This window comes from Ammospiza caudacuta, chromosome 1 (genome assembly GCF_027887145.1).
Source record: "Ammospiza caudacuta isolate bAmmCau1 chromosome 1, bAmmCau1.pri, whole genome shotgun sequence".
Lineage (NCBI taxonomy): Eukaryota > Metazoa > Chordata > Aves > Passeriformes > Passerellidae > Ammospiza > Ammospiza caudacuta.
The window spans coordinates 98,224,441-98,368,619 of record NC_080593.1 but is presented as its reverse complement, the minus strand read 5'-3'; positions in this window follow the sequence as shown (position 1 = coordinate 98,368,619).

Sequence of the window (144,179 nt, the reverse complement as noted above, 5' to 3'; positions counted from 1 at the left end):
TGTTTTACTTCATTTAAATTTTAGAATAATTAAACATTATGTCTAACAGAATTGATCATTAAATATTGTTAGACAGCACATGAAAGCACTTAAAAAGCAGACTTGCTCAATATAAAAGGCTGAATTCCACCATTTCTCACTGATATTCAGGCTTCTCTGCTGAACTTAGTTGCTTTTGATTAGAATAGATTTACATATTGAAAGGAGAAGGTACATGCTTAAAGCTGAAATATCATTCAGGCAGTCCAAAATCACAACCATTTAGCAAGAATCTCTGTTTTTTTTACTCTGATAAAGTGAAGATGTCAAAAGCAAGATAATTCTATTAATTAGCGGAAATGAAAATGAAATTACAGCACTTAAGTTTCTATTGCTACAGTGTATGTCATGTTATGGTTTGGAAGGGTGTATACGACCTACCATTTCATTTTTTCTCTCCACTAAAAGACCTGTGGTTGTGTGTGGTGGCTTTGGTGGCCACCAGAGTATCTGTGTTCCCTGACACGTCCAATTTTTGCATACGTGATGGTTTCGTAGACTTCCCACAGAGAATTAGGGGCATATATGGTAAAAACTTTTCATTTCAGTGTCCTGTGAAGTCTCATATCTGACATATGGTAAATCTCAAAAGAGCAGTCAAATGTCAGCAAGGGTGTACTCTGTAGTCTCATTATAGTCTCAAAGTTCTGAGTTTCTTACCTCATTCCATCCCCTTCTATACTTACTATAAGAAAACTATTTTCAACATTGCCAAAGTAGTGGGCAGAGTTGAAATGGTGTATATAAGAGGTTCCAGACTAGTGTAGAAGAGACTGAATTTGCAAATGCCATGTTTCTGGTTCTGTGTTTAGGATTCTGAACAGCTCCTGCTTCTTTCCTCTTTGCTGACATCTCCTCCAGGAATGAAATCTTCAAATGTTGTCAGCTTCACTATGGTGTGGCACACCCAAACATTTCCTGACAATTTGGAGTTGAGAAAATGCCAACCTTTTCTACTAACATCTATTTCTGGGTTAAGATGGATTGGCAACCTTATTTAATGCTATTGTAATTTTTAAAATATCTTTTAAAGATGTTTTTCTTTCCCTTTTTACTAGTAGTAGATCAAAATCTACCAGCCCTAAAGTAGTCAAGGAGTCATTTCAGAGCATGTATAACCACTGTGAAAATGGGGGCAGATGTGACTAAAGAGTTAACGAAGGAATGACATGGAGAGGAGGACTTTGTCTCGCAACTTTTAACACATCTGTCTCATCTGTTGGTTGATTAATACTGTGCAATCTACCTTTAAGACACTAAAACATTGGCTATATCTTATATTTCTTCCACTTTGGGCAGCACAAGGCAGACTCAGTTTGTTCAGCATTCACTCCCCTTTTATTCTCCCAGAACTCCCAATCATTTTATTAGGAATGTTAGCTGCTGCATCCCTAACCTCTCTTAGTTTAGTCTGGTGTTGTGGTCCATGAATCAGTCTATCTCTTTTTTGTGTGTGTGATGATATAATTTCCTTACCATGTCTTCCTCTCTTTCAAAAGTTTAATAGTGCTCATTTGGTGAAGAAGTATTTTATTAGTCTTGAGTAACTTTACTACTAGTGTTTCAACAAGCACTTCTGACCTTTCTAATGACAGATTTTGTGAGTAACAGTTTTATGTTCAGATCTTCTATTGCATTCATGATTCCTTAAGACCTCTTTAGCCCCCTACTGAAGACTCACAGACTTCCACATCTCTTCTCATAAGGCAGCTCTCTGGCCCATTGACTGTCTAGCTGCCCTTCTCTGTACCTTCTCTACCTCCATCTCCTTCCTCAGCTACAAAAACCAGAACTAGGTATAACAGTCTCAATCTGGACATGGCCAAAATTTCTTAAAATAACAGTGATTTCCTGCTCTGAACACCTTTCTGTTGATGCCCAATATTTTATTGGCTTTTTTAGATTATTGCTGCATAATGATTTTAGAGAACTGCAAGCTATGAATAAAACCCTCCTAAATTACAACTGAGTTTTTATGAATGTAGCATGGTGTATGCAAGATTTAGAGTAGTTTTTCCTTATTTCACCTTTTTGTGGTCACTCATCTGCCACCTTTTTACCCACTGAGAAAGTAAAGAATTTTTGGCATTCTGGGCCAGTGACTTGGCTTTGGGCCACCTCAAAGAGTGGAAGTGGCTTCAGACTTGGAGGATTCACAGTACAGTGGTTCCTTCAGCTCATTGATAAAGAAGCTGAATGAAGCTGTAACCAGCATAATTCCCTGGGGAACTTGACAGCTGACTCCTCTTGATCCTGAAAAGTGTTCATTAAGCCTTGTCTTTTGATTCATATTAAGCTGTAAAATATTTTTCCCCTCCAGTTCTGTGGCAACTGTTTTATTTAATAATAGAAGTATTTTTAAAAATCCCTTAGAAGAAGATTTCTTGATTTCTTTCCTCCATGTGTCTACTTAATACACTCAGAGAATTCCAAAGGCCAAGAAGCCAGTGTTTCCCTGCAGTGAGTCCATGCTGGCCGCACTGTTCCATTTGGAGCACTGACTGGCTCCATTGCAGTGATTTCACCTTGTGTGGGTGCCAGGTGCCCTCTAAGCTGCCCTATCACTCCCCTTCCCAGTGGGACAGGGGAGAAAATATGATCAAAAACAATCAGAGCATTGAGATAAGGCAATTTATTTAAGTGAAAGAAAGAAACAAGCAAAAGTTTGTGCATGCATAAGCGAAGGGGAAAGTTAATCTCTACTTCCCAAAGGCAAGTGACATTTGGACACTTCCTGGGAAGCTGGGCCTCAGCATGTGTAGTGGTTGTTCTGGAAGGCAAACATTGAAAAATAACAAATGCACCCCCGTTCTTCCTCCCTCCCTTAGCTGTTATATCTGATCTGACATCACATGGGATGTCCCTCTGGTGAATTTCCAGCTAGCCCCTTCCTGGACTGTGCCAAGAGTGGCTGTCCCTTGCCTGGATTGGCCTAGGGGCGGTACAGCAGGGCTGCTACAAAGCTGCAGCAGTGAGGCTGCTCCCAAAGCACTAGCTGTACCTGCGCCGAGCATCGGCATGAACAACACAGAGGGGTCTTCCCTACTGTTTCTCAAGAAGGTTTATTTCCAGGAGAAGGGTCAGGAACGATAAAAGGGAACAAAATCTGTGCACCAACTTAAATATGGGGGAGGCAACAAGGAAACAGACTTTGTCCAATTGCAAGAAACCTGGTGAGGAACATAAGGCAGGGAATACAAAGTTCAAACCAATAGGAATAACGGGAGGAGAACACTTTGAATGAACCAATTGGGTCTCAGGGGGTACAAGATTGACATGGAGGGTTCTGGAAGTAAAGGCAGGGTTACAGGGACAGAAAGGGGAGGAGGGCAGGGTTACAGTGGTGGGCATGGAAGGGCCTGGAATAAAGGGCAGGTCTGTGGGGAGATGGACAAGGGAGATGGGAGGATGCAACTCAGGGGCAAACCATTTGCATAAGGGTAATGGAACCAACTATTATAAACTTATACAAGAAAACACACCACCACAGTTAATTTGGTTCAGCTGACCTGGCTGTGTGCCCTCCCAGGATCTTGCCCACTTCCAGTCCTTCGATGGGACAATGGAATGTTAGGGGAGCAGTGCTGCTCAGCAGTAGCCAAAGCAATGGGGTGTTATTAATACTCTGCCAAGCTACCAATGCAAAGCACAGCACTGGGAGGGCTGCTAAGGGAAAAAATTAACTCTACCTCAGTCAGACTCAATACACCTCTGTTCTTTTCTCGCAGTTTTATTTTGTTTGGGATGGGTGCACTGACGTGTTGAACTCACATTGGTCTTCAGTGTCTCTGATGACCTACCCATTGACACGCCTCAGCTAGCTTGATATGTTTATCCTAATGTTTCCACCCTTTGCTGTTTTCAATTGTTTTATTCATTCCCACACAGTTTTCTGGTTGCCATTCAGGAATAGTCATAGATATGGTCTGTAGGCCACTTTCTCCCTTCATCCCACTCTAATGTTACCTGCATAGCTCTGGCTTCTGCAAAGTGGCTGGCCGCTTCTCTTCCACTCAGTGTGGCTATGCAGTGACTGAGGGGCCTCTCCAATGTTGCTTTCCACAGCCTCTGTCCCCTTTGGAGTCTGCAGGAACTGTCAGTGCAGTGAGTGCACTTTTGGTTATTTTGTGAATCTGTCATGGGATGGTGTTCTGGTGGCTGTGTTTTGTCTGGGGATTTGTTTCATAGTTTGTCTTTCTCTAGACAACGGCTAGTTTATTCTACTTTTATTCTAAAAGTGTACTTTTCGTTCCAGAAGAATTCACTGGGCCACCAGTTCAGTGCAGTTGCTCTGTGTAGGTGTGGTGGTGCAATGACTGCTTTCACTCTTCCCTGGATACCTGGAGTGGTATTGGCATCAGGGAGCCAACACAACCATTTGAAATGTCCCTGGTATTTCAGGTGCTGCCTGAACTCCTCTCTAGGTAGTAAGTATCAATTTCTCTTGGAAAATGGGATCAGATGTGCTGGGGCAGTGCACCCAAACTGTGTGATCAATAAGGGAATTACTGTCCCAGAGGGACAGAGAAATCCCAATTTCCCACTGCTAGTTTACTGTTTACCAGCTTGAGAAATTATGTCCTAGTCTTCTCTTACTATAGCTGTAATAGTCCATGGAGTACTCCCTTATTATCTTCCAAAAGATGAAAGAGAAATATCAATTTGTTCAGGAATAGGAACCCCTTGACAGTGTGACTTTGACAGGTGCTGCTAGAGAAGAGTGGGCCAAGTTGGGAAAAGCAGCACATGAAAACACTTAGACAGAAGGGCATCCCAAAATATGTCAATTATCATTCTTGATTACTTTTGATTGACAGTGAGAAAAAGAAGCTCATAGCTCTGAGCAAGAAAACACTAGAGTGATGTCTGCCATATTTCAGATGGCAGGCTATTGTAATTTTCTGAGGTGTGGGAGGAGGAAATCCAAATGTTGTTGCTTTCTGTATCTAACAGCAATTTCTCTTTTGAATTGAAATTACCTACAAGATTCTAAATTTTGTCTAGCTATGTAGAAGTATCTGATACTTAGGCAAAAAAAAAAAAAAGAATTTAAAAAGCTATAAAACAGAGCAGAAGAGAGAAAATGCAAGCCTAAAGTTAAAATATTAAAACAAACAAACAAACAAACAAACAAACAAACAATTACTACAAAGAAGGAAGTTGTTTCTGGATTCCTTTTCCAAAACACCTGAAATCAGGAAAATGAAAATTGCTGCAAATTTATCTAGTGTTTGACTCTTTGCCATAGCCAGGTGACATCTAGACTTCTCAGCTGATCATTCTCAGGCAACTGTGAAAAAGGAAACGAGATCTGCATTACTTCCCATCACAGCTACCTTCATTTTCCCACACTGTACTGCTCAGCTGGACTACTTCATGCACTGCTCTGTAAAGAATAATTGTGGACATCCTAGAACAGAACTGGATTTTTAATTAGGATTTCATTTCAATGCGACTATGGAGAGCTACTGTCACCAGATTGTCATGTGTGAAAACACATCTCTCCATCTGGCTGTCAATCAGGAAATAAAGTAAAACAAACACTGGTTTAGATTAATTTGCTTTGAACTGGATTTAAAATTGCTTTATCTTGATGAAAAAACCCTTGTGTTTATTTAATGCAAAATATTCCATGCTAATCTAAGAATTCTATTGTGCTTTTTTCATGTCTGAGGAATTGACTTCAGCATGATCTCAGATATGATGCAGAGAGGTAAAAATACAGAACATTAAAACCCTTGCTTACATGGTTGGCAAATGGCAGAGAAGGTTTTAAAGCTTCTCTCTGAAAAAAGCTCCAAAGAAGCACTAATATCTCTCCTTTTCTCTTATTTTACTTACATATTCTTGTCCTTGGAAGTTCTCAAATTAATTCCAAAATGTTTGCTATATTAGCCCATCAAATTTGTTTGCTTTCTAAGTTATTAGAAATTATGCCAGTCCTACATTAAGACTAATAGGTTTCCCTTTTATTGCAACTGAAACTGGTGGCTTTCTAAAAATATCTGATTTTAAGCCAGCTCTAGGTCTATACATTGATGTCAAACGTGTTAATATATTTCTTCACCAGTTCTCAATTAAGGAAATCTTTCTCCTAACAAAGAAATGCTAGTATAATGCAGTCAATTTAATGTCTTCTAATTAAGTGGACCTCTCAAGGGTCTAATTTCCTGCAAAATTAAAAACCACATTTGTGTGAATACAGTGGAAGAAGGTGAACAGCAGGAACAGAAAACATTTTATTTCAGAGTACTTCATAATATGGACATTTCTGCATTTCCCTGGAATGTAGTTTAAGACTCTCTAGTGAACATGAGATTCAGCTGGGCTTCCCTTGTGTAGGGAATGATTAAGTGCTGCATCTTTCAGCCAGAAGATTGTTTCTTCCAGCCTTAAATGAAACCCTCAACGATGCCTCAAATTAAACTATTTTTTTAATTTCCAAATGACTCTAAAATAACCACAGCTTCATTTTCCAACAAGTGTTGTTTCTTCCCTTGAACCCAATTAAAACACATGTTGAAGTCCTGGCTTCAGGCATGAAGAACTTTTGAAAAACCCCTCATTTGGGTGATGCCAGCACAAACTTGTTCTCTGTACCAGGATTATTTGCCTTGCTCCAGAGATACCATATTAGTTGCACTTACTCATGAAAACTGTAGGACTTGCAACTTATAGATGCAACTCACTCCAGTGAGTTCTAGACTCAACAATCTCATCTTTTCCTGTAATATAAAGTAGTATCACAAGGAAGCCTGGGGTCATGGTCAGTGGAGGCTGTGGAGGAGCCATATGGTTCCCTGATATTGCACGGGAACCATCAGGCACTTTTATTCTACGCAAATGCTCGGTTTGTTTAAGTTCTCAAGTCAAACTTTCATAAAACTTTCCAAACTTGTTCTTATCATAAAGTAAAAAGGCAATCAAGAGTGATGTTTGTAGCAGTATTTAATCAGAAGAGTGCTACTGGTGATGTGATGGAGAGAGGCATGTACAAAGTGTCTTTTAGCAAGTGATGATTGTGGTTTGTTAAAATTCTTGTCGAATTTTAAAATAATGCCATTACTGCAGGCAAATTCAAATTAAGAACTGTACTTGGAAATACAGGAAATGGAGCTGTAAACCGATGCGTTTTAGTTCTGTCATGAAAGTGCTCCAACCTCAAATTTTGAATTTAAATCAATATAACCTTAACCTGCAGAAAGAGAAAACTGTAAGGAACAAGCACTGTGCTAACTTTGAAAGTAGGACAGGAACTAAATGTAGAATTCAGCATGATATGATGCTTCTTAAAGGTAAAATTGTGGTCATGCTGAGATGTATGATTGACAGTGGAAAATATCTTTCGACTACTCAAAGATCAATTTTAATTGGAATTTAGGTCAGATGTAGGAAAGTAACTTTTAGTAACCAAAAATTTATGCCTGAAACTAACTCAAAATAATGATCAAAATCACAGGATTCTAAGGCCTAAGGTGACCCTAAAAAGTCTTACAATCCATTTTACTACTCTTAGGCAGGATTAACTATAGCTAACCTACTTTTGATATGTCTAACCTGTTCTTGGACCTTCTGTGTCAGGAAACTAAGTTTGCCATCACTAACTACTTTCCAGACATTATTATTCTTAACTTTTGAAAGCTATGACATTCTTTTCTTCCCTTACTTGAAATTGGAATGTACTTGTTCTGTCCTTTCCAGATAGAGAGAATAATTCTTCCTATTTCTTTGCAGTTACGTTATTAAGAATTCAAGAACCAGCTTGCTTCTCTTTCCTTCAACAAATCTGAACAATTTCAATATATTATCTTTGTTTTCTTATAAGAAATGCTTTCCAGGCCATGCTGTTGGACTTTTTATAGCAGTATCATACTGTAAACTGAAACCAATACCTCAGGAGATTTGTTGATTTATGAATAAACCAGAAACTTCACTACCTGTGTATTATATATTTAGATAGATAGATAGATAGATAGATAGATAGATAGATAGATAGATAGATTTGGTTTTGTTGTTTTGGCTAAGAGATTGGTATTGGCTATATTTAGATATAATGCTTGAGAAAATCACCCATTTTTCTGTGTTCTTGTTTTCCTAGGCATGGCCTCTGCTGTACCTTGCTACAGCTCCCATCTGGTTTGTGCTACATTTGAGCCAGGCAACCTACAGCAACTGGGAATGCTGAGAGAGTCTATCAGCTGAAGTGAAACAGGTTTTGTGCCTAATTCCGTGTTCTTACAGGACTCTCAACCAGGGTTTTCAGACAAGCCCACTGTCCACAGCCCCTTGTCTTTCATGAGCACTCTGAAAATCAAGACACAGAGTGAGTGAAACATGAATTGTTAGACACAGGTCCCTTGAATGGTCTATCAGAAGCTGCAGAGTTGCTGAGCAAAATTTCCACGGAAAAGTCCTCCAAAACCTCAAACCTATGACTACCAGTCATTGTTAGAGCAAAACTAAGGAGAGCTGCTTTTATTTTTCTCTTTTCCAGTTAGTGACAATATCTTCCTTATGAAACGGAGGTATTCAGGGGTGACTTCATAACTTATAAATGGATAAGCTGTATCAAAGATTCTGAATTTCTGATCAACCCATCTATTGCTTACCTGCTCTCCTCCCAGCTGAGTCCTGGCTTTAGACCAGCTGGTCTAAAGGGGAGGAGGGCCCTTTTGTACTAGTGTGGGCAAATGTGCATTGAAACAAGAAAGATATATCAAAGAGGTAAATTTTGGACAATAGAGAGAATTTAAGAGGCTCCAAGTATACCCTTAGGAAAAGAATTTGGTTTCTAGAATAAGGACTACATCATTATTGGTCTTCCTCTTTTTATTCTTATATTCTTCAAAGAATTCTGGAGTCCTTTAAAGAATAACCTTATTGTAATTCCTGTGAGAGGGGCACTCTATAAATCTGTGCAAAGCAGCAAAACACTGTCCTTGCTCAAATCTCTTGCAACAACTTAAGGATGTATTGATGACTAAAGAAAAATGCCAGCAGTTCAAACTCCTATCTGCTGTGATTTGTGCCTGTCGTGTTGGCCAAGTCTGTCTCACTGTTGTTCCCTAACCTGTACATATTGACCTGCTGTGTCGTATATGTAGATGTTAGTCTCTGTGGGACAGAAATTAAGTTTTTATATCCTGTTTTTGCTTAGGATGTCCAGTGAAGAAGATTACTAGGTACTACAGTAATATGAATTATAGAAATCCTATTGCCATTTTCTGTAGTTCTGCTATGTACCCAATATCCTGACAAATTGATCCCATCAGAAATGCTTTCAGGATAAGAGATTCATTCATTTGTATTGCATCTGATCTTCCACAGGTATCTTCTCTGCATCTACTGTAATTTGTTTCAATTAAACAAGGCAGTTTATTACCAAGGTCCTGAGCAGCTCAGTTTAATGCTGAGTTTAGGCCTGTTTCAGCTGAAGGAGGGACCAGGAAACCTCAAGAGGACCTTTCCACTCCAAATTATTTAATGTTCTACATTTTTCTTTTTTCTTTTAAAATAAATTTTTGGTTTTTTTCCAATAAGCTTTAGTTAGTGAGTTGCTTTATTTCCATTTTCTGGGCAAAGATGCTGGGCTGGTGGTTGGATGGGTTGCTTCACTATTTTGTTTCTTTTCTACTCAAGGGAGTGTCACAGTGGTTTAATCTTCTGGTTTCAAGGATATAACTCTCCCTAGTGCCAGATCCTCAGATTCTTTCATGGCTGATTCAGATGTTCTCTCTTTTTAGAAAAATAAACCGCAGTTTCTGTGTGTGAATTTTTCAGCTGCCACATTAAAATGCCATTGCCTTAGCTGTTGAGACAGTACACCCTTTTTTCACTCCATCCTGCTGCATGGCTTTTTGTATACAGAAACTTAAGTCATACATAAGTCTTAGCACTAGTACAGCAATATAAGTGTCTCAAAACATGTAGGGAAAAAACCTCCTCTCTTGAAAGAATAAATTTGGCAGTGTCTTTCAGTAAGTGGGATAAGAAAAAAGCTAGCATATTATTGGAAGCTTTAGAAGAAAGGTAAGAAGCAACACTGACTGACCTTAAAAAAATCAATTTTTTAACAATCATTTATCAGATAAAATGTCAGAAAAGATTAAAATAAAGAACTTTGATTCTTCTGCATAGGATTTTTAGACTCTAAAAGTCCAAGCTTATTCTGCCTGTCAGGAGTACAACTAATGAAGGGCTTTCTGAGGACTTTTGCTGTGATCCTTTGGTTTATAAAAGAAGAGTGAAAAAGGAATATCTGCTTGCTCCAATAGCGATCTTCAGCTATTCCTACAATGCCTTGGCTCAAGCTGCTTTGCAGCTGCTGCTCAAATTTGACTTGGCATGACTATTAATGATTTGACCTTCATCCCAAGTTTACTTTGTGCTTGCAAGAGCAGTGGGTAGTGATGAGGAATATGATTTTGTTCCTAGTGGCAATTAGGTTGCTTGGTAGCCGTAGTGCTACTTACAAGGGGGAAGTCTTGTCTAACCATCAGTAAACTTTGCTCAGAACGTTTACAACATTTATGGACTGTCATTCTTGTTCCCTCTGTGATCCTCCTTTTGCTCTCAGCAAGAGGTTTAAGTGCTCCAAACTACCACTGGATCAAAAAATGTCCATAATTTGTACTGGTAAATAGCAAATCTAACATGCTCCTTGTGAAAATTAGGGAGAGTTTTTGCAGGTAAAAAAGTCTATCTATACTGCAGGATGTAGAATAGTGGCATAGTCACCTCATGGAAGCATAATTATCCTTTAAAAGGATGTGTGTATTCTGATTCCCTTAGGACTAGCTGCTGAGAAAGAAGAAATGAAAAATAAAGCAAAACAGAATAAACAGACTGGTGTTTTAGAATTGCTTGGCAATTTCTAATTCTTAAAACAGTAAAAAGATCTCTCAAAGTGAGAAAATGTCACCCTGTGTTTCTGCACACCAGAAGGAAAGACACAGGAAGAGGCAGAGCATCTCAGCTGAGTTACTACAAAGATTCTATGGCTGACATTTTGATTGCTTTGTATAATATAATGTAAAAGAAAATATTCCTAGTGCCTGTTACTTACAGATGATCAGCTTTCCCTGGTAGCAGCTGGACAAATGCAATCAGTTACTGTGGGGAACATTTATGTCTATTGAGCTTCAGTCCAGCTGGACACTCTCTTTTAACCTGTGTCTCATCAATGTGTGGCATTCCTGCATGAAGAAGTTTTGAGGTTTCAGTTCCTTCAAGGTGCAGAATTTAGTGGTTAACTATTTAATTCTTCTCTTTGCTTTAAAATATGTGTATGCACACACACTTATTTTCTATATTTATAGCCATATCTGTATTGATATAACTACACCAGCATCTGTATATATATGTATGTGTGTGTGTGTATATATATATATATATATATATATATATATGTATGTATATATATAAAATTTGTGTATGTATGTGTGTATGTAGGTACATAAGTATATTTGTGTGTATTTGTACACTTATCATGCAGACACGTGTGTGTACAGATAAAGGCTTTAGAAGTTAATATTCTTTGGCCATTTTTTATGCTATTGTAGAGATCTAACTTGTTTTGAAAATTCTTCCGTAGTATTGTTCTGCTTTGAAAATAACAGTATGTGATCACATTTCAGAGCTTAAGGAAAATAGACTCTGAAATACAAAGTCAGGAGAGGTGGATGGAATTTTGATCTGTTCTGTGAGAACATACGGATGTTTCAGTTGAGAAAAATAATTTGGTTTTCCTGTGCTGATGCCTGTCTTTCAAACAAGAGGGTTTTAATGATTCCTTTTTGATTTATGTAAGCCTGATCCATGGTTAAAATTTACAGTTCCTCTGCTGTATCCAATATATATCTCAGTCCTTCGCTGGATTTGGAGCACTGTGTGAAAGTACTCAGGATAACTTTCATTGACCTCTAATATTCTGCCCTAGAGTTTCTTACTCATCCTTTCTAGAAGCTGTTTTGAAATCACTTCCTTATTTTGAAGGTGTCTGTGATTGTTCTTTAATTTTGAATATCTCTCTCCTGTGTTCAAATTAAACCCTTTAATTTGATCTCCCTTTTATAGAGATTTACTGTTTACATTTCCATGTTGTCTGAGTGGCACAGTGGAAAAGGCACGACTACAACAGTTTATATAACTGAAAATAATATCCTGTGGGCACTGGGGAACATCTAATGCAGATAGTGCAGTATATAACTGCAGATGAACTAGTGTAACTTTTTTTTTAGTGTAGAAGGAAAGGCTTAGTTCAGATGAATTTCATTTCCTTAACTTAGATTTTTCAAGGAGAGGTCACAAATCTGAGAACAAATGTGATACATGAGGGAGAATGTCTGTTTCTCATCTTAACATCTTTGGAATTATCTAACTTGGAATTATCTAACTTTGCAATTATCTAACTTTACATCTACTGTATGAGACACGAGGCACGTGTGTTGTGATGACTTCCAGTAGGTCCCTGTCAGGCAGTGGGGGAGTTAATTCCCAGTGCAGTCCTGTCCTGACTGGGGCCTCCAAGGAGCACCCTGCAGCTGATGCTGCAGCTCTGGGATTGCAGTGCAAGAAACTGGGCTGCCATCTCCTTAGAAAGGGATTCTTGGATCGTGCCTGTTTCCTTTCCTGCTTACATGCCCCCCCACAGTACTCTGTGGAGGCCTTTGCCTCTCCTGAGCCTGGCTCCCAGCTCCTGGCCCCTGAGCCTGGCTCCCAGAGCCATGCCCTGCTGGTGGTACTGCTCCTCCATGGAGGGGCTCCTCTGCCAGCAGCTCCTCCTGAGCCACAGAAGCTGCCATCAGGCTTGAGGTTTTGCAGAGAACGTTTTATTTAATGTCCCAATGGAAGTGCATGGTGAGAGAGAAAGTAGGGAAATGCTCTGAGGAATGAGGTGCAGATGCGCAGACAAGGAAAGATGTGGTGGAGGCCACACTGGTGCAGGAACTTGAAATGTGCCAGATATTCTTGGCAGTACCATCTTAGAAGATTTTTCATCTGAACAAAAAATTATCTGCATTATTGAGAAATGATTTCTAATAATCTGTTTGCCAGTTTGTATGTTTGAGAGAGAATGTGGGCCCCTCCTCACACCAAAAAAAACCCTTGTCCTGAAACCAAAACATGCCCCCCTCTTCCCTCTCTCCAAATAAAAAAGCCTACAGATTTGAGCAACATATATGCAAAGAGGAAAAGGAGAACACCCCACCTTCTGTGGCGTACTTTTGTGACAAGTACATTTTTTGGTGTTTGCTGTTTCCAAAACTTTTCCTGATATTTTATTGTGTATTTGAATTACAATGCCAAATGAAATGTAGGAGGAGTCATCTCAGAAGACTTTGTAGACCAACTCTATCCTTAAATAGGAATGTATGTACCACACATCATGGTTGAGATCCAAAGCGAGATATTCTAGACCTGGAAAGGTGTCCCTCTCCACCTCTGGTGAGTACCAAAATTCCTTCAATTTTCCTTTAACATTTGCACCTTTACCTGCTTGTCAACAGTTTTCAGGCGTGTTTTCTGCTGAAAGACTGCAAAAGGGTTGTGAGAAAAAAAAATCCAAAGTAACAGCTGATATCTATCATAAATATAGCTACAATGTCATATCTGTATATCAAGTATTGCTGCATGCAGAGAATACATCTGCCTCAACACACTGAAAACTGATTCTGAGAGCATGGTAGCCAAAGTTGTGACTTATGTGCCTATCCTTAGTAATTGAACATATTTAAAATGCTCATTTCAAATACAGAACATTAGCAAGAGATTGGTCATGAATGTTTCTCATACAAAGATACAACAGTAAAATAATTTAAACTGTGAAAACAAAGAAAAAAATGCAACGTTTAAAGCCAATCTACTAAAAAGTTTCATAAGATGAAAAAAAAAAAAATTGTTCAATTTTTTTCCTTTTCACTGCTAAACAAATGATAGTCATATCTGGTTTTTTTCCTGGTGAAAAGGAAGTTTGTGTTTTTAAACAAGTTAGGCGTCATAGCAACTTGATCTGAACTTGTTGTTGCTTGTTAATGATTTGGTGAATTCCAGTATATGAGCTCTGTAGAGTTGTTCTAATGAATATCTATTTTTCTATGGAATGTCAGAGAATTTACTTAAATTAATTGGGCAATTTTTGCTTGCTGCTACTAAATAAAATTTACTTTAATGAATTGAGATGTAGTTGTCTGCAGTGAGTAAACAATGTCTTTCTGTATTACAAAATGTTTTCCCCTCTTAAAAAGAATAAAATTTTGAAAATAGAAAATACCAAGAAAATAGGACTCTTTTTTCCTCATAAACACAAACTTCTAGGTCTTTTAGGATGTAATTAGACTATACAGATCACTTGACCCCTGATATTTTTCAGTGACAGTTTTTCTTGGGATCAGAATGTGAAAGATCTAATTTTAATGAGTTTGTATTTGTAGAAGTCTGCACACACACAAAAAATCTCCAACTGTCACAACAGCCAGTAATTGGCAGAGAAATGCTTTGATAAAAATGGGAAGACATCCCTGCTGGTTCAAGACAGGTGGACATCAACTTGAATCCAATTTACATCTTAAAATATGCAATAGAAAGGATTTGCATTACATTGCCTAGATGAAAGGGAACACTCAGTCTGAGAGCCTCATTTGCTTTCCCCTCTTCCTTTTCTTTTCTTGCCCAAACACTCAAACTCTCTGTAGAGAAGTTTTAATGAAGATAGCTTGTTCAGCTCCTGTTTGAGGCAGCTATTTACTCGACTAAGGCTCAAATCTGAACTCATGCTGGGCTAAAAAAGAAAGCCCAAACTGATAATTGGGCAAACCTGAAATTGGATAACCTGCTTTAACCTCTGCTTGAATCAAATGAGCCCATCTTCTATATCAAGTTATTTTTATTTGGTTGCCTGGTCAAGGTCCTTGCAGCACTTAACTGGGATCTAGCAAGAGACCTGCAGTGGAATGTGCCTGCTCTGAAAGGTACAAGAAATGGCTCCTGATGGACAGCTTTGGACTATCTGAGTGATCCTAGCTGCATGTTTAGGTGTATGATCCACATTTAAATAGTTACTTCAGAGAAAAACTTTTACTCCGTCCTAAAGCTTTTGGAGTAAGAGTCCAACACTGTATCAAGTGAGGGAAAAGTAGGTTTTTTCTTTTCCAAAATGGATGCTGAAGAAAGGCAGATAGGAAGTAGGTAGGTAGCCTGAATTTTTGTTCCCATGCAGTTCTTCTCTATTTGTTTGTGTCAGGACTGATGGAAAATAAAAGCTTGATTACAGAAGCTTGTAATATTCTATGTGTATATGTTCAGGTACAAATTCCATTCTTGCAATCAGCAGTGTGAAGTCTGTAAAGACTACTCCAAATTTATATGTGCACCTCATGCTGACATTACACTATTTGTTAAATATTTGATCCTGAGTTGGCACTTCTTTTTTAAAAATAACCTTTCCATTACAGATAAGACTCTCTGTCTCCTTGAAAAGACAGAGCAATAGGTCACCAATGTAAATATGGTCCAGTGTTTTAAAATGCAACTCTTCTTCTTCCATGAGGCATGCAATTTTCTATTTTATGCAGTTCCTTACAAGTGTGTCTAATAATCTGTATTACTGCATGTTTTATTTGTTTCTAATTTTGGGTGACTTTTATCTAACTTGCATGTCAAATGGAGAATTGAAATGAATGGAGCTACTGCGTACTTTGGGGTGAAATACTCAGCCACTGAGGTATCTGAGTGGCATTGGCTCTGTTGGACAAGGGGGAAGAGTCTGGTGATTCTCACAGGAGACACCTCTCTCATATCTCCTCCGAAACCAAAATTTTGCCATGCAAACCCAATGCACTGACCTTGTCCTTGAGCTCAGTCGCACTTCCCATAACTTCTTTCACTGTGTTTGCATAATTATTTGAGTAAACACAAGGGGGGAAACATTAAAGACTAAGAAAAGCAAAATCACATTGTCTTATTAATGCTTTATATTTGTTAAGTCCTTAAAATTTACCTGTGAGTGTTAGACTAACAGGCTGTGCCTTTCTGTATTGGCTAGAAATGTAGACCACTAAGAAAAGAAACAAACTGAAATAATCTTCTGGTGCCTTTGTTGTGCCTCTGCATGGTAATATGTCTATGTCTGCAGGACTCCCTGGTCTGGGATATAATCTCTGGTTTCTCTTGGAGTCTGAACTGAAAAAGGGAGGGAAAGAAAAGGCTTACTGCTGTCATTTCTGATGTTATAAGGTTACAGGCTACAACCTTGGGAGATTTTGCACTAAATTTGATTTTTATTGTTTCGCAAAATGGGACCTGTTTTCTGACAATCAATAAAACTGCAGGTGATACTGCTCTTATAATAGATGTGAATGGACTATTACTGTTTGCTATAGCAGTTTAACTGCAGGGCAATCTTATAAAGTTTTTTTTTTTAGAAAAAACACACCATCTTTTTTTAGCCACAGGACTATTTCTTTACTTTCATCAAGTTTTCTGGTAATATTGGTGTATACCCACCTGAGCACATCTGAAATAAGCAGAAAGTTCTCTGCCTCTGCAGTTCAAAAGAAACTGAAAATTGAAAATCAGTATTGGTGGGCTAAAATGAAAGTGGTTTTAACACACTATATAAATAGGTAATCTCAAGATTTAAAATCATTTATCAAGGCAATTTTTTTGTGTGTATTATACAGTAGTGGCAATGTAGAAATCAACTTCATCTCTTGGTGCTTTCTTTAAGTCATATTTTCTAGTTCCAGAAACCTGAAATACTGGTATGTGGTGTTTATACTTTGAATCACAGCACCACTGTGGCTGGAAGGGAGTTTAGGGCATGGTCTAGCCAAATGTTACTGCTAAAACCAGGATATCCTAGAGCTAATTGCTAAGGGCTGTGTCTGGTTGTATTTTGAATATCTCCAAGCAAAGAGACTCCACAGCCTCTCTGACCAACCTGTATTCCAAAACAGTCATGGCAAAAAAGATTTCTCTTACGTTTAGATGGAATTTCCCGTCTGAATTGGTGTCCATTGGTATTTTTTCTGTCACTGAGCATCAGCAAGAAGAGTTCAACTTCCTCTTCTTCTTCCCTTCCATAATGAATATATATCTATCTATATCTATATCTATATCTATATCTATATCTATATCTATATCTAATCATCTATATCATCTATATCATCTATATCTATATCTATATCTATATCTATATCTATATCTATATATCTATCTATATATCTATCTATATATATATACATATACACACACACACATGTAGATAAGACTGATGGAGGCTTCTCTTACTCATTGCTGAGCTCTCTCCAGTATTTCCATGCCTCTTCTGTACTGAGGAACTCAATATTTGATCCAATGTTCCCAATGTGGGCTCATCAGTGCCTTCCCTGATCTGTGGGAAAGGCTTTTCCTAACAGACCCAATGTCATTTCCAGGCTCCTTTGCTGAGAGGATGCGTTCTTCACTCATAGTCAGCCTGTGGTCAGGAAGGACGCAGTAATGTTTCTCTGCGAAGCTTCTTTGCATTTGATCAGTTCCCTACTATCCTGTGCATGAGACTATTCCTACCCAAGTGCAGGATTTGGTGTTTGTTGAACGTCATGAGTTTCCTGTCATCCCATTTTGCCACCTTGCTGAGGTCCCTCTGAATGGCATGATGACTCTGGTGTATCAGCTGCTCCTCTTGCTTTAGTATCATCTGTATTGTTCCATCATTCAAGGCATCAATGAAGCAGGATTGGCCCAGCAGCAATCCTCCAAGCATGCAATTAGTAAGTGGCCCCCAGCTGGATTCTGTGTTTGTGATCCCAACCCATAGAACTCAAAATCTCAGACAGTTTCCAGTCTCTCTTTGTGCCCACCATCTAATCTCTACCCCCTGTCAGACTTACTAGTTAGTCCTCATGCAGTTCTTTATGGTTGTTACTGAGGCTACACTCTGCCCCATTGTTTAGGTCATTAATTGAACAGGATTGGAGCTAGCACTGACCCCTGGGAGACACTGGTAGTTATTGCCCTCCAACTAGAGTTTGTGTCACAGGGCACCAGCCACCCCATCTCTCTGTCGCAGTCTGTCTGTCCAGTGAATATCTCATGGGTTTCTCTCTGAGAATCTTACAGGTGACAGTGCCAAAAGCCTTTCTGAAGTCAAAATACTCCCTGTCCTCTGCTCTCTCCTCATTTGCTAAGCCAGTCATTTCACTGCAGAAGGGGATTAGCAGATTGGCCAAGCAACATTTTCCAATGATGATTCCATAAAAACTACTCTTGATGAGCTTCTTGTTCATGTGGCTTACAGAATGACTTGCTTCATCAGGTTCCAAGGCTCAGGGTTCTGTGGATCTCTTTTCTCTTTTACTGCCCTTCTTGAAAACGGGAGTGTAATTTTCTTTCTTTCTGTCCTCAGACACCTTTCTCAGTCTCAATGATTGTTCAAAGATCACCAAGTAGTCTTGCAATGACAACGTTTCCACATCCTTTGTCCGGATTCTTGATCTGCCAGCAATATAAAACCAAAGTCTATCCTCTGAAGTCTTGGAAAAATTTCTGGTACATGATTCTATAGAACAGTGTGAGTTTTATGCATTAGTATACCCATAACAAAATAATCCACTCCACTCTTTTAGATAAGAGAGTTAAAGTATAGATGTACTTAATTGCCAGCATATTTATGATGTTCTGTATCAACACAAATGATTTGCCTGGTTTAAGAATAGGCAGAAGAGTAAAGCAACTAGCTATTAATATTTACTTACTGCTCTTGATATTCAAAGTATTTTTGTAATTTTAATTAATGCCTTCCTATATCTAGTTACATTTTTTGTAAAGTTCTGATCATTAATATTTGCCCTGTAGATGTCTCCTTTTTATATATTGATCTAGTATTGATCTATAATTATTTTTGAAATGCAAGTTTATAAAATGGAATATTTACTGGTAAGATGGGAATCATTAGAGAGGAGAAATGAAGAAAAAATAAGAAAAGATTAAAGGCATGAAGTGTGTGAAAGAATCAGATTTTGGAGTTTGAGATCAGAAAGCTCAGTAAAGCATGTAAATACCAGTAAATGTCAGCTGGCATTGACTTATATTTGTGAATCTCAAATGATGAGCTCATCATCACAAAAGTTTAACACCTCTCTGGTGGCTTGGTCTTCACCTGCAGCTTTCTGAAGTTTTACCTCTTTTATCCTTCCTTTCTTTTTTCTTTTTTTTTTTTTGTAGACTTTTTGTTCACCATATTGGGATATTATGATACCTTAACTCTGGATCTGAAACTGCAACTACAGCACTGCTTTGCCTGCAGGCTGCCCTGGTTTGTATCCCCCTGTAGCACATTTTGCCCTCTCTGATAATTATAGAGGAAAGGCAGTAGTCCCCTCACCCTTGATGTCTCATTTCTTTATCAAACTCAGTAACTTCTTGTGGTGTTGATCTGGCAGTCACCTCTTGAAAATTCTCTTTATTCTTTTTGTGCTGCTATGTATTTGCTGTGTTTTAATAGAACAGACCCTCTGGCTGGGGAAAAGTTGCCAGTTACACTTGTGAGACAGATCCACTGTTTTATCATTATTTCTTTCAGAAGATTTTCAGTTTCTTTGATGTTACCCATGCATTTGCATTAAAAGCTGTGAGAGGTTTATTTTAATAAAATCCAATTATCCCCTTTAGTTCCTAGTGAAAAATTAAAGGTTATTTCCAGTTTAATTGTGAATATTATTACATGGAAGGAAACACACCAGTTACTAATGAAAATATGGCATTAATAGTTCCAGCTGCAGCAATGAGGGTTAATGACTGAATAATGCTGAGCAGACTTAATCTCAGTAACTCGTGCAGAACTATTTGGGTCCAAGGAGGAAAACCTTGAGTTGCTTTCAAGGAGCTATGTTAGGATCATGCTAGAATATCATATTTCTCACAGAGTTCAGTATCCCCTCATGGTTCTTGAGCTCTGTGCGCATGTGAAAATAAATGGCTTTTCCAAGAGGTAGCTTCTGCTGCTTTCTAGGGTGATTTTTTTGAGCCTGATCTCTTACAACTTTGGTCTTTTTGTAGGTTCACAAGGAAAAAAAAAAAGGCAGCTTCAGTCTCCTGAACAGTTAAATTATCATGGTCTCAGCTGCGTATTTTCAAAGCAAGCTTCCTCTCTTGCAGCAAATCCTTGATTTTCTTACACTTCCAACAGCAGGAGGCTATGCTTCCACAAATATCAGCTTTTCTTTATCTGAAATATAGGACTGGGTTCTTGGTACTGCTGAAGTTTTCCTATTGGTACAAAGCGAAAGGAAGGGGCGAGTATCTCTGGTATCTTAAATATGGCCTGGTGCGGACTTGAATTACATAAGATTAATTACACCAACCAATTGCACATCCAGGTTGGTTGTGTCAGCTAGGAATTATAACAAACTAGTTGGCTTTTTTGCCAAAAATAACCTGGTTATAAGCAGGGGGATGTGACACCAGTTTTGTTTGGGACACTGAGGCTGAGATAATTTAGTCATTGTCACACACTGCACCTCAGACCCATCTGAGTTCCCATTTGAGCACAGCAGCCGTAAGCTGAGAAGCCCATCAGGCCTGAAGTACCAATATATGTGTAACATCAATCTGTTGTCTCAGTGGTATAGATGACAATCCTGCCCTCCCTTCACACCCCTGCTGCTTAGTTTTTGTGAAAAAATCTTGCTGTGAGCCTCAGCATTTTTCCACTATCTCCTTTCTCCTGACACCAACACAAGACCTGTCAACTAATTTGTGCAGTAGGTCCCTATTCTTATTTCAAGCTATCAATAAAGCCCTGAAATTAAAAAAGATACTTATTATTATCACCACTCAGGAAGTATACTAATGATGGGCTCAGGAATGGTATTCAGCATCACAGGAAATAAAAAATCTAAGGAAAGACACTTTAATTAAACATTTGCGGTGAATCTTACCCACAAGACCTATTTCAACAATTTTGATTGACTGATTTCTAATCTGTTAAAATGATCAATTATAAAAGCAAAAGTCCCAAATATAATGCAGTAGAAAGCATCAAACCCCAGAAAATATTTCATATCATATCACTTTCATTTCATATCTGAGTAAGATGATACACTTCTTCTTTATCAGATTCATAATGGGATTGGTCCATGTTGTTGTTGGTCCATCATATTATTGTGTATATAATCATAGCATGGTTAGGTTGGAAGGGATCTTTAAAGGTCATCTAGTCCAACCCCCCTGTGCAATAAGCAGGGACATCTTCAGCTAGATCAGGATGATTCCAGCTCTGTCCAACCTGACCTTGAACCTGACCTCGAACCTGACCTCATCTGTCCCATTGCCTAATTAAAAGCTGAGGCTACTGTTCAACATCTCCCCTCTATTGCTTCAGCTAAATTAGCTTTTCTATCTTACCAGTTTCTCTCTTAATCATACTATTGGTACTTCCATTATACATAAAGTTCTTATTATCTCTACATAAACATGTCTACAGGAAGTTTTTAAGTGTTAAATATAGACGGTGATATGAAAAATGTTATTTAAATTTCCTCCTTTCTTCCATCCAAATTACAAAAACTTTTTACAGAGCTGACCCAAAATGGATAAAACTTAATATCAGTTTAGTGAAAGGATCCTATAGAAAAGATTCCTTGAAATATTAAAAAATTCATTAAGGCTTTATTGAACAGCCTTTATTGAACAATGTCAAGAAATTAATCAGTAATTTGACTGGTGATACTTGAAAATCCTGCTTTTGTATGTGGTGAAAATAATTCAGTGTGTGTCTTTACAGTCAGCTTTACTGTAATCTGTATTAATCTTCCCCAATAATAGGCCTTTCCAGGCTCAGCAAGATTTCAAAATGGCATGAAATGTCAGTGAGGAAATACTGACAGAAAATGAATTTTTGAAATTCTTGATAGATTTCTTGGTCTTTTTCTTCTTCCTTACTTAACTTTTTTTGCAACTGTTATTGCAAAATAGAATGCTTGCAAATCTTGCAGTCATGTTCTCTTAACAACAACACAGAAAATCTGCAGAAATGCTGTAGGGGAGCAACTGAGTTTTGGATGCTGCTGTGAGCCTTGACATTCACACCAGTGTTCCCACAGTCTGCTTGGGAATGAATGCTCTGTACCCAGGGGGATTTCCAACTTTTGCAGCCTTGGCTGAAGTGGAATATGGCAGAAGACGTTTAAAACTACCTGTTCTTAGAAAATAAAACAGTTACTTATTGGTAGGTGGTCTTAAGCAGAACTTTTCACTATATGTATAAGTTTATGGTATAGTTCTAAAGACTGGCTATGATCCAGCTTTATATTTGCTGTGCTAAAGTATTTATCATTTATATTGAGGCTTATGGCAGTGATTGTTTTGAACGTACAGAACCCAAATGTATTTTGGAAATATTTAGGAAAAACTCTCTTAACTTCTATGTATAAGAGTAATTTAAACTGAAAAACTAAAGAACAGGAGTTTGGACATAAGCATAAGCATATAATAATGAAAATAAACTAAAACACAAGCTATTTTCAAACCACCACACTTATATGAGGGAAAACATTCATATTAATGAGAGCAATAAAATTACAATGCAATGATATATTAAAGTTATGTTCTTGAAAAGTAGACAGTCGGTATCCTTGTAATGTGTTTTAAACTGTATTTTCTGGTACCTACAAAATCAGTATTTTACAGCATATCACCTGTGATACAGAATTATGAATGATGTAATCCCAATGAAATATCAGTATCTCATGAAAAGTATCTAACCAGTGCACGTATTTTCAAACCTGGGGATAAAAAAAAAAAGATTTCTTAAATGAGAATCTGTACATCTTAGAAGTGAACTTAGGTGTAACTTAGCCCATTTACTACTGCTCAGATTGTGGTGAGCATTTCAGTTGCTCCAGCTATCTTGTAACATTTCTTTAACTTTAGGAATACATACCTTTTATGATGTCAAAATACAGTATTTCTTGTAAAAAAATGAGACAGTAATATGAATGTTAAATTAATTGAATTATTTATGGCTAAGAAGTTAAAGAACAGACAGAGAAGAGTAGTTAACATATTCTAGTGCCAGATCAATTAGATTAAAGGAGACACTTTAATTGAACAAAATAGAGGTAAATATGCATTCTGCAGGAAAAGAGATTATATAGGTCTCAGAAATCAGACATATAACAATTTCAGTAGTTTAGAAAAGGCATTGCTAACTTTGTTGAATAGATTTCTCAAAAAATGTTAGTCATTACATGTAAAAGTTCTTAGTGGAAAAATCCTTGCTAATTTGATTGTTAAATGTAAGAGTTTGTTGATGCAGAAATTTAATATATTCTTCAGTTTGCTCCTATTCTGGGCTTCAAAGAGTTGAATTTTGCCTGTATTAATGCATGAGACGGAAGCCAGGTTGAAGTTGGCATTTGTGCTTCAATATTTTTCTTGTTAGGAACAGGCACTCAGTTAATGGAATCTGAAAATGAACCAAACATATTCAAAATTGTTTGGAAAGAGTTACTTGTTTTAAGAAGGAAAAAAAAATTATAAAAGATTGAGAAATACCTATTTTCCCTCCACCTGAATATAATAGAAATATTGTTTTTCCTTTATTGAAGATACCACTTTGTGATAAAAGCACTGTGCACTTTGGAGTTATGCCTTAGTAGTGCCTAATAGTGGTGCCAGCCTCAGACCACCTGTAAGCTGGATCAGGTGGAAGTGATAAGCAATGTTCCTTTATCTGTTCTGCAGGACAGACAGTGTGTTTCTGGGATTCAGGTGTACTGCCATTCTTTATGGTGTCACCTCTTTTTGTAGAACAGGGGGCTGAGCTCTTAGAAAAATTTTTTTGCATTGCAGGTCCTTTATACTATGCAGTCAAGGTGACCTATTTTCCAGCACTTTAAACTGCATTTTCTTCTCTCACTTCATTGTGAATGCTTCTCACTGTACACCAATAATGATTTCAGTCGTCTGTGAGAAGTTTAAAACTTCAGAGTCAGTGCTAAGTGTGAGTATTTTTATTTGTCTCATCACAGTTTTTCCTCACAAAGGCAAGTTGCTACAATGTCTGAGAAGACAAGGAATCCATAAAAAGTATCTGGTATTTGTTCAGTGAAGTAAAAAAAAACACAATATAAAATGAATGATCAAAATTAGGAAATGGGTGAATGGAGAAAACTTGTAATTAAAAAAATTAATGAATTAACATTTGGAAGAATTAGATTATTCATATGAATGCTGTTTCATATCTTGAAGCCAAATAAGCACCAAGTACCACAGTAAATATTTGTCTTAAATACATCATCAGTCTGTTGAAAAAAACAATTACGCACCAGAATTAGTAGAATAAGGAGTCTTGAAGGAAAGGTAAGAAATAACTTGTGGGATTATGCTCAATGAACACTAAAACTTGCTTCCTATTATGAGCTGGGTGAAATTTGCTCAGCTGGGGGTGCCGTAGTCATTGCTTTGATTGCAGATGAAGAGCTGACATTTGGCTTTAGTGGTTAAAGTACAGTCAGTACAGCAGCACTGCGCTCTGGAGTTTCAGATGAAACATATTATGGCAAATGCCATTAACTGTAGTGCTTAAAATGACTTTAAGCACCATTTCCTATGTGCTATTATGTGCTGCTATGAGTGTGACAGGCAGTGATCCACCTTTGCACGCATCTGTGATTGATTTCTTTGTAACCCTGTTCTGTGCAACTGCGCTCGCTTGTGATTTTCTACTTCCTGAAGGATGTTCAGATGGATGTCTGAATCACCAGTGTGAATGTTCGAATCAGCAGCAAATGAGATGTAATTTAAATAGCAGTGGTGGTAGGGAACACTACGCATCGAAAGAAGTCACAGTCGTAAGCAACTTGAGCATCACACCTAAAATACCTAGGCAAGCTGTGAAGGAAAAAGAGTGTTATATTATTTTCTCACCAGGTTGCTTCTGAAGATGCTGAAAGGAGCTGCTCTTCTAACAGGAAGGAAGAATATTTATTTTCTGGAAAAAGTGTACATAGTGAAAGCATTTAATCATTGCGTTGACTTGAAATTGATTTGAAGACAAAATGACATTTGAATCAAACTACTACCTGAACCAACATCTAAACCAAGATGCTTCCCTTAAATGAAGTGCTGAAAGAATTTTTCACCCATTATCATGAGAAAAGACTTATCAAAACAGTTGTCAGAACTAAGATGTCTGTCTTATGAATGTGTACTCAGGCTGTGATCTGGTAGAGAAATGTGCTGCAATGTTCTGAAAGTACGAGGACTTTACTATCAGGAATAGCATTTCTGCAACTCCTGGTTGACACATCATTAAAATATAAAAGCAAATACTCCTGTAAATTAGGTAGAAACAATTTTGTGTCAAATGATTCAGTTATTACTTTTTTTTTTGTTTTGTTTTCCCTTACACATTTTTAGTAATTTCTAAGAATATAATATAGCACCCATCTGGATCTCCTATTTTGAAACATGCTGAGCTAAACTATACATATGAGGACCTTGGAAGTCATGTTGAGTTCAGAATTTGTACAACAGTGTTCCAGGAAAATGTAATTTTCACAGCTGTGGAAGAAGGAAGCAGAAAGCAAATGGCACTATTTGCTGTATTTCTGTTTGGAAAGTCACAGATGATCTCTGGGAATTTATCCAGTGCATCTATACTGACAACAAGTACTGACTGTAATAGGCTAGAAATAAAACTCTTTTACACAATTAGCCTGGTAAGAAACAGTAGGAAAAAGTGCATTTTAAAAGAAAATAACTACCTGCCTTGAGATGAGTGATTTTGAATCGACCATAATGACTTTTTCTCTCATACCATAATTCTCTGTAATCTGTTGTCATTTTATTTTCCTAGGAGACAAACAATCCCTTTGAACAGAGCTCTCTGAAGTGTCACTCCAGGTATGAAGGAATGGAGAAGAAAACTTTGCGCTTTGACTGCGTGGTAACAGATCCACCAAAATCCATGCAGGAGTGAAATCCTGCTGGGGTCATCACTGGAATTCAGGTATAGCTAACAAGGCATAACCTGCTATGTTTATTTTGCATGATCTCTTCTGTTTGCATATGCTGAAGATTTCTAAAGACACTGTACTCTTGACACACCCATGACAAAGTGATAACAGATTTGGATTATTGATGGGAAGCCTCCCAAGCCTGAAGATGTACCATCTGTCCCTTCCCCCCTCCACACACTGTGCATTCTCAGCCTACATTTGTTTTGTTACTTTTAAACTCTTTTCATTTTAGACAATTCATCATTTTGGCTGGATTTCTGTTAGGTTTTGGGAGCAATGAGAAAGAACAGAAGTGGCAGATGATGCATTTTACTTCAGACTTCTTATTGTAATGGCAGAGGGTTCTGTGAAAATCTGACTGCTCCAACCATGCTCTGTGATCAACAGTATTAAACCAATAATTTTCTCTCATCTCTAGGGTATCCTGGGCCATTCTATTCATGTTTCTGTTTTTTGAGGGTCTTTATTTTACTAAGGCCAGAAACTTTTGGTTTTGCTAACAATCTAACACAGAGCATAAAATTGTATACCTCAGCCCACAGAAATGACACATTAACAACATATTTATTGTACAGACTTGCAATAAACAGATGTGAAAAAAACCCACCAACAAAGCTCTCCATTTTTATGTATCATAAGTCTTTTATGTGATGGGTGAAATATGGCCTATGTCCTTGAAAGGACAGTATTTAGAAAAAGAACAGGATTCCACCTCGTGCACTAGACCTCTGGAAATGCACTGTGTGCCTGTCCTACTGTGATGATAACAAATATAATCAGATATAGTCAGATCTGATGATAATTTCTCTTCAAGTATGCTGAATTATTTGGATTTTCCACCTCCCTTGAAATATTGTTGGGTTATTACACTCTTCATCCAGATGACTTTTCAGATCTGAAGTTGTTTTTGTTCAGATGTGAGAGCTAGCTGTGAAAAGCAGCCCATTCTGCAGGATTTAAGCCAGTAGAGGGAATAAAAATTATTTAGTCAGAGCAAGATTTTAAAGCACATATTATATTGCAAATAAATGCACTTGAAGATTTATAACAAAGCATGAAACCATCCTGATTTTTTGTTTACTTTTGTCCCCAAAAAGTAACTGCCTGTCAGATTCTGAACCTGTTTGGCATAAGATTGGAAAAAAATCCAAAGTGTTCTTTGAATCTGTTTTGCTGTAATATAAAGCAGAAATAAAAAGAATTATCTTATTACTGTGATAAGTTTACATACAAATTGGGCCTAATCCAGAGCATACATGAACTCATTTGGTTTCATGGACATGCAACACAGGATGTGAGTTTTCATTGGGGAGTGAAGGCAAGAAGCAGGGACTGCAACTCCATAAAGTTTCTTATCAAGAATATTTTGAGATCTTCCTGTCTCAGAGCTCAGTCACTTACACATATTTTCAGTAAGAAAGTTGCAATTAAAATTAATATCTTATTTTCTGTCAGTGATAGTGATTCTGTCAGTGATATCTTATTTTCTAGCAGTGAGAAGTAGATTAAAATATCCTTCTGTAGTGGTCTCTTTTTTTTGGTTAGAGAATCTATAACTATTGTGAATACCAGTTTTGAAAAAGTGAATGAAAAGAAAGGTTGTTTTGGTTTTTTTTTAATGTGCTATGAACGTATATGTAGAATATGCATTGTACAGACAGTATTTCTAGTGATTAGAGGAATTAGAGATGCTTTGTTAGTTTTTCCAGCTCTCAACCAGTTTCTAGTGGCCTATGGGTTTTGTATCCAACTCCTTGATGACTTCCTGGACTGCTTTCAATTTCTCTTTGCGAATACTCAGTACTTGAGCAAACCAACATCCATAGTTAGGCAGTCTGTGTAGCTGATGAAGTCTGTCTGGAAAGATAAACCAGTACTTTCTATTTCCTCTGACATTTTCAAGACTTTAAAAGGCAAGTGGACATTCATGCCTCATTACCAGCTGTGGCAATCAATGCTGATGCTTATAAACTAAGACTTTATAATTTTAGTTATAAGCTAAATAGCCTAAGAGATTGGTGTCTTTGTCATGCTGTGTTATATTTAACATTTTTTTTTTTTGGTTATTTGGTGAGTAAACTTACCATACACAGCTGCAGAGGTCTCCAGAGAAAACTGCAACAGGAATGCCCTCTTCAAGCAACTTCCTAGAGAAAGCAGTAGTATAAGGGAAAATCACACAATAATGATTACAAATACTTCCTCATAATAAATTTAACAGGACTGGGCTTGTATTTGCACTCAGCTTAATTATGGCCATTTTTTAAAGATGCAAGGAGATGTATAAATGAGCAAGAATGGAACAGCATGTACCAAAATGATAAGACACAGTTAGAGAGCTAGACTTCTCATTTCTGCATTTAAATAAACCTAAAAATATGTTCTGAGAAGTGAAGCATAAAAAGTAATTTCATGTTGCTTCTTCAGTTTTGGGACTTATGATATACTGGCCTTCACAAGTTTGTTAATTCATATAATGTATTACTTTTACCTTTAAAAATATGTCATATTAAAAAGAAACCCCAAAGGGTTGTAAAGTATTTGTAAAATCGGATATTTATATGATAAAAAGATAAAGACTGTTTGGAAGCTTTTTCTCTTACAGTTTGGCAGTTATAACTGGGATATTTCCTCTTTGTCCTGTAACAGCAGAGTAAATACCAAGTTTTGTAAACTTGTCCTTATTTTAAGCCTTCAGCTATACTACTGCTCTAAATTATTCAAAAACTGATATAACATGACATTGTGTAAAATTTGTAGGTTTTTGAGGATACTGCACTGGTTAATATGTATAATAAATGTTACAACAAAGTGAGGAATGATGGAGAAATTTTTTTTTTCAAACAGGCATTTTATCTGTTCTGTAAGACTTTAGTATTGAAAACAGCTAGGAATTGTGTCTGATTTTGGTGCTGCTGGTAGGAAGATTGCATGATGCTCTGCATGGAGCAGCAGTCTTCAGATCAATGCAGTTCTGGTCATCAGTGTAGCAATGGACAAATCTCACAAGGTTCTCCTGACTTACCTGCAGAAACTGCTTGTTTTAATGGAAAGGAGCCTGATGGGGGTACCTGAATTCTGCTGGCACTGGGGGGTTTCACCATTGCTGCAAGGTGGCAAATTCTTTCTGTGATAAGTGAAAGCAGGACCACGCAGAACTGGGATGTCCTATACAGCACATATAGCTCTCTTTCTTTTTTCTGTACTCCTTTGTGCTAGTAAGGTCAAAGTGTGCATAGAAAAAGTAGAGATAGAAGGGGAAACAGAGAGTGTGGACCAGTAAGCATCTGCTCAGCTGTTTGCTTTTTTTTTTTGGTGTTTGTTTGTTTGGTATTTCTCTTTAAAATCCTGTGCAGCCAATGAAGGGTGAATTAAGGTGGTATTCTTTGTATGTTTGCTTGTTTGTTTCTTTTGGCAGAGACATCTGACTCCCTTTGAAAACCTGAGAATATTTTGCATTTGTTTGCTGTTTTGCTCATGTCTGCATCAAGGCAGACAGGCAGTGTGGTTATTGGCCCTGGACCCCTTTGGAGCTCATCATCGATGCCACTGAACAAGTTAGATCTAAATACAGCTGGAGCAGAAATAAACTGCCCTCACCAGAGTGAAAGGAAGAGGATGGGTAGAGTGAGAATACTGAAAACTGGAGTGGTCTTGTAATTTTTGCTTGATGTTGTTTAAAGGAGTCCCTAACCGAGGCTGATTTCAAGAGGTGCCAGCACAGAGGAGGATGTGATGTGTCCTGAGTACACCCTCTCCTTCCTTGCCAGTGGGTCTGCAGGTGCCCTGTAAGTAGAGTCTTACCAGAATTTGATTTAAATGGATATATTAGCTCGAAATAAACTTCTCTCTTGTGAATTTGTGCATTTTTAAGTTGCGGAAGTATCTCATTAATTCATTTAATTATGCAGAGGTGTGACTGAATCTGCTTTCTCTGTTGCACAGCAAATTAAGGCCGAAAAAGGGCCTCTGAGGAGCCACATAACCCAAGCAATTCCCTGAGAAGCTGCAGCCTCCAGACAATTTGCCCTTGCCTTGCCCATGCCTCCCTGAAAGCATCTTGCCCTGCTGATGTAGACCAGAGCATGAAGCTTTTTCTGGTAACTTTCCCCTATAATAGCATGTCCCATGTATTATTTCTTTGTAAAAATCCTTCTCTTGTCATAGGAAACAAGAGCCCTGAAAATGTTTCTGTCATCTACTGTGGCTGTTAACCAGATTTACCAAGAAGAATAATTAGTAGGATATAACAAAGAAATATCTCGGCAGGGTCTGGACAACCTGCCAGTTTCTGTTTTGTACAAATATACCATCAAAAACCCCCCAATTAGTTTTAATGGCTTTGGCGCTTTATCCTTGTATTAATGCCTCCTCAAGCCTGGGAAAAACAGAGTTTTGAAAATTGCCGACTCTCGTGGATCACCGCTGTCAGCATCATTTCCCCTGCAGTTCCCGGGGTTGGCCACAGGAGGGCGCTGCGCGCTGCCGGCAGCTCCGGCCCGCCGCGCTCCCGAGGCGCCGGGGGCGCGCACTCGCTCGGGAGCGATCCCAAAGGATTTCAGGCCGGGCACTGTTGGCTCTGTCTGCGTTACACATGGCAAGATATATTGGATTCGAGTAGGAGAAAGAGCGAAAAAGCCCATCCACAGAGTAATAAGGAAAATACATTCTATTCAGCAGCCACAGATATTGACAAAATTAAAAACTATTAAGCAGCGTGCTCAATTGCAAATATGTCTTAAGGGCATGCCGTTTTTATTCATAAGATAGTCTAATACACACAATACATAATGAACTTGCAGCTGATGAGAATCTAAAAGCTGTGATTTTCTGCTTGCATGTTCCACTGCTTTCTCCAATCCCCCCAAAATCCAAACTTCCTGATTGGTTTTAAAAATCAAATCTCTTGGAAGTTCCTGTGGACCTGCTAAAGTGCTTTCTAGTCTTACCTGGTAGAGGTGGGAATATGTTATTTTTTACTCACACAAATTTTCTTGCCTGTTGCCAAGAAAAATGCGAGTTCAGAGGGCTCAGCAGCAGAGAGATTGCCTAGGGAGTGTGAAAGCTCCACTTGTGCTAGGAGAGATTCACAGACAGCACAGATCAGGAATGAAATATTACCGGGTAAACTAATTCACAATTTATCAACTTTAGCCCAGGGGACATCCTCTGAAACCCTCCTTACATGTTTTGTAGAATAAGTCCTCCAAATGTGTACTGAGGAGGGAGAGATGCAGTTCAATGTAACTGGAGTGTGTGTCCAGTGTCATCTTGCAGCGGCAAGCTTTCACTTAGGCAGGTTGCCTTTCTGGGGACTTATACAGCTTCAAATTAAGTAAATCATTTAAAATAAATGCTTTATCTCACTGGTCATTGCAGTTCTTGAAATGTAGCACTTCACAGGTATGGTTAATAAAGGGATATGGATAAATAAAAGATGTATCCTCCATCATTAGTAGGATGATATAATAATGAATTGACATCCTGGTAGTTAAACAAAACAAAGCAAAAAAAGAAATCTTCCAGATGCATGAAATTTTAAATGCAGAACATTTCTAGAAGCAAAAACACAGAGCAGTAGGCAATCTTCATATATTTATTCTTTAGTAAGTACGACTTTATTTTGCCCTTGAAAGCCATAAAGTGGCATTCCTAATATCCTCAGATGCCTATTTAGTACTAATTGCCAGAAAAAAAAGAAATCCTGAATGGTGAAAAATGCTTTTAAACTATTTGTAAATTTTATTATTTTAATTTATGGAGTTACTGTTCGTCTTCATATGGCATTTTTCCACTGTGACTCAAAATCCAGTTAATGTTTTCCTCCATTATTAATTTCCTTCTTGTGTTTCTCCTCATGCATACAATTGAGGATATTTGGGTCTATAGGTAAAGGTTCTATAAGAGAGCCTGGGTTTGTTGTGCTGGTTTGGATGCCTTATGAAACACAGTCCATCTTAACATATTTCACAGAAACGCAGAATTTCAAAAGTGTATAAGGTGGGAAGAGTGTTCTGCTCCAACCCCCCTGCTCAAGCTATATTTCCTAGAGCTGTGTGCAAGACTGTGTCCAGAGGCTTTTGGATATCTCCAGGGTGGAAATCTCCAGTGCCCCTCTGGGCAATGTGCATCACTTCTCTGTCACCCTCACAGTGAAAAAAGATTCTCAAAGGGGCCTCGAGTGTTTCAGTCCTGCCCCTGGGCACCACTGAGAGGAGCTTGTCTCCATCCCCTCTGTTCCCTCCTTTCAGGTATTTGTGCACATTGATCAGATGCTCCTGAGCCTTCTCTTCATCATTCTGAACAGCCCCAGCTCTTTCAGCATTTCATCATAGCAGAGGTGATTTAGTGCAGGTGCTTCCAGGAATGCTGCTCTGCCAATGTCTCTGCAGTTACTGCTTCTTGATCCAGGGGATTGTGGCAAAAATCTAGAAAAAGCACTTTAAAAAAATAAGTCAAATCAGTATTTAAAAATAAAATCTTGGTTAAAAATATGAGCCTCGTTCTGTAGAGTCTGGCTGAACAGGAAGAAAATCCATTCATTATTTTATTCTTGGTCCCCTGCTAGGCCAAGGTAAATGTCATACAAGGTATTGACATTTCAATTTATATTACACTATGAACTAGTTCAGAGAAAAGGTAGGAAAAACCCCACACTGAACTGTGTCAGAATACAAGGTGCAATTGAATCCTTTGTATATATATTTTACAAATATCTGCCAAGCTGTTAATTTTTAGTGTACAGTCAGTGCAGTGCAAAACAACAGCTCATGTGCGACAATAAACTAAGGACTTCTACTGACTACTTTTGAGACTTGACATGCAGAGCAGTCATGAGAATGAGAGTTGTATCTGCCAACACATTAAATCTGTCACAGATAAATCAGCAAATAGTAACACATTGCCATGGGTGAAGAGGGAGCTTCAGAGAAAGTTTAGAGAAGCCCTTCCAGAGTCACGAGGTGCAGGAAGGATCTCCATGCTCTTTAAATGTCTTCTCAGAGAGGAGTCTGGCTGCAGCTGGACTTAAACCTAGACCCAGCCTTTTTCAGTGCCTTAAATGTAAGGAATTATGGAGGTGTGGTTGAACCTTTGTTCAACTTTGTCCTGTAGGACTAAGGATGGCAAACCAGATATATTTATATAAAAATTAATTCTTTACTATGATAAATGACTAGGCAAAAAGATCATTATCAGAATTATTTACTACACAGTACAGAAGCTAAAACTACTATTATAGCATGGTACAGTCTAGTGTACTATATTAAAGCAGCTATATTAAATCTAGCAAAGAAGAAGCAGTTATTAAGTAGAAATTGATGTTGCTCACCCATACCAATGACACAGGGCAAATCTCTTTTGCTCAACCTTGAGGGGATCTCACCCAAGGGAGGAATCTCTGCACACAGTCCAGGAGGAACCTGCTGTTTGAAAGTGGGACTGGACTTTCAGAGTTTAAAATGACTGATTGTCAGTCGTATGTCTCAGGCCAGCTGTACCAGCTCAGCATTTTTGATAAGGATAATTTACCATGTCTGCCACATTTTACCTTGATGTCAGGGTGTTTAACTTTGGGATTGATGAGTCAGACTGGTTTTAACATAATTCAACACCAAAAGCAAAATGACACCCGTTCTCAGTTCACCACTTTGCAGACAAGGCACTGTTTGAGATTTTTGCCAAAATTCAGGCAGAGCATCCTGCTGCACACACCACTGCATGAAAACTGGAATTACCAACATAATTGTAATTGTACGGTATGCTGCTGCATTATTGTATCTATGTAGATATGTAATGTCTAATGTAATTTAAAGCTAATGCACTATTTTTGAGCTTCATTGTTATATTGCTGGGATTGCATTATCCAGACATACCTTTCTGCAGGACATAAAAGCCAAGTGTGGGAGGACTGTGCAAAAACATACAAACTGAATTGCTTTTCAGGGTTGTCAGTGATACTGACTTTGTACTGCTTCTAATAGTTTTGTTTTCCAGAGAAGAGTTTATATATATTTATTTATATATACATATATTTATATATATATATATATGCTCTAGACTTCATGTTCTGTGCTACTTTTGAGAAACTTGCACATATTTACTCTTGTTACTCATTGCTCTGAGTAATATCAAGGATAAGACTAATGAACAGCAAAACAACAATAATAAAAATTAAAATATAAAATTATTTTCTAATTAAAACCTGATAAAAATATGGTTAGTGGATAGAGAGGCACAAATTTCATGGGGCATTGAAATGCATGTCCATTATTGCTACTGATTTTGGTGTATTTTTACAGGTTTAAGTGAATAGGCATTCACTTAACACATTAATAAGCCAGGACCTTTGTGAGGAAGCTTTTATTTTTTTCCTCTACAGACAGGGGCTCTAGAGACTTTTTTTCACAATATGTGAGTGCAGGTGCAGTCCACATCAACACCTCAGCTCATTTGGTCTGTGCAGTTGGCTGGTGCAGTTGTTCCTTTCTCCTTGGGGATATATAACTATAAAGCACAATGTCAGCTTTTGTTTTAAACAAGAACCTCTAATCCTTTTCTTTGTGAGTAATAATCTTTAACCAGTGTAATGTTGAAAGCCTGTTACTGAGGTTGAGCCTCTTGCTCTAATATGTCATTCTCTAAAGTCCAAGGCTTCCATGTGCTCCCTGAGAGTATTCTGAGCCCTTTAGGGGACACTGTCAAACTTCCACAGCATCTATTCATGTTGGGAAGGAACATCAATTAATTTCACAGTTAAAGGGAGTTTGCACATCTGGCAATAAACCCACAGAAATCTTTTTGTTTACTGTCAGATTAAATTTTGTTTGATTTTAAGCTTTACTGCAATCTATTCACGACTTCATATCCTCTCTATATCTTGTACTAGCAATTTTTATGTCTTCATTTCTCCCACTGCAAACTGAGTGTAAAATTCCATCTTGTATCCTGGACAGGATGCTGAACAATCACTGTCACAGTAGCTCAAGTGAATAATTTTATTTATTATTTATTTTTATTAGTAATTTTATTTTGTGGCTGGAACAGGCTAAGAAATCATGAGCCATACATTTGGCTTTGATTTACTGACCTTCAAAATATATAAAAAATTATTTCCGGTTCTGTGGACAAAGTAGATACAACTATTTGAGATTCATTGCAGGAAATTAGACATTACAGTGTCTCAGATCAAGGAAAATTCCTGACTTGATCACATTCCTGTGTCTGATGAAAGATGAGGGACATTTAAAGAAAACATACTGACACTTATTCCAGAAGGGGGACACAGCCCTATGAATAGTCTTGAACAGTTGTATAGACAAAGATGATGAAAGTGAAAAATTTCAGGGAGGTCAGAGAGTATGTGACAAGTGTGATCTGTTTGTTATGAAACAGGAAAGCCAGATTAACACAAATGCTGAGAGCTTTACTGCCAGGTCCTTACTTGAAATGACAAACTCGATGTAATATAACAGAATTGGTAAAAATACTTTGGAGCAAAATTTTGCTGTGGTGTAATGGCTATGTGCACCCACAAAATTAGTGTCTGTGTTTCCAGACACACCCCCGAAAGTCATGCAATTGATATAACAGACATCCCTTACATTGTTAGTTTATGAGTCATCATACTCATACATGCATTGAGTCTTTTCTTTTACACAGCTATTGTTCTACTTATTTCCTTTTTCCCTTTCTGTCCTTCCAATATCACCTTCTCTTGAAATGCTTTATTGTTTTCATTGGCCCCCTTGCTTTCCTTCCCTATTTTTGCTGTATTTTTAGGCTCTTTTAATGCTTTCTTTTCAAAATATATCACACAGTGCTTTTAATTTAGCACAGGGAACTACTCAGAAGCCTGATGAAATGCTTGCTGATGCTTAGGATATGGCACACAAATACTACCAAAGTCCATTTAGTTCTGCAAGACTGTACTTAACAAATTCCCTTTTGTGAATTCTTTTTGAGACATTGAAATGTGTGAAGGTACAGCGGTCATTAAGGACAAGGGTCAGGCTAAGGTGACACAGAATAACATCATTCATATTTTTTGACAAATCAAAAAGAAATTGGTTAGCTCTGACTGTCCTTCATTCTCTTCTGTTTCTCTCCTTCAAGAGTGAAATGGAAATTTGAAGCTGGGAAATGGCATCTGGTATTTGGTTAACCACACAGTGTTACCAGAAAATCATCCTTTCTTAAAGCAAACAAAGCTAAGTTACAGAAACCTGTTTTGTAATGAATAAATAGCAAACATAAAAGGGCATTGCAGATAATGTGGAGCTTGATTGTTTATCCTTACTAGTCGATCTTAGATAGATGTAGCAATGCTAGATAGGTTTTAATGGCATCTAAATTGCCCTGCAATTTCTGAATTAGAGAAATTAAGGTGATATCAACCCAATCCCTATTGCATATGGTCAGTGCAGAAGTAATAAACAAGAACAAATTAGCAAGACAACCCTTCTGATGGAAGAAGATGGATGATGATATTGGCAGCCATTTAAATAGCTGTAAAAAGTGCCTATCAAACAGGATTGTTCCAGCCCTGGGATCCTTTTACCTGCAAAAGGGGGCAAGTAAATCACATGAGACAGATTCCATTGACTTTGATGAAAAGGAAAGACAAGCCTTTTTTATTGCTATTGATGTTTGCTCTTATTGACTAAGTGTTTGCCACGAACTCAGGTACCACCAGACACATAAATACAAGGAGAACCTTGTATGTGTCCTTTATCTGACTGGGGGAAACAATTTGCAATTTACATCCAAGGGATCTGCAGCTTTCCTCCAACACACACAACAGTTTGAGAAGAGTGTGCTGAAAATTGGTTCAAATAATCCTCCTGTCCTACAAAGTCCTTGCTGAGTTCAAAGAGAATGTTTTCCTTTATAGTGCAGAAGAAAACATTTGACACTCTATCACTGTGATTTCACTGCCTGAATTATCTCTGAACTTTGCTAAGTCACAGCCTGGCTTAGTTTGCTAATGCTATATTTTGTGAAGATGCTAGGGCATAGGGTCACCTTAAAAGAGACTGATGCAGGAATTCCCTTCCTCATATATTTTTGTGGGAAAAAACAGCTCTAGTAAATGAGTACAATGGAAAAAGAAAATGAAAAAAATTGTAGCAGCCTGGATGATTAAGAAGAAGAATATTTCTGAATGATCAAGATACAAGTGAAAATCCATGAAAGTAATATAACTCTCAGCTGTCATACCCTTCTCTAGGAACCACAGAGGAGCTCATGTTTCCAGAAGGGATAACAGACTTCAGCTGTTACATCTAACAAGGTTACTAATTTATCTCTGGAGGTAGAAATCTGTGATTTGTTACCAGGGGTTTCCTGTCCAGACCTCTCAGGAGGGTCCTTACAGTGAGACCAACTGGGGATTGGGTAATATCAAACAGAGAATTTAGGCTTTTGGCCAGGATCACAGCTGAAGTTCTGGGAATAGAAAGTGTGTTCTTGAAATTAATAGCCATCATTATGGATCATTATTTTACATAGGCCTCAACTTATTTCAAAAGAGCTTTACAAGAATAAAATCTTCCTATGCTATCTGTAGCAAAGCAGTCATATATTTTATCATATATTGCATATTATACTGCTATAATATGGGAATTCATATATCATTTACATAGAAAGCTAAATTTTGGATTTCTTTGTGATTTATTAATTGTAAAAACTTCAGTACTTAGAAGAAATTAAAATTGAAAAGACATTCTATTTTCCTTTGCTGATGAAATACCTTACATTTTATGATGAAATACAGTGAGTCATGACAAAGCATAAATTCTAAATTTGTAAGCACTGTTAGACAGACAATGTGCATCTTTGGAGTAACTAAATATAAGTGCAACATAACCTCAGCTACAACAGTGCAATAAATGCGAGCAGATTACTTTCCTTTTTTTATTATTATTATTATTTATTTTTGTTAAATTGCACTGTTGGTCACAGTTTAGTGTGAGAAAAAGAACATGCAGTTTTAGTTAGGTGAGTTATCTGGGCTAAAGCAGTTTTCACAGGGACAGCTGGCAAGCATCCCTTTGTGCTTAAAAAGGGATGGGTAAATTTCAGAGGGAAAGTGATGTTGTTGCTACAAGGATTACAAAGACAAACTTTGAAATATGGATCTGTATCTGCTCCTGCAAGGTGACACTCCATTGACTTCACTTGATACTTGCTTTACTGAGAATCGTTCCAATAGATTTTAATGCAGACAGTGTAACAGAGAAAAAATGCTTTTGGCACAGCTGGCAGTGTAATGTTGTTTTAAACAGATAGATGAATTGAAACACTTTCTCTCCCTTCCTCCCTGTCTTTTGCTTCAAATGTTTGTATGACGATGGTCTTTTTCTGCATTTAATCAGCTCATAGATACAAGTGGCTATTCTAAAGTCTCTTCTATTTTTGTCAACCTGTTTGCTTGCATATTGCTGCTGGGAGAGTTTTCTAATCACAGCATTCCATTGTGAAGAAAATCTATAAGAGGCAGGAATAAGAGATGGCTCAAATCACCTTGTAGCCAGTGTTTGTTCCAAAAAGAACAGTCTCCAGGCATTTATCATTAGAACTAGAAGGATTTTATGGCCTGAAAAACAGAGGTCAGAGACTATATATACTTCTGTGCTGCATTAATCATCATTTACAATTGCACTAGAAATGGTGTGAAATGGCAGTCAGATTATATTGGTTTTGTCTTAACCTCTTCTCATTTAATAAAGTCTATATCCCAATGTGAGGACTGAAATTAAACACTAAGATTTCTCTGTCAAGTGTTGGGTCACTGTGCTCTTCTGAAAAGGTTTGCACCACTCATCCTTGGGGCAGAAAAATAAAAAAAGAGAAATAATAAAAATCTCAAGTTGTTAGACTGAGTTTTTGTAAGCCTCCAGGATGTCAGTGTTTCACATTTAGCACACAGTGTCCAAAGAAATATCTGTTAAATCTTCAATGGATAAAGTCAAAGAGGAGATATTGATTGAGCTAGTGAGCTAGAGGAGCCTGGGGTTTGGCATATCAGTGCTGCCATTTTGTGAGCTGTTTAAGCTAATGATGCTTATGAGGGTAATTCTGGGCTTGACTCAGAATTTGGTGAAGACAGTAGAGGCCCTTCTGTCTAGTGGTATTTCAGATAGGTTCATAATTGAGTAGGGGATAAAGCCAGCTGGGGGAGAAATAGCATTCCTTAGATGTCTTCATTGCTTACATATCTGTATGTGCTTTGTATATAGAAATATTTTTAAAAATTAAAAAAAATCTGTCTTTTTTGATCCCCAACAGAATATGCTTGCTTCTTCTCCTTGCTTTTTTGGTGTTTGGGATTTATCCTAGCAGCAGCAGCATGACTCACTCACTAAAACCAACGTCATAGTCATGAGGATTTGTGACTCTATACTTGACAATTCATAGAAGTGTCACTCAGATCGCTCCATTCTCACGTATGTTAATTTAAAAAGTGAATATGAATGTAGAGATTACACTTTCTGAGAGTTATTTTCTTGATAACATGACTGTCTTTCATAGAATCAAAAAATTGCCTTGGAAGGGACCTTAGACATCATTGAATGCAAATCCCCGTGCCTTGCACATGAGCCACTCCCACAAGAACAGGTTGCATCCAGCCTTGAACATCTGCAAGGATGGGAAATTCTCATCCTTTCTGGGAAACCTGTTCCAGTTCCTCTGTAAGAGCAGGTGGGCACCTTTAGAAGACTTGTAACTGTAGAGTATCTGCTCGGCAATTGTTTGGCAGTTGAAAAACTCAACAGAAATATTCACATATTAGACTTTAGCCAATACTTGAATTTCACACCAGCAGAGCCTTGGGCTGAAATTAGCATAACCTTGAATGCTTCAGCTGGGCTTGTAGCAGAGATTTACAAGTGATATTTCAGCAAGCAATGGCCAGAATCCCATCAAGGATTTTCTAAAAAAAAACCAAAAAAGCTTAAATCTAACCCCCTTTCCAAGGTAACTCAGAAGATACACAGTCAGATGACCTAAAATCTCCCTTGAGAATTGTGTGGAAATAAAAAATTTTGTCTTTTGGTGAGAATGGATACAACTCAAACAAATAGGCTGTAGAAGAAAACAAACTAATTAGGAATTTTGCAGCAAAAGAGCCACAGTATGTGGCAGACCCCTGCTACTGAACTGCATGATGCTTTGCAACACAGACCATCCCCCTAATTGTGATGATTTATTTTTATTCAAGAGCAGTTAAAACTCATTGTTATGCTGCCTGCTTAGCCCTGCCCTTGCCTGGAGACCACTGTAGCTTAAATCTCAAATATGTTAAACAAGAAATTGTAAATAGTGGCATGAAACTGTGGAGGAATTAATTGGAATGTCAAAAAAGCATTATAATTTAAAAGTGTAAATTGTAAACATAAGCACGGGTAACTGCTGGAACAGCAAAGTGCAAGGGAGAATAGAATCCATGGGATCAGTCTGCTGCCCCTTCATAAAATAATCATGAAACCCAGAAAATCACATCCATTTAAAAATGTTTGGAAAGATATACATTCCCTGAATACCTCATTCTCCCTTTTTGTGATAAATATATGTTTTCCTGTGGAGCAAAACGCCCTCCTCCCTCCTCTTCCCAAAGCCACCTCAGGGAATAAATACAGAAAAACCTTCCTACAAAGGCTCACAAGCTTTCTCTCTGCCTTGACTTTGCAAAGGGGTCAGCCAGTTTTGCCTCACATGAATATCAGATCAATTAGTACATGCAGATTTGTTGATGGTTTATCACATTTCTCATCACAGCAACAGCTTCCCAATCAAAAAGACTACACAGAGGACATGTTATAAAAATGTAATTATAATGTGAGCTGGAATTTCAGCTCATATGGAATGAGAAGGGATGGCTAGATGTGTATTCATGAAGGATGGGGCCAACACAGGTTGTGTAAAATGACAGATGTGCTTTTGGGTAGCTACTATGTGTGAGGAATTTTAGAACTAATCAAACTGTACTTGATTCTCAAGCACTCCCAGGACTTCTAATGGAAGTGGAGGGTAACACTGTGGGACTTGTGAGAGTTATCCTGCACCAAAAGGAAAGGAGTTTTCCAGGTGGGGAAGTTCCCCCCATGGCTGTTGCTGCAGCCTTGGAGTACAGTACAGAGCAGCTGAAGGAAACAGGCTGGTTCTTTAAGTGGCTACAGAAAAATGTCACCTCTACTCTCTGCTCCCTTCTTAGTTTGTGGCTTGGACTTGAGGACAGATGAGTTTGTGACACATGTGGAAGAGTTAACTTGAGATTGTGATGCCATAAAATTTCCTTCAAAGCTATAGTTTTCTAAAGCAGCAAGACTGTTGTAATGAGATATACCTGTTAGCAGTAAACTTTGATCTCTTACGTATAAAGAGTGATTCAAAATTATCCTGTGGATGTCAGGAACATAAAATAGAAATATATTTTACCAGAGATATTGCTGACTGTAGAAATGAGTAGTTCTTAGTATTACATTGATTAAGTCAAAAATCTGCCTCAGTAATACTGAAGTAGGAAATAATCCTGGGACACAAGTTATGAGAGACCAAAGTCTGCTTAAATATGACATTAATGTCAAATAGTGGTGTAGGAGGAAAAATAAAGATAGAAAATATCAAAAGAAGAACTTTTAACCTATAAAAGAGGATCCAGAAGCAGTGGTAAGAGAAAGAGCAACACAGATACAAAAGTAATTATAATGCTAAGTAAGCACATGTTTGAGATATTGAAAACAGCACTCAAAAATAGAGAAGAATTTAAAAAATACATTAATGAACCAAGGGAAAAAACATAATCTGTGGTCAAAGTGAAGCTTAGAAAAGTTTTAGCCTTCAGATAAGAAGAGGGCTGTTGAGACTAGGCAATGTAACAGGGAAGCAAAGGTGAAGACTGGTGCTAAGGTTTCACAGGAGATTAGTAGTGCAGTTATTAATTTTTTAATTATGTGAGGTACAAGAAATGTGAGGCAACAACTATTTAACAAATGACAAGCATTATTTATTAATAGAAGACAGAGCCAATGGAAAAGGAGAAAATATTAATTAATTTTTCACGTCAGGATTCCCAGCAGAATGTGTAGAACAGATGCTGAAGGTAAACAAATATCTTATGCTGCAAGTGGACTTTGCCATAGTCACTTCTAGTAGTAGAAGAGGAATAATATAAAAACTCAGTTTCCTGACCATAAACCTAATATTTTATTTTCTTCTGCAAAGCAAGTGTTATTTTATCAGTATTTGTTTTATAATAGTTTAATGTACAAACTTCTGACCAGACACTTTGGTCTTTGTCCAAATACTAAATATCTCAGGACTCACAATGTCTTTCTGAGCCAGTGTTTCTGAACCTTTCAGAAATGAAATTTGATTCTGCCATACCTTTTCCACAACTCCTTCCACCAGGTGTCATTGCTTCATTTTCTCTCCAATCTCAGTTTTTATTCTTTCCTCCTGGGATTCTGCTGCTTTCATCTTGCTTGTCATCCAGAAGCAAAAGCACAAAGGGGTTAAATAAAATCCACAGAAATTTTGCACAAGAACATAGCTACATATTGCAGCTCACCTGTAATATACTCCAAAGCATCCTTTACTAACCTGTGTAGTGACTTGGCTAGACACTGTATTCAACAGGATGATATCATTGACTGATTAAACTGAAACAGAATAAAATTGTGAAAAACACAACTCTAGGCCAATATACTTATTACTGTCTGGTCCAGAACTGAAAGAGAGAAAAAAATTAAAAAAGAAATTCTGTATTTTTCCAGAAGTTTTTCAGAAGTTTCAGTACCTTCTGAAAATCAAAACCAAAAATCTCAATATTTAAAACTTTACCCAGTTGCAAGTTACCCATCTGCACAGAGCAGTAGCTGGTGGAGTTTCTGGAAGCTTTGGATCAAGTCCCATGTATCATATATCAAATGCAGAATAGTTTCCTTCTCTAGGAATTGACTTTTCAGAACATAAGCAATTCCCAATGTTGAAGTGTTTTGGATGTTGTTCCAGAGGATACAGACAAGAGATGTGTTAGATTTCTCTCTTGCAGGCTGCTTCCTGATGAATAGGAAGTACTGCATATGAACCACTGCTGAAATGTGTTTTGGAAATTATTCTCTTGAGAGCAACAATTTGAGAGCTGGTAAAAGTTATGAGATAATAAATCAAAATAACCTCTGCTACACAGATTGTCAGAGGATGGTCTGAAGCTCAGACAAACAGATATTAGTCACATTTCCAGTGTAGAAGAGAGATCCCACCTATTTAAAAACGTACCTTCTCTTCTTTCTTCGTGTTCTTTGACTTGGTGGTATTCCACAAATATCAGCTGTACCTAAAAATAGAGAGATTGGGATGTTCATAGAGTCATTAATATCACAGGCATCATGAATTATTGATTATTCTGAGGCATATGGGAAAAAAAGACTTTATTCCTTGGAGAAGTTAGATATTCCATAAATTCTGATTTCAGATAAACAAAACATCTTTTTTTGTGCAGTTCTTAACTAATGGTAACAATTTTATATGGAACAATAAATGAAGCATTCACAATTATTCACACAATTCACAATTGCTACCAAGGCATAAAATCACTGTATTAATTAGAGATTTTTCTGGAATAATGGGTATGAAAAGCTCACAAATTTGCTGCCATAGCTCTATTACACCATAACACACTTTGCAAGAGATAGGAAGAAAAGATTTAAATAGCACACACTATGTCATTTGAAAACTAAAACTTGACAGAGGATGAAGTCCATAGGACAGGGTTTTATATAAGTTTTAGAAACTTGCTGAAGCTCCTAATTTAACTATAGCTTTTCTTCAGCAGTGAAATCAAGTTCAAAGAGGACCTTAGAAACCCAGCTCAATTTTGTTCTCAGCAAAACCTGGAGGAGGTCAAAGAAACATTTTTCTTTAGTCAGATCTTTAAGAAGAAATCACTGTGAAACGGAAAGATGTTTAACAGGCAAGGAAATTCACTAGAACTTTACACATGTCTTAAGTATAATAAAAAAGAATAAGATTTTAACAGGAACTTGTCATATTTTGCATCTCTGAGGGGACAACAAGAGACAAAAGACCAATTTTGATGGTTCCATCAAACAGAGACTTTCAAAGGTGATCTAGTATTTAAGAGTCTGTTCTATTCGAAGACTCATCCAGCTAACTCTGTCTCTTTTCTACACATCTGAGTCCTAGAATTTGACCAAACTTTTCAGAAGAAAGAAAGCTATGCTTTTTCTCCTTTATTGTATTGTATTTTGATTTTGGTTATCTTTTTATCCTTTCACTCTGAGTATTTTTCCCCATTAGTTACAAGATAAGTAGACCTAGCAAGCATAAATATATTTTGAAATTGTCAAGCAGTCTATTTGCTACCTTTTAGTTAACTCTTCAGTATCAGCCTTTTGATATATCCTTACTGCTGAGCTATTTACTTAGGTGATTAAATTGAAATTTTTGGTAAGATATTATTTAACTTATGTGTGAAGTATGCTCATGTCTTAATGGTTTTCTCATTTCTCTTTCAATTTTCAGTTGCTCAATGAAACAATGTTTTGGCTATTTGATCTTCAAATTTCCCTTCACCCCTTGTTAATAATAATTGCTTTATTACTTATCAGACAGGATAGTGTTTCTATTGTCTTCACATTGAGTAATATACATGAACACATACTTGCTTCAAGTAAATAAGGAATGTTGAATGCATGAATGTTTTTACTGTTCTGAAAGAAAAAAGAGAGTGAAAGAAATGAGAAAAGTCAGTGTTTTTCCCCCCATTTTTATCAGTGGAGCTTAAGGAAGCAAATTTATACTGTGGAAATAGCAGTTTTTACTTTATGTAGGCATTAAGTAAGAACTGTGTACAAACAAAATTCAAACACTTGCTTGAATTTATTCTTACAAAGTTCAGGAATTATCCTGAGTTACAGGAATTATCAGACCTGAATGGTGCTAACAGAATGACAGAAGCAGAAGCAGTGCACTGTGAATGATCTGACGTCAATTTTTACAAGTTGAGAGCTAAAAGAAGAGCCACCAGGTAGAAAGACATAGAACAGACTTGAAATAGAGATCTGGTTTTCCAGATGATTTTGGAAAGTGACCATTGGAGAGGGATGAAAAATCTGGAACAGAGAAAAAAAATCTCGTGCATGAAGACAAATGTAATGAAACATCATTCTATGGTAGTTTCTGGCTGAATAATAATTGCTAGTGAGTTCTGAAAAGATGGCTGATTCCCCTCATCGATTACTTGCCTGGGAGACATATCTATTTTTTAGTTCTACTCAGTGGTGGCTTACTTGCTGGGACGTATCCATTTTGATTTTTCAAATCAATCTCCTGTACAGTTGCCACAGTACACAGCAGCATCGCAATAATACTCTTTGATTCAGTGAAATGGGGTTGAAGGCAGGTAGGACTGATACCCTGGAGGTAGATCAGGCAGCCTTCTCAGAAAGATTGTGTCAAATATTGGTTTCCTTCATTCCTTGAGCTCTGCAAAAGAATATTAACTTCCTAGCAAGGGAAGGTTCTTAGACATTTATACAGATTATTAACCAAATATTTAGTTTGTGTGCAGAAAAATTGCTTAATGTCAGTAAAAGGAACTTTGGGATTCACCCCATCAGACCAGAGAGGCACTTTGATGTCAGGCAGAGGCTGCAGGGGTTGCTGCGTGTAGCTCCAGGGACACCAACTGTGCGCTACATAGATAGAACTTGTGTCACCGGGCTACTCAAGGATGCTGCACTGTGCTCACAAATGGCTTTATTTGTGGGGCTAGTGATACATTTTGCAGACTGGTCATGCCCTGGCACTGTGTCCTCACAGCCCAGGGCAGCAGTGCTATCCTGGATCCAGAGCAGCGTGGCCAGCCGTGCAAGGGAGGGGAATCTTCCCCCTTGCTCTGGGAGACCCCTCCTGCAATGCTGCATCCAGCTCTGGGTGCCCAGCACAGAAAGGACGTGGACCTGTTGGATCAAGTCTGGAAAAGGGCAACCAAAAAGGTTAGAGTGCTGGAGCACCTTACCTATGAGCACAAGATTAGAGAATTTGGATTGTTCAGTCTGGAGAAGACTTTGGGTTGACCTAATTGGGCCTCTCATCATCTGAAGGGGCCCTACAAGAGAGATGGAGAAGGACTTTTCAGAAGGGTTGGTAGTGACAGGACAAGAGAAAGTATCTTTAAACTGAAAGGGGGTAGGTTTAGATTAGGTGTTAAGATTATTCTTGATTGTGAGGGTGGCAAGGCACTGGAGCAGGTTACCCAGGGAAAATGAGGATGCCCCATGCCTGAAAATGTTCAAAGCCAGGTCTGGGAGCTCTGAGCAGCCAAGTCTTATGTATGGTGTCCCTTCCTGTGGCAGTGAGGTTGGAACTAGATAATTAAAGTTCCTTCCAATCCAAACTATTATATAATTCTATAATTTTTGAAGATGTCTAGAATTTATTCAGCATTGCAGAAGCCCAGCATTCGCTGTTTCAGCTGGCATGGTACCTTTCAGAGCCTGTCTTGGCTTGCCTTGAACAAAGTGACAGCATCTCCAAATCCCATTTGCTATTGACTAAGCAGCAGAGGAGCCAGATGACCTCTATCAGCTGTTCCTGAGACATGCAGAAGAATGCAAATATCATCTCTGTAGGTCTGTGCTTTGTAAGCCCCCCTCTTGTTGACAGCATGGAGATATGGATGCTATGCATGACAGCACATCAGAGATTTCCTGATCTAAACTTGTACAAGCCTTGCCATCTGACCAGACAACAATCCATCAATTGTTCAAGCGAGCAGAAAGTGCTCAGTGTTTAGCCACAAAAAGAGAGCAAAACTACTTACACAGAAATTGTACTTTCTACCTTTGTGAGACTTCCAAGAGGGCACCCCACCGCCTCTGATGGTAGGTTTTGCTCATGATTTCTGACAGAGTGCTGGTTACCCAGGTTTGTCTTTGCCTGATTTCAAACCCTTCCTGGCAGTATATCCATTGTCAGCATTGTGCACATACATCTGAGGGGAGAGAGCAAACAAAGAGGGAAGGCACCCAGGGGGAAGGCCATCAGTTTGCAGAAGTCTAACATCCTCAGGATGATCACTAAGGGAAGCAGATAAATTAAAAACCTTTCCCAGCCAGCATTCTCCTGAGGGGCTGTCCGTGCCTGCCCCTCTCTCTCTGCTCATCACACTTCACTTTTGCAAGCAGCAGGCAGCCCTGAGATGCCTTTCTCCGTGGAGGGCTGTTGAAAGGGCTCCTCCTTTCCAGTGTGTTGTTTATTTATGGTGCTGTGCTGCAGCGGGCGTGGGGCCTCTGCAAAAGAACACACGGCTCTGGAAGATAATAAAACAGCCAGAAGGCTTTCTGCGTGTTTGTGTCACAAAAGGCTCTTCAGAGAGGAACAGTTTTAGTGTCTGAGGAATGAAGAGCTATTTCAGAATCTGGAGGCTGCAGGTTCTTTTAACAATGGAATGATTTGTCCATATTTTTCTTGTAATAAAAAGAGCAGCACAATATGCCTCCTTGCTTGCTTAGAGACCATTTGAAATTTTTAATGTTTAAACCAGAGAGAGAGCATGGAGTTCATTGCCAGGTTGACATGAACAGAAATACTTTGTCTTTTCTGGGGACTGAAATGTATAATGGAAAAGTTTTTTAAAAGAGCTGTGGTCAGGAGGATGAACTGGGGAGTTGATGGTCAAGATCTAACTCTAGCTTAGATGCAATTTCAGATGTCATATTAGCATGGCATAGGTTTGCCTCCTACTAGACGACTTCAGCTGAAAGGTCTTTAGAATTTTAATCCTAAATCTAAGAAATTAGATTTTAGTGCTGCTCTTTTTTTAAAGCAAATTGCTTTTATGTAGATCATTTCAGATTATCTTTTGCAGCAGGCTGTTGAGATTCCTAGTTTTAAAGAAAAAGAGATGCAAATATTTTTTCTCATAGTGTTGCAAAAGCTTTATATTCAGATATTTTGGGTTGAATGCTCATTCCCTATTCCCAGACAATTTTCTGTGTGAATCCTGGTCACTCAACCATTCTGTATGGACTCTCACATTTTCAGTTTCTAGATCAATTCACATGGCAGGTCAGAGAGGCTCTGGCACATTTTGGTAAATAGTGTGATTGGTGCTGCTCATCAACATCTGGGTTTTAAGCTTCTTGTACATTGTGAACAAAATCCATTTGTTTACATTTACAGAATTTGTTCTATAACTTAGGCAAAAACCACGTTTTTGCTGAAGGATATATTTTGAAATAATGGAACCAAGGTACAAAAATAGATAAAAAACCCAGTATCAGTTATTACAGTTATAATCAAGTGTAGGGATTGGCATGTAAGGTACAGTATTGATTCTCCACACCCTGCATCATTGATTGCAAACCTTAGAGAAAAAGTAAGTGTGTCTTTTCACCTCCAGCTGTCCAGAATCACACAGCACAGAAGCTTGGGAACTTCTCTCAAGAAGGATTGACGTTCTCTTTCTTTTTATTTTAGATATATATAGACTCAAATTTGGTATGATTTGATGCTAGGGCATGGCATCACATGATTTGGTGAAATCTACTCTTTCCTCTTCTTTCAGTGTTAATATTACAGTTAGATACATCAATGAGGTAATTACTGACAGCAGACTACACTCTACTGACTGTTGCCTCAGCCTGCATAACTTTATTAATTGTATGTGAGGAACAATAGTCATGTCCTGTCTCATTACAAAATGTGTGCTTTTTCTCTTGATACATACCTCTCTATTTGCATTCCTTAGTCATTATACACCTGAGATATTTGTTTCAATTATTTTCAAAAGGACTTTTTTTCCTAGAGATTATGAGTTTATTGCATTCATGATTATAATTTCAAAGAGGAAGTGCTGTTTGTTAAGTTAATAGCCTTGTGTTTCATCAGTTTCTTTATTTTATGTATAAAACTGGGTGACTTAATTTTGAATAAGCTTCCCAATGCAGCTATCAAAGTAGCTAGATGGACATAAGTCACTTTTATTTTTCGAAAATAAACTGCTTTTGTTAATAAATCTCCATACTATAAAACCATCAGGTAATGAGGAATAAGAAAAGGCTAAGAGAAGAATTATATTTCTATATTAGAAAGATTAATATTACTATTGTAAATCATGAACTGGAGGGAGAAAAGCAGTTCTTTTTTAATGTTGCTCTGAGGAAGAGTTACTGTATTGATAATGCAGGTGAATGGAGTTCTCTGCCATATGGGTAATGGTTGTCCAAGTCTCTGCAGCTTACTCTTAACTGTGTTTGTAACACCTCAGGCTGTGAAGTTTTAGCTTTGAATAGTTTATTCACTTCCACACACATCCAGCTTATGGAATACCTGAGAGAACCACGAGACAGAACTGGTTATATTATTTCCAGCAAGTAATACTGGATATTAATTTTATCTGCTTTGTGACTCAGTCCTGCCTTCCTTTGTGGAAAAGTTCTTTAAATGACAACACAGTGTGCATTTGAGGCCTGCTGGTTCTCTTCTGTTTCTGTGTTATAGCATACAGGTTTTATATCTGAAAAATATCTGTGAAATGGAGAAGTGACTCATTTTGCTAAAAGCCTGAAAGCATTTGAGAGGCACTAGATAAAAACTTAGGCAAGGACAAGGAGGAAGTCATCTGCATCACAGGTCTAATGGAGTGGCATGTTCCTTCCTGTCCATTTGCATAATTGAAATATTTTCTCTATAAATATAGTTTTTTCATTCCAACCACTGGTAGCTGATTAACAGCAAAAATACCTGATATGACCCAGTCTGCAATCTCTGGGATTTGTGTGCCTAACAGGCTGCCTGGCAACTGTAAAGCTGGGCTTCATAGGAAAAGGAATTGCAATTTTAAGCTGAAGCACAACAGTTTTCTAATGTTATGTCCCATTCCCTTCACCTCAGACACATGCAATTCTGATTATCTTGCTTACTAATTGCTGTATTTGCAGTCTTTGAGACTGGTTCTCAAAGAGAGGTTAAGGAAAGAACTGCAAAATTGTGAAAATTAGGGAAAGTTGTTTATATTCTAGAGTAAGCAGAGACACAAAATTTTCCACACAAGTGTTAACAAGACTGAAATGTCTCTGATCTCAGTTTCTTGGAATAACACGACCCTTTACTAACGCTCTTTGCTATGAGAAAAAGGACTCTTTATCACTATTTGACTTGATCTCTGAGACACTTAAAAACAGGCTTTTAAAGACAATTAAAAAGAGTTCTTGTAAGTGATCCTTTTAAATGTTTTTTTAGAAAAAATATGAAAAGTGCTCTTATATTTCCATCTTTGATTTATTGAAACAATATGTAAGGCAAATATAGGAATAGGGGGTTTATACAGACTTTCCATCCTTCAATTTTGCAAGATTTAATGCAGCAAGACAAATCTATTTACAGCACAGACTAACTTCATATGTTTCACTGCTGCAGAAATCAATAGTCCTTGGCTATGAAAACAAAAGAGAAGCCCTATTAATTCATTAGCAGTCCAGGTTACATCTTACAGTGTGGTCAGTCTACATTAAATATTCTCTGGAAGTGAATCAGAAAGAGGAGTCTCTGTAGTACACCAGATCGCAGTTGGCAGAGAAAGAAATGTTTTGGTTTTGGGATAAAATTCTCAATTGCATTTCTAACAGAGCCTGTGACTGAAAGATGTAGGAGCTGAAGAAGTCAAAGGAAACCTTCTGCACTATTTATGACTTCTCTTATGCTTCTTGATGGAGCAGTAAGAACATTTCTGCCCATTTCATTGTACTTTAACATGCCCTGAAATTTAGAGGTTTCTTTCACAGTTCTCTCTTCCTGCGCCTTTCCCAGATCTGCAAGTGAAAATTGTGTATGTAATATATTAATTTCCTTCTGTTTTCCTGTTGGTATTTTTCCATGGTAAGCATCTAATCTGAAGAGTGACTATTTTCCTGAAGTGCCAGCTCTGGGAAATTATATGTTATGATTCAGATGATAATTCTAAGGTTGGCAGTGTGCATGGGAAGTAATGCATACTTAGTATATGATAGTTATTCTATTTTTCAGTCAGCAGATGTAAATTTTCTTGCTAAAAATCTATGCAAAGGCAATGGGAATCTTAATTTTCTGTTTCTTTTACTGTTTCAAGGATTAAACTAAAATAAATTCTTATTTTTAAATGCCACTCACAGAAAATGTGAGGAAATTCTGTAATTCACACATGAATACACAATGAAATACAGATCTGGATTTTAAGCAGCTATGACTGGTACTTGAGGTACAGAGTACTTCACATGAGACACATGCTGAAGCAAAAGTCAAACCTCTAGTAAAAAAAATCTTTTTGGTCAAAATTTTCTTTTTCCTTTGCAGTGTTTTAGTATCACAATTTCATATGTTTTCTAGATAGCACTGCGGTGAAGGTTTGGCACCTCACATTCTCCTAAGGGGCATCTCAAGCTGGCTGCTGTGATGGGTATGACCATGGCACCATGTAGCCTTGTCCAGACATGCCTCCTCCAAGCAGACTCGGTACTGTCATTCAGTCTGATTTGCAGTCATGTAAAACTCACACTGAGTATTTGGCCTACTGATTCTAGCCCAATAAGGTGGAAATAATAGGCTCACATAACATCTGCATCAATGTTGTCTGCTTTCTAAAACATAAAACTTCAGTCCTGTTAGACATGAACAAGTCCAAACATAAAAATTAATTAGATAATGCATATATAAGTGAAAAATCAAAGTCTGTGGCATTTTTTTTGTCTTTAAATAAAGCCATGAAATGTTGTCTACTAACACTTGTTAAATCAAGTATATTATGAATACTTTGTAGATTTTGTTCTCTTGATGATGAAATACCTAGTGATTCTTGTTGGATTGCTTTGTACAGGTTTATATGCTTTTATCACATATCGTCGCTCCTAAATTATGAAAATTCTGACCTAGAACAAGAGAAGATCCCTTGTGTAAGATGCAATTGGAACCACCAGCTTCTGTCTTTAGTCTTATTGCTGTGTCATGGATTTGCATAGCTCCTGTTGGAAGGTACTACTGCCTTCTGATTTTAGGTTGAGTTGTAGAGTTGTGTTTTTCCACACTGAATTTTTGACCAGTTCCACAACAGTAGTTTTGGCAATATGTAGAATATAGTGCAGAAATGGAAATTAACTTTTGTTAGAGAAATTTTCAAACTGGAAAATTATTACATGAAAATAGCAACAAATGAATATCAGATCCCAGACTACCACATCCATCTCCAATGGAGAATTGCACTGATCTTTGGAGAATTTATCACTTGCAGCTGAACTACCTACGAGTCTCTACTTTTCTTGGATTTTAGCCCAATCTTGTATTGCAATAACAATGTATTGTGTTTCTATAATTTCTGACAGTAATGCTTAAATTGTATTTCTATGCTGCTGACTTTGGTATCTCATATTGACTAAACAAATGTTATTTTCAATATCAGAAAGCATTAAAAAATATGGAATTAAGATAAAACAGCATAGTATTTTGTTTTAAGTAGGATAATTTCTTTGTTTACCGAGAGGAGGATATCTTTAAAGATACAGTTATGCACTTGTTAATCTAATTTTTTTGCTATAATTCAGATAATAATTTGGCCAAACTTGTTTTAGAGTAATTAGAATTATTTTTATTATGACCATATTTAAATCTAGGCATAATGAATAGCTGTGCCCTGCTTATCAGTAAATAAATTACATTTATTCTGTGGCAGTCCAAGAATGACTTTCAGAGTAGTTTGATATTCAAGTGTTCTCTATTAAGGAAAAGAAATAAATACATATGAATCTATAGCACTGGGTACAAAACTTGATGGCAAAAATAAAAAGTATAAATGGAAGCTTAATAGCAATAATAGGAGTTTGTGAAGATGCATAAATTCCCAGTCTTGAGCAGTATTTTAGTAGTCAAAATACAATTCTTCAATAATTAAAACATTACTTGGCCGATAATCTCAGAAAATTATTGTTGCAAACTAAAGCCACAGTAATTTTAATTGCAATTTGCACATCAAATTTACAGAAAAGAATATTTCAGCATATTTAACCTGAAAAGAAAAGGGCCTAGCAATAAGAAAGGAGCCTCAGCCTCAGAGCATTATGCATGTCTTCTTGCATATATTTAATTCCTCACAGTTATATTTCATTCACAGAAGAAAACACATAGCATGATAGATTTGATATGTAAAAGTTTTCAAATGGGTTGGTATGCAAAATTTTTCAAAAACCTGCATTATGCCTTCATTTTGAATGAGTTGCTCTATAAGTTCTCTCCTCAAGCACAATCCTTTGAATTTCTCGATAAACAAGGGTCCATGGGGCAAAAGGATGGGGCTAGAGCTGTGGCTTCCCAAAGCCCCTGCTGATGGTTCCCTGACATGTGCTGTCCCAGTTTTATAAATTAGAAATCTGGTAAATTCAGATTAATATCTAAGCAATGCCAGCTGTCTCCCCTTCAAGATATTTTGAAGCTTTTTCATAATTTTATTTGTAACATTACTGCAGAAAGGCACGTATAAACTGATGATGACAATAATAATATTGTCTATTATTTACTAAAAAAACCCCAGATATTGATCTCATTTGATTAAAACAAAATTCTTTAGACTCAAAATCAAACTAAAATACCTTTGCTTTTAAATTTCCAAGTTAAAGGAAAAATAATATACAAGGAAGTGCCTCTTCTGTGGATGTGTACAGTATTTATATAAGATAATCTCCCTCTTATCTTTGGGTAAAAGTGTTTTGCACTTGCCTGCATAATCATAGACAGGAAATCTGTGTTGTAGAAAGATCAAATTATGGGAGAAAAATGAAACTTATGGGGGATGTTTGTTTACTTCATATTGATGTTCATTCTTCACACATATTTTCCACAGCATTCATCTGAATTATTTGCTCAAAATGAATATGGGAAATACAGTCACAAAGAGAACCACTGGATGGAGCTGTTTGTTGTGACTTTTATTTTAATTTGGTGTATTACACACCTGTAGGTGCAAACAAAATATCCTCAGGGAGAAAAAAAAGAAAAGAAAAGAGAATGGGGTACAAATGACAGAGGAAATGTACAGAAAATTGTTCAGAACCCAGGATCTAAGTAGGCAAACTCCCTGGGCCTAATTAGGCAAACTACTGAATGGAGAGATCTGGACTGAAGAGGACAGGATTGAGTATACTAGGAAACTGTAAATAAAGCTGAAAAGTAAAATTTCCCTCAACCATTGCAGTAATATCATATTCAGATGTCTCACTGGATATTTAGTGCTTAGGAGATTGTGTTTGCATGTAATTTTCTCTTCTGCCTTTAAAAACAATAAAACACTTGCAATGTAGTGAAACAGATATTGTTTATTTATAACTGAGAAATTAATGATAGTAACAATAATGAATGATACCTTTTCAAAACAGCGCTAAAACTCCACTTCACTAGGCTTGCCCATGTTTTCTTCAGATGCAAGTTTACTAACTGAAGTGTAAGTTTTTTAAAATAAAAAAGCAGAATCTGTGAAATGCAGCAATAAACACTTGGTCATATGCTCATTTGTGCTTTGTGAAGTTTAGACTTTTATATTTCTAATACTTGGAAATGCTAGAATGATTTCTAAGTTCATGAAAGTGGTGGTGGTGAATAGTGCTGGTGTATAGAGGGGAGATCCAATACCTTTATTCATTTGTTTCATCCATCACAGAGCAAAATGTGGGAAGGTAGTTGTTCTGAAAAATAAAGGAAAAATCCCGGCAGAACATCTAGATAAATTCAGTTTATTGGTTCTCTCCTAGAATTTTTCTTATTAAAAAAACCCAAGTATTAAATGAGAAACTTTAAAGAATTATTCTTAAAATGGTAAGTTACTTCCCACCCCAATCAATACTGCAGCTTTTAAAAAGGTGTGAAAGAGCAAGTATTGAAAAATAAAACTATTAGAAGGATAGTTAAGACAGGTGTTAATGGTAATTATGGATGAGAAAAACTAAACCCTAAAACCAGAGAGCTTTCAATTGAAAACACCTAATGCTTTTTTTTAGGAAAAATGAAATTAAAATTAAAAATAACCTCATTAAGGGATTAGTGTAGAGCTATAGAACCTCAAAAATATTATAATTATTCTCCATAGGATTATTGTACTTTTTGATAAAAAGGAGTCATAAAACAATAAAACACAAGATGACAAAAGTGAAAAAAAAAGCCTTTGAAGAGATCTATAAAATATTTATTGAAATTCTTTCTATCTACTCAAGAAAGTACACAGGGCTAGTGACAGAGATTAAATGTACAGCCTCTATATTGAGATATGTTGAAGTTTTAATGTACTGAATAATGATTGTGTGATGAGTCCTAGAAGTTTGTTTGCCGCAGTTTCTTACAAGGGAAGGGAGAAACTAAAACATCACAGAAGATTCATGTGCATAAAGTAGGGTGTTAATGGCTTTGTTAAAAGGAGAATCTTCTCTTCAGTCTGTGCACGTCACTAATAATGTCTAAAAGCCCATCAGAATTGCTGAACTTTTTTGTCCATGATGGTTGAGAAGTCTGAGACTCAGCTTATGGTTACTTTTAGGATGGGAGCTTCCAAATAAAATGCTGGGCTCTAAAGGAGATTCTTAAGAAAGTGATTTTTCTGTTGCTTTGGGTCATCTTTTCAGCACTTGAGAAGTAAAAATTCTGTTTCAGTAAGAATATACAGTTCAAGAAAATTAATAACGCGCATGTCATGCAAGTAACAAAAGTATAAGAAAACTTGTACTGATAGTTGATCTCAGGCTGATATGCCTGATACGTCAAAGAGCTTTATCAACACAATACCCTGGCATCTATGAGCCATTCAAATAAAAAATCTTGCAAGATCTACAATCTTGACATTTCCTCCAGCTTAACAACTGAAATGATGTGAGAAAAAATGGGCAGCACCCTCACTTTGAAGAAGTAAATTATATCTGGTAAATCCATTGGCAAAGAACTCTGTTCTGCAAGCTGTTGGTCTCAAAAGCTCCAAGCTGAGTTCGGCCTGCATGAGGGTTTCAGGCCATCTGCAATCTTTTAGTCACTGGATCTCATCTCATCTCCAGGAATCATTTGGACTCTGCAAAATTATCTTTTATGGTTGAGCAGACATCAGGCCTCACAGTAGTATGCTGTCACAGGAGGTAGATGGGGAGCTTAGCTTACAACACATAGTTATGTGTTGCTTCCAATGCTCCCCATCCACAAGGTCCTGTTGCTCTCTTCTGCCACAGTGAAGGTGATTCTGTAGGATAGGGACTTAGAAAGTGATACTGTTAGAAAATGATACCTCTAGGTGGTTTAAAAGATGGCAAATCTTATGGCCTGACACAGCTGGAAGGAGCAATCCTATGAAAAATATGAGGATTAGAAAATGTCGGTTGACTAATTCAATAAAGTAGGGAGCCTGCAGATAACATAAAAATGTTAACTGGAGTTCTAGTTACTGTTGTTTTTTATTTTAAGAAGTAGAATTCTTTTTAATTTATCTTTTTCCAATATTTTTAAATTGAGAGTTTAAAATTTTTCCAGATGTTGACAAGCAAATAATGACACTCAGTACACTGTGGCATACATATGAACAAATCTCCCTGTGCTGACACAAACAATATTTTCACAAGTAGGAAAGTGATCTATTCACTCGCGTCTGTTTCCAGACACCACTTTGAAAGATCATGACTGAAAATCTATTTTCAACATGGAAATGAAGCTAAAAGTAACTTTTTTTGGAAGGAAAAACCTTTACAGGAAAAAATTTTTGCTGTTTCTGACAATGAAGGACATCACTAAGCCAAGTTCATTCTCTTTGGTCAAAGTTAAACTAGAATAGAAATTCCAGTAAGGCTTGTTGATTTTTCTACAGAAAATGCCTTAAGCAATTTCAATTAAGGTTCTGGTGAGCAATAGTCAAAAAAATAAGAAAGAAATAGTGAAAATTTTGTTACAAATTCCAAGGGGAAAAGGTATGTATAGGTTTTGTGGTGGAATATTTCTATATGCTGACCTAAAGTCTACACAGTCTGTAAGTATGCATGGAGAGGCACAAAACCCCTATCTAAAAGATCTTCTCACTGGTGATATCCTTGCAGTTTAGTCTACCAGATGAGCTGTTCTGTAATCTATTTCAGCCTCAATTTGCTTGCTGATCAACTAAAACAATACATCTTTGTCCAACTGGCTTATTTTGACTAAGTGGCTAATGAGCTATTCACTAAACAGTTGAATTTTCAGACTCTCAAACCAAATTGAATACTGCAAAATAGCTTCAATCACTTTCCCTGAGAGAAGCATACATTTGTGCCAGGAACTGAATGCAGTTCTCAGAAAAACAATAAAGTGATGTAAAGTTATAGGACTTGCTAATTCCATCAGTCACACCTGCACTGAAATGACCCATTGCTCAACTATGCAGAGATCTAAATATCTTAGATATGTCTTTAATATATTAAATGTCTTAGATGTGTCACTCATTTTTTTGATAAGTCCTCCTGGAAAGCAGGAAAACATTGTGCATATAGATAATTCCTTTATTCCACAGGCTACAATTTACTTTTCCTTATAAGCAGGAAAATGGGAGAAACAAACTGTGACTCATGTTGGCTACTGCAAACTTGTACTACTGGTGCTTCGTTTGCTTGAGCTGTTCAGCCTGAAAAAATAGGACTTGAGTGTCTAATTCACTTTTCTATGTTCAACTCCTCTCTGATGATCATTACTAAAGAAAAAAGGAAAAGGAAGCTGATGAAATAAAGAAAAACAAAGCAAAACAACAAATCCAGCAGCCAAGAATCACAGTTTTTAATCAGTTTTCTGTAGACATACATAAAACAGTGAGAGCCAGGTTGTCACAATGCAACCTAGAAATCTAACAAGTCTAGACTTTTTATCATTTATCATTCCTTTCCTCATGACTTTTATGTTGTAGAACGTTGTTTAAAACATAACATTTTGTATTTTCTAATAATTTATTTACAAATCAAGATATTTATATTATAACTAGTCTGAAGAACATGGGACTATTCAGCCTGAGAATATTTTAAGTACTCAAAATTATACATACTCTTATATAAAAATCTACAGTATAAAGTAAAGAATCACCTCACACTGGACAAATAAAATTGATTAAATCCCATTATTTTTCCTGTATCTATGTGACATAGCTTAGCAAATTTTGTAAATATTTCCAGAGTCATCAGCCTGTATTTACTACAGAATGGTAGGAAATTCATGAAAGTTCTGGAAAGGAAACCCGAAGAGCTGTGTGACACAACTTGCTGTTGATGATAAGCTCTTCAGTATGGCATTCATATTTATATTCAAGAACACTGACAATGAAGGATTACAGAAATGTTATGCATTAAGTGGATGGGTGGTAGTAGGGGACATAAAGTTCAACATATACAAAGATAAAATAAGAGAGGCAAGGGAAACCTCCCTCTGCCTCCAAGTCCACCTTTATGCATGCAATGGTGGTCTTGCATTTTCCTCTGCAGAGCATTCCTGGTGTTTTGACACATAGTTTCACCTGAACAAGGGCTCAAGAATGGCTGTGAAAGTAAAACAAGTGAGTGTGATTCAGAAAGCAATAGGTCACAAAGCAAAAACCTGCCTGACTATACTCAGCAGGGCCCCATCTTGAAAATGCTGTGCTGTTTGTTCCTCTTTTGTTAAAAGACATACACTAGATCTTAAAAGGACACAGAAAAGAGCCCCGAAGTTCACCCTGTACTGTTACAATCAATTGTTAGATGAGGTAATTCTTTCTTACAATTCACCCTTTGGACAAGAACATCTGAAATTTAAATTTCTGGGAAAAGTCTTGCTTTCTTTTTCCAGTAGCACTTCCTGACTTTGTCTTAGAGAAATCTTAGAGAAAGAACTTGATGTTCTTATTTCTTTCTCTTTTAAAGAAAGTAGGAGACTAGATGATTCATTCTTCTGTTACTTATCTGAAGTCCTTTGCATAAACTATTTAAAAGCTAATATTACATTCCTGATGTTTTTGAAGTAAAAAATAGCAGAAAAAAGTTAAACACTATTAACTCAAATACTAAAGATTTCAAGAAGAGGGCAAGCAATGCAAAATCAATTTGAAAAGTACCCTAGCAAATTTTGACTGGTGTAAGCTACTCTGTCATTTGTACTTCAGAAAGGACAGAGTCAAACACTCTGGCTCCTGGAAATTTAAGCTGAAAACCTCCTTGCCACCAAAGGGGAAAAAAAAGGAAAAAGAGGTTAAAATAGCAGCCAACTGTTACTTTTACACTTACAGAGATATCTCCTTAGAGAATACAGCCCTGTTTTCAGCTTTGCTGTTGCCATCATAAAAAAAACCTCCAAACCAACAAACAAACCCAAACCAAAAAACAAAAGTGAGAAATGCAGTGCTGGTATTTCTGCACTTCCCTGTGCAGTTGTATTAAAAATGTGTTAACCATTCTGTTCCAGGCTACCACACCTAAATTTCAGCTTTTTTAACAGTATCAGACAAATGCACGATCTGTACTCTGGAAATTGAATGAGAACAGAATCGTTTATTTAAAGTTTAAAGTACAACTGTTCAAGTTTGTTTTTTGTTTTTTTTTTGTTTTTTGTTTTTTGTTTTTTGGTTTTTTTCTTTTTTTAATTTAGTGAAAAAAATTGACATTATTGTAAAAAACCCCCCAAAAACTATTATGTCTTGGATACGAATATGTGTCTTTTGGTCACATGAAAAGCTGTGTGTGCATGTCTAAAGACACCATTTTCCCCACAGCATTCCAACGCAAGTAAAATAACCATTCATGTAATTCTGTAACATACTTTGGTTGCTATAATTACACATATATGTAATATATATATTACATATATATATATGTACAGGAAGAATAAATAATGTCAAATAATTTTTTATCTTATATATAATAGCTATATCAGAAATAGCTATCAAACCAAACTGCGCTGACTTGATGTTAAACTGCAACAATCAGGAATTGTTTTTAGGTAAGTAATAGTTTTGCAACACCTACAATCCAAGGAAAGAGAGTTGTAGATTAAATAAGAGAAAAGAAGGTTTTGAAATACTGATTCTCTAATATAAATTTTATATAATAGAAAAAAGTGAAGACATGATCACATTACTACTTCAAAATATAACTGTGCACTATTGCTTTCTTGTATTTTTAGTCAATTTAATCTTAACTCATTTATGTGATTGTTTTACTCTTTGTCATGAAAACAGGTCAACTTTATGTCACCTTTGTTTCTTATATGACAATAAGGCATTAATTTCTTCCCATTTTTATACATTTTGACATTTCTAAAAGATGAACAGTGGTTTCACACAGACCAGTTCTATTTCCTCTGCTGAAATTAACTATTCAGGGTGTCTTCCAGCTACCTGGCATGGGTACAAAGGGAACATGCTTTTGTTTTTGTGTCTGGACAGCTGTGGATATTACTTATGATGTCTTTCTATCTGTTTGTCATAATGATATGCATACTAAATAACTAAATATTCACAATTAAGCATCAAAAATTCCCATTGAAATTCAAGAGATTTATTACTGTAAAAAATTTGTTCAGTAGGTATTATACATATAATTTTCTTCAAAATATCTCCTTCCTCCTTTTTATGTTTATTGTTTTTCCTCTTGACAAGACTGTACTTTAAGAATTTATAGTAATTTGAGTTCTTAATTCCTGGGTGCAGAACGTAGTTATAAATGCCATTTTGTCTGTCATTTGGTGTGTTTTATTCTTAGTGCTGGTTTATTCATTAGCTAATCCATTGTGTGTGTTTCTGTGCAATGTCATTGCTTTGAGCTAAAACAATGCTTTCAGAGTTAGAAAACAACCAGGGTATATATTGATTGAAAAAGTAAATCCTTCCTGTTTTCTGTGAGTGGGCAGTAAATGAAGAGTGATTTTAGGTGTGGTTTGTTTTGTTCTGGGTAGAACAGTTGATGTCTTGTGTCTAAGCCTCACTTAGCAGGAAATCTCCCCACTAGCACTTAAAAATCTTTTATAGTTCTGATGTTAAGGCTAGTTTCCTCCTTCAAAGGCTAGGCGGATGCTGTGAGTCTGGATGATGCGAGTCAATATTCTTACAGCCTATTTTTTTCTTTTTCTGTAATTACTGAGTCCTAAATACTTGTTGTTATTGCTGCTGCTGTGGTTTTCTTGTTTGGGGGTTTTTGTTTATTTTTGTTTCCTTGAATAGGCATCATGATTTTTTAATTTATTTTTATGGTATCTTATATACACTTTCAGAGTTCATGGGCCAGACTAATCCAAGTTCAGACACAGGATTGAATGACCTTGTGTACCATGCATTTTCCCTTTGCACAGCTGATTGAGAGAAATGGCTGTGACTGAGGACCTCTTACAGATCATGGCAATCAAACATGTGAGCTGGCCCCCAGGATATCCTGAGGCTAAAGGAAAGAATTCCTGAGAATTTGCCTAGGAGTGATTAAAATAAAATGTTTGCAGAGAATTGCTTTCCCAGTGAAAAGGTAGGTTTACTGGTAATAGAGCTTGACAGGCATTTGTTTTTGCCGGTGATTATGAACCTGTACCATATGGCCAGATGCAATCACTTTGCATTCACTTGCTGCAATGATTGAAAAATTAATTTTGAAATCCAAAGACCTGCAACTGACAGCCTTTCTAATGATAAGTGATATGGCTATACAAAATTGTCTAAAAAATATTTCTTGAGTTCTGATCTTTTGATTCATGCTTTATGTTTACTGAAATATTGCTTTTTACAGTGTCACTGTGTATATTGCCAAAATGATTCTGCTACTGTTCACTGAAGCTGTGTTTTTATGTTTTTAATTAGTATAAATTGTATTATATCATATTGGAATTTACCCAGGAGGAACTGAGAGCGATGTATTTTGGGTATATTTAATCAGTCAATAGTAAAAGTATATAAAGAACTTAATTCCCTAAGTTTACAATCCAGTTGTTAATCACCAAAGCTATTAAGTTTTCTTTATTTCTTTGTGTTTTTCCAAAACAACATTAAATATTTCCAATTATTTTAATTTCAGTTCTGTTTCCCCACAAGAGTAGAAAAGTGAATATGATCTGAGGTTCTTATTGCCGTCACAGGTGCTATTGTTATCCTAGGTAAGACTCTTGGACTCTTTCTTTGGGTAAGATAGATTTGCATATTGAACTGATAAAAACCAAACATGAATAATGTCTATACTTCAACCGTAATGGAAATGTCATGCTCTGGTAGTGGAAAATAAGGACTCTCCCTAACATGAATGCACCCAAGATAAATGCACTACAGGTAAGATTAATAACCTGAATTTCTGTGCTGAGAAGGCAAGGTACCACTGTAGCATCAGCAGCTCCTGCCACAGGTTGCCTAGACAGCTACTGAAGAGTTTTGCCATCCCTGAACTTTGCAAAAAAAGGTAGCACCGTGACAAGAATCTTCAGAAGAGGCCAGGGACACTGGATGGCAGTCTGGAGCCTGAGTCAGTATGATACCATTGCAGAGAAGGGAAAACACGTCTCTGGAATGCACAGTCCTCTGTTCTAGGAAGCCTTGGCAATACCTGAGATGGAGTGCTTTGTCCTGTTCAGCAAATGAGAATGGGCAGAGCTTTAGGAAATGTGATTTGTGTTGGGTTTGCATGGCCAGGTTTTGGTAGTGTGGGGTGGCTTCTGTGAGAATCTGCCAGAAGCTTCCTCCATGTCCAGCACACCCAATGCTAGCTGGCTGCAAGATGGACCTGCCACTGGTCAATCAGAGGTGAGGGTTAATGCTTCTGTGACTACATATTTAAAAATGAAAAAAAAAAGTTATTGTGCAGATGTAGCTGTGGCCAGAGAAGAGCAGGGTGAGAACAAGTGAGAGGAGCAACTGTGCCATCCCCCAAGGTCAGTGGAGAAGGAAGAGGAGGGGGAAGAGGTGCTCCAGGTGCTGCAGCTGAGATGCCTCTGCAGCCCATGGTGAAAACCATGGTGAGACAGCTGTGCCCCTGCAGCACATGGGGGACAGATCCACTGTGGAGGAGACCTGTGCTGGAGCAGGTGGATACTCAAAAGAAGGCTGTGAACCTGTGGAAAACCAGCATCAGAGCAGATTCCTGGCAATGACCTGCAGACCCATGGAGAGAGGAGTCCATGCTGGAATAGGTTTCCTGGTAGGACTGTGGATGACCCATATTGGAGCAGGCTGTGCATGAAGGACTGCATCCCATGGAAGAGTCGCGTGTGTTGCAGCAGCTCATGAAGAACTGTATCCCATGGATGGACTCATGTTGGAGAAGTTCATGGAGAGCTGTCTCCTGTGGAGTTCTGGAGCAGTGGAAAGGCTCCTTACCCTAAGCAGCAAGAGAAACAACTTGTGATGACCTGACAACAACCTCCATTCCCTGTCTCCCTGCACTGCAGACTGGAAGGGTAGGGGTTGAGCTGGAAAGGAGGGAGGGGTGGAGAGAAGGTGTCTTAAAGATTTATTTTACTTCTCATTATCCTGCTCTGATTTTGTTAGTAATAAATTCAAATAATATCCTCAAGTCTGTTTTGCCTGACATGGTATTTGGAGTCTGACCTCTCCTCGTCCTTATCTCAACCGATGAACACTGCATTGAATTTTCTCTGTCCTGCCCAGTTGTAGAGGGGAGTGATAGATAGGCTTTGGTGGGTTCCTGGTGTCCAAAGAAGGAGATCAAATAAACTAGGATTCTTTGAAACAGGAAGGGAGACATGAGTACAGCTTCCTGAGACTCCAGATATACAGCATTACTATGTTTATTTTGGCCCAAAGATTTTTTTCTGTGTTTTAGAATGTCAGAATGGATGTAAAATATACATACAATACAGTAATTTACTATTAAGCCCAAGGGTTTTTTCCTAAATGCACATGCCTGTGAATATATTCATACTACTTGCAAAAATTATATTTTTCTATCAAGTCATCAAAAAGGAGGGGACTGTATTTTATTTATTCAGAGATCTTAGTCTCCTACTTTTCTGACAGCTAACATCCCCAAATGCCACTCAGTTGTAATAGAAGCTACTAATAAAGATCAGAATTTTAAAAAATATTTTGGCTGTGGAGTGAAAATTAGACAGTCATTATGAAGGTGGATGTGGGAAGACAGAGTGAAGGAGAGAAAATGTGAGATTCAGCAATGTTCTGACAAGAAAGTGATTGTGTAGGTGGACTTCCAGAGGCTTGTCTGAATATTACCTTTGCAGTGGGTTCCTGATGGGAATGACAGAATTCATTTCAGTGTCTACCATGAGAAGGGTAAAGAAAAAGAAGGAGAGAGAAAAAAGGAAGAAAGGCTTCATTCATTAATCAGCTTGTTAGACAAGATACTCTGTTCCATAATGAGCTGCCTCTGAGATCTATAGAAAGAATTGGAAATAGTTTTACTAAAGAAGACTGGTAGCTTAATGTGGCACTTTGTCACTAAAATATGATGGCCAGAATTTGGGGGCTAGTAACATGACATTTTTTTGGTGCTATAGTGTTGTATAAAATAGTCATGATACAGCAGATTATTTCAGGAAACTACTAATAGAATTAAACAGGAGGTGATTTGGTCACTACCTAAGTCTACCCTATACACTCTTGAAAAGTCAGAGTGAAGGGATGTACACTTCCATTACATGTGGTCATTCTGGGCTCTGAGCTATTCTGCTCCCAGAGTAACTGGGTATGCATGCAAGTCTGAGAGATGAACACTGGAATTATCTTAAGAGTTCTTTGTTAAACTGAAAATGTGATGTAATAAAATATATATATATATATATGTTGCATATACATTGACTCTTAAAAAATTTTATCCCCATGAAGAACACTATATATTTGGTAGCTGAAAATGCACAAATATTTTCCATTCAAGACTAACAAAAATTTTTCAACTACGTTTTCTTTTTAAATATTGTATAATATTTAATAATATGCTGTATTATCTGAACTGATCTTTGTGACTAAAGAGAGGTGATCATAAGATCTGGCTGATGTACAATCAAATTGCCAGTCTACTGTCTAAGTTTCATGAGCAACATAGACTGTGTGGATGAAAGCAATTTTTCAATGGAACTAACAAATATGGAAAGCACACCTCCAATTTATATGGAGTGGAATTACAGATACTGAAAGGTACTAGAAGGCTGCAATTTTTTTAAGGTAGAAGTGGCCTTGGAAAATATAATGGCACATCCTAGTATCTGAGGTAATTTAGACTGTGGGGTACAAACAGGCACTGTTTTCAGGGGTGTTAATCAGGGAACTGCAACAGTGAAAATTTGTGTCTGTGTCTTCCCAATTAAAGATTTTTCTTTTATGACATAACAGAACTTTATGTATCATTTTTGTTTAGAAAACAAATTCCCACAAGGAGATAAAATTACTAACACTTGGTGCATCTACATACTCAGAGCAAAAAAAAAAAATTATTTTTCAATAAAACATGTTGAAACACTTCTATAGCACGAGATGGTCATTTGTAGATGCAGCCTTTTTCATTATTAAATGCCAGAAGCTACGCAAGTGGAATTTTTATTCTTCCCTTATTCATTCCAGTATCAGCCTTGTCTTCTCTTGCCTAGCTTTCCACCACATTTTAACTTTCAGTGCAGAAGTATGGTGCCATAAATGCTGAGAACTGCAAGAGAGAAGTGTATCAGGGTTGTGTGGCGAGACTTTGGTAGAGGAGAGCTCCGGAGGTGGCTTCTGTGAGGAAATGCCAGAAGCTTCCCTCAGTTCTGGCAGGGCCAATGCCAGCTGGCTCCAGGACAGACCCACTGCTGGCCAATCTGAGTCCATCAGCCATGGTGGTGGTGCCTTTGGGATAATGTAGCTAAATAAGGGAAGAAGGAGAGAGAGGAAGTGCTCCAGGTGCCAGGGAAAGTTCCGTGTTGTGCAGGAAGTTCAGGAGGGCAGGGAGAAGACCATAAGGTCCCCCTGAACCACAGAGAGCATGAAGAAATAGATTCAAAGGAGGATTGCATGGAGTCAGCCCCACATGTAGTAGGGCTTCATTGTAATCAGAGTGCCAGGCTCTGTGGATGATGCTGGCTGAAAGCTGTGTGTGCTGAGCATTGCATGTGACAGTCCATTATCCCAGTGGCTCTTAGCCTAGCTGAGAGGGCAGCAGTCAATGGAGAGGTGATTGCTGGGCAATTCTGATATGTTTTAAACCATTACTGAATCCTTTTATCCAAAGCTGTATCACAGCTCTGTCAATCAATCTGTACAACACTGTCTCTGTGCAAAGCCTTACTGGGCAGCTGTCTCTCAGTATCAAAGTGTTTCCTGAGAGAAGACAATCTTTTGTACAAAATAGAGATGTCCGGAGTGTAAACCCTGTCTGTTCTGCAATACAAAACAGAACTGAAGGCAAAACTGATGGTTTAGTGTCTGATGACTCTACAAAGCAGCACGGGGTTGAGGTGACCCTACACTGCCTTATAACTGGTGTGGTTTAGTGCCCACAAGGGAAACTGCTTGCTAAAAACAAAGCATGCTTTTCTTGTGTAGAAACATCACCCACAGAATCTACATATGTATGTTTGAATTTTTTAGATGCACTTCCCATATGTTCAAGGAAGCTTGAAAATTCTGTTCTTTACCACAGGGTTTCTGGCCATCCAGGCTGTGCTGGGAGAAGCAGTCTGCAAGGATTAGCTGTGCAAGAGCTCTGAAATTGGCAAGGTGACACACTGAATACGTAGAAATCACAAGAACTGGTCTGTCAGTTGAAAGACTCTTGCTCAGGTCCTTTAAAACACCAAACAGCTCCCATCTTAGTTAAAGGTTATCATTAGATCCATCTGTCAATAGGACTATTTTAGTTTGACTTCCAGAAACTAGAAAAATTAAGTACAGAGAAATTATTCTTCCACCTAAAAATATGGCTTGTAATAAAAAACTTGGAAAATAACTTTGTAATTTTTCATGTCTCTCAATTCCTTCTATTTATCTCTTCTAAGAAAAATACATAGCATTTTTAAAAAATACTTTGTCAAGTAAAGATACCAGAGAAGCACTTTGCTAAGCATTAAGAAAACCAAATCTTATTTATACTGAAAGCAGAATGAATCTTTATTGGTTCAGTTTTGGCTGTGATTATTCTGTAAAACTGTTTAATTCTGTAAAACATAATGCTGGTATGACAAGTACAAGAAAACATTCACCTGCTCTACTTAAACAGGAAAAAATGGTATGGATATCAGTGCATGTTGATATAAATTATGCTAATTCATCCTTCAGAGGGATAATTTATTTATGTGACCATGTATTCAAAACTTCACTTGATGCATAAATATACTATTATGTACTGCAGATGTCCCTTGTGTCTGACGGTGGTGTTAAAACCAACAAATAGCAATTATCTAAGCAGATGCATTTTATGAATACAATGTAGGCCCTCAAATTTGAATCCAAAATGAAATCTTTCACAGTGGTTTCCTAGTGTTTTCACAGTGGTTTCCTAGTCTGCTTCTTTTGACAGTGTCATGGTAGGAAATTCTAAATTCTATACTACAGACACTAATTACCCTAATCAGAAGTATCATGTTGCACATGCTATTTTAGCCTGTGCTTTGCAGGGAACACCTGTTTGGAAGCACAGGTTAAACTATCAAAATCTTAATAATTACTGGGACAAGGGTGGCAGTTACAAAGATAATGCACATTTAAATAAGACAGTGTTCAACATTCAGACACCCCTAGCAGAGATCCCTCTAAGGCTTAAGGACATACAGAAAAATCAGAACTTAATTTGAAAACAAGTTGGACTGAAGAGTAGGTAAAATATGTAAATCCATTTTTATTCTTCTAATTTAATCTCTTGAGTCTAGGTTTCAAATTGACATATGAAAATAAAGCTATAATCAGTAAAATATCAATATGTATATTTAACACTAAGTAAAAGTTCTTATATTTGAAGTAACTTGAGTATAAATGTCTCCAATAAGCATTTAATTTAAATTTAGGGAGACAGCTCTTCTGCTAATTAGAAACCCATAGACTGGTGGAAGTGTAGCTATCAAACATTAGTATAGTGCTTACAAATGACTTGTTCAATAGTCATGTAATCAGCTCAAAGTTATATGAGCAGTAAAAGTCCATGTCCTCAGGGATTCCTTAAAATTTCTTTGCACTGTTTTTACTTTTGTTTTCATGAGAGTTTCTACAAATCTTGAGTACTATGTATTAAACAGAATACAGAGAGCATGAATTTGTCTTCTCATGCTTAAGTATATCAGTATTTCAAAAAAGGCCTCCCAGCACATGGAATGTATTTAATGTGCAGCAATGAACTATTTGTACCTTTATGTTTCATTCAACACATTAATCTACTCCTTAATCTAGTTTACTTTTTTTTTTTTTTTAGTAAAAAGTTTCAGCAGATCTTCAAGATCCATAAAAAAGGAAAAGAAAAAAACATCAGATGTTGTCATAGGAAGGTATGCTGGTTTCAGTTGGGGTAGAGTTAATTTTCTTTATAGTGGCTAGAGCACAGCTATGTTTTGGGTTTGTGCTAAGCAGAGGGTTGATAATCCAGAGATGTTTTTGTTATTGCTAAACAGGGCTTGCATAGAGCCAAGGCCTTTTCTGCCACACTGGCAAGGAGCTTGGGGCTTCATGGGAGGTTGGGAGAAAACTATTGGGGCAGGTGACCCGAAGTGACCAAAGGGTCACTTTGGCATTGTGTCAGTGTATAAAATGGGGAAAGAGGGAAGAGGGGGAGGTATGGCATTGGTCAGCAGGGCATAGAGTAATTGCACTGTGCATCACTTGCTTGTTATTATTTATCCTTATTACTGCATTTTACGGTTATTTTCTGTTATTAAATTGTTCTTATTTCAACACAGAAGCTTTATTTTGATTCTCCTCCCCATTCCACTGGGGTGAGGGGGAGGAGAGGGCAGTGTGGAGCAAGTGGCTGTGTGATGCTTAAACTCCAACTGAGTTTAAATCATGACAGCAGGAAACAGAGTTATTTACCTGCCTCTTATTTCCCATCATTTTCCAGCAGAATGACAGCAGAGATGTGGAGGGCAATGACTTGTTAGAACTGAGACCCAAGCATGCTGTGTTATGCCTGCAGTTGGATTCAGCACAGTGTAAAAGGCACAGAATTTCTATTCATGCATACACAGATGACATTCCAAGGTACAGTGTGGTTTAGTGGTAAATGGGGTGCACATGTGGAATGTAGTGATGACAGTGTTTGCAAATAATTTTCCTTGAAGGGGAAGATCCACTACGTTTGGCAAGGTCCGTAATGAGAAACAATGACTCACTTCCATTCACTATTAATCTCCCAGATGCAGTTGCATGTCATGGTTGTACAGGGAATATGCCAAATATATACATGCATAGACATATATATATATATATATATATATATGTACACTCTGGAAGGTGTGAAGAGGAACAGTCAGCACTGGTGTGGCTCTTTGTTCTGCTTGAATGTCATTAAAAATGAAACACAATTTTAGATTGGACACAGCTGAATAATTACATCTGAAAATGCATCTTTCTTTATAATCTAGTACTTACCTAACTTTTAGTGGACTAGACAGGAGGAAGGGAGGGAAAGAAGAAGGAAGGAAGGAAGTGTCGGAAGGAAGTGTCGGAAGGAAGTGTCGGAAGGAAGGAAGGAAGTGTCGGAAGGAAGTGTCGGAAGGAAGTGGCGGAAGGAAGTGGCGGAAGGAAGTGGCGGAAGGAAGGAAGGAAGTGTCGGAAGGAAGGAAGTGTCGGAAGGAAGGAAGGAAGGAAGGAAGGAAGGAAGGAAGGAAGTGTCGGAAGGAAGGAAGTGTCGGAAGGAAGGAAGGAAGGAAGTGTCGGAAGGAAGTGGCGGAAGGAAGGGTTGGAAGGAAGGAAGTGTCGGAAGGAAGGAAGGAAGGAAGGAAGGAAGGAAGTGTCGGAAGGAAGTGGCGGAAGGAAGTGGCGGAAGGAAGTGGCGGAAGGAAGTGTCGGAAGTGGCGGAAGGAAGTGTCGGAAGGAAGGAAGGAAGTGTCGGAAGGAAGGAAGGAAGGAAGGAAGGAAGGAAGGAAGGAAGGAAGGAAGTGGCGGAAGTGTCGGAAGGAAGTGTCGGAAGGAAGTGTCAGAAGGAAGGAAGGAAGGAAGGAAGTGTCGGAAGGAAGTGTCAGAATGAAGGAAGGAAGGAAGGAAGGAAGGAAGGAAGGAAGGAAGGAAGGAAGGAAGTGTCGGAAGGAAGGAAGGAAGTGTCGGAAGGAAGTGTCGGAAGGAAGTGTCGGAAGGAAGGAAGTGTCGGAAGGAAGTGTCGGAAGGAAGTGTCGGAAGGAAGTGTCGGAAGGAAGGAAGGAAGTGTCGGAAGGAAGGAAGGAAGTGGCGGAAGGAAGTGTCGGAAGGAAGGAAGGAAGGAAGGAAGTGTCGGAAGGAAGGAAGGAAGTGTCGGAAGGAAGGAAGGTAGTGTCGGAAGGAAGTGTCGGAAGGAAGTGTCGGAAGGAAGTGTCGGAAGGAAGTGTCGGAAGGAAGGAAGGAAGGAAGGAAGGAAGGAAGGAAGGAAGGAAGTGTCGGAAGGAAGGAAGTGTCGGAAGGAAGGAAGGAAGGAAGGAAGTGGCGGAAGGAAGTGGCGGAAGGAAGTGTCGGAAGTGGCGGAAGGAAGTGTCGGAAGTGGCGGAAGGAAGGAAGGAAGGAAGGAAGTGTCGGAAGGAAGTGTCGGAAGGAAGGAAGGAAGGAAGGAAGGAAGGAAGGAAGGAAGGAAGGAAGGAAGTGTCGGAAGGAAGGAAGGAAGGAAGGAAGGAAGGAAGGAAGGAAGGAAGGAAGGAAGGAAGGAAGTGTCGGAAGGAAGGAAGTGTCGGAAGGAAGGAAAGAAGGAAGGAAGGAAGGAAGGAAGGAAGGAAGGAAGGAAGGAAGGAAGGAAGGAAGGAAGGAAGGAAGGAAGTGGCGGAAGTGGCGGAAGTGGCGGAAGTGGCGGAAGGAAGGAAGGAAGGAAGGAAGGAAGGAAGGAAGTGGCGGAAGGAAGTGGTGGAAGGAAGTGGCGGAAGGAAGTGGCGGAAGGAAGTGGCGGAAGTGGCGGAAGGAAGTGTCGGAAGGAAGGAAGGAAGTGTCGGAAGGAAGTGTCGGAAGGAAGTGTCGGAAGGAAGGAAGGAAGGAAGGAAGGAAGGAAGGAAGGAAGGAAGGAAGTGGCGGAAGGAAGTGGCGGAAGGAAGTGGCGGAAGGAAGTGGCGGAAGTGGCGGAAGTGGCGGAAGGAAGGAAGGAAGGAAGGAAGGAAGTGGCGGAAGGAAGTGGCGGAAGGAAGTGGCGGAAGGAAGTGTCGGAAGGAAGGAAGGAAGTGGCGGAAGGAAGTGTCGGAAGGAAGTGTCGGAAGGAAGTGTCGGAAGGAAGGAAGGAAGGAAGGAAGGAAGGAAGGAAGGAAGGAAGGAAGGAAGGAAGGAAGGAAGGAAGTGTCGGAAGGAAGTGTCGGAAGGAAGTGTCGGAAGGAAGGAAGGAAGGAAGGAAGGAAGGAAGGAAGGAAGGAAGGAAGGAAGGAAGGAAAAGAAAAAGGTTTTGCTTTCCCTCACTTTTTCTCACACTGGGCAGCATCTCTGAACTCATACATGAGTGGTAATGAAGTATGATAAGGCAGAGTTTGCTACAGCTTGTACACTTTTAGAAGGAAAGAGGGGTAGAACTGAGTCTCAATCTTTAGCTCCTGAGATTGTGAAATTATACCCAGTGCTTTAATAATAATAACAATAACAATAACAATAACAATAATAATAATAATAATAATAATAATATTGGAAAAAACCACCCCAATAGAGTATGCATTTTAATATTTGGTTATACAATGATTGTATAACCAGGGGAACTTTATGAGCTACCTCTTGCCCTGTGTTTTTATGAGCTTCTGATTTCAAAATGAACTGCCTGCTTTTATTGCCTCTGACCAAGGTAGGGCATATTGCTTGATCTTTGGAGATTTGTTCAATGTGGGTATTTTAACCTAAATTTTTAGGTGAGTTAGAATAATTTTGGACCTTCTTTCTTTATCAGTTAATTTATTTTCCTTCACAAATCATCCAGAGGCGTATTTCATTCTTATGCAGTTGTGATTTACATTCCTAGAAAAGTATAAATAAACTGCATCTCTAAAATATTAGAGGTAAGCACTGCCATTTTCTTTGGAACAATTAGTGAATGTGAAAGCAATCAGATTGTGCTGTTATACTTCCCATAGGAATGCCAAATGGTGTTTTATGAATGTCATTAATATAATATGCAAATGGTCTGCTTGGCTTTTGCTCCTCTGTTTGGATTAACCCAGTCAATCAGTCAGGTGTTGCTATGAGAAAGTTGATGAAAGCTTCTCCAGTTGCTGAGAAGGTCAACGGAATGACAGACCCCTCTCTCTTTTCATTTGCCCTACAGCTAGAATACCATAAATAGCAATCTTTGCATGATTAACTGAAGTCATCTGGGTATTTATAAGGGACTCTGAAGCAAGTTATAAAATTTCCTATAAAATACTTTTATCATAGTGTGAGCTATTATAAAAGAATTTAACTTTATTGTATTTGTATTAATAAGGAGCATTCAAATAAAATGAAGGCTTCTTATAATCAGAAAATGTACTTAATCATAAAAATAACTTTCTAGAAAAAAATTTAAATAGCAAGGAGCCCCTTCAAGGTAGAGATTTTGCTTTTCAGTCTTTTTAATTTATTCAATTTCCTCCTAATATTTTTCAATAATTTTTTCAAGCAAGCAGAAGTGAAATTTAGATTTTCATCTTCCTAAACTCTATACTGTTTTACAGACACAGAAAAATTACTAGAAATCTCCTCTTTGCAGAAGACAATTCTCACACAGAAGATAAAATCTCTAAATAATGATTATTTGCTGTCAGGATAGCAATAGAAATCTCTGTTGCAGGGGTGCTTGTAGCAACATCTTCAGCTCAATCAGGATAGGTGTTCTAAATCACTTTTCTACTTGGTTTTTGTACTCCAGCTGCCCAAGGTCCTACATAATCTCTTCAGCAACACCTTTAATCCTTCATTATTGATTGTATTAATCTTAATACAAAATACATCCTTAATATTGATGTACAAAGAACTTATTTTATGATGCTGCATCTGCAGGAGCAGTTTGTACTTACAGCTATGTAAAATATGGCCAGTTCTACAATTTGGAATCACCTGAGATTCTCTGTGATAGTCCAAGTCTCCACCCAGGATATTAATCTACATATTTAAACATAACAATTGGTTTATGCACAGCAGAAGCTGCCTAGGGAAATCTCTAGACCTTTCCAAAATTTCCAATTATAGAGTTCCTGCAGCAATTAGGAAAAAACTTTGTTGTGAAGGAGGCTGGGAAATACGTCAATCACCTTTTCTTATCTCAAGCCAGTCCATTATATTTATTCAGTCTCTGTGCAGAGGTCATCTGGGGAGTTCCTGGACCAGACAAACAATAACTTAGTGCATTGGGTGTGTACACAGGCCTTGCTTTGATACCAATTGACACCACAATTATAACCATAGGGCAAATCTGAATTCGAATCCCATTTTTCCTTTATGATTTGCATTCTAAAGGTATTATCCCTGTATGTTTTCTGCTTACGTTTATAACATGGTAAAAGCAAATCCTTAGGTGAGAAATTGTTAAACAATACTATAAGCTTTGCTCAGAATAATTTGAAAACCAAGTGGTTTAAAATGTTGAAACTAAGAAAAGAAAGTCACACACTAAAAATATAACTAGATTTCATCCGTGTTTCCTTTCAGTGAGAATCTAGCTGAGGATGCAAGTACATCATGATGCTTCTGAGCTTTGTATTTCAATGATATTATACTGTCTTCTTAGATGATTGCATTATACAGAAGTATCACCAAATGAAGAATGCTTTTTAGAAGCTATTATTTCAGAAAAGCTTGAGTACTACAACTTTAGTCAAAGGTAGATGACCTCAAGATAGCTCACCCAAGGAGAGCGCTAAGAAATTCTGTTTTGGCCTGCAATCTTTTTCTAATTAAATATAATTAAATATAATTCCTGTGAAATCTATACCAACAATACAATATTTTTAATATTAGATTTCAGGGCTATATCTTAGTGGCTCTTTTGTATGGGAGGGCTACTTCTCCTGAATGTCTGAACTTCTGGACTGAAGTTTGCTTCCTTGTCTTTCTGGGCTTCTACTAGGAATTTCTGTAAGAAACAGCTTTGACTGTACTGTCTGAAATTTCCCTCAAAGTTCAAGGAAAATATGGCATTGAAGACAATATTTTTTTTGAAAGTAATTGTCTATTGGTCAGTGCAATGCAGCAGTTGTGGTTTAGCCCCAGCCACCAGTTAATCCCCATACAGCCACTTGCTGAATCAGAGCTGTACAAGTGAGAGAACTCATGGTTTGAGATGAACACTGTTTAATAATTATAAAATAAAAATCAGAAATCAAAAAAAAACCAAAAACCAGAGAAAAATTTTAAAGAGGAAAATATATTAAACCAAGACAGTCAAGTGATGCAAAAAATGCTCACAACCTCATGCCCAAGCAGTCCCCAGACAGACGTCAGCAGCCACAGATGACCCTCCTCATGGACAGTTTTATAATGGAGCACAAGGCCATGGGGTTTGGAATGTCACTTTGGTCAGCTGGGTCAGCTGTCCTGGCTGTGTCCCCTCCCAACTCCTTGTGCCTCCCCAGCCTCCTCACTGGTGGGGTGGGGTGAGTGGCAGAAAAAAACCACATGCTCTGTGCAAGTGCCGCTCTGTGGTCACAAAAGCATCCCTATGTTATCAGCACTGTTGACAGCACAACTCCAAAACACAGCCCCATCCTAGCTGCTATGGAGAAAAGTAACTCTGCTCCAGCCAAAATCAGTATGTGGGATCTCAGCACCTCAGGACTGATGTGCAGAGTGACCGAGACCACCCTTGGGGGGCTCAGGAGTCCTGGAATGTTGCCAGAAGTGTCTGGTGGCTGGACTTTGATCCTACACGGGAGACGACACCTGTATGAGGATGGGAGGATTTCACTGGGGTAAACGGTGAAAGGATAAGTTAATTAGTGTGAAACACAGGGTTTAAGATTTCTGTACAGGGGGGTCTAAAGAAGTAAGATGGAGGAATTGGGGCATGTCCTGTCCTTCTTCTTCTTCTTCTTGGCCTCCATCTTCTGTGGTGATGTTGGCACTTTGGGATTGGTTATTACTAAAAGTGCACTGGTTAATAAGGGTAAAAGCTATTGGGGAAAATTGATAAATATTGTATACGTAACTTTGAGTATAAAGATAGGTGACCGCCCCGGGGGCTCTCAGTGTGCTCATGGCTGGCTGCTGTGCAGGCCTCTGTTGGGCTGAGAGAAAATCTTTTAGATAAACAATTAATAAACACCAAGACCGAGAGAAGACCTGAAGCCTCTTCTCGTCCTTTGAAGCGCGGGCTGTCCAAGGCCACCCCGGACCTTTCCAGGTCACCTAAATAGCCGAGAAACCGACACCAGTACAACAGCTGATGAAATTCCTCATCCAGTTAAGATGGAGGGCACTTCAGTAAGAGAGCTGACCCAGCATGACTCCTGGAATCCATCTTGTCTCTACATCTCTTGTTCAGCTGCAGTAAAACCTTTCTAAATTGCCTACAATCTCAGCAGCCTATTTACTCCAAGGCCTCTTACTCCTGTCCTCAGGAAGTGAGTAGGCATACAGTGTTTGTTGCCTAAGATTGCTACGAGAGTCCAATTCCAAATGGCTCATTTGGCACAAACTGGTGTGTTATTTATTTCCTCACAAAGAAGATATTAATCCATTCAGCTTTAGTGGGGACATAAAAATTGGGCTATTTTGTGGGTGGAGAGTTATAGCACGCTGCAGTCCTTGGATACATGACAATAAATGTACCACAAAGTTCCCACATTATCTAAGTCTCCCAATTATCTCTGGACCAAATAATGCGAACACTTATGTAGTAGTAGACTTAAGAGTAGTATCAGATTCACCATTTTCATGTAACCAAAGATTGTTTTAAAATCAATTGAAGTAATTGAAAAATTGTTCCTTAGATTTCTGTGGCCTTTGCTTTGTGCCAAAAAGAGAACAGATGAAAATATGATTACATATTTTATGAACATTACTCTTTATGTGATTTGTTAGGAATTTCTTATGAGGAATATTTATTTTTGGCTTTCATGAGGCTTTAAAAAAGTAATCTAAATTGGATCTTTGCAATATCTGAATTCTAGGCATAATTGAAATATTAACATGTTTGCTATGAGTACAGAAAGAGATTTTTTTCTGCCATAACAAAAGCGGGAAATTAATTCATTGTAACAACACCATTAGAGAGATATTCTGCTTGTGCTGTCAAAAATGACACAAAGGTATTTAAAGCAGGAGATTTCAAGCCCCATTTTGATTTGACAGGAGAAATCAATAGGCATAAAAGAAGACTGGTTTTGTTTTGATAGCTTTTCTTTTGTGCACTAGTGTCCTGAATTTCTGCTGTTCCTTAATAACATTGCTATTATTTTAAGAAAGGATAGTTCAACAGAGTGCTCTTCCTGGACTTGTAGCCTTCAGGAGGGCCAACTCCAGGAGCTGTCCTTAGAGCTGACATGCAGATATTCCTTCTTCCTGCTCTTCTGCTCTAGCACTACCTATTCCAAAAAAAGAGCCAAAAAAAAGAATTACCTTAAAAAGGCTGACTACTTTTTGTAATGATGAGTGTGGCTTCTCAGTTGACACTGTCTGCCAATAGATGATGAGCACTGCCCGTATGAGCAAGGTGTCGCTGCTGAAATCTTCGGGTAACAAGGAAATAGCTCTCAGCAATTCAAAAAATAATTGTCACTTCATTCGTCTTTGCAAAAAAAAAAAAAAAAGCAGCTGAAGGGAAAAAGAAAGCTGTATAAGGAAAAAGAAAAAATAATGATAGGATGATTTAACAAGTAATACAATGTAATAATAATCTTTCCAGTGAGATGGGTTTCATGTCAAATTAATTCAAGGTCAATTTTCATAAATTCAACATTTCTGGGAAAAAAATGCAAGCTATTCTGCCTTCCATAAAAGTGAGGGATTCTGACTTTATTCTCTGCTGACAAGTCATAGTTATATTATGTGTCATGATATGGAACTGTCAGTGAAATAATGTCAGCTAATTTTATAAAAAGCATAACTGAAAGAAGTGTAATTAGCTGGTGGCATTGCAACCAAACTTGAACCTGGGTGTTTTGTGAAAGTCTAGTCCTGACTAAGTTCATTTACAAGGAAAGTGAGAAGTCCATAGACACTTTTTACCCAATGTGTTTATAATTAAGCTGGCTGGGAAGATGTATTTCTTCTGCTAGACATATTTTTAAAGCCATATCTTTAAGCAAAAATAAAATTGATGCATTATGGCTTCTGGAACAAACTTCTTTGTGAGATCTTTTACCTAAAAATCATTATTAGTTTGTATTATCTGACTTTTTGGGATCATAGAGGGCTCGAGCTAGCTATGGAAGCAACCTCCTGAAAGTGTCAAAAATCCTTGGGGACAGAAGAAAGGGACCCATGCTGTGTGAGTGAGCAGTTTTAGGCACAGACAGGGAATGTTTGCCATGGAGCCAGCATGTGCCTGCAGCCACAGGTGAACAGGGGATGCAGCTGAATTTCAGTGGTGTCCCCATGGTGGGGGACAGAATTCTGGTGTCCCCAGAATGGTGTTGGCAGGGTCTGACAGTGTGACAGACCTGGAAGTGGAAAGCAGCCTGGAAGGCGAGTGTTCTGATTGAGTGGGCCTGTGGGCAACCATATGGAGCTTTACATAAAGTCTTTCCAACCTTCTTCCACCACAAGGCAAAAGACATGCTGCCCCTTCCAGGAGGGTGTCTTCTGCCCCAGCCAGACAATGCCTTTTAAAAAAATTTTTATTTTTAATTCTTTTTTTTTTAATTTTACTTGCCTGTTTTCTCAGAATTCACAAAGTCTGATAGTAAAAATTGAATTTATAGTACATGGGCCTCAATTATGTGGGGTAGCAATTCAGAAGAGATGGAACTCATTCTGCTGGTGTTTCCCTTGAAATCTAGCAGATTTGAATCAGTGGTATGTATATACTGGAAAAACTAAGAAACAATCAATAAATAAAATATTACAGAGACTGTTACAAGACTAGATCCACATCTTATGGCTGCCACACATAAATGCCAAATGTCACACACCAAGACCTAACTGACGGCTTAATATTAACATTTACCAAAACATCCTCAAAATGGGCTTGAGTTTCTTCAGCATCATAATGGAGGGAATATTTGTTAGTTGTGGCTTACTCATTCATTGAAAGGCTGAATGTTCAACCAGGAGATACTTCACTCCAAACTCAAATAAAGGCTGTAACTTCAAACTCTTTATTGATGTGTAACAGCTTGTACTGTAATTCTGAAAACTCTTGAAACTGTAAAGAAATTCATACTCCATGATGCAGCTGAGGGACTGATGGAGGTTTTATTGTCGGCAGTATTGAGGCTCTCCCCCTTTCCCTCATTTGAGCCTTTCGTGGTGCAGAATATTTACACTGCATGGAGCAGATCAAAGCATCTTTGTGTGAGGTCCCTCCCTGAGCTGAAAACTTCCCTGCTGCTGGTACCCTACAGGAACACCACAGTTTCAGCCTTGTTTTATCTGGGGAGAAAAGTCTGAAGGAAATTTATTTTTCCCCTCACTCCTTGACCTCCTCATCAGCTAAGCAGTCACAGGAAGAACTCTTGTGCAACCCTGTCTCGTACCTGCATTGTTAAGCTCTGTTCTGCTGTCATGGCCCTTCCTTTATGCTGAGCTCTACCAGTCAAAAAGGACCAGAACCCATTGAACAGCAAACAGCAGCTGCCTGGCCACACCAATGAGCACCACAGAAACCCCATCTGATCACAACTGTAAAGGTGAGAAAAAACTCTAGTGGTTCATTTGGTATTCCCACATCCTTAGGTCTTCCTCTGACCAGCCATGCCCTGTCCTCCACTCCAGTACGAGATTGTTGATAATCCCTGTGGGGTTTTTTTCTCTCCTTTCTCGATATTCTGACTCTTTCTACCAAATTCCTATGGTGACAGGTACTTCTGGTGATGATATATACCACACTGTGAACAGCACTGGGAGCTGGGTATGATCCAAGTCTTTATAAAAGAGAGACACCTCTATACACATCAATAGAAGTTTGAACAGTAAATCAAACCCCATTTCAGTAAACCAGTGGTTTATTATTTAAATTGCATAATGTATGCCATTGATACTAATATAACTTTGATTTATGCTTAAAAATAAATGTGAGTCTGTTCTATTGTATTATGAGTCTGGAATAGTCATGGTATAGAAGATTTGTAAGTCTGTTACATTTGATTTATAAAGCATTTGCTCTAGTAACAAAAGCAACCCCAAAAAATCTGAAACTGTTACACCTCAGAGATAATGACCGAGAGAAGAAAAAGTGGTTTTGTCTAAATAGCTCGATAAGCTTATATCAGGTCAAATTATATCTGTGTCTCCTTTCAGTTATAAAGAGAAATCCTAACTAAACCCTAGCACACTAATGGATAGTGGTAGAGAAATGGAAAACCACGGATCATACAATAGATTTAAATGTCAAGGTCTTAGAAGCACATTTCTTTACTGTTTCTGAAAGAAAGCTTGGCTCCATTACCCCAGCATTTAAAAGTAACAACTTCATTTTCTTCTGCCTAACTCACACAACCTTTTAACATCAATAAAGTTTCAGTGGCTTAAACAAAACCTTGGTTTTAGCTTTTGTCCAGAGATAATGAATAAATAAATAATGAAACTTCTATTCATTGTGTTCACTCTGTTTCTGCTAATGAGGAAATGAAAGTTTAGTTGCAGAATGGTAAATTCTTTCTGAATGACAGTAGTTTGCCCTGTTCTTGTTCATGGATGACCCGAGATTTTTGTGTGTTGATATAGAAAATATACAGAAGAAAACTGCATATAAGAGTGTTTCTCCATATTTTGCAATTATTTTCAAGAATAATTTGCACTATTTCATTTAACATTGGTCTGTAAGTTCAGTGTAACATTTATAATAATGATTTATATGGGTGATGATAAAGGTTCATTCCAAGAAATGTCATTGTAAGGAACTATTTTGCTCAATTAGTATAGACTTTATCTGTTATTCATATAACATAGCCAAAAGATTAATAAAATTTAATTAATAAAATGCAATAATAAAATGTAATTAATTAAATAAATGTAAAAAAAAAGTATTTCATTCTAGCTTCAAGGAAGACATTGGGGTGCTGGAGTGAGTCCAGAGAGGAGCAGGGAAGCTGGTGAAGGGTCTACAGGGTAAGTCCTATGAGGGGCAGCTGAGGTAGATGGGCTTGTTTGTCCTGGAGAAAAGGAGGCTCAGAGGGACCTTACCATTCTCTAAAACTGCCTGAAAGGAAGGTGTGGGCAGGTGGGGCTTGGTCTCTTCTCCCAAGTAATGAGTGACAAGACAAGAAGAAATGCCCTCAGGATGTACCAGGGGAGGTTCAGGCTGGACATAAGGAGGAATTTTTTCACAGCAAGGATTGTTAAATATTTGAAATGTCTACCACCAGTTAGATGGTAGCATCATCTTCTTCCTGGAGGTGTTCAAGAAATGACTGGACTATGGTAAACCAGACCATTGTGCCATGGGCTCTGGTTGGCAACTTAGTGTTCACTCAAAGGCTGGACTTGCTATTCTCAGAGGTCTTTTCCTATCTAAGTGATTCTGTGATTCTGTGTATCTACTTAGGTTATAAAAAACACTACTGTAATTCAAAGTTCTGCTCTGGAGCTCAATACCACAAATTTATTACCCCAATGGAACTAAAAGTGAATCATAAGATGAAAAAATGATGTGAAATAAGTGAAGTTCATATCCTCATGTGCATTTGGTTTTGCCTTCAATGCTGCCCAAATGGAGTACTTGATGAAGAGCAGGTTGTGACCTGCAGTTATTACCCTATTATTAGTAACTTTACTATTGCTATACAATTTCCTGCTTTTGGGTGTAGCTCTGTTAATTTTCCCTGATACTTAAATCAGTAGACCTAGGACTGCCTTTTTATCCAGAATTTTAGAGTCTTAGTACTAAATGTTAATTTTAAAATTATATTATTTTAAAAATTACATAATTCATCTGGTTATCTGAATTTCAATTGTTACAAAATAGAAGTATTCTGTCACCTTGTGCTGGTAAAAAGAACCATGAGAGCAAACTCGCCCACAAATGAAAATACAAAACATGTTTCTCTACCATCTTATCCATCTCTGAAAGATGTTAAAAATGTCCTCTTTAACATTTTTAAAGAATGTCTTCTTTAAATATGTGAAGGAAAATAAGTTTATCAGGAGTAGTCATACAGATTCATTGAGGGGAAATCATGCTTGACCATTCTGATAGACTTCTGTGATGGAAAGACATGACTGATGAGGCGACAGCAGTGGATGTGAGGATGTCAAGGCTTCTGTGTCTCATGGCATCCTCACAGGTGAGCTCAGGAAGTGTGGGTTACATGAGTGGACACAGGGAGAGGGTTTGGCCAAGGCCAGTGGCATCCTGGGCTGCATCAGGTAGACTGTGGCCAGCAGGTCAAGGAAGGTGATCCTGCCCCTCTACTCTCCTCTGATGAGGCCACATCTGGAGTTCTGTGTCAAGGTCTGGGCTCCTCTGTATGAGAGATATGTGGAGTTTCAAGAGAGGATTCAGAGGATGGCTGCAGAGATGCGAGGGATCTAGAGATACTGAGGTAGCTGGGACTTCTAGTTTGGAGAAGGGATGACTGTGATGTGACCTTATCTATAGGCACAGACCTGACCTGAGATGAGCTCAGGTGGTGGGAGCATGGTGCTAATAATGCCAAGGGTTTCTGAGTTTGAGAGTTGCACTTGATGATCCTTGGAGGTCTCTTCCAACCAATAATATCCTGTGATTCTGTGAAACATCTTGAATATGCGTGTCAAGATGATATGGCCAAACTCTTTTTAGTGGTGTCTAGTGACAGGTCAATAGGCAAAAAATGACACACAGGAAGTTCCATATGAATGTGAGAAAATTATTTAATTTGAGCATGCCAGACCACTGGAAGGGGCTGCCCAGAGAGCTTGTGGAGTCTTTTTCTCTGGATATATTCAAAACCTGCCTGGATGTGGTCCTGTGCAACCTGCTCCAGAAGAATGTGCTTTATCAGTGAGGGTTAGACTAGATGATCTCCAGTGGTTCCTTCCAACCACAAACATTCAGTGATTTACTCAAGTAAATTCTCATAAGTGATGTAGGACCTTCAATAGGACTTAGATGTCTAACCACTCTTAATGCTTTTGGCCATTTATTTCAATGAAGATAATTTCTGCTCTATTAAACAAGATCTCTTCAAGAGACAAAATATTTAAAACAGACAAGAAAAAGAAATTTACAACTTGTTGGCAATTTGCTTTAACATTTCCTTCTGAATTTTACATACCAAGACCTTCTTACAGTTTTTCTATCCTGACTTTGAGGTGGTCCAATTTCAAAAGCACGTAAATTATTTTCTGCCTTCCAATAAAGTAGTCATAAAATGTGTTTCCCTTTTGATAATTCAACAGGCATGGAATGTATACACTCTTGGGGACAAAGAAATAGTGTTAAATAAGGTGGCTGGTTATCCTTCTATGTTCTGCACATAGCTAAATTGACCATAGCTAATTTTGTTTTCACACGATTGGCAAGAAGGTAGGTGTTTTGAACCAATATGTTAAATGTTCCACTTCATGAACTGGAAACATGCCTGGAGCAGCTGATTGTGCCAGCTGGCTGATCTCAGCACAGGGTGTATGTTCATTCTGTCTCATGGCATTGAATTAGCCAACTGTCTGTTGTCCCCTTTTGAGTCAAAACTAATAAGAAGTGTGATTAAAGAACTACTTTATTTCACTGATCTTTGCCTCAAAAATCCTGTGCCAAAGGGTAAAGTTCTGCCCTTGGTTACCCTGTAGGTTAGCAATCCAATTGAAACCTCAATTAGGAAAAAATATTCGAAGTTTTCGTGGTGATGCTTTTTTTTTTCATTTCCGCAAGTGGAAATTTGAATGTCCACGTGTGTCACAGATGAAAATGAGTAACATAATTTGAAACCTCAACTATTTATTTAGTAATACTGAAATACAGAAATTTGCACTTAAACGGAAGAGAATAAAACCTTTTTCAGTGTGAGTGTGTTTAAAAACTGGAATAGGTTTCTAGAGAGGTTGTGGAGTCTCCATCTTTGGAAATACTCAAAAACTGATTGAACAAAGTACTGAGAAACATGCTGAATTTGACCTTGCTTGAGAAGAGCTCTTGAACTGAACAATCTCCAAAGGTCTTTTCAAGGCTCAATTATTCTGTGTTTCTGTGGTTCTATGATACTGAAAAAAATCTCAGGAAAGTAAAAGGGAGAGTTATTGATTTTTATTTGGCAATGGAAGTATATTTTGGTTATTTTTGTGGTTTTCTCTCTCAGAAAATGCTATTAGCTGAAATCTGAGCTGCACAGATTTGTGCTTTTACAAGTGTTTGTATCTTTATGAATACTATATTTTAGACTCCCAACAGATGTTTTGTAAAAAATTGAATTTGCTAGGAAAATAAAATATAGGTTGCAATGTTTTATAATATTTTGTGGATCAAAATGAAATAGATGCTTTAACAACTAGCATTGTTTATACCATTTAGCTTAGAGCTTTCCATGGATTCAATAAACAAAGCATGGTGTAGGAAGGCTAACTCATGAAAAGCAGTCTAATTGGGTTCCCTAGAAGATTGTTTTGTTTCTTTACAGCAGCCACTGCTCTCTGTGTTTTCTCTGTATCAAAGTTTTCATACTGCCTGTAAGAATTGTTTATCCTTGTACGAAAATGGCAAAATAATGAGGTGGGAAGAGAGTGAGTGCTTGAGTAGACATGAATAATAGTTATTGAGAGACCAAGTGGCATCATCAGATATGTACATCTATGAGGCACCAGCTGTTAAACAGCATGCTCTGATTAGGTGTTGTCATTCCAAGCTCTTACACAACTGGAAGCTGAGGAGAGTGGGATCACTTGTCAATAATGCCCCTGATCTTAACCAGCACTGTCAGAATTGATATTCCAGGTACTGGTGCAGAATGTTACTTAGAGGCATGAGACCCGGGTCAGAGGTAGGATATTTGGCAGGGTTACTTCTGTAATTACTGGGATCCACAGAGGAGCCTTTCCAGTCACTACTCCAAGAGTGATTGAGCTTTTGTTGCTGGATTGGCCCTGGTACAGGAGGCCTAAGCCGGGGTGAAGGAATCCTTCACAGCAGTCACCCTGCTGTTCCTGCACACCATTAATGCCATGCTGTTGTAGCAAGGTGCTCTACCTAAGCAGAGATACAGCAGCTTGAAATTGATCTTGTTCCTTTAACCTTAAGTGTGTGTCATCACACTTTTAAAAAGTTATCAGTGATGGCTTGAACAAGGAAGGTCTGCTGCTTGCTGGAGTAGGAAAGGTCTGCTGATCAGTGATAAGATCAGGCAAAGAGGTCTTTCTGCTGCTTTTAATGTTGAAGAATGCTGAGACAAGCTTGAGAACTGTCAGACCCACCAGGAGGACATGCAAGACAGATGCTGCCTGACTGAGCCTGGCAGCAGCAAGGTGTGCAGGCCCTGATAGAGAGGGGAGAGCCAGGATGAACCAAAGAGCTGCTGACACCTTTTTCAGCACAAAGCATGTTTTCCTGAGTAAACCTGGCAGAACATAATCTAAGAAATGCATATGACTGACAATCACTTTATAGTATAAGAGGCCAGTCCCACTTTGGCAGTGACGACTTCTAGCATGTCGCCTTAGGTTTGTAAAGATCCTGCCCTTGAGTGGTCATGCCCCTCAGTGTTACTCCTTGAGGCTGAGAGAGAGATTTCACAGGCATTGGTATGGGTAAGTATCAATCTCTGCTTAATAATTGTTTTGCTAGCTTTACTATAATTGTGCCACTATAATTGCTTTAATATAATTGCTTCAAAATAGATTTTGCTGTAGTAGTAGTTGTTACAAATATGTGTATTGTACAGCGACTAATTCTGATTAAGGTATTTTTAGTTATTCATTGTAATTATTTGAATCAATTTGAATAAATTATTTATTATATTTGTAAAAATAGATTTTTTTTACTATGCTTAATCCTGTAGAACAGGATTGTATAAAGGTTCAGTTATATCTGTGTAATCCTTTATAGGATGCAAACTGTTGACTAAGTCTGGGCCTAGGACTGGATCCAGCCATGCCCAAGTGACTCTGAGGAAGGGTTTAGAAAGCAAAGGGGGTCTTTCCTTCACCTTGACACTCAGTGGGAGGATTTCTTTAATCAGTTTCATCTGAAGCTCCCACTCTGCCTGTGGCAGCCATGCATTGTCAAAGCAAAGCCAGCAAGGACAATGCAAAAGTTTGTCAGTTTTGCTACATTGAGGACCAGCAGTAGAAGAATACAATTTGAGAAGGTGTTGATTCTATGACTCATAACCTGAAGCAGCTTAGGACAGCTTCTGAGATACATACTGGTAAATTGAATCAGACCTTGACTTGAAGATGGTCCTGAATTGCTGCAAAAATTAGGGACTTGTAATTTTTTGTGTTTCTGATCACCTTCATGCCATCTGTGAGTAAGTTCTGGAGCCAAAGTGCAGTCATTCAGGAAATTAGGATGGGAAGGGTCCAGGAACTGTGCATGGACTCACCTCATGGTGATTCCCTCCAAAAATTCACTAAGTTCTTTTGAACATTGTGATCTAGGCAATACTGTTAACATTTAAGCAGTTTTAGTTTGTAATTTTAGGACTCATTTTTTATATTCTTAAAGATGAGGAGAAATATACAAAAGGAATACTTTTTTAGTGATTTGTCCTGTTTTCAAGAATAATTAAATTGTAGTTAGGCTATTTATTGCTGAATCTGATGATGAAATACATCTTCTTTCATGAAAACAATGAATTCATGCTTTTGAACTACAACTGCTCAGAGTAAAAAAAAAAAGGAACATTAAGTATGTACTTCTGAATTTTAAAATTCAAGGTGTTCCAGGGAAACTTCTCCATATGTTTCTTTTCTATGTTAATGGAGGAAGGACAATTGGCAGCAGACAACTTATTCATAAGTTGATGATATATATTTGTTTTGATGCCAACACATCACATCATTTTAAGATTTCACTGACTGGATGATTAGCATGTTGCTCATTTTGCTTGCCACAGGTTTATTGGAGAGAGATGGAGGAAGAGAGCTTTGCTCTGAAAAATCAGTACACCCGTTTTGAGGAGGAACATTAAACAATTTAAACCATTGCCTTCTAGCAATTTAGTTGCTTCCCTGCTGCAATATCTCCCAGCACTTCCTAAATATTGTATGAGGTACTTAAAGGTGAGGACACAGCTGTTGTGAATATCTATATCCATGAATCATTATTAATGACACTGCTTACTGATAGAGTTCTCTGGGTGACTATTGCCCCTGCCTTGAGTGGGACTGACAATCCCTTTAAAAATGCATCAGTTCTTTTCACTGTTTACATTGCGTGGGCTTATCAAACATGATTAACCCTGTTATTCCTTGGACAGACTGTAATAAATGCTCCAGCACTTTTTCTCTCTCCCAGGGCTGCTTCAAAATCTGCTTTTGCAAAGAGTGACTGAAACATATCTTTCAAATTACAAGTCTAGGAAAGTAAGAAAGATAGCTAGAAATGTAGCTTATCCTGGCTTCAAAATAATCACCCTTTAACACCCTTTAGCATTGGTAATGCTCTATAATACCTTTACATTTACTTCCTGATATCCTCATAAGAAGCATTGTGCTGTCATGGACTAGATTTCTCAAGGAACTATATCATAAGATTGACACTAAGGGCATAACATGTCTCACCAGGCTTGTGGAAGCACAGAGAATGTAGATATTTTCCAGGAAAGATTTCCTGGGTGGACCAAATTGAAGCTACCCGAGGGAAAAAAATTAAAAATAATTATGAGAGGTATTTCCTCTTTACTGCAAATTCATGCCTCTGGAGGTTTTCAGGCCTGCTGTTGTTAGATTACATAGAATAAAATATTTAGTCATTTATTGTCTTGTGTCTAGACTAATGTTATGGGTGTCATGGATCACAATACATTCATGTGGCTCACCGCCCTTTGTTACTTTCTATAGGTTATTGCATGTATAGGTTTCTTTTTTTTTTTTTTTTTTAGTTCAGAAATTAAGGTGATATTTTATGGTACCAAATAAAGCTCTTGTTGCTGTTTCTATATCAAGTTCCAATTTATATTTGAAAGATTATATTATTTACATTTTTAGAGTGCCCCAAAAGGATTTTGCCATAAAAATGATTTCTCTAATACTGAGGAGTACAGAAAATCTATTTGATACCAGAGAATTCATTGCAGTCAAAGCTCAAGATATTTGGGTTGATACGAGGCAACTCCAATTACTGATATTTTGTATTCCATGATTTTCAGTTTCCCTTAAACTCCTACTTTGCAATTAACATTTGGCATGTACAGAATCTGGTTCAGAATTTTAGATAGTTTAATGCTTAGGGATGGAACACTTTTATATTTAGAAATGACTCTGCTGTTTTAAAAATGTGATCATTATGATTTCTTGAGTAGCTTTTTGTCTTGCTGTGTTACAAAGAATTGAGCTCCTTTCCCAGAGCTAGTAGTTTCTTTTAATTCTTCTTCTGGAGGAGAATAAAGCTCTTCAAGCAATTTCCTAATTATTTACATTGTTACAGAATGTAACAGAATGTGGTCCCAGGTGGTGTTTACTGAGCAAGAAAAGTTTATCTCTCAGTCACACGGATGCTCCACCATGGACATTTTAATCTACATCCACCCTGTGGAACATAATTTTTCTTGTCAGGAAGGATTTGAAAGGGTAACTATTGATGACCATAATGTAAAAATCTTACAGGGAAATAAGGCATGATATAATTAATAACTAGGATTTAGGATTATACGCAAACAAAAAATTGAAACAAGGGATTCTGTATCACTTATTAAATATTCTGAGGAGCTAGTCAGTGGGAAACACTAATCTGAAAACAGATAAATTCTGAAATCTAGGTGGTGGAATAGGATGTTGATAAAAAAGTACTTTGACATGGAAGGATCTGAGCATGAATAGGAGTGCTCCACATCCATCATGATAGCCAGAACCCCCTTCATCCCCACCCCCCCAAAAAAAGAAACAAACAACAAAACAAATAAAAGCCCCAACCCCCTCAAGCCCTTGCTTTTCAATGTTTCCAAATAAACACAATCCTAACCAAAGAGCTGCGTTCTCAATATTATTTTTACTTTCCACCCAGAAATTTCCCTGTCCTCTTCTTAGAAGCTCTTTTGGATATTGCAGAAGTAATGTATTAAGAGATAGGGTAGCATAATCCAAATTTCAAACTTTTAAAGACTGCTATTTTTAAAAAAATGTAGAAGACCAGCTTTTAAGATGTAACATAACATTGCATAGCATAGTGAAACATAGCATAACATAACATAACAAACACAACATAATGTAACAATATAGCATAAAATATAAAATAAGATAACATAAGAACTATGTGTAGATGTTTTGCATGTAAAAGCAGCTATCAAAAATGGTTGAATCTGGACCAGGAAATCACATATTTGGGTTTTATTTATGTATTTTTAAAAGATTAATTATTTTAAAAATAAAAAAATACAGGTATTATGGACTGAAGGAAAAGAATTTAATTTTTTCCTTTGACTATATGCATGTAAAAAAATGTTACTCCATTTATACAACCTCATGCAATATCATCAGTATTTTAATAAGTAAGAAGTATTTCCTTGTTAACATGCCTGTAGGATTATGTGTTGATTAAAAAGAGAAATGTATTGCAGTACATATTGTTGTGTTTTCTTTGAAGATGTTTTGTGTGTGATGTCAAACCACAATTCTCATTTTCCTACTACTTCTCTCAGAAAGTTGTACTTGCTAACATCAAACAGAATTCCAAATTTTGCTAATGGTACCCTGTACAGAGAGTTTTAAACATTCCTATTACCAGTATTTTTCTCCTACAGAACATAAAAAACCTTCATCTTTTCAGTAAAGATATTTTTGACACATTGAATGCTTCAGTTATGAGAAGGGTTCTGACATCTTTAAGCTTTTTCGTTTGAAATGGGATCCAAAGTCCACTGAGTTTGTTAACTTTATATTTGTATGCTGGATGTGATGGCACTGGCTAAATCAGAGACTCACAGGAGCTCCTACAGATTCCCAGGCTGAATTACTGAAAATGCACCTGAGGACTCTGAGATCTGTGTATGGTCATGCACAGTCAAATGAAAGAAGGTTATGTTTTTAGGTATTATACAAATTTTTTAAAATGGCAGATTGGAATTTGTCAAAACTTTTGGAAGCCATGGAGTTTCCACAGACATGCAGGAACATTTTCATTACAGGTTTTGACTTTCAGAGGTTATGGCTTGTTACAGACATAAAGAAAGTTTGCTTGCTGTGATTCCAAAAATGGAGAAGAATTTGTGTGATAAATTTAAAATCTTTCTGCATCAAATTAAATAGGTATATTTACAAAAGGTATATTATATTGATACCTCCTTTTTGTTATATGCTTTTAGCTCCCCCTTTTTTCCCAAACTTGCATGGATGTTGACATCAGTGAAAATGCTAAAAACCTCTGTTTTCTAAAAATTTGTATCATATACTTTTGTTGTTTTGTCTGAGAATTGTGTTACAACCAAAGAGATTCTTGTTGATGAAAGAGGTCCTGAATAATTCTGTTGACATAGAACGATAACAGAAACTATTTTCAGTTTTTGATTTTTAGCATTTTTCAGGTGAAAGGTTATAAGTGAGAGCACAACATTGTTTGAAAGCTATAAAATAAAATTATAAACTGTTGTGTGAGTGGTTTTCTAAAAACTCTAATACTTGTATCATTGCTTAATAGTTGAAATGATTCAGATTTAATATTTTGACCTTTTTTCTCCTAACAGAATTTAAAAACACTTCATGAATTCCTATGGAAGGGAACACTATCACTTGAGGAATTATATGTTTGGCACATTTCATTTCATTCAATACTGGCATTTATATCCATATTTGTATTATGTGCATGGAATTTAAGAAAATATTTCTCTGTAATAGATGTTTGTATCTGAAAAGATTGCAGCAATACGTTGGGCAGACAAAGGAGGGTCTATCTATAGGGAGAGCAGTGTGGCTATGGGACAGGACTGGAAAAGCCATTTCCCAGTCTCCTCCTGGGACATTTTGTTACCACATTCTCACAGGGTCAAAAGTTCTCCCACCTGTCTGGCTCGAATTGTAACTTTTTAATGTGGATTTTACAGAAAAGATCCCATTGTAGCAAGGAATCCGTGCAATCGTGTTCTCCTGAGTCTGCTCAGATGTTTTCTATGGCTGGGGATGCCAGCGAGTGCAGAGCACCAGCTGTTCTGGAAATCTGGAAGCCTTTATGGCTGTGACCCCAGCCTGTACACCTGGCTGCTCTTTCCAGAGCAGGAGCTTCTGCAAGCGCCAGGTCCCTGTCCCCAGGGCAGGGGACATGCAGGGCCGAGCTCAGAGCAGCAGACCTTGTGAAGCCAGACACTGCAAAGGATGGCACAAAAAACTGACACTGCGTTTTAGACTGGACAAGATTGTCCTGTTTGTTGGGAGAGAAGGCAGAGATGAGGCAGCCAAATCCTGCTGGTTCAGCATTTGGTGGTGAAAATCTGCTCCATTTAAATGTCCCTCAGTAACTTTCCTTCAGCTTTCCTAATGTGCTTCAGTTTTAACCTGGTAATTTACTCTGATGTCTCTATTTTTTTTTAAAAGGCATTTTGTGCTAGTCTTATTTTAGTACAGTAATCTCATTCTTCCACTTCTTCTGTTGTAAATTATTTTATAAATTTTCTTTCATCTAATTTAATTTTATAAATTAATTATACTCATTATTTACTTGAATTTTTATTTGTTTTAATTTGTTTTAATTTTATTTACTTTTTTTCTAAGTAAATATTATCAGTTAAGAATACAAGACTTGATGTAATATTTCTCTGTATTTTGTATATTTTTTTATATTATGAAAGCTAAAATTTCAAAGAACAAGAATTTTGCAGAAGATGAGGTAAAGTTGAATGGCATTTGTACAGACTTCCAGGTCATTAATGGAGGTGATTATTAATGTTACCATGCAGAAGGACTGTCAGTATTCCCTCCTGAGTAAATAATTTGCATGGGTTTGAATATTCTTGCCCTTTTCCTGGAATTACTGGTTGATTCATCTACTTCTCTTTCTATGAGGGGTCATGTTAGAGCTTGTGCATCCATCTGACACTCAATATGTGAGTTAAAATGTCTTAATTATATATAGGGATTTTTTTTCCACATTAAGGTTTTTTTTTCCTTTTTTATTTTTAATTATTATTATCATTATCATGACAGTTCCTTTCTTCTCTCTGATTCAGGATTCTGAGGTCTGTTTTTGAGAGAGATTCTCTGTACATGTAGAAAATATTTTTGTTGTTGCTAAACTGTGTGGCATTCAGACTTTTGTGGCTGTGGGCGCTGTTGTATGGGAAAGAGGATCATAAACCAATAAATTATTGAACTTTGAATGTCTGATAATGGGCTTGTTCTTTTACATTTAGAAATATCTAGAAGAGTCCCCTGAAAATGCTCACAGGTGTTTGTGAACCACTGAACTATAAGTTAGAAGCAATGTAGTTAGATTAACCCACAAAAGAATTCTTATTATCCCCTAAAGTCCTGGAAAAGAAAAACTATCTTTTGGGTTCCCATTCTGGTAAAAGAAAAGAATCAATTAAAATAAAAAATAAAATTGGAAGGCGAAGCAGAATCAAGTTGTGAAAGAATATGAACTACAGTGTAAATAATGTATTTCTGACCAGCACAAACATGATTCAGTATGGGTGGAATGGGTGGAAGAAGAAGGAGCTCTCAACATATTTGATTTCAGCTTTAATTAAAGGTGCTCAAATACCTTAATTATATGAAAATCTGTCATGGTGCTTGGTAAGATGCTCATACAGAGAAAAGGCAGCCCTGAAGATTCAAATATGAAAATGAACTAGCATTTTGACTTTTGTTGGGTCACAGTTACAAGGCCCTCTCTGTCATAATAGGGGGCAAAATCTGGACAGAGTTAGTGAACCGATGGGTTTGAAAATCCTCAGACTATGTAAATAGAGATAGTTGCTTCTGCAGTTTATTTCAGACTCACAAAATTCTGGGTATTTTGGTGCAACAGCATTTTGTGCTGCTTAGCTTTTTTCTTTTCAGCTGGAGAAGATCTGTTGCCCTTTAGCAACCTTGGAGGATCACTTGATCAAGGATATTTTCACTTCTTATCCAGAGCAGTGTGAGCAAACAGCACATGACAAACAGCACAAAAGAGCAGCAGACAGACTGCAAACCAGATTAACTGTGCAAAGACTGCCCAGTCATCCCCAAAAAATAACAGGTAAGGGAACAAAAAAAAAAAAAAACAAAAAAACCCCAAAAACCCCAGAAAGGGGAAAATAAAAGGCAAAAAAAAAACAAAACAAAAAAAAAAAACAGAACCAAAAATAACAGGTGAGGGAACAAATTTGGAGAGACAAAATGTTTGGTGACTAGAATGAACAAAACCAAAATCAAAGTATGGCAGAATCCTACTAAAATTATCATGAAAAGGACAACTGAAAGAAAAGATGAACAAAACAAAACCCATAAAACAGAATTGTCTTCAAAACAAAGAAAATTAAAGGACTATTAGAGACACATGTGATAGAGCAATATAATAGAAAATATATCATAAAGAATAAAGAAATATATCATAAATCATAAAGAAAGCACACAGGAATACACATAGAAATGTGTACTAAACACAGGATAGCATAAGCAGTCACAGTTACTCCATACCTCCTTTTCCATAGTCTGTATTGAAGATGCCAATTATACCTCTAAAATGAAGATATGCATATCTCTATTGACCTTACTCAGTTACTGGAGCATCCAGCACCTACTTGCATTTATATGGAATGTTTACATTCTGAAGGATATAATTAATATTTTATAATTTGACTATGTTTTGACATTTTTTTCTTCCCAAATGAGAATTTAGAATACAAATCTTCAGCATATGAAAGAAGAAATTCAGGAAAGAGAAACAAATGAAAAACATGAAGATGTCAAATTTAGATGAAGTTGTCCTTGTCAAGTTAATAATACACAGCGTGTGACTCAGTCACTTCAAAATGCTGAATAATTGAGAATCAGGAAATGGAATGTCTCCTTAATAATATAAATAATAGTATCAATAATAACAACACCTAATTTCCGGGGGGTGGTACTTACATGAATGTATGCAGGCTTGTATAAATATTTACATACTTCATTCTCACTCACAGACACACACATTCCAAATAAGATGCACAGTTTAAAGAGTCAAGAGCCTTTGTTTAATATATGAATGTCTCTTTTGTCTAATGAAATTTTTTTATTTGCCTAGGTTAACTTTGCTCATTGTAAAGAAAGGAGCAGTTGCATAAGCATATAAAAATATATTTTCCCCTCCTAAAATGTTATGTTCTGCTTCATTTTGTTTCTTTGTTTCATATTGGAATGCATTCAGATAGCTCTATTCTTGAGAAAGCATAAATTTTTCACCAAACAAAAAAACAAACTTCTTAAATTCAACTTGTAATTAAGTCTGTTCAGTAGAAATGATTCAACATAAGTGGTAGAATATTTGAGGTTATCTTGGCACAAAAAGATATTTCTAAATCAGCCTCATGACAGAATTTGAATCACAGAATCATTAAGTTGGAAAAAACCTCTGAGATTATGAAATCCAATGGTTAACCCAGCACCACTGAGTTCCCCACTAAACCCTGTCCCCACACACCACATTCACCTTTTCTGCACATTTCAAAGGATGATTTCACCACTTCTCTTGACAGCCTTTTCCAAAGCTAGACAAAAGTAACCTTTGTAAAAATGTGATGTAAACCTCATGCAAAATAGCTTCAGAGACATCAGAGTGTAGTTTTACAGAGTATTTATTACAAAGCCAAATTCTTGTTTAATTTACTATGATTCTAGATGAATATACAATAAGTGTACATGAAACCAAGAATACAATCTGGGCTGTAGTGTTAATATTGTCTCACTGCAAATTGAATATTTAAACTTAAATTGACCATTGAACAAATGCAAATTTTGAGCTAGACCTAAGTCTAAAAAGAAAAGCTTATTCAATATATCAGTAAGAATTTCACAGTGATTAGCTTGAATGTTGAACCTTGCTATCAGCTTGATCTCCTCTCTTTAAAAAGGGGTGTTTTGCAAATGCAATATAAAATATTTTATGCTTGTATGGAGACAGGTTAATATTGATCTGTAAGACTTTAAGTCTGTGTTTTTCATGCAGAGGCTTTTCCTTTGATGCAGATTCACAAACTCATCACCTTAATAATGCAGTGAGAAGGCCTTTTTTAATACCTATTTTTAGGGATCTCAGGAGTCTATTTGTATGGATCTGGTTCTCATGCTAAGTTCTTGGCACTTTTAGAGTTAGAACAATAATATTGCTTTACTCTTTTTCAGCTTTTGAAAATAAATGCCAGATCCTTAAACATTCTGATTGTATAATTTCTCATATTTAGGATGTGCTGTAGACCAGGTTGTACAGATGCAGCCAAGGATGAATGTTAGGTGTGCCCTCAGGCTGATGAGTTAATCTAGTTAAAACCTAGTTTCAAAAGAAGTGTCTGAACCCTGATGTGTGTTGCAGAAAAATACTTCTTTTTTATTGTGCTTCTTTTGGGTACATCACACTGGGAAGACTCTGGGTGATATGTTGAGACTGAAATTTGATGAATCATAAAAACTGGGTTGAAATGCTTTAGAAAAATGGTGTATTCAATATATTTTATGTCTTTTAATAACTCTCATACTGTCTGCAGGCGTATTTTTACATTAAACTAACATTTAATGACCATGGAAGCAGAATTCCAGATTTGTTCCAGTAAATAACTGTTTTAATACACCTGACAGCTAATCTTTACATTCTTTTCTCCTCCATTTTCCCTTAACTTTCTGCTGTGGTGGACCTTCAAAGTTTAGCAGCTTTGTTCAATTGCTCAGTGTCTCACAGTCAGAGCAAATCAGTGCAGGACACTTCCACAAAGCACTCTGTTATCTCATGGACAGAGGCAGCTCTACTCCCATTCATTTAAATACTGTCCTGAAATGATACCTTTTGATTTTCAAAGATGAAGTTTAGTTTTATCTGTTTTGACGTACAGTGGACAATTAATATTGTCTTCTGGTTAATGTGTCTGAGTGATGTTAAATGGGTGAAGAAGCAGAGATGAATTTCTGAGTACTGTTCATGCTAAAAGCAGCCTATGATGAAACAATCTATGAACACCTTAGTATTTAAATATGTTTTCTATCAACAATTATATATGAAACACAATATTTATAAATCATAGCTTAAATACTTTTATATGCCAGATTAAGTTGGCTTACTAGGGTTTTCATGGTTTGAAATATGAAATTTAATTAATTTAATTTTGACATCTATTGTGTATAATATTTCAGTGTTTTGCAGGTTTTGATGCTACTCTTGATGCTTCAGAGTTAGGAGGGAATATAGCTCAGCAAATTAAATATGGCAGACTTTCTTACTTCAATGGAGCAAAACTGAGCAGAAGATTTTAAAACTTTGAATATATTTGAGTCTTCTTTGTGACAATTGCCACTATGTTGATTTGCCCTAAACACTGATATTTTGGAACAGGTGCAAAAAATTGTATCCCCACTCTATTTTAGGAGAAATAGACACAGGTATAAGAAGGGCAAGTTTTGCCAAATCTCAACTGCTTTTGAAAAAACACGATTTTTAAAAACATATTTGTTTTTCTATTTTCAAATTTATTGCTGAAATGCAAAAAACCAATTTTGCACAAAAAATATGCCCATTGTAATTTTGTAGATAAACTCATTTTCAGCTAAGAAGACAAATAGAATTCAGAGGATTTAATGAAGTTCCAGTTAATCATAAGAAGAAAGATTTTGGCTATGATGGCATTACATGAACAGATATTTAACTATTAAAAATATTTTTCATTCAGTTGTTCAAAAGTTTTTAATGCCCCACTCAAGTAAAATTACTTAGTAGAGGTTCATTTGACAACCTAATATAAAGTGCAAAGAATACCCATAATTTATAATTCCTCTTTGCCAAAAGGCTTTGGTAAAACCTTGATTGATTGATAAAGTCTGATAGAAATCTTTTTATGACTAAGATGACTCTGAACTTTAAAAGAAGCTTTTATGGATAGTGAATATAATATAATTTTTATATAACATCTATATGTCATATATTAAGAACAATCCCTTGGGAAACTGGTTGTTGAGTGAAACAGAAGTAGATAGAAGTCTTCCAAGGAAATTTGGTGTTTATTTTTTGTTTTCTGAGTGAGTTTTGATTATCCCATATAACATTCATGGCTTTTAAAAATGTAAATATGTTGCACAACACTCAAAATAGCTCAAAATTTTATTTATTTATGAATTTCATATTTTTATGTAATAAACATGGTTTTGTAATGCTGGATACAGTTTAAGTATATTCACTGATTTAAAAATGGTATGTTCTATTACTGCTGAGATCTCTTACACATTTATAACATTTTGACATGAAATAAAAATGTTTTATTTTATAAATTGGTAGGCAAGTCTTGTCACAAATGATATAATCACAGCACAAAATCATTCTAAAACAACTTTTCCTGATTCAATATGTGTCATACAACATTACATTATTTGTGGACTTTAAAGCACATAAAAGTTGAATAATTTACAGTGGATAGAATTTGTAAAGCAAGGTAGAGGTATAGATAAAATAATTTTAATTTTTGAGAACAGAAATTGTTATGTCCTTCAGTTAGTTTCCAGATTTACATGATATTAAGATTGCCCAAGGTGCCAAACCCAAGACTTTGAAAAAAAATTGATAAAGCAGAAAGACCGGTATTTAATATATTCAATGTATAAGCTACAATTTAACTTGAATTCTTGATGAAAATATTTTCAGCAAGGGATCAAGGGATTTTTGTAAACAAGGTCTCCAGTGCCTGATTTTAATTCAGTCTTTAACTTTTAAGTAAAAATTATAGTATTATAAAAGTAAAAATTGGGTCAACTTAAATACCTTCTTTGGAATTGCTATGGACGCCCCAGTGCTACGTATTGCATGCAGCAGGAAAGGAAGGCACAGTGAGTGCTAAGCATGAACCTGAACTTCCCATGGACATTAATAATACATTGGGAATTGTGCCTACCCAGACATTAAAAGCATTGCAGTCACGGCCTTACAGAATGATGTAGCAGAATTACCGTGGCTCCCTGCTCCCTGCAGCATTTATTCATGTTATAAGCATGCAACAAGGGTAGGAGACTTGCTTTCCTAGCTAACCCTAGGAGAAAATTCAGTCCTGGAGAGCTTCTTCTAATTCTGATTTTGGTTTTAAAAGCACATGCTTTCATGCCAAGAAAAGGATAATTATGGAAAGATCTTGCTATAACAGTCACTATTGTGTTTTATGTCATGGAGTGTTTATGTATTATTTTCGTATGGATGAAAAGCAGATTATGAATTACAGTTGTGCTTTATGAAGGATTTATGGAAAATGAAGTAAAAGCTGATGTCTTGGGCTTTCTGTAATCAACATTATTACATATGCATTAATATTATATTATAAATATTACATTATTCATAATGAAACCACTACCATGAGTCAAGAATTAGTATGAATGTGTGAAAGTCCTTGTTTAGATTCGGGACATTCTTGGATATATTAATTCGTATGTAAGGGAAATATGAAGTCCGTAGCAAATTATTCCAATTTGATTGCCCAAGACATTGAAATATTACAAACATCTGTTGAATTAATGACAATGGTATTTTCATGTCAGAATGGAAGGGAAAAAAATCCTTTAATTTTTCAAGTTCAAGAGATATGTGGGAGGAGATAGTACTTCTATGAAGCTGTTTCCATGAGGTTGTCTAATTGGAGCATTTTGCATTAAAAAAAAAAAAAAAAAAAAGCAGTAATATTTAAAATATTTATTTGCTGAGGTTTCTGATTGCCCTTTTTTTTTGGTGTTTGTTTCAAAAAGACCAGAGTAAATGATAATGCATAAAACCTGCTCCTCTACTTTGTTCTCATGAGACCCTACCTGGAATGCTGCATCCAGCTCTGGGGTCCCTGGCACAAGGAGGACATGGAGTTATTGGAGTGAGTACAGAGGAGGCCACGATGATTAGAGGGATGGAGCACCTCTTGCAAGAGCAAATGTGAATGAAATTGGAACAGGTCAGCCTGGAAAAGAGAAGGCTTTAGGGTGACCTAATTGTGACCTTCCAGTACCTGAAGGGAGCCTACAAGAAAGATGAAGAGGGACCCTACACAAAAGCACGTAGACACAGGACAAGGGGGAATGGCTACAAACTGAAAGGGCATCAGTTTAGGCAGATTAAGGAACAAATTCCTACTCTGAAGGGTAACTGGCACAGGTTGCCCAGGGAAGTTGGGAATGCCCCATCTTTGGAAGTTTTTAAGGCCAGGATGGATGGGGCTCTGAGCAACCTGATCTAGTGGAAGGTGTCCATGCTCATAGCAATGAACCAGAAACCTTCAAGTTTGCTTCCAACACTGACCATTCTATGTTTCCATGAAATCATGAAACACAATAAAGTACAATGAACATGAATGGATTAACACGACTTGGTCTAGCACAGTGAGCTTGGTGTCTTTGTCAAAGCAGAAACTCCATTTCACATTAATACTATTAATCTGACACTAGACAGAAAGTATAAAAAGTCTGTGAGGAACAGAAATGCTAAATGAATAGAGGAATGTTAGTGCTTTTGTTTAAAAATGTTGATGCTTTTCAAATCTTATAATCACAATTAATGTGCAATTTGCCATCATCAAGTTGCTTTACAAATTACAAACTTATTATGCCATCACACTGGAGAATCGGAGCTCTCATCTGGGGGAATAAAATATTTCCAACCCTTATTAATGTAAGAGATTAAAAATGTGTATTAGAAGCTCAGCTGTGTGCAAGGAGCCTGTGAGACATAAACTGCCTCAGACTATTTCATTCATAGATGTCAGTGGGTTTGTCAGGGAATCAAATATTTCTCACTGCTTCAAGGGATAGGGAAAAACCCCCAAAACTGCAAGAGACACTGATTCCATCTTTATGCTCATTATGAGAAGTGGACAGTTTCTACAGTTAAACTGAAATCTTTACTGCCAGTTTTCATTCTCCACTAAAATTTTCAAACAAATACTTGGATGTCAAAATCTGTCACTAGAACACCCTTTTGCCATCACATCTATAGTAGTAAGTTGGTACCTGTGGACAGTATCCCTGTTCCATGGGTACTTTCTATCAGCCAGACCTAGGGTGTTCAGGTTCACAAATGTAAGCTTCTCTCACTCAATTTTCAGAGAATTTACCTGAACCTGCCCACTGCTCTCCATTTTTCTTCAAGGAGGACTATTTTGCGGATGTCTGCAGTATTTCTGGAAACAAACATGAGAGAAGACAAAGAGCAGGGATTCTTGTCCCAGGCAGATAATTCAGGAAAATAAGACTGTATCTGAGGAGAACAGCAGCAAAGGGTACGAGAAAGGGGACTGATGATGGGACCAGTGCTCCAGTTCTCAAACACTCATAAGGAGTAAGGAGATTGTGAATTGTCTCACAGGTAAGGAGATTGTGAATTGTCTGACTTGAGTCTGTATTGTAACCATTGAACTCAAGATAAATCATTTCATAGAAAGATGTAATTGTGCTAAAATGGTTTATCAGTTGTGTATTAGCATAAATCACAATAATGCAGATATGAGAGAGAGATATGAAAGATACTCTCAAAGACATAAATATTGCCACAAAAATTTAGATGTGCTTCCTTGAAGTTTTGTGTTGTGGCAAGCATAACAGCATTATCATGGGAACCTGTAAATTCTGTCAAAGATGCTTGAACTAGAAGTTAATTTCAATGGGATTTAGACAAGAACTCTTCTCTACTTTTCTCTCAGCAATTCAGGTCCTAAAAGCACAATTTTTATATGTTAATTAATTTTCTTTGGAGACTTTAGTTTTTTAGAACATTAAATATGTAGAATTAAATGACAGCCATTGTGCAAAAAGTTAGGCCAGCAGCTGAGTTGTGTTCCAATATGTTTCCTAATTGTACAGAAAAGTTGCACACTCTGTTATCAGAATAATACTCTTGAAGGCTGAAGGTTTGGCCATTTGCAGCAGCTGTGTTCTAGCTGTGATTCCTCAGCTGGCTGTTTGACAATTCCCTGCCTATCACTTCTTCATGTACTGCTGCTTCATGTCATTTCAATTTGATGAGTGTATATTTCTTTCATTTTTATGCACACCTGGTTTTGCATGCTTTCTTTTTTCCTTTTCATATGTCTCTTTTTCACAGGACTCTTCATTCCATTTATTTTGCTGTCTCCACCTGTACCATTCCAGATGAACCCTTCAGATGCTGAAGAAAAACATTCTGAATTAGATGTCTCTCATATTACAGATAGCACTGATTAGCCTTCAGCACCATAAATCACTAACTACTTATTCCTGTGCCATGCTTGTGTTTTTAACAAATAGGTGCTCCTGAAAAGCTAAATGTTCAGTTTCTGGAGGATTAATGCCTGGGGACCAATCTTTTCTGCATCATTTGAAATGAAGTTGTAGTGGTGCATATAGGATTCGGCCATCAGATATAAATGAATGTGTCCAGGGTCTTTGGCTTCAGGAGCTGAAAACAAAGTGATTGAATTTTTCTTTTAGAGTAATTTATAATTCTTAGTAGCCCCCAAATATAAAAGAATATATTCCTGTGGTACTAATGGGACTAATAAGTGTACTTGTCACTGTGGTTGGTTTTTTTGGACCATTTTCATACAGCTCGCATGATGGGTTTGCCTTTGTGATACTTATTTGAAACAAGGGTGGTGTAGGTTTGAAATTTATTAGTGTGGCAATCATTGTACTAAATGCAGGACTTCTCTATAACAGGTAGAAATTAAAGACAAGCAAAGAGAATGTATCAAGAATAGAACTGAGAGACATGGAATGTAATCACCAATTTTGCATAGAAAATATATTTTATGATATAAAGTTGTTGCTTTGAAATTTGTAACTTCAGTAAGTGGTCTGTTTATAACCAGAAGAGTTTCTTTGGTCGACACACATTAATTATAAGTTGTTGCCAAGACAGGCTGCAGGATGCATGCATTACATTGAGAGCTGAGATAGCATTCAGGAAACTTTAAAAAAAAGTATTTTACCTAAAATAATAATGTATGGACAACTGAAAACTCATGCAAAAATTTTAATGAGGAATTTAAAAAGTAAGACTTTCAAAAGAAGAGGTCCTGAAAGGATGGATTACTAGTTTATTTTGTAGGATTTGTACACTGATTTATTTCATTAACTCACCTCCTGTGGAAGACATTTGCTAAACAATTAATTTTGACTTTGAGAAACAAAAGTATAACATTAATGGTTTATAAATTAGAAGCCTCACCATGACAACCTAAAAAGGAATCAGTTCTTCAGACTTGTCAGATCTCCCACAGCTGCTACTGTTATTCAAGAGAAACCTGCTGTCTCAACTTACTGTGCTTTTGGACTTATTTCTGAAGGTCAAACCATAGTTTTTAGGACACAGTCAAGGTTCTTTCCTCTTAAAAATAAAGGAATGAGTGATACTCCCAGGAAGAGGCAAAAAAAAAAAGAAAAAAAATCAATGTGTGTTGCTGCTGTTGGGGTTGGAGTTATAATATGAAAAATAATTAGAGTATAAAATTCAGCACCTTGGGAGATGGCAAAGAACTGGCAAAATTTCAACAAGCACTTAGAAAAAAATTAGAACCTTTGATCATACCTTGCTTCTTTTCAACAGAAACAATTTACCAGTAGTGGTCCAGCAGAGAGGCAGCAGTGATAGCTCCAAAAAAAAGGAAAAATTACTCTGGGTTCATTAACAAACTGTTCAGGTATGTGATGCACTGCCTTGCAGGCTGGATGGCAGATGAAGCTTAGAGAAATCAAACTGAGCAACTGAGTTGTTGAATGACAAGAGAAACAGAAGAAGAGATATTTAATATTTTTTTTCTTTTTAATTGGTCCTGGTGGTGGTAGTCAGGCTTTAGAAGAAAATGAACCATAGAAATGAAATTATAAATATCTTCTCAAAAATAAATCAAAATAGTCCCAGTCAAAAAAAATTATTACATTTCCCCCTATGTAGAACTATATGTGTGTTTTTTAATGCAAGTACAGCACAGAGAGTGTTCATAGATGTGAGGCCAGTGCTCCCAAATCAGGTAACTGCATATCTGAGTCATATCAATCAAGGGAGAGGAAACCAGCTTCCAGAGAAAGAGTGTTTTTGGGAAAAAAAAACCCCAAACGATTTATATTGCTTGGAAGATTTATTGCTGATGAATGTACAGATCCCAGATCATAGTCAATAAATACATCTGTAAAGAAAAAAAAGAGTAAGTGTAAAATTAGTTTTCTGCTTTTATTTATAGATAGCTGAAGTATCTACCTGCGTAGAAAGAATGCCTTGTTCAATGTCAGAAGTGAAAGTTGTGACATTTCCAGAGATGAGATCTTGATTTTATGTGTCACACTGGAGCTTCAAAAAAAAAGACCCATACGGTTCTGTAAATATTAAATTTCTTCAATACCCAAAACTTTTGGATTGTAGTATTTTTAAAGACAGTCTTAGAAACAGGGAAAAGAATCCCATTGTTAACAAGGTCAGTTGCAAGAAAATCAGCTGATTTACACATTTCTTCAGAAAATGCCAAGAGTGCACTGTAAGAGAAGTGTAATTTACAACAGTCTGTAGGCACTTTTCTTCATGTCATTCAAAATTTCCTCCTGCCCCCATTTTGCTTTTTTGTCTCTCAATAGCAGCCAGGAAGGGAAATGAACTTCCAAATTTATCTGACTTTGTAGTTGCACTAGATTCAAGTGACTCCAGTGATTTGATGTGGCATGTTGATTAGAGTCACATCAGAAGGAGAATAAGACTCAGAGGGAAAAATGTTGTTTCTTTCACAGAACCTATGTAACTTAGTGTATAAATCAGAATAAGCATGCAGAAGTTGTTTTGTTATATAATCATATTGCATTGCTATTATACCTGTTTGACAAAAGCTGGAAATAAGCTGGGATTGTAAGAAATAGTTTCAGTGAAATAACATTACTAACTTTATCCTCATTTCACCTTCACTGAAATAGAATAAATTCTGTGGGTAGTACATCTGCAATGAATGATTCTTTGAAAGTTTCAGAATAACTTGCTCTGCATGAGCTTTTTTACATAATTCCTTTTGAAATATTGTAGAGAATAAATAAACGTATTAATGGCTAACAATGTTTGCAATAGGTGTGTTGGAACATGCCAGTAGCTCACCAAGAGAATAAAACCAGACATTTGCTATGGTAAGAAAATTTTCTCTTTATTTAACGCCAACAAGTTGTATCATATCTTTGATAATGGAGAAAAGTGGTTCAGTGTAGCACATGCAAAATGCTGTGACCATTCTGGATTTTAGGAAACTAATGTGCAAGGCAAGGTTAAAGAGAAACCTGTGTTTCACCTTTATTGCAACAGTGTCAAAATAGTATCCAGTATACTTTGGAATCACCCCAATGAAGGATATAATCATTTTCTGTAGTATTTTCCTATTTCCAGTAGTAAAATCCAATCCCACCACTGGACAACATTCTATATTTAAGGTTTATAACTCAAGAGATTAAGAGAAATGTTTGTAAATTTCAGAAACATCCTGAAATTCACAGCTTGAAAAGTGTTTGGTTTATAATTTTGAATTAGAAGGTGCCACAACTGAAGATTAGAAGCTATTCTCAAAAAGTGAAGAAATGTATGACTGGAATATCTATATTAGCATGCTTGATTAATCAGAATTTATAACAGTATTAAAATTATTAAATAGATCAACAAGCTAAGTTAATGCTTTTTTGTTTGAGCAATTAGAAAATTAGTTCCCATAACTTTGGAGATGATTAAAGTCTCCCGTTGCATTTGCTTGTATCTTTTCCAGCCCTTCAGTTTTATGCCCTTGCTTCATTCTCTGTATAAATTTGTACCTAATGGTACATATAATAAATTCCATTTTAAAACACATGAATCCATGTACAAACATTTTGCTAGCTATTTTGCCACATCAAGAAAAGAGAAGTTTCTCGGTAGTCAACAGTATCCAGTCCCTGAAAATTCATAGTTCTTTAAAAGTGGTAATATTTTCAAATATGGACAGACTGCACAGAAATGCTCCTCGTCAGGTGATGTGGTCACACATCAGAGTCCAGCCAAAACAAGCTATTTCCCATTGCACTTTCCCACTTAGTTGTCCCTACTTTATTTTACATGTTGGCATGTAAATGCATGTTGACAATCATGGCACAGACCTAGAACTGGGAGAAGACAGTTCTGGCTAGAGCCAGTAGTCACAGAGAAAGGAAGAGGATTCTGTTGAAAAGCTAATTTATGTTAATTCTACTAAATGCAGCATCTCTCTATTTCTTGTTCAAAGACAAAAAAAAATGTTAATCATAAGCAGCCTGTCTTCCTGCCTAAATGATCTCTACTGTGAAACACTTCAGCTGTGGATTTTGTTCTATTGTTTAGGAAAAGTAACAGAGGAAACAGAAGGGGCAAGATATGAACACACACCTTTTTTCTAACCTGTTCTTATAATTTCTGTGTTTTATATTATGAAATATGAATTTTTTTTTCACCAAGCTCAGACTTCATGGATCATGAAAACAAAATGTTGATTAGTTCTTTTTAGTTTCCTTTTGACAGATCTGAGTTGAGTTTCTAGGCAGGGTAGAAAACATGTCTTGGAGGCATCTTTCCAGCTTACCTGCTTTTTGTCATTGCCAAACAGAAAGTACCTACAGTCTGTTTTAAACATTCTAGAACAAAAAATAACACTGAAAAATGGATATTAAGGGTGCGTGGTGAAGCAATTATCTTTATTCTGCTCTCAGGGCACCCAGGTGTTTCAGCCTTTTGAGTTAGTCCCTACATCAAATATTCCTTGTGTGATATAGATCTGGACTAAAGAAACTCCCCAGTTATTACTTAATAATTATATTATATTACTTAATAATTCAGCAGGGAATTCATATTCCATGGCCTTTCTGCAGCACTTTAAATGAATATGTCTTCAGGCAGCAATGTAAAGTCATTCCATCACAAGTCATATGTCAATATTGTTACTTAGGTGGGTCCTCTCCTGATATCAACACATGGCTACATAACTTATTTGAAGTATCTTTAAATAGGAGACAGCAGCTTCAGGTGAACACCAAAGGGGAATATCACTGATACATTGACAAATGATTTTTAGACCATTTCTACCTGTGAGACCTGGTCTGTGTATCTCCTTAACTGTTCTTGCTTGGCCATAAATTTGCTTGGTGATTCCAAAGCTCACTCACAGAAAATGTGAATGGAGGTGGCTGGTGTTCCCTGCCTCTACTCATATCCATGAGAGGCTGCAGGGACAGGGCAGCTGCAGGGCTAGAAGCTGCTCTCTGAAATCACTCTAAGAAGCCTGATTTTTTAACATCACCACGCAAGACAAAAAAACTTTTGCCAGCACTTTGACAATAGTTTTCTACATGGAAAGTTTCTGCACTGTGGGAAAGCAGTGTCCTGGCTAGCCACATCATCATCATCATCATCATCATCATCATCATCATCATCATCATCATCATCATCATCATGGTTTTCCAAGTTACAGTCCAGTGCCTTTCCCAGAAGATGGTGGCTGAAAAAAATCTGCAACACTCACTACCAGGCTTTCAGTTAGGTGAACAATACAAACCTTAATTCTAGTGCATTTTTTGCAGCAGTCAAATTAGTTTCTACTAGAGTTCCTGTGCTAGTCTTCCTCTTTCCTTTTCCACTTTTCCTCATTTTTTCCCAGTAAGAGCATTTTTGTTCTGCTTATTTAACATGTAAAAACTTTATTAGAAAAATTGGCACTGAGAACAGTTTAAAAAAAATCTGAACATGTCACTTCCAGCTCCTAAAAATGCACAATGTGATGCTGCCATTCATTGTGATCCATTCCAAACTGGAAATTAGAAAACTTTTGTTTGTGTGTATGTTTGCGTGAATGCATTGTGTGCATATACAAATAGCCAGCTAGCTACCTGGGTAGATATGCATATATTTCTTTTTCATGTCTGTGAACTTTCTGCTTCATGATGAAAATTTTCCATAGTGAGAAATGCTATTTTAAAGAGAATGAGAATGCAGGCAAATAATGCTTTACCTTTAAATTTCTTACACCTATTTTTGTCTCACCTTCTTGTCTTCCATACAGCTTATATACAGGAGAGATTTTTTTTTCCTTGAGTATTTAATGTTATCAAAAACCTAGCCTTAACTTTTAAGAATGTAGAAATCAGCAGTTTTCCTAAATTGCTTTAATTCTCTGGAGATCCCCAGCTCTACCTTTTCCCCCTCTTTGTTCTTGCTGTCTTTGTTAACTCCCATTTAACTGAGTGATAGCTTTAATAAACACTGAACTCAGTCACAGGTTGAAATTGCACATGGAAAGGAAAAGGCATTGGTGAACTTTGTTTTAAATGCCAGCCTTCAAATCACTGGTGGCACACATTCCTTTAATATTTCAATGCCTTGCTATATCTGTACATCTATCAGTCTGTAGTTTGCTGCCAATGACTTTCTGCCACATAGCAATTTGTCAGTAAGCCTTTCGCATAATCTTGTGAAGCTCTTTCAGAGGTGCATATAAGGCTCTCTAAAATGCAGAGCAGACAACAACTTCATGACTGAATTAGTGGCTTTAGCAGGAAAAAAAATCAAGAGATTGTTTAAGAAGATGAGAGTTAGGGTTAATTCTATATTACATAGTCGACTATACTTAGACACAGATGGCCTGGACATCAGCTTTGACCGTGTATGGAAACCCAGAGCATGATATTGTAGAAGCATGGAATGCTTTGCATTAAAAGGGAACTTGAAAGATCCTCTAGTTCCAACCTCATTGCTGTGGGATGGGCAGGAACACCTTCCACTAGACCAGATTGCTCAGAGCTCCTTTCAGCCTGGCCTTAAACACGCCCAGAGATGGGGCATCCACAACTTCTCTGGGCAACATGTTCTAGTGCCTCACTATCCTTACAGTCAAGAATTTCTTTCCAATATCTACTCTAAACTGTAGATCTTTCAGTTTGATTCCATTCTCACTTGTCCTGTACCATCCTCTGGCAAATAGTCCCCATCTTTTCTGTAGGCTCCCTTCAGGTTTTGGAGGGGTGCAATTAGGTCACCCTAAAGCCTTCTCTTTTCCAGTTTGAGCAACTCCAATTCTGTTTGCCTTTCCTCTTGGAAGAGGTGCTCCATCCCTCTCACTATCTTGGTGGCCCTTTTCTGGCTCACTCCAGCAGGTCCATGTCTTTCCTGTACTGAGGGCCCCCAAGCTGGATGCAGCCCAGGACTCGTTTGGCTTTCTGGCTGCAAGTGCACAGTGCTGGATCACGTGCAGCCTTTCACCCACCAGGACTTCCTTTTCTTCCTCAGCAAGGCTGCTTTTGGTACTATACCCCCTTCCACTTAAGAAAGTAATACGTGCTTTTTCTGGCTTATTAGTTTGAGGATACATTGTGGCTTTGATAAGACAAATATCAGCACAAGAAATTCTACCAAAGACTTCAGAAGAGCTCTGACAGCACATGGGTCCCTTTGCCTGTTTAATATATGGTCTCCTCAGACCTCACAGACCTTCATGTTTCTGAAGCACTGGTAGTTGTAAAACTCTTTCTGAACTCTTTGACTACTCCAAAAATTGAAAAGGCTGCTAAAGAACAATTACCTGGATTTAACATCCTGTTGTGAAGGGAAGAGGCAGCTTTCAAGAAGTATAACACTTGGGGCTGTCCTCTCTTTTTGTTAGCAAAGCACTTCAAGGCCTCTCTGAAAATACAAAAAGAGAAGAAGAAATAATTCACCAAGGAAAATTCCTTTTCTTGATATTTTCTTTATTTCAATTACGCTACAAATTATATTTACGGAATGAAGTATGCAAGAACTGGTACTAAGAACCCATGAAGCAGGCTGCATATTTCTATCAGCTTAATTATTAGCAAGATCAGAACAGGAAAAAAGGCCTTTTATTTTAAAATTTTTATAAAGAAATTTCAGAAATTTCTTCTAAAATAGACTAATAGTTTCTTAGAAAAAAAATAAGTCAGATGTGCAAAAACATTATTTTAGTGAGACTTTTAAAGATTAAGTGTTTTCATCTTAACTGTGGTATTTCTGAATGATTTTCAGCTTTCATAATTCTTTAACTTCCTGTCAGAATGAAATTTAAATGAGAACCACACTCCCTCCTGCCATTGTAATTTTTGCCATAGAAAGTACTTGAATGTACTTCTGTTTAAATAGAAAGGAATCCTGGTTTCATGGGGAGGAAGGAAAAATAGGATTCCATGACAGGTTCACAATCTGTGTAATTGATAAACCAGGACTGAGGTCTGTGTGGTGCAAAACACTTTCCCTTCAGTTTTAGTATAAATTTATCTGTCCTTTCAATATTATATTACTAGCATTCAAGATTGAATCAACTATTAATAAATATTACTTATGTATGTAATGCAAATACTAGAAATGCACTCTGGTATCCTGCACATCATGAATATTTTTTCATTTATTATTCATTAGTAATTCAGATGAATAAAACTTTTTTTAGTTGCTTTTCTACATTTTTCCATGTAGATCTATGACTATTTAATTGCATATTTTGTTGAACCCATATAAACACATTTTTTCTGAATTTGTAAACTAGCTGATGACTTCCATGAATTAGTGTTACTTCTCTTGCATCTACTGAGAGTTTTCCTGCAACATTAGCTTTCATTTTTGATGGATTAAATGTGGTAACTATATCAGTTCTTTTCCCTGTCACATGAATGTGAACATCCTCATGGTATGCATGCAACTTAAATTGCACAAAAACTAAAATGTCAAAATTGTGAATATTATTGTATACTACAGTAGAAGATTCTGATAATCCTATTTGTGCTATAATCAGTATAGAAAATTTTATAAATGTAGTTTCCCTTCCTTCAGTAGCAAAAGCAAAAGGTGAAGAGAAAGTAACACTTAAAAAGGAAATTTTCCCAAGAGCAATTTTTTCCTACAGCACCACATAGTTGTTTATTAAACACATAATCTACTCAAAAACATTTTGTCACTCACCAAGTGAAGTGTTGTATTTCAGTGAGTTAAAGAAATAGCACAGTATCCCCACATGGGAGTTTAATCAATTTAACCAGTCAGCAATCTTGCTCAACCAGCAGGTGTTTGGCAAGAAAGTGCACAAAATAAGTCCCATTAATGCAGGGCATAGTTTATCTTATTTGAGTGCAGAGGGGCTTTCATTTGCATATGGAATTTGCAGTTGAACAGTCTAATTATTACTAATACCATTTATGTATTTAGAAGTACAAATAATACCTGTGGTTTCCTTAAAACAGCATACCATATTTGAATCAAATTAAAAATGGTGCAAAATTTTAAAAAGTTGATTCTTGTTGACCTAAAAATATTTCTCCCTGATAGATTTTTTTTTGTCATCAAAAAATTTGTAAATTTTGAATACCCAGAACTATTTTCTTTATCAGAACTTATTTACTAATAGAAAAAGAAACTTCTCCCCCCTCTTGACATTAACTCTTTATCAAGAAAAATTTTAAGCATAATTTATAGTGTTTTTTGTTGGATGACTTGATGATATAAACTGAATTTAAGATTAAGATGTAATGCTTCTCAAAGGTGAGATTACAGAAACATACAGAATTTTCTATCCTTTACTAAGGAGAAAATGCTTCAGCCTTTTATCTTTTCCGAAGTCTGATCATTATCAACATTGTTTTATGGACTATTACCATTTCCGGTTCCAACTCTAGTTTTTCTTTTAATTCATTGATTCTATTCAACACGTAAAAGAAAAAATTAATTGTTAAAAATATTTACAGAGAGTATAGATTTAGATTGATCTACACAGGAAAATTTCTTCAATATCACCTAAGATTTGGATATATATAGATGTACAAATATTGCCACAGGTATATTTACCATGCAGGTTGTATCCAAAGGAAGAGATCAGGGCAGTAGTGGTTGATTTAAGATATTTTTGGCTTTGTGCAATATTGGGTAGGCAATGGTCACTAAACAAACACATTTAGAAAAATATTTACCATGTGCACAGTTGTTTTCCTTAAAAAAACTGATGAACAGCTATAATGAAAGTGTTAGATACTGAAGATGTTGTTTCAAATGTCTTTTATTTAACTTGTTTATTGTGCCAGCCCTTAGCATACTGGTTCATGTCTACTACACTCTTTGTGTCTTACCCATATGGGAAGAAACCACCAGTGTTTTATTTCATGAGCTTCTTTTTCCTCATGATGACCTTGCATTGTTAAGTGACAATCCATAATTTTACAGAATTTTGCAGCATTGTACCTAATTTAAATTACAAGTCCTTACAGATCAAGTGGGGTAACAACTCCTTCATATCCTTTAAAGTCCTCAAATGACTTTTTAGGTTTTCCTTTGCAAACTTAAATTCTCCTTCACCTTTAGAAAAATGTAAAATTTTTCTAAAGCCTGAAAAGTTCATTTATTTGAAATTTCTCAGTAGGTTGAGGAAATCCTACTGCTATTTGTGCAGAATGTCAGCTGTCTATGACTACTTCACAATATCTTGTCCATTTTTCCATCATAACCCTGAAAAAATATCCTCAGCCTAAAAATCTTTGTAAAACACTGTCTCCTATTGCTGGTTAATCCCTAGTTTTTCTATTCCAGGTACCTCTGTTGCTATTATACCTAATCACATCTGCCTCTCCATGTTTTAGTCTTCGTCTCTGCCATGAAAATAGCTTGTGAAAACATCTTCCTGTTTTCATCTGAAGAGATCTGTCCCTGTCTACTTCCCACATTTTCCATTTTTTGGACATACCCAATCAAAGAGAGACAACTGATATCCTCCTGTGTTGGACACACAGGCAGTGCTACCGAATAGGATGTCTTTCATGGCTGTGACAGATAAAACCATGGCACCCAGATTTTTTGTTCCCCAGTCCATTCAATAAGAAATACAAATAATACAGGGAATTTCACACAGATTGTGAGATGGATATTTGAGTGCTGCAGGGACCATGTTGTCAGTCAGGGTATGTCTGGCAATTGTTTTGCAGTCCATCCCCTCTGCCTCATTTAGAAAATTTATATTTTGTCCACACTGTTGCAGACACACATCCCCTTTATTTGCCAGGACCTGGAAAAGTTTTGACCAAAAGACATTCCAGCAACATAAGATCCAGTTACAGACTATGGTTCCCAAAAGTTTATCTTAATTTTTAACTAACAAAGCAGTATGATATGCCCTGTTTTCTTTGTAGTCAATCTAAGATATTTGCAAAGGAAGAGGAATTAAACATATAATTTCTCCTTCTTCTTAAACTTAAACCTAATCTCACTGGAAATATTGTACTTTTAACATAGGGTGATAATTTCAAATAATCATTTTTCTCTGGAGCTACCCAGTCTTTTGAGCTGTTGATGACAGCCTTATGTTCTCCCCTCTTTCCCCATGGTTTATCCTCTCGTTTATGACTGTTTAATTGTAAACTTGGGGCAATTTTCTTGATGCTTAGGAAGTGCGATTAGTTTGAAACTTGAACATCTGCTAATTAATCAATTTATCTTGAAAACCAAATAAATTAATTCTATACTAGAAATAGCTTGCATGTAAAATGTAATATGATCAAAGGTAGCTAAAATATTATAAGATTTTCCATCAGTTCTACAGGCATCTCAGGAATATAGATCACATTGGTGACTCTCAATAGTATATGTAAATATCTGGGACTTTGAGTTTGGTACTTTGTGCAGGAAAGAAATAAATTTTATACAGAATGTCAGGAACACTCAAGTGTGCAAGAAACCCATGTCTTTTCATTATTACTAAAGAAGAAATTTCACTCATTAATATTTTTCCTTTTTTAATGCTAAAATAAATGTGAAATATCCTGATAGACTAAGAACTAATTATTCCCTTTGAGAACTGTAGGGAGACCATACTTCATTAGGCAAGGTCCTATTCTAAGCTGCTACAAATTATTTATTATTAATGCATAGTGTTCTTTACTGTAAATAGATAATGAATTTATGAAATTTTTTCTCTTAGGTGTGATCTGATTTATATTAAAATAAGGTTATGATCATTGTGTCTGAATGGCAAAGGAATACAAAATTAAATATTAATCTCTTGGTATGTATTTCCATGTGTCTCTTGGTCCTTACTTTATGATTTGGAGAAATTTGTTACGATTGTGTTTGAAGAAATATTTGAGGAAAATGAAATCAACAGTTATAAAATAGATTTGATTTTAAAATAAAGTTTTATTTCTTCCTGAGCTTGACTTGCTTTTCAGTTTATCTTCTGTTTTAGTGTAACTAAATTCTTCTGTTTAGGAGATGCAGTGAGTATATCTGAAGAATAGCTAACAAATGCTTAAACCATAGCAGCACTTTTTCCAAAACAGGCTTATTTTGTACTGCATTGAAAATTAATTTTTTCCTTAGATTCCCTTATAAGAGATGGGAATGCCTGTGGGTTTCTTTTGCACATGTAACTATTTTCTGATTACCAAAATCAATTTCAAAGTCCAATAGTGGTGAACAAGAATATCCTAATAATGTTAAGTTATTCAGGTTACTAGAGGACAATTGAATATATTCACTACAAGGTGAAAGACGCCAGAGAATATAATTTAAATATTTCAGTTTATTATAGGGTTATTATAGGATAGCTCTCCAGTTTCCTCACATGGGATGAACAGCAGTAATAGTGAATTTCTTTTTCATTTTATGAGATGGTGGTGTTTTGTTTTTTTTTTTTTTTGTGTTAATTAGAATGCTAAATTCTGTGGAAAAAAAAATTACTGTTAAAAGTGACCTAAATTTTTATGCATTACAAATGTCAGTTTCCATTATTTCCCTCTTTTTGTTTCCATCCTACTGAAGTTTCTTTTCCTGTTTTCTTTCTTCTTTATTCTGATGATATCTGATCAAGACAACTGCCAAATGGAAAAATACTACATTTGGACAGGATGTTAGAATCTAAATCAGAGACTGGCCACCACAACACAATGTCCTCTGGCAGGTATTTAAACACTTTTAGATAATAGATGCTTCTTTAAACACCAAGAGTTCCTGTGGAGTCTTGAAAGCTTGCGCATGTTGTGAAATAAATAAGGTGTCATAAACCTCCCCAAGAAGTCTTCTCTCTGGAATTCTGAAAGGCCTTTGACATGGTCCCCCCACAACACCCTTCACTCTAAATTAGAGACAGATGGATTTGATGGATGGGCTGTTCAGTGGATGGAGACTGAGAGCAGCCCTGCTGAGGAGGACTTGGAAGGGCTGTTGGGTCAAAAGCTGGATGTGATGGAGGAATGTGCACTTACAGCCCAGAAAGCCAAGAGTGCATGGGCTGCATCCGAAGCAGAGTGGCCAGCAGGATGAGGGAGGAGATTCTGCCCCTCTGCTCTGGTGGCCCCACCTGGGAACACTGCATCCAGCTCTGGGATCCCTGCTGCAGGAAGGACATGGATCTCTTGGATCCATTCCAGATGGGGGTTGTGGAGAAGATCAGAGGGAGAGAGCACCTCCCCGGAGCACCTGTCCTGTGAGGAAGGGCTGAGAGTTGGTGCTGTTCAGCCTGGAGAAGGTTCTGGTAGACCTTTTAGCAGCCTCCCAGTACTTAAAGGGGGTCTATACGAAAGATGGGTACAAGCTTTTTAGCAGTGATAGGACAATAGACTTTTTTTTTTTTATAATAAAGAGGGCAGATTTAGAGTAAATATAAGGAAGAGATTTTTGCGGGGGGGGGGGGTGATGAAACTGGCACAGAGAAGTGGTGGATGCCCTGGAAATGTTCAAGGTCAGGTTGGACAAGGTTCTGAGTAATCCAATGTAGTTGAAGATGCCCCTACTCATATATTTCACTTAGACTTTTTTTTCTGTGTTTTACATAACAAAATTTCTAAAAAATATCATATGGGCGCTTATTTTCAGCTAAACTGAAAGCAATACATTGAAAATAAAGCTTGTATTTTGGACACATAGGCATTTGTGTATTGGTAAACTGCTTTTTTGGATGCCAATTGGCATAAACTTCAAGTCCTTTTTCTCCAACAAGTGTTTTCAAATTAAATGGTTTTGCTCATTTGTTTCAAGTAAAAACATAAAAACATCAGAACAATAGTAAGCACAAACTCTTAAAATAAAGTTGGCATACTGAGCACAGACTGTCAGGAATAGTCTTTTGTTTTAATTAGGCCCACTTCCCAGAAAGACATGCACATTACTTCTGGCTTAAGTGTATCAAGTTCCTTGACCATCCTATTCTGATGGATCTGTTGTTAGGACCCACAGGTTTGTCCTTCTGAATGTGTGTTTATACACTCCAGTGAAGCCATGTTTTGGTTCTTATTTTTGATCCGTTGTACAGATTGAAAACTCCTCCAGCAACTCTCACTGATATATTTTCTTCTCTAAAATCATGTGATTACTAATGGACTAGACTGTAAAATTGTGCTAGGAGTAGATTCATTTATTGCAGAAGAAGTTCTCTGGGACAATTGAATGCTACATTTTCTGTTGCCATTAGATCTGACAGAATAATTTCACTAATTTATGTTATCACTTCTTGTGATCTCGTTGTTATTGAATGTGGTGCTAGTTACAAATCAATATCAATTAACCTGAGTATAGATTTCTGTTCCTTGAATTCAGTAAATCCTTCATTACATCTGCTTTAATAATAGACCTAAACAAATTTACCTGTTACATACAAAATGCAAATGGGGGGCTCTAATAGTAATACAGACTGATATGTTATCTGAGTGAGATATTATCTGCATTATTCAATTTTCAAGTAATTTAGAAATACATGTATACTGCTACTTCTTAGATAAGGTAAATGGCTACCCAGACCCTGTGAGATCTATAGATATATAATTATCGATGCAAAAGCAAACTTGCCCTAAAGCTTTTCTGCATCATTTCAAAACAATATTTTGGAGGTAGGGTAGTTAATTCCATAAACTTCAAGATAGTTTTAAATTAAGAGAGAAATGCACAGGTTAAAGAGGATATTTCCATGAAACAGTATGAAAAACCCAGACTTTTCCCTTCAATTTATTCTGTTTTTTTATTTCTTGAATGGAAAGTTATCTTTAAGAAGTTTGCACCTTTAAGCAATCTTTCTTGGCCAATATGCTTAGGGCATTGTGATACAGTAGAACAGACAATGTCAACATATATTGAAATTCCAACAATTAATTCTTATTTCTGGATCCATGGTGGTGATTATGTATCTTTTTACTTTTATATTTTCTTTATTTTCCCTTATACATTTTTAAGTGATATTTTTATGATTTTATATCACTGTCTTACAATATAAAATAACCACCATGGCTACTTACCTGCTTCTCCTTGCAACTGAATTGGTCTATAAAAAACCATACATAGATGTATGTATTATGAACACTGATCATTCAGTGCTATTTCACTCTAATCTGCCCCAAAGGATCTGTTAACAAGAATTTCACATTCTGGGGTGAGTCGTAAAAGATACAGGTGGAAAAGTAAAAGTTTTCTATCTGGTAGTACAGAATACAGGTGGAGAGATAAGCTAAATTAGGTGAGCTGCCTTATATTGAAACCAGATATTTATTTTCATCCAGTCAAGGCTTAGCTTGACTATGTTTTAACCATTTCAGTTTTTCTTCTGGGGAGGAAGAACAGACTTTTTCAAAAAATACTGTTTAAATTTTCTGTCTGTTTACACATTCGCCAGTAAGAAAATATTCAGAATTGTCTCATGCCTGTGCTCCCACAAAGATCTGTCTTATAGAACATTTGCTAGATAACAGCTTCTTAGTTACTGTTTTGTTCAGAACCGTGTCTGGCTGTTTCCCCAGTAAAATTAAACCAGTACTGGGTCTGTTTCTCTGGCCCTGAGTCTCTCCCAGTGCAGATGTACCTGATTCTACATCTCCCCTCTCCTTGTTAAATTTTAGAACAACGATCCGCTGCTTCATTTAAGAGGAATTCCAGATTCGATTGTGACCTGCCACTGGTCTTATGGAAGTGCACAGCCTGAAGACTCAGGGTGTGAGGGAGTCAAGATACAATCTCTCTTTATTAGTTCTTCCTGACCTGGGGTATTATAGCAGTCAAGAAACTTATATTCTGACACTTATCTCTCTCTGAGTTACATATGGGGAGTTTAGGTACATGACTCACCTGCTACATGTGCAGCACATTTAAAAACTGCTTTCAGTGATGAAGGATGAATTAACTTAAGCCTTCACTGAATTTGTTGTAGCTTGTTAAATCGGTGTCTGTATTTTCTTCACCAAAATTTTATTTCATATTGACTTACTCAAGCTAAAACCCCTTCTTTCAAATGGGCACAGAGCCTCTAGGAACACTAGAAAATTGACCTATGCAATAAAAGCTTTTTAGAATATCAGATAATGAGCTGTCTAGGACTTGTCATTTTTTAACACAGAAATAAAATATAAAAGAGAACTGGACAGGACAGACCTATTGAGTGCCAATTAGTTTTAAGGTTCAATGACAGGATGTAATATAAGTCACTTTGTGTACAAATGTTGCAATTGATTTTCTGTTTAACAGTATTGTTTTCATCCTTCAGCAATTACTATGTCTACTGCTAATTTTTCCCTTTAGTTCCATATATAGAATAATTTTCTTTTTTCCTCCCCAGTTTTCTGCCTTTCTGTGCTTACATTACTCTGATTTTCAGGCAGAAGTATTGTGATCTGTAACATCAATTTTTCTAAATTCCTTGTATTTCAATAAAGGGCTAAAATAATACATCAAGAATGTCACTAGTCCACATCATTGTATTTCATGAAAGTAGTTCACTTGCAGTACAGTGAAAGAGAACCCTCAGTCTCTCAAAGAAAACATTACACTTTATTCCAGTGTTTACATAGGCAGTTATTAAAAAAATCTCTGAGATTATTTTTAATTTTTGACTTCTTAATAAAGTCTGACAGGAAATATCTCTTCTTTTTTCTCATAAAAATGTGATTTTGCTGTTTCAGCAAAAATACTTTGAATCTGTATTAGGTTTCTATGGCCAGGTGTTGATACTGGGAACTTTACAGGGGTGGCTTCTGTGAGAAGCTAACAACAGCTTCCTCCACCTCAACAGAGCCAATCCCTGGCAGCTTCAAGATGGATGTGTCACTAGCCAAGGCTGGACCAACTAGAAATTGTGATAACATCTCTGTGATAATGTATTTAATAAGAAAAAATTAATGTGCGGTTGTAATTGTGGCCAGGGCAAAGCAGGGTGAGAACACCTGGGAGGAACAGCCCTGCAGACACCAGGGTCAGCGAGGAAGGAGGGGCAGGATGCGATCCAGGCACCTCAGCCAAGGCTCCTCTGTGGCCTGTGGTGGAGCCCACGGTGAAGCAGCCGTGCCCCTGCATTCCCTGGAGGTCCATGGGGATGCAGAGATTCGCCCTCTGGAGGAGCCTCGTGCTGGAGCAGATGGGTGCCTGAGACTGTATTACCGCGCCTGAGTGGGCGCAGCTGGTGAGAGAGAGACAGTGAATCTTGTTTCTTGAATCAGAAGGCTGAATTTATTAATATAAGATATAATAAATTATAGTTATACTAGAAAGAATAAGGAGAGAGGTTTTGCAGAGCAGCTAGGCTAGCTAGGAAGAGATAGAAAAGAACCCACAACAAAGCTGTGGTCAAGGACTCAGTCCCCTGGCTTGCACTGGTGATTGGCCCTTAATTATAAACAAAAAACATGAACCAATCACCAATCAAAATAGGTGCTCCTGTTGCATTCCCCAGCAGCTGATAATAATTGTTTACCTTGTCTTCGGAGGCCTCTGGCCTCCCGAAGACACAGAAATCCGAAAGAAAGGATTTCTGTGGAGAAATGTCTGCGACAAGACTGGGCTGTGGCTCTGTGGGAGGCCCTCTCTGGATCAGGCTCCTGGAAAATTTCCCACGGACCTGTGAAGAGAGGAGCCCACGCTGGATCATGTTTCCTGGCAGGACCCACACTGGAGCAGGCTGTGCCCCCATGGAAGGGAAACTCAGATTGCAGCAGTCTGGGGAGGAATGTTGCCAATAGGATGGGCTCAAGCTGGAGAAGTTCATGGGTGGCTATATCCCCTGAGAGACACCCCATGTTGGAGGAGGGGAAGGATTCCTCTCCCTGAGCAGTGTGTGATCACTGACCACAGCACTCATTCCCATCTCCCTGCACTGCTTGGCGGAGGGGGTAGAGCTGGGAAGGAGGGAGGGGTGGGAGAAAGGTGTTTTTAAGGTCTTGCTTAATTTTCTTATTATCCTGCTCTATTTTTGTTACTAATAAATTCAATTAATTTCTATTATTTGAAAGGCTTTCCTGTGGCAGTATTTGGTGAGTGTTCTCTCTCAGTCTTTATCTCAATCCATGAACCCTTTGTTATGTCTTCTCTCCCCTATCCAGTTGCAGAGGGAAGTGATAGAATATATTTGGTTGTTTCCTGGAATCCAGCCAGAGTCAACTCAATACACTATATGGAAAGTTCAACTCACCTAGAAAGTGTTTTTTGCAGTGTTTCACCAGCACCTTATTTTTTAAAAGGGTTTTCCATACCTACACAAATGTCACCTTGCAATCAAGAATATGCATGCATCAGAAACTGTTCTGAAAAATTTTAATTTACAGAACAGATACATACAAATGACTGTAAGACTGATAGAGGTAAAGATGGAAAGAACTATTGTGGTAAACATTATCAGTTCAAGAAGATTTACCATGAAAATTATTAAGATTTTGCACTCCTTGTACTCTCTAAATTTCAGTCTTAAAGTGGTAATTTCATCAAACATATCTACCTGCTTTAAAATAGAATTCAAATACATAACTATATGAGTGATTTTCTTTTATCCCTCTTTTCCTTTTTAATATATACCATTGTTAAACACCAAATTCTTCTCTACAGATTTTATATTTAGAAGCTCTATGAGGTCCAAGGGATTTGTAGTGTGCTCAGTGGTCTTCTGATGATTCCTGGAAATATTTTAATTTTGAACAGTTGACTTCACATCATGTAGGCAGGACAATAACCAATAACACCCTGTGTCCCTGTTGAACTTTAAAATTGAAGTCACACTTTAGAGCACTCTCCTAAATTTGGTTTCACAGTAGTCAAATTGCAGCACACAGGTGGCCTCAGGACTAACACCTGAGCTACATCTAATAATGCATACATCATAAAATGTCCATGGTTTTCCACAATTTTCTTTTTGGCTCTTTCATACCTGAAAAATCCACTTTTTTTTTTTGTAGGTTTATATTGCGTCATGTTGGCACAAGCCCCTCTAATCTTACCCCTCTCTCCTTCTTCCCTTTTCCTCTCTCTTCCGTCTATCTCACCCCATTTCTCTCCCTCTCATTCTCTTGGGTGAGTATTCTTCAGCCACTTGTCTTCAGAGACGTTTGAAACAATGGTTATGAATGGCAATGGAATATATCAATCTGCCACCACAGGCTGCGGTGCCCCACAGAGAAGGAGCTGTCAGTAACCTCTAGAATATTTCCAAGTTTTGTGACCCTTTTCCAAATGCCATCTAATTATTGTCTCACCACACTTTCTTCAGCAATCCACCTGAAAATTGACATTCCTTAGAATTTCCCATGTGTTCCATCTTCCACTTCTTTGAGACTTCCCTGTTATACGTTTCCCCCACTCATGTCCCCTCTGCCTAAAATGTAGCTATCCAAGAAATTGCCTAAGGAGTGCCTTGCTTTCTCAAGAAAAGCTGGAACAATCCTTCTTGAGCCCAGTTATACTCAGCCCAAGTCAATTCTTCACTTCTTTAGTCTCCCTTAAGCATTTGAAGGGAAGAAAAATATATTGGTTGTAGGAAAAGAAAACACCCTCCCTAAATAAGTATTTAAAACTAAAATTGAAAAACACTCAAACACTTTTAAATCTTTTTTTCATGCTTCTTTCTTAGTGATGAAGGATATATTCATAAGTTTCTGAGTCATTGGACTGTTTATAAAAAGGAGACAGTATCGTGTTCCTAATGATTACTACCTTTAAGAACTCCATCTGTTGGGAGGATCTCTGCCTAATGTCCTTAATAAGCTCATGTGTAAGAGTATATATTTCAAATGGAATAAAAATATTGGTTTTTCACAAATATTAGGTAGCTATTTATTAGTTTTTAATATGAGCCTGAAAATGAAGGCAGGGATCATTAGTGTATTTCATATTTGGAAAATCTGCTCAAAGTTAATGGATACTTCTTTTTTTAATATATTCTTGGAATTACTTGCTGGAACACATTTGTCTGAAAAGCCACAAGTAAAGTTTCTATGAATGATCTTAGATTTTCTTTGCTTATTTGATGCTATATTACACTCCTCACTCCATGAAATCACAAAATAAAAACAATTGGTGAATTTGCATTCCCTGCATGTTGAATTTGTTATGCAGACAGGTAAGACATCACAACACTTTCAATGGTTAATAAGAGTGTTTCTACCTGCAGATTCCACAGCTGTACTTTAGTCATGTTTTGTATTTTGTACCCTAACAATTCTTACATGAAACAAATTTCCTTTCACAGTTCTTTATCTTGCTTTCCTTGCTACCTAAATGGCTATTGACATCTTAAAATAATTTGAAAATAGAGATGTAACCCATCCACTCAGAAGCCAAATAATGGCTGTAAATGACAAAGCTTTCTTTGCTGATTTATTTAAAAGTGTGGTGCTGCTGCTATGCAGCTATTCTTTTGAGAGATGACAACCTATGACATTTTGTGGTAATAAGGGTAAAGAGAAAGGGCTCTTCAAACATATTGTCTGATGAGAAAGCCTTTGGGTATGTTTTTAAATGCTGAAACAAAAGATCACCAGCATGATGCAAAATTATTAGCTGTGCTTCTACTAATTATAGTTGTTTGGAGAGAGACAGGTAATTATTGCTTTGTCAGAAAGTTTTAACTTTGTGTTTGTTAGCCTTTCCCCAGACTCTGAACCAGTGTTTTCCCATAGTTCGGTAATATTGGCCTACTACAATCATGCAAATAATCTGTTCTATTTGCAAGCAGAATTCTTGATGAGAAGTACTAAATGGACTAAGAAAAACAAAGAGGAAATTGCCTCACTAGGATTAATGTATGAAATGAGCAATTACAGAAGGTACATATGTTATCTGCTGGATGGTAGATTAATAATTAAAAGGCAGATCTGAATCTGTCATTGAACTGGAAATTTTTTTTCATGAAAAAATCTTCAACTGAATGAGCAGCTGAAAGTGAGTGTGGTCTGAGTTAAAGCACCACCAAAGTGAGGCTTCTATCCACACACTTCATCAAGCCAGGCTGAACTCCTCAGGAGATTGGACTAAATCTAGATAAGGAACAGAAGACTTGTTTCTGATAAGAACAGGAACCATGGAGTTGCAAGGCCTGGGCTGTCCTCCAGAAATGTTTTTTATGGTTCTAGGAAGATCATTTAATCTTGGTTAAATCACGTAAGTCAAAGAGGTGGAGACATACCCTTTAGTAGAGAAAGGGAAAACTACAATTTATCTGAAAGCAAATGAATCATTCCCTTCAGTCCTTGTGTTGGATAATTGTGAATCAGATACTGAAGGGTTTTTGCCGTCTAATAACTCTGCTCAACATGCACGTTAATAAATTAAATTACTCGGTAATTTAGATTATTACATTTATCAGTACATTAGATTAAGACAAAAGCATTCTGGGCCTGTATCCTCTAATTCGTCTTAGAGAGAGAAATCAATTCAGCTCTGAGTCCACTGATAGGACGTTTCAAGAAATTATTATGACATAGCTTCTAATACTTTTGTGTGTTACTTAACAAACTGACAATATATTCTACTTCTGATTCTCTGGACAGGATTAGGTCCTCTTTTCTTTTCTAGTCTGCTTATGAAGGCATTTGGATTGCCTGCTGGGAAACATTGTGAGTAGCTTACCCACTGTATCTTGCCTACTCACCAATCAAAGACCAATATATTATGCCACTTTCCAGAAAACCGTGGGTATATTCAGAACAAAAAAGGAGCAATTCCTTTAGTCTTCATATAATTCTTTGTCTTCAGAGGTCCCTCCTAATGAAGTGCCTTATCTGTCTTTATTTGTTAGAGAAGTTCTAAGAACTGGTTGACTTCCATTGCTGATAATTTGTTTCAATTTATAGACTGATAGTATACACTAAGATGTGCCAATTTTAGCAGTTTGTAATCTAAGAACATTTCTGGTATAGGCCTAAATTTCTTCACAAATTGATTTAATTGACTATAACTCTGACAATTTTACCTTTCTTTAGACCCCTAAAAATAATCCCAGTGCTGGAGGAGTCCTGTGACTGCCTGATGCTCCTTCTGCTCCTCTCTATTCCTGTTGTGGAACTGGGAGTAGTGATGCAGAAACTGTGTTGGACTGAGCAATTTGGTCTGAGATGAAGGAGGTGACCTGTGTCAGATTCACTGGCTGGGAATATTATAAAGGTGCATCCAATATGAACTGTATAAATCTGTGAAGTATTAATAACATGTGTATTATTATGTGCTAAATGTGTACGTGCAATAATTATACTGATACATTGCACTTTGTACAGATTCCAGTCAAGAAAAGGATGGAGTCAGTACTGCAAACCACCCAGTGCAGCATGCTTTTCCCAGAACATTTTCATCAGAAAATCCTTGGATGCAAAATATATGCATATATATATTAAATATACACACATTTATATGTTTATATGTTACATATATTACTTGCATACATAGAGATTAACATACACAAGAAAAAAAAAATAAAAAGAGAAAGCAGGGGTACAGTCTGATGAAAACAGAGATGTTTTGCTCAGTCCTTTACCAGCTGTATGTTATCAATTTGACAGGAAAAGAGCCAGAGGTATCTCTTTCTGCCACTCCCTCAATGGGCTGTAAGACTGATGGGAACTCTCAGGGAATTTCTTCAACAATTTCTTCTGAAGTTGATACAGAAATGCATATAGAGCCCTATAAACAACACCAATTCTTAGGCAATGGAAAAATAGGACGTTTTTTCCTCTGCCGTATTTAGTTGGCATAACATGAAACTGAATCCATCAGTGAAGTAATGCAATATTTAACACTCGCAAATATCACAGGTTTAGGTTTTTTTATCAGATTAGACTAACAGGATATGCTAATGTTTTCTGGGAAAGGGGATGTGGTGAATTTAGTAACAATGTCTCTTAAAATGGAAAAATAGAGTGAGTTTCTTGTTTAAAACACAGATGTATCAATTCCTACAGCTAAAAAAAATTGAAAAGTTAATGAGCGACAAAATCTTCTGCTTGATAAATGAAAAATGTGTCTTTGATACCCAGTTAATATTCTATGAGAAGTCACCACTGAAGTCATTACAAGAGCTTGATGTCTATTTTTTTGCCATTTTGTTTTCATAAATATTTTAGCAAGCAGTTTTTTCACCCAGTAGAATGTATATAAACATACCTTAGTTAAGTGGATGGTTATAGTCTCAAAATGTTAAACTAAACAAAATGTGTGCACTTAAGATTACAGTAGAGACAAGACCTATGCTTTCCTACCAATGTTATTTTCAAACTATGTATTCAGATTTATATCAGATGAGTACTGCACACCACTTGACATACAGTGTTGTTCAATAAGAGAGATTGCTGCTCCACTTATATGGTGAAATAATGCCCTTTTTTTTCAGATAATTATAGGATGACAATAGGAGTGGAAACTCTCAGCCAGAGACCTGTGCTAATGCTGCAAAAAACTTATGAGATTGATTTGGAAAATTGATTTATTTTCATTCTCTTTAAACTAATTTTTGTTTGCTTTCTGATGTGAATAATCACTCTACAAAGGTCTCTATATAAATCAGTTGATGCAGAATAATTTGGAATCCTGCTTGCAATATGAGTGGCCTTGCTTTGAAAAGGAAATTGAAAAATTAGACAAGTTTAGGGACAGGCAATAAGTACATTGGCGAGCATAAAAAAAGTCCAGGTTTTTATGAGAAGACAGTTTTTGAAATTATTTTGATTATTTAATTTAAAAAGGTCAAAGGCATAAACACGGCAAGTATAGCTTTTATAAAAAGATAAGAACAGATAATAACTTTAAAACCCAACAAATATTTTATTAGGGATTTGTTAATCAAGCTCAGCATAAGAAAAATATCCTATGAATGAAGACATTTATGATTTCTATCTAATGACAGGATTTTTTGATTAATATTAAAATATATTCACACATGTGCAGGTTTTATTTTGGAACAAAATTATTGCAAAGAATATTCAGATTTTATTTTTATTTAATATTGTGGCATATGTCTATTTCCTTCCTGCATTTGCAGGCCATTGTATGGCCATTGCATAGCTATCAAAATTTTGCTATATTTTTCCAGCTCTCAACAGCCTTTAACCTTCAACAAGACACCTGACATAAACCTCCTAAAAAGTCAACTTTGTTGATGCTTTTGAGGCAGAGATTGCAGTCTTGGACTGATGACTGCAAGTTGAGGGAGGAAGTGACCTGCAAGAGCATCAACACAAGCAAAAAGCCATCTCTTTTTTCCCCTCATCCTCCTACTTCATCTCCTGCAGCAGGAAGAGCTCAGTCCTGCTCTCCTTTACCATGGCAGCAACATTTCATTTTGATTACACTGATGGGAATATTGGAAATGAAAGAGCAACGCTGAGCAGGCTAGAGACATTTTTATTTTGCTGCAAATGGCAACAAGAGCCTTTTCTGGATATTGAAGTGTCTGCTAGGGTGAAATAACCAATAAAAGAGATCTTGGATTTTGTTGATTGGCACAATATTTATGTGAAATATTAAGACATACAAGTGTTTCCAGATTGGTATTATTTTACAATTTCAACATTCACTGAGATTGAACTAAGGTTGATCTGATCTTTTGAATAGGCTAAGGAAAATTATATGGCTTTAATTTTTTTCAACTATATATTACTCCTAAATTTAAAATTGAATTTCTCAATTAGGTAATATATTAAAACATCCTGCTAGAAATTACTTTTTTTTTAATCACAATGACAAAGTTGTTTATTCACGGGAATAAAAACTCCCATGAAAACTTCTTAATTGTATAAAGACCTGATTTTCAGCACTGAAGCTGTCTGCTTGAAAAAATGTTGACTCATTTTAATATTACAAAGTGTTTTAATTGGAAAAAAAAAGGATGAGTTTTCTCTCACATTATGTTTTTGATTTTTTTTTTGTCCTTTAAGATTTAATCAGTCCCCAACATTAAGGCAAACTTTTAATTGATATTTGGGGATTCCTCTTTTCAAATAAGATATTAACACTTGTCATATAATTAATTTACTCATTTTGCTTTGTGAGCAGTCCTCACAGTTTGCTCTCTGTAATGAGCTGAAGGTGTGCCCATGAGAAAACTATATTCTGTTTTCTGAAGTGTTTGTGAAACGTGAGCTGCACCATGCTGAGGACATTTTCTTGTTTCTCTGGCAGAATTCTACGAGGAATTTCAAAGGTCATATCTTCATGCTGCTGCATGTGAAAGGAACAATCTCCTTTTATTTTAAAATTTCCTTCCCAGATGTAACTGCATGTGGAGCTTCTGTCAAAAGGAAGGAGTTTGGGGAAGAGTCCTGATGACATCAGAATTAATTATTTTCATAACTGAAGGTACTGGGAACTTAGCAAACCAACATTCTATGCATTTAGTAAGGTCAAAATCACAGGCCTTGTATGTGCTTTGAACCTATTCATTTTTATACTCTTTAAAATGTTCTAGGTCTTCATTATTTGAAAATTAGGTAGCAGAAACAACTTTTGTGTTTTACAGGTGGATTCTAAACAGTAGCAGAGAAAATTGTGGTAGTGATTTGTCCCTTTTCAGTGAATAAACATTTAGAAGAGTCAGAAACATTTGTAAATAGAATTGTATTCATTTTTAAATTAAAAAAAATCCAATTATGTTGAGGAAGATCACTGCAATTGTATTCCAAACAATAAGCTTACTTCGATTTAAACGCAGTTCCGGAGATCACAGACTAATACCATGATTTCACACCACAAGCTACAAGTCATCTTTCCATTTAATATGTACTTACTGAATATATGCATCCACCCTGTCTTGGTGTGCTAATTTTCTGGTAAGTTTATGTCAGTGTCTCACTTTTTTCTTAGTTTTAGACAACTTTAAATCACACATTTCCTGGATGGAATATTGTGCTGACTTTGTCTGTGGTGGAGTTAATATTTGTCACAGTAGCTGGTGTGAGGCTGTGTTTTGCATTTTTGAAGGAAATAATCTTGCTAACCCAGAGATGTTTTAGTTTCTGCTGAGCAGAGCTCACACAGAGACAAGGCTTGCTCTGCTTCTTATTCCCTCTGCTGGCCAGGAGGCTGGGGATGCACAAAGTGGGCACAGCCAGGACACCTGACCCCAGCTGACCAAAGCATCATGTGTCATCGTGCTCAGTATATAAAGCTGTGTGAAGAAGGAAGGGAAGGGCATTTGGAGTGATGACATTTGTCTTTCCAAGTCACTGTTATGCAGGAGGGAAGCCTGCTTTCCCAGGAATAGCTGAACAAAACTGTCTTCCCATGGGAAGTGGTGAATAAATTCCTTGCTTTACTTTACTTGTCCACATGGCTTTTTCTTACTCCATTAAAGTTTGTCTTAACCCATGAGTTGTCTAGCTTTTACATTACTGATTCTCCACCCTGTCACACTGGGGAGTTCTGGAAGGGGAGTGAGCAAGTATCTGTGTGGAGCTCAGTTGTCAGCTGGGGTGACAACTGTGAAAAATTTGAAGCAAAGGTTGATGGTTTAATGATCTAATACAATCACCTTAAGCATGTTTTTTTCTCTCTTCATAAAATGTCTAGTTAGGTGCCCTAAAACCAGTGGAATTAAGACAGGAATCTACAGAATACATAAGGAAAATGTTTCAAAATGTGCTTGTCTGGTACACTGTAACATGTTGATCAAACTATAATTTTCTGCTGGGTTCCTTTATGTAAAACCAGAAAAAAAATTTCAGCTAAAAGCTTGCTACACTGCACACACACACACACACACACACACACACACACACACACATGAGTATGTGTGATACATGTTGCATGAGTACTTACCAAAACCTCTGTCAAGAACACTCATAACATCATTGGCTTAATTTAGTTTTGTGGTAAGAGAGCATATGCTGCTATAACCACTTTCACTGTTTTCTGCCTGGTGGAAAACCTCTAGAAACTAATGGGAGCATCTGGATATTTACAAGAAGAGCATGTATAACATGGCAGAAGTCCAATGTTATTTTGCAATGAAAGATCAAGTTGAGTCATCATGAATCTGCTGCATAAGAGCTCTCACCTTGTTCAGGAAAGCACTTATGATACTTCCATGAGCTGTAATTTTATGAAATACTCGTTGAAATCCATTTGCTCAGAAAACAAGAAGTACCAAATAAACTCTACTGCTGTTAAAATTTGTATATTTAAAGGATTTATTTTGACTGGAATAAAAATAATATGTCAAAATGTTCCAAAATTAGTAATATTATTATCAGTACATGACTGAAAAAGGGCACTTTTTATTCAAAGTGTGTGGTTTTTATGCAAGGATCAAAGAGATTATACAGAAGGGATTTTTATTTTAACTAATTCATAGTGTAACTGATGTAAAACTTAAGAGCTTTATTTGATTCTTAATTCAATACTCAATTTGAATAACACAACCCCCACTCAAGTATCAAACAGCTACTGAAGAAACTTTAAATGAGCTTTGATATGGCACCTGGAGTATCTGAAAAAGTAACTTATCGTTGTTTTCCTGTTTATTTCTGTGTGGTTTGTTCATGATCAGCATCATAAACATTGAAGCTACTTCCCATAACTACAGGATGGCAAGTTCCCTTACCGCCTCCATCCTTCCCTCTTTGCAACTTTTGTTCCCCACATCCTTACTCAGAGTCTCCAACAGCATGTACAAAGAGTATTGATTGCAGGCTTTTACAGTTCTGAGCAACCACTAGAAGGAACTACACACTGTGCAGAGTGAGAAGAAATTCACTCTAAACACGTAAGCCCACACAGCCCGAAAGGTAAATTGGCTTTCTGAGGAAATCATGCCTAAAGGTTTTAGCCATTCTCCTTGTTCTCACCCCACGCAAATGGGACTGATACAAGTGCTTATGCAGCCAGGGGGTAAACAGCATCAGGGAACTGATCCGGCTGAAAGTACTTCTCTGGGTAACTTTTTGACTGGACTGATTTCTCTGGTCTGATAATCTGTTTGCACTGCTACATCATGCTTGGGCCAATTGGCAATGCCATGGCAGAAGCAAGTGGCCAGGGTATTTTGGGAGCAGGTGGCAATTAAAGGAACTGGATTAAAACCTACAAATACTGACTGAATCGCTATGATCTTGGCTGTCAGCAAAATTTTAGCATTCATTATCTTTTGTTTATTCAGGGTAATTACCCCATTGCTTATTTCCAGATACCTGGTAAATATTAAAAGCCATAAAAGACTTTGTGTTTTTGGCGTTTTTTACCTTTTAACTTGCCATTTTATTGTCTGTGAAAGAGTAGGGAATTGAGATCTGGGCATTGGATAAAGATACTACATCTTTTTAGGGTGAGATGAAGGGGGAGTCTGCATCAGAAAAATCTTTTACAACCTAGGACACTTCTACATGGAACTAACTAGTCTTAAAACTGTCTGTGCAATGCACAGTCAATGTGATGTGCCAGCTCCTTGCCTCTGCCTCTGACTCTTTCCACGCCTCTTTTTCCTCACTTTTCTCCCTCTTCTCTCTGAGTCTTGGGTTTAGAGACCCTTCTTGTGGTGCTTGTTGGGCCCTGAAAGACATGAGGTAAGAAGTCTGTTTCTGTAAAATTCGAGTGTGCTTCCATGGGTGTCCAGATGTGCTACAGATAAGTTAGTGAGACGAGAGAATATTTATCTAGGACTAAAGAAAAATGGGAGAGGATTTCCTCTTTCTGGGACCAGTAGATTGTTAGAGTGGTCCTATTATCTAGGAAGATATTAATTTTGGTGGAATTTTTTATTGGATGAATGAGACTAAAATGCTTCATGTTTTGTTGATGCTAGTATTCCCATCTGACTGACCTAAAAATCAGAGAATGTTTGCTCCAGCTTCTATATCATCACCACAAGTGCATTTTCTGAATGCATTTCTGTGCTGGAAGCAGATACATTATTCTGCTGACATCAATAGATTAGGAAAAATGTAGAAAGTGTGGTTTGTCAAAGAAAAACAACTCTCCTTATCACCACCAGCTCTTGCTACATTATATTTTCCTTGAAAAATTTCAGCATTTGCCATTTTCTAACTGAAAAATTCCAGACAGGGAGATTTTTCCACATGCCAAGTATTTTCTTAGTTCCATTAGTTATCAGATGTTTATGCTAAATACTCTTTTTATTCTCTCTCTCCTCTGTGGAGAAGAAAGTGAAGGGACTTCACAAAGCATGTCTTTGGATGCCTGGATTCTCTTTAATACCACCAAAGACCATTAATCAGAGTTGAAAAGGAATAGCAATTTCTGGCTGATTCATATGAACTATTTAAATATCCCTCTTCAGATGGGGTGAAGTGGTTCATGGTGTCTCTGAAGTGCAATGTTTCTGAGAGCTTGTCATGGCTTAACCCCAGCTGGCAGCTCAGCCCCACACAGCCAGTCACTCACTCATCCCTTGTGGGGTGGGAGACAGAACTGGAAGTGCAAAAGAGAAGATCTCTGGGTTGAAATGAAGACAGTTTAACAGGCAAAGCAAAAGCCATGTACGTGAGCAAAGAATTAAGTCACGGCTTCCCATGGGCCATTCATGCCCAATGGCCATTCAGCCATTCCCAGGAAAGCTCCACCACACGTAATGGTGGCTTGGGAAGACAAATACCACTCTGAAACACCCCCCTCCTCCTTTCCCCAGGGCTGTATGCTGAGCAACCCTACATGGTGTGGGATGTTTCTTTGCTTGATTGGAGTCTTCTGGCTGTGTTGCCTCTCAGGTCCTTGTGCACCCTCAGCCTCCTTGCTGGTGGAGCAGTATGAGAAGCAGAAGAGGCCTTGTCTACATGTGAGAGCTGCTCAGTAATCCCAAAAACATCCCCGTGCTATCAGACTGCTCCCAGTACAAATCCAAAACACAGACCCACACCAGCCACAGTGAAGAAAATTAACTTACCCAAGTGCAATCTGGAAATTAATTCTTGTGTCACCAGGTATAATATAAGAGAAATAAAACAGTTTTTCTTGAAACTTGCATTTTAATTAATGGCTACATAAAAGTAGTCAGAATGGGATTAATAAAAAAGCTTTTGCAAGGAAAGAAATAAAGGTCATCAATCATTTTTAAGCAAGCCAAATCAATTTTATCTTTGACAAACCCCAATAATTTTTTTTTTGATTGATGCTGATGTTAATGGACACAATTTTAATTTTGTTGCCCTTTTAAGAATAATTTTTCTCAGACTTTTTATCTCACTTGTAATAGATACATTTTTTTTTGAGTCAATGCATTAGGAAGTTAGTTGCCTAAAGAGGGTTTACACTGCATTCCTCTGAGCTTAAATGTTTTCCTGGACATCTAATCTATTTTGAATTTAGGAGCTGCTGCCCTTAAATTTCACACTTCAAAATCAATAATTTTATTTTTAATGTTTGATCCATGTCTGTAAAGAGAACCCTGTTGTTCTAAGATCAACAGAAGATAGCTGTATCAGAGGAACTCAACTGGAGTTGTACAAAACAATCAATAGTCAGAAATATGCCCATAGACAGCCTTATGAATAATTTCTTCTCCAATACCAGTTGGATGAACTATGTTCTCCTTCATGATTAACCAGAGAACTTTATGAGCAGTTTATCTGTATAAAACTCACACAAGTAAATTATTTGATGTATACCATTTTTAAATGAATGTGTGGAAAAGTGGAAAATCATGTAAATTTTAATGAAAAAATTCTTGGTGAAATAAAATAGATTATGGATTGTGGAAAATGCATTAAAACATGTCATTTTAAATGACCATATTCAACAATATTCAACATTTCTTAGGTTTCTATAGGAGCACGCATTTCCCTCATGGAGAAGGACTGTATTGATTGTAATTCTGATACTAATAATTCTCAGTGTTAGAAAAAATAAAAATAGAATCAGCTTGCTAAAAAGTGCTCACTTGATTACAATATTGAATGTGAATTATTATTTATCTCATGAGTATTTAGCATCCTCATGGCTAAAAAATACATCAAGACGTATTTATTGCCCAACTAGCTAATCAAGAGTTTTCCGGGGCAGAAACTTACAGAAATTTATCCAGAGTCTGTTCATATTGATTGTCTTGGTCTTTGGATCCTGTCCTAAATGAAAAATAAATAAATAAACAAATAAGTCAGAATTTATTAATGTTCTCTCTTTGTTTAATTCAGCGTTCAACTGATTTCAAAAATCTGACTTCCAGTCTGGATGTATTTACTGTTTTATATAAGTCAATAGACACAAGTATTTCACCTGAGTAGGAAATCCAGGACCTTATAGGCAAATAGAATGTAAAACCAATGCAGTGCTTTGCAACATCTTTATTTCAATTGTACCCAAGAGAATTAGTACTTTGCAAGTCTAAGCTCTCAAAAGGAGTCCTAAATGACTTTATCTAATCCCAAGAGTGGAAATATTATTTTAACTTCAAATATTTGTCATATTTTGGTGCTCTTGATAGCTTTTTCAGTGAGATTTTATGTGAGAGAATTCTATGATTGGTGGATTGGTGTTAAAACCCAAAATAAGAAGGTATTTTGTTTAAGGTTAATGAAATTATGTACTGTTAATCCTTGAAAAGTCATCAAAAGATAAATATTCTTTTAAACAACAACCACATGGATTTGGTTATTATCTATTGGAGATACTTCTGAACTGATAATTAAAGGCACTAGCAATTACTTTTAGTAACTAATATTTAATTTGTAACCAGAAAAGACAAAGATATATACAAATGAGCACTGGTTTACTTGAGAAATCTATGGCTATGATTTAGCTTGGGATGACATTATTTTGTTCTGATGAAGGAAAAAGTGCATATTTGATCTCTAATTCTTAAAAAAAATACAAAAAGGGGACTGGATTTCTTTTATGTTTGGAACCTGGAGTGGATTTTTTCCATTGCTGGTAAAGACTACTTGTAATTAGAAGAATAAGCTGTCTTTTTCTCTATGGCAACCTCAGAAAAACACCAAAGCAAGGAAAAATGACACTTTTTGATGCAATAATATTTCTGAGGAGGGGTAGATATACGTATTCAAAAGGAGAAGTGAATACTGAAGATGCTTCAGTATTTGGCAGACTTTCTCATTTCTACATTTTATGTTATTCATCACCAGCCACCTCATTTCTGTTTTGTCTGTCATTGTTTAAAGCAAAGAAGCAAACCAACAAGCAAACATGAAAGAGTTTCTGAAAGACTCCCTTTGCCCACTGTTTGCTGGAAATGATAATGATACACAAAGCAGGCACAGGCCTGTTAGGAGATGGAGAGCATTTAGAGCCTTGTTATGATGCTAAGTACCAGAAGTAAAAAAAAATTACTGTATATGGGTAGATAAGTAAAAATAATTAACAAATTACAGGTGATAATGTGGAGAGAATATGCATAATTTACTTCTCTGTGCCACATCATAGGCAATTTCTCCCTCCTACAATGTAACAGCAGATGTATTTCCCACTTTTTGTCTGTGGACAACCTAATAATTTAAACTTCAGTAATACCTTTAATTTCTTTCATGGTAATATTTAATATTATGATCAGCTTTTTTAGCAGAGTCCTTCAAATCCCTTTTAGTAGTTATTTCAGTACTTTAAGGGTGTTTTTTTCCTTTTTCTTATTTTATTACAGTTTCTTTTACTTAAGTTTCAAAACGTTTTTATACAAATTTAATACATATTCTTTACTGCAGCATTCATAATATTTCTTAGAATCTTATGAGTGCTTATGTTTTTTGTTATAGGACAAAACCATGGTAATGCAGTTAAAGTAAATAAATTGTGATGTGAAAAATGAGGAGTCACTGTCACAGGAGAGAGTAGTTTGCAAATGAATAATTCATTCAGAGATTTTTTTTCTTTTTTGAGATATTTCTGGAAAAAGATAAATTGCAGTTTCTCAAATTAATTATTTGAAGCTGTTTGCTGAAAAATCCTTATGAAGAAATATAGCTTATTCATAATCTCATTGTTGTAAATATTTAGTAGTCAAAATTTGAATGTCAAGATTTTTTTTGATATTATATTGCACTGCCTGCTGAAATCAAGCTAAACCATTTCACTGTCATTTGTGAGCATTGGAGAGTGGAATGGTTGTGTGTTTCATCCCTTTTTTAAGATAAAGTGAGATTTCAGGGTCAACGTTCTGCTACTTGTGTCTCATTTGTCAGCCTCTACATATATCTACACAAATTTTAGGTATGTTTGCTTTACCAGGGGAAATATTGCTGTCAATACTGTTAATTCCTCCTAATTTCATGCCCTAGGCTGCTACTGAACTTTGAGGACATAAGGAGGAATATGTTCATTTTAAATTAACATTCATAAATATAAATTTTAGGTTTTATCTGTGTGGGGTTTTTTACTCACCCAGATATACTTGTAAAGCATTTCACTTGTGCTATGAAGAGACTACTGAGAAAATTATTGGAATCTGTTTGCCATCGTGGCGTGAAGCCTCTGCTGCTATTGCACTTCATTACCACCTAGGGATGTTGCTGTATTTAATGGGATAAATTGACAAAAATGTTAATAAACCTCTGCAGAGAAATTCATCCATCAGCTGAATTTGCCTTTCTAAAATGCCCTTTGTGAAATTACCTGGGGACATGCAACACAATTAATTTAAAACAGAGACACCAATAAAATTTTAAAAGGCTTAATTCTACAGAACATTTTTTAAAATGAAGTCTTAAACATGCTGTCTGATTCAAAGTTCATAAAGAAATTGAGTCACAGTGCCAAAGTGTGAAAAGGCACAGCCTTTTGCAAAAGTTTATAAGAGTATTTATAAACTGCATTTTGATGAATGAATGGAGCATGGAAAATTAAAATACCTAAACTTTAAATTAAAATCCCTTTGATTTAAGTGGTCAAAAGCTTTAATTGGGAGAAATGTGTCTTAATTGCAATTTAAACAGAGTTGCAGAACTGTTTGAGGCACAATATATGTCTTTTCAGTTGAATTGCTCACCAACAAGAATTAGCTTGGAAACCAAGAACAGAAAATTGCAGCGTACCAGTTAAGGCAGGGAAAATAGACACCCCCTGAGCAGTATGAGCTAATATCTGTGCAGCTGCCCTCAGGAGCCCACATCTCAAGTGCTCCATTTCAGAGGTGGTAACAAGGCACCTTGATTACATGACTGCTCTGAACTTCTAAATAAATCTCAGAACTGCTCCAGCTTCAAGGTTACAGAGTTACCTAGAGGACAAAGAAAACTTCCACTGATATGAGAGGCGAAAATATCTGACCATCATTTCTTTGCTATGTCTTCCAGGGTAAAGGCCAGGTCACCTAGCTGCAACATAAATTAAAAATTCTTCCAATTTTGAGCCCAAAACACCTAAGGAAAAGGCAGTTCATTATCTAGCATCTTGTAGAAAAGGATTGTAAGGATGGTGCTATGAGTAAATTTTCAGTTTCACCACCAGTGCAGTGAAAAGCAGCATTTCATTCTGAGGTCCCAGAGCAGTACTCAAAGAGAAGTGTTGAACCCAGATCTTATATGAAGACAGACTGAGATTGCTTCCCCCAAGCTGCTGCTGTTTGGTTTCTTCTGAAAATACAATCTTACTGTATTGGAAAATTATTGTATAATTATGGCGTTTGATTATATGAAATAGCCCCAGTGATGATTGATATGAATGAAGGAATTTTACAATGGGAAAAGTAGGGCTATTCTATGTGGCAGGAAAAGCTGAAAAATGGCTAAAGGATAGAGTTATTTTCACATTTTTAAGCAAACAAGAAAATTAAGATTTAAAAACACAGTGCTATGTTAGACCTGAAATATGCATGCAGAATTGGATCTAATAAGTGATGTAAATCCAAGGAGTGCAATATTCACAGTCACTGAACTGTCAGAGACTGATGTGATCCACCTGCTCCCCTGTCAATGCATGTGAACACAAAAAGAAACACCTTAAATATGCTGTAATTAAACATGAAAATGCTTCTTATTGCCCAGCCATTCTGCCAAAACTGCTCAAAAGACATAACTAGTGGCAAGGAATGCTTTTACATTACCTGGGCAAGAGAGAGGAAGAGGCTCATTATGAATTCATTTCATCCCATCGTTTTCTTTCTAAGCAAATGGCAAGGTTTTGAGGAATTATTTCAGTGGATGGCTTTAAAAACAGAGATTCAGTTTGGTAATTCCAGTCCTAACAACAGCAACTTTAAAAACAGAAGTTCAGCTTGGTATTTCCAGTCCTAACAACAGAAGCTCCCTCTTCTGAAAGGATTTCTGCTGTGTTTCTGTGACAGGGAAATGAAGGCCAGGAGCTGATCTAAGCTTTCTGCCAGCTGGCTAAAGGTACTGTTGTGGCATGGAGAAGATTTTTGGGCAGGCAGTTACAGCTCATTTTATGGCACAGTCACAGCCCATTGTAATCCCCTGCTCATCTTCCAAGTGCAGTGAACAGTTAGCAGAAAAAGTGTATTCCAAATTCTGTATTTTTAAATGGATTTTTAAAAGTGGTATTAACAAAATTTATAAAAATATTTGGATGGGAGACATCTGACACAGTCCAACATATTTCTGTATTACTCATTTTTTTCCTTTGCTCTTAAATCTTACAGGAGTCAACTTTTAGACTGAAGCCTTATGTAAGTGTCCCCCAGGCTCAGACTAGTGAGTTATTTCTATTTCTAATCTGACAGAACAACAAATACCTCTGCAGCACTCTGTAATGCTCCTGTGCTTTTTGTCGCATCTCTGTCATTGTCAGTCTCAAGGAAGAACATAAAGTCCTTTTCTCTTTGTCTGTTCCTTTCATTCTTTCTTGTCTGTTACATCTCCCATACCTTACCTATCTTTTGTTTCTGATAGGGTATTTTTTCTCTCTTTTACAGGAACATCTGGAATGTGTTTGCTTTCTGCATTCCACCTTTCATTAGATGGAAAGACAATATAAATTCTGATGGTCAAATTCAAGTTAATGCAATTTCTGTCAGGCATTTTCCAAACAGTAAAGTCCTGTTTTTTGCCCCATACATATAAATATTTGACCTAATATTTGAAGTAGGAAGCTTCATGTGACCATAGGGCTGAGGCTTCCAGAGGCAGCCATTTAGTTTCAGTGGACTGTGAGGTCTTTGCAGCACTACCAGCATATAGAGCTAATCTGGAGGGGAAAAAATCTGCCTCTGTGCTCTCTTTCTTGCCCAACCCCTGTTCAGTGTAATCCCTTCAGTATTTGGATATCTGAAGATTTTTTTTTTAAATTTTAATTAATCCTATCTTCTTCAGAAATACTATACAGAGGCAGTTTATCATTGGTCTCTCTGTGGGTGGAAGTTTGTTCTTTTCTTGACACTGTTTAAGAGGAAATGCTGCAGCATATGCTGTAAATGTACCAACTTATGAGAATATGAAACAAATCTGGAATACGGTATGTAATGGCATCTAATGGTACATGATGTCAGCTTCTTCAAATGGATTTTAAATTTGAACTACCTAAGCATCAAAACATATGATCTTCAGGGACCTATAGGATCCAGACTGTGTTTGATGATCATTTGATATAACAAATATTAAATATTGGTAATTATTTCCAATTATGCAAGAAAAAGACATAACATATGTAAAATCTGAAAAGATGAAATGCTCAAACTGTGTAAAATAATGTGAAGGTAAAGTTTTTTTTCTTTTTTTTCAATAATCTCTTCCAAATACTATGGGTTTGTTTGGTTTTTTTTTTGTTTGTTTTCAGGGAATGCATTTCTTTTCTCATGGTAGATATTTACTTTCAATGTATCTCAATATTTCAATGTATTTTTCAGATAGCTGGAAAACTGAGTCCCTAAATATCTGAGCAAATGAATAGCTTTCTTAGTGGGAGGAGTTTTACCAAAATTCCCATTTTCGGTCAATAAGTTTATTAATGCAGACAAAAACTATTCTAATACATAAATGACACTTACAGGCTTGAACACCATATTTTAAAAATTACTGTTAGCAAAGAGTAAAAATCAAAAACATCTTTATAAAATAATAATCTCTGGAATCTAAACAGGTGTTACTATAAAAATTTAAAACTAAGTGAAAGCTATTGTTTATTGTTTTAAAATAAGCAAAGAATAAAAATGTATGCTGTCTTACTACTTTTTTTTTTTCTTTGTGGGTAGTTTACTTTCTGAATCTGTTGCATTGCATTCCAAGAAGAATAGACTACAGGTAGAGTGTAGACATTTTTTGCTTTCTACTGCTCTTAGCAATATTTTTTGGACTCCTCATACCTAATTCAGAATAGATTTCTGACTGATTTTCCAATGTTTCTCTTTCACAAACATCTCCTTACCTCAGCAGAAAAGAATGAAGAAAATAAACCAAATCATCCACCCTACCCCTGTGTTAAGGGAGAATGAATAGACATAAACTTTTATCCTGTTTCCCATTTCCATCCAGACCTCCTATACAGTTTTCCAATTATACCGGGACCATCTTAGCTCCTCCCTTGCATCTCTGTGCACTCTTTGAGAGTTCCTTTATAGCTGCTGTATCAAAGAGTGCAAAATTGTTCTATAACTCGGTTTACATTTCTGCAAAGCCTGCACAAAAAATGGCTTAATGTCTAGAAGAAGGCAAGCATTTATCATGCAACGTTATTAACATTGTTTGCAAAGGAAGACTTTTTTTTTATCCTTTATGAAACAAAGTTTTTGCTGAGGTTGATAAAAATATTTAGAGTAAATTGTGCTCCCTCTGTGCTCAACACCTGATTTCATCTGCTGCCCTGTGAGAGACGACATCTTCTAGGCTGTCTTGCAAGAACTGCAAAGCTCAGCCAAAACAGGGCTCAGTTGCTTTGACAATGAACATCTGGCAAGGCGCTTATTGGTTCCAGTGTTCTTTTAAATAAAATTAAGACATCACAAACTTCACTTAAATTTGTTTTCGAGTTTTCAAAGACTGGAGCATCTTTAATAATGTACTCCCTGTGTCATGCCATGGTGTTATAAGTTGTTAGACATCACCTGGATCATTTAAAATATCATCTGGCATAACAGTCCTTTGACATTTGCCAGGACACCTCAGGGCTAACAGGGAGCATAGTTCTGCCACAAGGATCAAAATACACACTCCTTCTAATTGACTGGGTTTGCATAAAAAACCTTTTTCTTTTTTTTCTTTTCTCTGATAACAGCATGTTGGAGATTAATTCCTGATACTCTCCTTTTCATTCAATCTTCTGGTATTTTTTTATAAATTTCACCTATCTTCCTCCTGCTATAAAACTTTTTTCAAGCAATTAAACACCATGCCAGAGTCTCAGAGAGAAATGAAAATTTAACAAAGACTTATAGTGCTCAGAATCAGAGATTTGGTTCTGCAGGCTCCAACATTAAAGTTAATTCCGTTCAGGAATGATAACCTTTTCAATTAATTCAAGAGGAATTTACATTTTCCTGAAAGAAAGTGTGATACAATGCATAGAAGTTGAACTGTTAAACATTATTTGATAAAACATAACAATTTTTTAATTGCATGAAAAAAATACTAGAGGAATATTTGTATTTTTTTGGATGACTTTGTACTTTTAATATTTGTACTTTTTTTGAGTTCTAAATTTGTTTTAGGTTTCGGATATAAGCACATCCTTGTCAAAAACTGCTCTTGAATTTGTTTTTCTTCAGAGAAAAATAACTAAACCTATTACAAAAACAATCCCTTACGTTTCAAGAAGCTCATTTAATAAAGGTTTCAGTGAGATAAGAGGAAGGCAAATAGGAAAATTACTTTTCTTTGGAGGTGGGTTAATCCTGAGAAATTGAGTTAGAGGAAGAGAATATAAACTATGATGGAATTAGTGTGAGACTAATGTGGTTCATGTCAAGTACCATATAAATTAGAGGTGTTATGCAAAAGCAACAAATACTTCTTTCTCTGATGATCAAGGATAATAATGATATTAAACTATGATTTGATCTTGCTGCATCATGGGCTTGTCCTTTTGCAGATGTTGAAATCCAGTTTCAGTTACCTTACCATCACAGCAGAATTCGCCCTAAGAGATGTACTTGTCTTGGGTTGGAACATCAGTTTTTAAGATCAACTCTCAGCTCCATTAATGTAATGTACATCAACCATAAAATCTGGAATTTCATGGCAAATTTTATTTTTATCAGCTATACTTTAGAGGAGACATTGGTCCCCTTTTCTAGAGGGGCTACTTCTATTTTTCTAGCTACATCCTACCATCCTCAACCTAAATCAGGTTGTCTTGGGAGAATGATTTTCTATGCTAAAAAAACTCCCAAAATTTTAGTTTTAATGAGAAATGTGTTTTGAACAAAGCATTCAAAGCAGTGGGTTATTGTTGTTCCTATGCCATTTACACAGTTATTGAATATATCCTTATGTCTATCATGTGAGATTTTTTTTCCTCTTGGATTGTGTTTCTTTTCTTTACATAAATGATGTGAATGAACACTGTCTCAATGTTCCCAGACTTTTCTAAAATCACATCAAGATTTTGATTTTTTTCCTTTTTTCTTTATATTTTCCTTTCCTCTGGGACTAAAGTCAAATAAAGTTCAGACAGATATGATTGAAAAAAAAAGTTTTGTTACTTTTGTTTTTTACTGTGAGTGATATGAAGTTTCTTTCCTGGTGTTTTCATAGAGGCATCATGTGAGAAAACAAGCTGTACTCAAAAATGTACAAATATTGCAAAGGACCCTTTGGTAAAAACCAGTTATTAGATGGCATTTCACTTATATTCATTAAAATTTGTCTATAGTTTGCTGGATTTTGGTTAATCACAGTTCTCTAGCGTATGCATCTATTTTGAGGAATATTTTGTTACTCTCCAAGGCAGGAAAATTCAAGGTACTTTAAAAAAAATTTTCTCTTCTTTATGTTGAGTTGAAAATTCCCTGCTCTAAATTCTATTAACAAAACAATAAACATGTAACTAATGCCACTATAATAGAGGACCCATGACACAGACGGCAAAACTGGAAACTAAGACCGGAGTATTTAGGAGAAACCTTTGTGTATTTTAGACCAGCTCAGTGACAGTGAAGGAATAAAATGCATGGGTCCTGCCAATATATTTCACTATGTGGATAGTAATTGTACTAATCTCTTATTATAATTTTTTCTGAAATTTTCTTCCAAGATGATAAAAGGCAATACAAATTTATTTTTGATAATCTTATCAGGGGTAGAATTTCTACCAGAGCTCATTTTAGGGTTAAATTTCTTATTAAGGTATATATCAGAAACCTTCCTATTTGTAGAAAAGTTCCCCCTAGTTTACTCTAAGGGTGATTTGCAATTTATTACAGGTGAATAAGCAGATTTATATAAATCAAGATACTCAAGGAAAAAAGACTATTGCTTTCTTAATTTACTCCCCCTCCTCAGTCACACTTTTTCAGGAAATAGTCTCTATTAAGCACAACTGCTCTAGAAAATACTTTCCATCCTGTCAGTCTCCCAAGCAGATGGCAATGGTTTGGTTTATTGCACAAAAATATCTTATAAATCACTTGTGTACATGATGACAACAAAGGATTCTGAAGTCTTCAGTTGGCAAACATGATGTCATCATTACTACATGCTTGATAATGTTGTCAGCAAAAAGTGTTATGGATGTATTAAGGAAATCTCAACAAAAATATTGGGAAGTTTTTCTTAAACTTCAGTGGTGTAAAATAATCTCAAGTGATCAGAGTCAATGTAGAACTTATATTTAAATTCTGTTTTAAATGACAGATAATTAATTTCTGCCTGTAAAGACAAGTTTTAAAAATATTGTTTGTATTATATAGCAAATTGACTTTCTCAGCACTTAGTAAAAATAACAGCTGAGTGATAGTAATTAGGTTGTTTTGGGAAATTAAAGAAATTTCTCAATAATTAGAAAAGAAATTTTCCAGAAAAAGATAGAATGAGAAAATACAGCAAACAAGTGCAGATATGATCGGCATCCTTTCTTCCCTCATAATGGTAAGACCATTTTACACAGGGCTTAGATACCCTATAGAAGAAACCAAGGCATAGGTTGGTGAATTAATTAACTTTGCAGCTGTCATGCCAAAGGCTGTTAACAGCCACACAAGCAGAACCTTCTCCTTCTCAGCTTCAGTGTCTATTTCAATAAGCCTCTTTGCTCTTTTAGCCGTGTCTTATCAAGAAAAATGGAACAGTAAGCAGATAGTGCACTGAAAAAGAAATTATTTTTTAAAATGGTTATTCAGAATAATCATTACAGCCATTAAAAGGCTTAGCATATGTCCAGGTATATAGCAAAGACATATCTGAGTACTCTCCAAAGAATTTAGTCATTGAGCACCTTTGTAGGATCGGAACCAAGGAACAGTTTGGGTTGCAAGGGACATTAATGATCATCTAATTCCAATCCCCCTGCCATGGACAGAGAGGCCTTGCACTAGACCACATCACTCAAATCCCCATCCAACCCGTCCTTGAACACTTACAGGGATGGGACAACTACAGGTTCTGTAGGCAACTTATTGCAGTACCTCAACATCCTCACAGTAAGGAATTTCCTCTTAATATTTAGTCTGAACCTACTCTCTTCCAGCTGAAAGCCATTCCTCCTTGTCCTGTCACTACATGCCTTTGCAAAAGGTCCCTCTTCAGCTCTCTTGTAGCCTCCTTTAGTTACAGGAAGTCTGCTATAAGGTTTCTCTGGTGCATTCTATTTGAAAAATCCAAGCTCTCTCAACCTGTGTTTATAGGAGCGGTGCTCCAGTCATCTGATCATCTCTCTGGCCATCCCCTGGATTTGCTCCAACAAGTCCATGTCATCCTTGTGCTGGGATCCCAGAGCTGGATGCAGCACTGCAGGTGGGGTCTCACCGGAGTGGAGGAGAGGGGCAGAATTCCCTCCCTTGCCATGCTGGCCATGCTCCTTTGGATGTGTTTGGCCCAGGATATGTTTGGCTTTCTGGCTGCAAGTGCACATTGCTGGGTCATGTCCAACCTCTCATCCATGAACACCACCAAGTACTTCTTGACAGGGCTACTCTTGATTCATTCTCCATCCAGCCTCTGGGATTGCCTTGACCCCAGTGCAGGATGTGGAACTTGGCCTTGTGACCTTCATGAGATTCACACAGGCCCACATCTCAACACAGGCCCACATCTCAATCCTGGCTTGGTCCCTTTGGATGAGCTCCCTTTCCTGAGGGAAGCTGTGCCACACAGTGTGGTGTCATCGGCCAACGTGCTGACGGTTCACTCAATCCCAAGTGTCCATGTCACTGACAAAGATGTTAAAGAGCACAAGTGTCAACACTGACCCTGAAGCATGACTTGCCACTGATCTCAACAAGAATTTTGGTTCAGTGTTCCAGTAGACACTAGCCTAGCTTAGTTAGGCTTAATTTTACTAGCTTATTTAGAAGTAAACTGTAAAAAAAAAAAAAAAATCCCAGTTTAGATGGCCTGAAGATGATTTTGAAGGGTGTCAGGGATAATTCAACACACTGGGATTAAGCCTATTGAAAAAAATAAAATTGTCAAGAAGGATGAAAATGTGGACAAGCACAGGACCATTTAATTCCTAGAGATGAAACTCAACATAAGAAAGTTTGTAATAGGTAAGATTTTGTACTGGATCACCATAATGTACTGCCTCATAAAAACTGCAAATAAAGATGTCTGATAAGCATGCAGCTCTTGCTGACTGAGATTATATGTTCTGACCTCACATTACCTTGTTTAAGACTACTATTACAGTAGTCTCTGAAGTAGCTTGTGCATTTTGCAAACATCAGAAATTATGTCAGTTATTGATTCTGGACTTAGCTGTTTTTCAGAGTTTGGTATTGTTGCCCCTAAGTATGGGCAGATAAGCTAAACCAACCTTCTTTATGTGGAACCTTTTCTGAACAGAAAAATACTGTACTTAACACTCTATCTCAAGGTAAAAGCAAATATTTTTGTCAATGATAAAATCATAACTGCAGCAACAATAATAATAATACCAAAACTTAAAATCTAAACTTTGCTCAGTGAAAAATAGACAAGTTTCCTGAGACATAATTCCTACGTAATAAAGCTAGTTTACAAACAAAAGAGAGACTAAATATCATAAACCACTTGTTGGGGTGTGATGTTCATTTTCTTATCATGCAGAAAAAGTATGTGTCAGGGAACTCTTATGCTTTTATTGCATATTTGCCATAATTTTGGCAACCAGACCACTGTTTTGACTCAAAAGGAGTAGGATAACACACCCTTCTTATAACACATTTCCGCAACAAGTGTTGGCTTGATGCCTCAGGCTTTAACTTTTATATTTTCCAGATTCTGTACTGCTTTAGTGAATACTTCTGAACTTCATATTAATGGATGGTAAGCTCTCTTCATGGAGTAACTAGACAAAACAATTCCTTCTCTAGCTTGGGACCAAGGACAAATAATCCAAATTTTCAAGCCCAAGACCATAAACAGTGATGGACTAAAGAGAGAAAAACAAGAAGGATGAGACTTCGTAAGCTAAAGCTATAACTGGAAAATTAACTCAAATATAC